This window comes from Phacochoerus africanus, chromosome 4, assembly GCF_016906955.1.
Source record: "Phacochoerus africanus isolate WHEZ1 chromosome 4, ROS_Pafr_v1, whole genome shotgun sequence".
Classification (NCBI taxonomy): domain Eukaryota; kingdom Metazoa; phylum Chordata; class Mammalia; order Artiodactyla; family Suidae; genus Phacochoerus; species Phacochoerus africanus.
Window position 1 is genome coordinate 49,863,658 of NC_062547.1, and position 144,179 is coordinate 50,007,836.

Genomic DNA, 144,179 nt, shown 5'->3' on the forward strand with positions numbered 1-144,179 from the left:
ACTGGCACGGGCCCCTCTGTAGACTCTGAGCTCTGAGACTGCAGTCGTGCAGCCCAGCCCACCCGGTTCCAGGGCCTGAGGCCTCTCCTGGTCGAGTGGGTAGAAAGGTTTGACATCCCTGGCTCCACTAATGGCTGAGGGGAGGAAGAAGTCTAGGTCTACAGGGTAATGACCCTGACAGGGGCTTAGATGTAGAGGCCTGGGTGGCCTGAGGGCTCTGGCACTGGAAAGGGGTCCTGCAAGGAACAGGTTACAGTGAGCTGCCTCCACCTCCTGCAACCTGGGAGCAGCAAGGGAAGGTATCAGGGGATAGGAGAGTGGGCAGGAGGTTAGCAAGACCAAGGAGAGCTTGTATAGGAAGCTGCCATCTCCCCTCCCGCCTCCGCAGCTCCTCTTCCCAGCACAGGCAGAAAGATTGAGAGTCCAAGGTCAGAGCCAACCTGCTCTGAAAGTCAAGGTTTGAATGGTGCCCCCTCTCCCTGAGCCTCACACCGGGCTGGGAGGTTTCCAGACCTGACTCTCATGCTCAGCACAACTCCTCCCAGAGGGCATTGTAGAAGAGAGTGGGGGAGGTTCAGAGAGGGTGAGTGACCAACGGTGACACCGAAAGTGATAGGGTCTGCATTGCACACCACCCTGACCCCTTTCCACAGTCTGACACAACCTCCCTCAGAAGCACATCCAAGAGGAAGGTAGGGAAAACAGGAGCAGAGTCAGCCCCCAGGCAGCAGGATCCACAGGAATGGGATGAGCAAGGACAGGAAAGGGGAGGCGTGGTACAGGCAGGCCTCTCGCAGAAAGAGCTGCCTGTGTGGGAGGCAGGGAGACCCCAGGGCTCCAAGACAACTCGGGCACAAGGGACCAGTAGGTGGCTGGCCCCTAAAGAGGGGTATCCAGTGAGGGCTGCCACCCAACGGCACTGCCAGAGGCCCAGGTGATGGAGCCCCTGAGTGCTCAGAGGAACAGCCTCTATTTCTCTCCCATGAGCTTCCTCCTCTAGAAGAGTGTTCTCCCTCCTCCTGGTGCTCTGAGTTTCCTGGAATAGAACCCAGACTCTGCAGCATCCTCCTTTTGGCAGGATTTCATCAATTAATCTTTCATCCACATTGATCCCCTGAAAAATGACTTCCTCACGATCCACCTTGCAGAGTTTCCACTTGGCAGTCTGCATGGCACTGCCTGCGTCAAACTCCCATGCTCCCTGGGCAGGGGGAGGGCCAGGGCTTTGAGGTCAAAATGACCCAAGGGAGGGACCCAGCTCTGCCACCTTCCAGCCACGTGACCTTGGTGAGTCACTTGGTCTCTCTGAACCTGTCTCCCCATTTGTAAAACAGATTAAAAGAATGCCCTTCGTGGAGTCATTGAGAAGAAAGAACATAATTCATTTGAGATTTTTACAAACAACTATACAAGCGTAAAGTCTGTTTTCATTATTATTGTTGTTTCTTCACTGGTTCCCAGGCAGACTGAGGCTGACATCCAGTTTCTAGGTCTCAGAGAGGCGAAACTAAAGGCGCAGGCTTGATGTGTATCCCTAAAGGCTCCCCACCACTCCACCAGCCTGAGAAGCCACAGCTTACCCTGCCCCTCAGATGTAATGGAGCCTTAAAATGAAAGCCAAGGAGTTCCCGTCATGGCACAGAGGAAACGAATCCAACTAGGAACCATGAGGTTGCGGGTTTGAACCCTGACCTCTCTCAGTGAGTTAAGGATCCGGTGTTATCGTGAGCTGTGGTGTAGGCAGACGTGGCTTGGATCCCATGTTGCTGTGGCTGTGGTGTAGGTTCCTAGTCTGGGAACCTCCATATGCCACAGTACAGCCCTAAAAAAAAAAAAAAAGAAAGAAAGAAAGAAAGAAAGAAAAAAGAGAAAGACATTGGATGGTGTGCTCAAAACTGATGACCCCAATTCAGACCAGCCAAAGCCTGGGAGGGGTTGCTTGGTACCATTGCAGAAATTTCAGGCTGTGGTTTCCTCCAAAGAACATTGGCTTCCTTTGCCCTCTGTCCATGTACAAAGGAAAAGGGGTTGAAACTCCATGTCATTGGGAGTCCATCCTCTCTTTTCTGCTCCCTCTCCTCCTCATGCTGTGAGACCAGGAGGACATGGGCTTTGATGTCAGATACTCAGTGTCAAGTCCTGGCTACACCCACTGCCCATCTCTCTGGCTTCAGATTCTTCTTGTAAAAAGGAGATGATGAGACCCATCTTGTCAGGTTGCCGTGAAGATCAAATGGATATAAAAGTGCTTTGTTAAGCATGAAGTGCTATCTAAACATCGTTTCTTACATTCCTTCCTTTTTGGACCTCCCCCTATCAGGTCCAGGTTCTCCTGCTCCCTAACTAGTACGCACGTGCAAACACACACACGCACACACACACACGCACACACACACACACACCACACACACACTTGAGATGGCGGAGTAGAATGATCCTCAGCTCACCTGCTCTCACAAGCACACCAAAATCACAATCTGCAGAACAACCATCCATGAAAAAAAAAAAAAAGTAACCTACCAGAAAAGATCTTCTACAACTAAAGACATAAAGAAGGAAGCACAATAAGCAAGACCCTTTGAGGGGTTCCTGGGCATAAAAGCCTTTCCACGTCCCCTGTTTCTTATTTGCAGGATAAAGGCTTCAGCCTCCTAGACCTTCTGTGACTACTGAAGAGCAGGTTCAAGCAGTTGCTAATCAGGGAAGTCAGGGAATGCAGGAACAAAGGAGGAAACATCCAGAAATAGTAGTGCAGGAGTTCCCGTTGGGCTCAGTGGTTAACAAACCTGACTAGTATCCATGAGGATGTGGGTTCAATCCCTGGTCCCCCTCAGTGGGTTAGGGATCCAGGGTTGTCATGAGCTGTGGTGTAGGTTGTAGACGCGGCCGAGTTGTTGTACTGTGGCGTAGGCCAGCAGCTGTACCTCCAATTGGACCCCTAGCCTGGGAACCTCCATATGCTATGGGTGTGGCCCTAAAAAGACAAAAGACAAAAAGAAATAGTAGTGCAGCTGCAGAGCATGGTCCTGATTCCTCCTGAAGGAATAAAAACATCTTTGAAGTTACCAGGTAACTTCAGGCTGAGCACAAGATTCCTGGAATACCTGTTTCTTCACCACCAACCAATCAGAACAAAGTCACACACACTGCCGCCTCACCACCAACCAATCAGAACAAAGTCTCACACCCCGCCCCCTTCACCCCAAATTTTGCCTATTAAAAACTTCTCCCTGAGGAGTTCCCCTTGTGGCTCAGTGGTTTGAGAACCCGACATAGCGTCTGTGAAGATGCAGGTTCAATCCCTGGCCTCGCTCAGTGGATTAAGGATCCAGTGTTGCCACAAGCTGAGGCATAGGTCACAGGTGCAGCTCATTCCGCATTGCTGTGGCTGTGGTGTAGACCTCCAATTTGACTCCTAGCCAGGGAACTTCCATGGGCCACAGGTGCAGCTTTAAAAATAAAAAAAAAGAAAAACTCCCTGAAAACTGGAGTTCCTTGGTGGCACAGTGGGTTAAAGACCTGGCTTGTTACTGCTGTGGTTTGGGCCACGACTGTAGCATTTGTTCGACCCCTGGTCTAGGAACTTCCACATGCCTCAGGCATGGCCGAACAACAACAACAACAACAGCAACAACAGCAAAAACCAAAAAACTGTAGGGGAGTTCTGGAGTTTTGAATATGAGCCACTCATTATCCTTGCTTGGCCTGCCATAAACCTTTCTCTGCTCCAAACTCTGATATTTTGGTCTGTTTGGCCTCCCTTTGTGGCAGGCACATGAACATGCATTTGGTAACAGTAGGAGGGGCGGACTCTCAATATGATTAAAACCCTTAACCCCTGGCTGGGTGACCCACAAATGAGAACAATTAAATCTCAGAGCTTTGCCCAGAGGAGGCTCCCCGGCCTGGGGGTCTGGGCACGGGGAAGATGAGACCCCAGAGCATTTGGCTTCGAAGGCCCGCAGGACTTGACAGCAGGAGCCCCACAGACCTGGGGTGGGGTGGGGGTAGACAAAGGCTCCACTCTTAAAGGGGCCCACGAAATCCGGCGCACACGGTCAAAGCGGTAATTCGATAGAGCCTGGGCCAGACCTACCTGCTGCTCTTGGACAGTCTCCTGGAGAGGTGAGGAGCGGCTGCGGCTTTCTCTGCGGACCCCGACACTGGAAGTAGCCATTTCTGGGAGCTCATTCTACTGCGAGGAAGGCAGTGCTGGCGGGCGCCTTTATGGAGGCTCCTCCCTCTCGCTCTTAGCGCCAAGACCTGGCCCCGCCCACCCAGCAGCCTCCGCCACAGGCTAAGCAGCTAACTGGACAGGGGATGCAGCCCCAGCCATCTGCAAATGGGCTGTCTAAAGGCCTCATGCGCCCACAGCCACATCTCGACACTGCCCTAGACACAGCCCTGCAGACCAGAGGGCCAGGACACAGTTCCATTGACCAGTGGGCAGGCGCCAGCACCTCCGGCCCGGAAGTCAGCAGATTTCTAGATCAGCCTCAGCCACCAGGAGGCAGACACCAGGAGCAGAAAATGGGGACCTCACAGCCTGGGGTCCGAGACCACCAACAGCAAGCCAGACCCTACCCTGGGACAAGCTGGGCCCTGGCCCTGCCCGCTAGCAGGCCAACGCAACCTTCAAGATACCCTGGACCCCATACGCAACTCTGTCAGAAACCAGCACCACCTACCAATGATCTGAAATGAGCCCTGGGATCCCTGGGCCCTGCAGCCAGACTTGAGAAAACTCCTCTGCCTGCCAAGAGTCCAGTACTGACCCCAGGATCTGGCTTCACCTGCCAGCAGCCCCAGAATTTCGGGAGGTAAGTCCACCCACCACTGAGCCAGCACCAGGTCCCCAGCCCCCTAGGATTCCATAACCAGCTGCCTCATGACCAGGCCAGCAGCATCCACACAAGCAAGGCCTGTCAATCAACCTGGACTAGGGGCCAGCAAAGCCTACCAGACCATCCACATGGTCAACATGCTGCAACAGGACCCACGAAGCCCTCTTAGGAGGAAACCCTAGAGCATATAGCATGGGTGTCAAGAGGGGAGTGCACTGCTGGAACGCACAAAGGCAGGAGTGGATGAGATCAGATGCACTGAGACCAAAAATCAACCACAGCCATGTGTTTCCCTCCCAGAGGACTATGCATTTATTGACCTGAAACAAATAGACTGCCAGTTGTTTCTCCAGAAAAGATGGGTTTATATGGATCAGCAGAGAATTGCATTCCACAGTCTGCAACCATGGCGAGCCACAGGTACATCTCCATGCGACAAGGAACAGGTAAGTCTCCGTGTGACAAGAAAAGGAGAATGCTTTTATAGAGGAGAAAGGAGGTTGGGAGGGCTAACAGCAAACAAGGAGCCCTTGGCTTTTGATTGGCTGAGTCCTTGCCAGCAAAGAAGAGGAATCTTCTTCCTCTTGGGCTCTGCTGTGATGTCACAGGGTGTGAGCGCTCCCCTTTACGCTCTCCTGACTCTATTTCATTAAAATTTCTATTTATTATTTTTTTTGCACATGAAAAGTTTTCTCTCTGTGGAGGGAAAAGACCTAGCTCTTCCATAACAAGATTTCAGGCAAAATAATAATCCTTTCAGGTAAAAGGATTATTTGGGAGGAGTGATTGGGTTCCTTCCTTCTGAGTTCTACTAAGACCAAGATTTATTCTTGGGGAAGATTGGTGCAGGGTACCTGGTTCAATCAGAAAATATTGCAGGATCTGGACGGGCTTTTCCATTCTCCTTCCACCACCCTCCTCCTGCCCCAGATGCCTAGAGCTAGAAGACCAGAGTTTATTGCCTCTTGTGAATCTCCCTGTTTGCAGTCCTACCCATTGCTTCCTGACTGATCTACCACAGCTCTACTACTGATGTGGAGATTGAAGACAGCTTATCCACAGAACCTAGAAATAGCCCAGTCGTAGATGGTTAAGTGTTTTTTGAATTTCATTTTATTGAAGTTTGTTGATTTATAATGTTGTGTTAATGTCTGCTATATAGCACAGTGATTCAGTTATACATATATACACACATATATACACCTTCTTTTTCATATTCTTTTCCATTGTGGTTTATTACAGGACATCGAATATAGTTCCCTGTGCTATACAGTAGGATCTCATTTATCCACTCTATATTTAATAGTTTGCATCTGCTAGTTCCAAACTGCCAATCCAACTCTCTCCCACCCCCTCAAAGATTTTTTTGTAATACCCATCTGTTTTGTTTTGGTTTGTTTTTGCTAAAAGGGCCACACCTGTGGCATATGGAGGTTCCCAGGCTAGAGGTTGAATGAGAGCTGCAGCTGCTGGCCTACACCTGAGCCACAGCAATGCAGGATCCAAGCCACATCTGCGACCTATACCACAGTTCATGGCAACACCCAATCCTTAACCCACTGAGTGAGGCCAGGAATTGAACCCACATCCTCATAGATACTAGTCGGTTTTGTAATCTGCTGAGCCACAACGGGAACTCCTTTCATGTCCGTCTGAATGACTCTGCTATGAATTTGCCATTTGGGCAAGAAATATTTATGGTTAAAAGCCCAGACTGCCCAAGTTCAAATCCTTTGCTCTTCTTAGTAGCTTGAACTAGTTGCTTCTCTGGTGTGCTTGGTTACCTCATCTCAAAAATGGATTCTTAGAAGGATGAAATTAATATAACTAAACCCTTAGAATAGTGCCTAGTATGAAGTGCTGTATGTGTTTGTAGCAGATGTTGCGTTAGTGTTGCTGTTTTTGTGATGTTGTGTTATTGCTGTCATGTTATGGCTGATAAGGTGGTGGACTGAAACACAAATTGAACTTAACATTCCCAGAACCCCCAGCAGCTGGGTTTTAACAAGGCTTCCAGGTGATTCTCATGCACAGTAAAGTTTTAAACCTCTGGGCTTGAGGGGTGAATGCTAGTTCTGGTTTAAAAAAAAAAAATGCAGATACTCTTAACTGGATGAAAAAAATGTACAACCCCACTTATAAGAGAAATGAATGTTAAAATTATGTTGAGATATCCTTTCTCATTATCCAGTTGGCAAAAGTCTAAAAGTTGGATGACAAACTCTCTTGGTGACTCTATGGGGAAACAGCATTCCTTTTTTTTTTTTTTTGTCTTTTTAGAGCCACACCCGAGGCATATGGAGGTTCCCAGGCTAGGGGTCAAATCGGAGTTGCAGCTGCTAGCCTATGCAACAGCCACAGCAACGTGGGATCTGAGCCATGTCTTCCACCTACATCACAGCTTATGGCAACGCCAGATCCTTAACTCACTGATCTAGGCCAGGGATCGAGCCTGCATCCTCATGGATACTAGTCAGTTTCATTAACCACTGAGCCACCATGGGAACTCAAGAAACAGCATTCTTATATATCATTGGTGGGAATGCAAAAGGTTTCACTTGGCAATGTACAGAAAAATTATATATGCGTTCACCTTTTAGTCCATAATCCCACATCTAGGAGTCTGTCCTAAAGGAACACTTATAAAATATAAAGGGGAAAAAATAAATGAATGAGACTATTCATTGCAGCAGTATCTATAAAAGCAGAAGATTAGAGACCACTCAAACATCATGAGGGGACTGGTTGAATAAACTGTGGTATGCCTGTGCAAAGGAGTACTAGGCACCTATGAAAAGGAATGAAGAATATCTCTATCTTCTACTGTGGAGTGACCTCTAAGATACCAGGGTAAGTGAAGAAAGCATGTGGGAATAAAGTATATAAAGTGTTATTTTACCATTTCTCTAAAAGAGAGAAACAATAGGCCTATTGTTTAAAAAAAAATACACAGCACAAGAGTATTTTGGGCTCCATATTCCATTTGCACAGTCTGTGGATTAGCTCCATGCAGCTATTGCTTCAGCTGTGCACAGCTTTAGCCTGTCAAAAGCTGCATTTTCCTCTGAGATATGTGGGCCACTGCTTACAGCCACCCTGGTTCTTCAGCACACTTGGAAGTTCCGGGGAGTTAACATCCCAAGGACAGTCCTTGACTGATAGGAGAGCACAGAAGCTGCAGGTCAGTATTCCCATGGTCTACATCTTGAGCGGACAATTCTGAGGCACATTCTGCACAGTTCCTCAGGTCCTCTGTGGTTTGAGCCCCAGTTGCCCACTATAGTTACCAGCTCAATAACACACTCTTAGATGGATCCCCTTCCCCTATCTCTCATTACTGTCCCCTAAGGTTACCTATAAAAATTAACTACCTGCACACAAGCATTGTCTCATAGTCTGCTGAGACCCCAACTAAGGCAAAGAATAAACTTAAAAAAAATTTAATGATTACTTATAGGAACAGGAGAGAATAATATGGAGAGAATAGGAATAGAAACTAGCTTTTATAAATATCCTTTACATTTTGGATTTGACTTTTGGTACATTTAAGTATTTTATGTAGTTATAAAACAAGCTAAACTTCAAAAAATCATCCCCCAAACTGAAAGTAAAATGAAACTCAAACCTAAATGTGGTATAATGTTGGAGAGATTATCACCCAGAGAACTACTCCAAGTGACTTTGAAATACACGATTTAACTAAATCCCTAGTGTAATCAACCTTAACCCCCCCCCCCAAAAAAAACAGGAAAATAATTTTAAATTGTTTTCAGTAGTCACATTGTTAGCAGTAGTCTTATTATTGCTATTCTGATACTGCTGTATGTGTAATACAAGATAAAATCAATGAGAATTGCATTGATGTCATTGAGAGCCTGTATTTGTGACGCAAATGACAGGAGATACAGATGTAATATTGATGAGATTGTTTTTAAACCATAATTCTTCATTTGAGTTAGAAATATCAGTAAAAAAAACAAAATAATAAACAGCCTCATAATATATGTAATGTTTAAAAATACATTTTTTTCCAGCTCCATCCTTTTATAAGACCTAGAAATAGTGATTTAAATGATTAGAAACAGTATGAGTGAAAACCATAGCACCCAAATTGTGGCCAAGTAAAACCATTCCCCACATTAAAAAAAAAAAAAAAAAAAAAGGCAGGGGGGCTTTTTGGAGGAATGGCTGATTCCAAGTTAGGGCAAGAAACGTACAAGATGGACATGGAACATTGGGCCATACTAGAAAGGAAAGAAGCTATCAAAGACCATTAGGCTGTGAGTTCCCATTGTGACTCCGTGGGTTAAGAACCCAACATAGTCTCCAGGAGGATGCAGTTTCAATCCCTGGGCTTGCTCAGTGGGTTAGGGATCTGGTGTTGCCACAGGTTGTGGAGAAAAGGCCACTGGACTATGTCAACGGGTCTGAGAGGCCATTTGAATAAGTGCCTCCTAGTCAGCCAATAAAGGGCTGATATGAACAGTGATAAGGAAGTGCTTCACACAGCAATTGATTGAAACGCAACACACATTCTTAAAAATCACAAATTGGTAAATAAAGGGAAAGAATCTAGTATTTTCCTGCCTTTTCTATACGACTGTGCATCATAATAATTAGACAATTCATGAGAGGAAATTTCTCTCTGTAGAAATATCCTAATTTAATAAATAAGAAATGATCAAATTAGACTATCTCCATTTTGCAACTTCTGACATTAATGAATCCAATCAATTCTATCAATAGTTGTTATCATCACAAAGGAAGAGACAGTTAGTATGTACCTCCTGATGAGCCACCTATGAATAGCCTTGGCAAAAATCAAACCTGAATCTAACCAAACTTCTAGATTTATCTACCAAGTTATGGACACCACAGGGAGACAAGCAGCAAAATTCAGACTATGGGAAACTCTACAAGACAAAAGGCTCAGCTTCTTTAACAAGCAAACTTTAAAGAAAAAAAAGAGATCCTATAGATGAAAAGATAGTTGAGACATGCAAGCAATTACAATGTATGGACCTTACTTGGATCCCAATTAGGCTTGGCATGCACATCAAAGACATGTCTCTGTTTTGACCATGGTCCCTGCTCCAGCTGAGATCAAACTTCCCCATCCTAGGGGAATCAATGGATCCTATTGGAGGATCTATTTCCATTGAAATGAGGGCCATGGTCAGCATTCACATGCGCTGGTCCTTCAATCCACCATCCCTCCCCCCACCACGCCCTCGAGCCCCCTCCTACTGCTCAGGGCATCAGTGTTGAACTCTGTGTCTGCTCTTTGGCCTTTATTCCATCCAATTCTTCACTCCCCTGCTTCCACACTTCATTGTCCATTGTCCTATTTTTGACCTCATCCATCCCTCCAGAGGTGACACTTAATGCCACCTACCCACTGAGTCCTGGGCTCCCCACCCCACCCCTCATCCAGGATCTCCCTCCAGCCATAAATGGCACTCCACTGGCCCCTCAGTCTCCAAACACCATATTTCACTCCTCAGCTCACCGGGCCCGTCAGCATCACCCAGTGCATGTGCTTTCCTGACACCACCCACCCCCTCCCCGCCCAGCCATCTTTCAGGGGCTCGCGGAATGTCTAAGTGAGAGCTGTCTGCTGCCAATAGGTGTTAAGGAAGCCTCCTTCCAAGAAGCCTAACAGATAAAACCTCCACACTCCACCCATCAGTGTAGACAACAAGGCCTGGCCGGTCAGAAGTCAGGAATGGGAGGAATGATGGCTGTCCACTCACATTTATAGAGGGCTGGACAGCATTCTAACAGCTCCCCCCAGTTATCTTCCAGTCTGGCTAGCTCTCTTGGTGGGGTCAGGGCAGCAATGTCGGCTTCTAACCCTTTGCTGGGCTCAGGACAGGGGTGGCAACTCCACCCAGAGGCATTAAGATCAGGTGGTTCATCGGCCTCAGAATGGCGAGTCCACTTGAAGACTTACAGGGCCTCTTCAGGGCTAACCAAAGAGACAGCCAGCCCCTGGCTGAAAAGAAGCAATTGTGAGAGCCAGACGCCTTTTAGAGTAAAAGATGAAAAGTAGCGGAATAATTTGTATTAGGAAATATGATAAGGCAGGCCAAAATGAAAGGAAGTAAAAGCGAAGGCATTCTTCTGGGAGGAAAACACGAATACAAAGAAAGCAATAGGAAAAGCAAGTCAGCTTTCCAAGCCAGCTGTGGCTGTTAGAAATTTTGTTCTTGCCCTGGGTTCACACCCTTCCTCCTGCAATTATACTTCTCTGTGCAGCTTCTGTCTTTTGAATGGTGTATCATCCTGACAATGCCGAAAAAGAAGCATTTCTGTCCCCATTTTACCAAGTCCCGAAGTTCGAGGTCATGTGGCTTGCCTCTTGCCATCCAACCAAATAGGAAGGAACCAGCCTGTGAACCTGTCTGTCTGATTCTAAAGCTCATGCCCTTTACCGAACTCCTTGCCACCTTCGGTCCAACGCCTGCTTCTCTCTTCGCATGAGAGCCCTTCACAGTTTCTAAAACAACCTTGAACTCCCCACCTCTTCCCTGCTCCCAGATCCATGCATCTCCGCCTCAGTCCCTCTGTTGGTCAGCATGACATAGTTTCAAAGCTTTGCATCTTTCGTCCCTGAATATTTTCCAATTTTCCCAAATCCCCTTAAACATGTGAGGCTCAGAGGTGGACACAGATTTTCAGATCTGGACTGATGGGTTGACCAAAGCAAAGCCTGCAGGGATTTATCTCCTGCTTTGATGAGGAATCAAAGCTGACGGGAGCACAGCTTAGGATGGATTCATTAGCTCTGCTGACAGCCCTGGCATAGAGCTGGCTCATAATGGGTGCTCACTCAGCTAAAGCTCCCCAGAGCTTTGGACCCTGGCCTCTGCTAAGCCAGCTCCCCTCTCCCTACACTTGAGCGATTTGTTGTTTTGAGCCTCAGTTCAGAACCTTCTCACTATTGATTTCAATGCCATTCAACACACACCCACTGAATTAGGCACAAGGGCCCGTTGCTGGGGAACCCAGATAACAAGGCACTATTGATTTCCACGCTGCTGTTTTTCCAGCCCCAGCGAGGCTTGGAGCAACCCCGGACACCCCTCATTCACATCACCCCTCGGGGGGGCCTGGGACACCCTGTACTCTGTCCACCGCCCAGCCTTCCTCAAGAGCAGAGCCACACCTTGCAAATCGAGGGGCCTCTAGAGCGGTTTCTGAGTTGACCATCGCTATGCCACGAGGGGTATTTTTGTTAGTGAGTGAACAGCTGCCAAGAACATTTCAAGAGATGATTTACTCCTTCTCCAAGGGCTGTTTACACCAGAGTGCTCTGTTCCCATCAGAGCCTGTGCCTCCCATGGAAAACCTGTCACAATTTGTGAACTGAGAGGAGCTGAATGCCTGAAGGAAGAAATTGCATGTATTTTTTTTCCACACGGGAAATAATACCATGTTTTCTCACTTGCCCAGGACATGTTCTTCTGGCCTGGAAGTAGGCATGGAAATACCAGGGGCATAAGCTGCCGCAGCCTAGACCCTGGCCCAGTGAGAGGTTCACCATAGTTTGAGGTACTAGTTCATGGTACCTTTACCCTTTGACAAGCTGATTGTGCCTGGGCAGAGGTATGAAATACTTAACTTGGAATTCCAATCGTGGCTCAGCAGTAATGAACCCGACTGGTATCCATGAGGAAGCAGGTTCGATCCCTGGCCTCTCTCAGTGGGTTAAGGATTTGGCGTTGCTATGAGCTGTGGTGTATGTCCCAGATGCGGCTCAGATCCCACGTTGCTGTGGCTGTGATGTACGCTGGCAGCTGCAGCTCCAGTTCGACCCCTAGCCTGGGAACTTCCATATGCTACAGGTATGGCCCCTAAAAAGACCCCCTCCAAAAAAAAGAAATGCTTTTTTTCTTTTCCATATGTTTTATTACAAGATATTTAGTATAATTCCCTGTGCTATGCAGTAGGACCTTGTTATTTACCCATTCTATATGTAATAGTTTGCATCTGCTGACTCCAGGCTCCTAATCTATCCCTCCCCCACCCCTTTCCCCATTGGTAACCATAAGTTTGTTTTCTATGTCTGTGAGTCTGTTTCTGTTTTATAAATAAGGTCATTTGTGTCAAATTTTAGATTCTACCTATAAGTGATATCATATGACATCAGTGTTTGTCTGGCTTACTTAGTGTGATAATTGCTAGGTCCACCCATGTTGCTGCAAATGGCAATATTTCATCCTTTTTATGGCCGAATAATATTCCATTGTGTATATGTACCACATCTTCTTCATCCATTCATCTGTTGGTGGACACTTAAATTGCTTCCATGTCTTGACTATTGTAAATAGTGCTGCTATGAACATTGGGGTACATGTATCTTTTTGAATTAAAGATTTCAACTTTTCCAAATATATGCTCAGGAGTGAGACTGCAGGATCATATGGTAGCTCTATTTTTAGTTTTCCTTAGCAGCTATGCCAATTTATATCCCCACCAGCAATGTAGGAGGCCTCCCTTTTCTCTACACCCTCTCCAGCATTTATTATTTGTAGACTTTTTTTTGCATTTTTAAAAAATTTTACTGGAGAATAGGTGACTTACAATGTTGTGTTTGTTTCAGGTGTACAGCTAATAAAAATGATATAAAGGAACTTATTCACAAAACAGAAACAGACTCAAAGATTTTGAAACCTAACTTATGGTAACCAGTGGGGAAACACTGTGGGGACGGATGGATTGGGAGGTGCGTCTGGCATATACACATTACTATATACAAAATCCATCAGTAACAAGGACCTACTATGTAGATTGGGGAAGTCTATTCAACACTCCATGATTGCCTATATGGGGAAAGAATCTGAAAAAAAGATGGATATATATTTGTAGGCTTTCTGATAACAGCCATTCTGATGGTGTGAGGTGTTAACGCACTGTAATATTTAACTTTTTTGTTATTGTTGCTTTTTAGGGCCACGCCCACGGCATATGGAAGTTCCCAGGCTAGGGGTCCAATGGGAGCTACAGCTGCTGGCCTACACCACAGCCACAACAATGCCAGATCTGAGCCACATCTGCGACCTACACCACAGCTCACGACAATGCTGGATCCTTAACCCACTGAGCAAGGCCTGGGATAGAACCTGCATCCTCATGAATCCTAGTCAGGTTCGTTAACCAATGAGCCAAGAAGGGACCTCCTGGAAATATTTAATTCTTCAAGGTCAGGAAAGCATAGTGTAATTCTAGTCCTTTCCAATTATCCCATTAGTCATTTTGGCTAAAATGACGTGAGATGGTTTAGTATACAGCATGGCTATGTGGTACTGTGACCAGAGCTCTAAACTGGGAGCCAGAAGACCTAGGTGTGGGTTCAAACTCTAGCACTAACTGCTGTGTGACCTTGGGCAAGTTTTTTACACTCTCTGGGCCCCAGTTTCCTCATGTGACCCAGTAAGAAGATTAACATACAGGCTCTCCAAAGGCACTGCAGACTGTGACATTATACAGTATTGTGGGTTATGAAAGTGGCTACAGAGCCAAGGTGCCTGAGTTTATACCCTAGTTCTGCCATTTACCAGCTGTATGACCAGAGGTAAGTTACTTCAGTTTTCTAAGCCTCCTTTCCTTTTCTGTAAAATGGATATAATACTAGTACTTATCCCATAGGATTCTTAGGGGGATTCAGTGAGAAACCTGGCACACAGTAAATTCCCAATAGTTGGGGTGTTGCTTTTGTTGTTGTTTTTATTGCTAATTACCAACCTGAGTCTAGCCTCAACTATCAATAATAAAATTAGCTGCTTTTGAGACAATCAAGACATGGAGGCTTTCTGCCTCCGAATGTTCCTCTGGCAGAGGTTATCTGCAGTTTGAGGCCCCACATAGCATGAATGGGGGATGTAACCATGTCCCCCAGAAGACCCAGAAGAGACAGGGACTTTGATTCAGAGGCTATTTGGTGCTGATAATTTGCATGAACATCTGGAAGTGTTTCCTAGGCAAAACCCAGAAGAGCTCTCTTTCCAGAGGCACAGCCCACACTCTCACCAGCTCTGAATAATCCACGGGGTGGGGAGAGGCCAGGAGGCTCCGAGGCATTTCACAGGGTTTCTTCCAGGCTGTGCTAGAGGGGCAGCTCCTGGCTATGCGGCCCCTCCCTGCCCCACCAGGGTCTCCGCCGGAAGGTGAGCCATCTCCCTCTTCTGTGAAAGGCCTTTCTTCCTCTGGAAAAGGCCCATCGAGATGGCGGTGGGAAAAAGTGAAGAGCTGTCATGCTTCTGGCATTGCTGACCAACTGGCCTTTGAACACAAGGGAAGAAATTAAAATTCCTAATCGTCTTTTCCGGAGGCTTAGCACTGCCCATTGAGGTGGTTCCAGGACAAGGCTTAGATGGCTTTATGGGCACTGCTTCTTTGCTCTTGCTAATTTACCATGTGCCTAAAATAGCTGGAGGGAGGCCTATAAATGGCAATGCTATTTTCCTGGACTGGGATCTCAGTTTATTGGATGGTGAGACAAAAGTTGGAACTGGATTACTGAAGAGGCTGGTACAGGAGGATATGGCTGAGATATATGGAAAAGAACTTGCTCATACTGAAGCCCAGAAGTCAATGGACTGGCTGCCCTAGTCACAGCAGCCCTGGACAGCCACAGACTCACACACTGAGACCTGCCCAGCTCACCCCTAGGAGGAAAGGGGCCAAGCTGCACATGCCCAGCCCCTCATCCCAAACACACCAGTCAAGGTCGAAGCCAGGAAGGTTGTACTAACTTGTCCTCCACGTGGAAGGGAATGTCAGAAATGGGGAATAAGTATTCTTTCCAACAGTCCTGCCTACTTTGCCAAATCCTACCCACCTTCCACACTCAGCTCCTGGGCCTTCCTTTGGGACTCTGGTCCATGTCCGTGGCTGTGTTCCACTGAAGTGAAGGATTGTCGAGGGCCAAAACAGTCTTCATCTTTGCAGTGACTCAGAGTGTAGGCTGTGTGACTCTGCCATTTACTAGCTGTGTGGCTTTGTGCGAGTTACTTAACCTCTGTGGGCCTTAAGTTCCTTTTCTGTAAATGATGCAATAGTGCCTACCTTCTGGGGTGATGTGAAGATTATTTGAGATAATTGTTAGAACAGTGCCTGAGCTACACTTGGTGATGCTGATGGCGAGGATGATGATTGTGGTGGTGGTGATGATGTTGGTGATGGTGAGGATGGTGGTGATGTTGGTGATGGTGACGATGATGATGGTGATGGTGATGGTGGTGAGGATGGTGGTGGTGGTGATGTGGTGAAGGTGAGGATGATGGTGGTGAGGGTGATGGTGAGGATGGTGGTGGTGGTGATGTTGGTGAAGGTGAGGATGATGATGGTGAGGGTGATGGTGGTGGTGATGTTGGTGATGGTGAGGATGATGGTGGTGAGGATGATGGTGATGGTGAGGATGATGGTGGTGAGGATGATGGTGGTGGTGATGTTGGTGAAGGTGAGGATGACGATGGTGAGGGTGATGGTGGTGAGGCTGGTGATGGTGGTGATGGTGAAGGTGAGGATGATGGTGGTGGTGGTGAGGATGGTGGTGGTGGTGATGTTGGTGATGGTGAAGATGGTGAGGGTGGTGGTGGTGATGTTGGTGATTGTGAGATGAGGATGATGTGATGATAATGATGATGATCCGTGTGGCCAACATTTGGCAAAGGCCCACTTATGGGAGGAGATAAAATGGGGGACAAAAAGAGAGTGCCCTTCCTTGTGTCCCTTGCTTGAACAGCCTGGCTCCCACAGGTGTTCTGGTAGCTACCCACCTTTATCTATAGCCTTCTCCATGCCAGGGCCCTGGGCCTCACGAGGACTCATGTATCCCAAGGACCAGCAGCCACAGCAGGTAAAGGTGAGGACATAGCAAAGGATATTATCCCTGACCTGCTAGTCCATCTCCCCTGGACCAGAATATGTAGCTCCAACAAAAGAAATGAGAGAAGAGCCTTGAGATCCCTATTGCCTATGAATGATGACATTGCCCAAGACAGAGACCTGGAACACCTGTCCCCCAAGTCTCAAAGTCTGCTCCCTGCTGAGAAGTTCCAGGGCCCCAGAATGGGATGGCTGAAATCCAGTCCCCTCACTGAGCTGGAGGGCCTTGGGGGCCCTCCTATAGAAACAGCTGCCATGGCAGCATCTCCTTTTCCTAACAGAGCCTCTGAAGTTGTTTTTGACAACAGGAAAGCCAATGACCTGGGGACCAAAGTTGAAACCTGGGCTAGCCTGGGCCAGCCCCAGGCCAGCCCCAGCCCTAGTCCTAGACCAAAGGCATCCCTGGACCTAGCCCAGGCCTGAGGCTTCTCAACCAGGCCCAGCACCAAACTCCCTCCCAAGTTCTGACAGACTCCTGGGCCTGCTGGGTGGGTTCACACATCTGGGCCCCACCAGCCCAGAATCACCAGGCAATTAAACTTGCCTTTTATTGTGGCCTTGAGAGTGATAAACAAGCAGACCTAACATATGGGTCATTCCTGAGACTCCTGCTTCATTGCTTTTAAGGGCCCCTTGGTGGTAAAGAATTTCAAAGCCGCTAACGCCACAGTATATTAAAGTGGAATAAATTCCTCTGAATGGTCCTCAGGTGAGAACCAGCGCTTAGCAATTGCCTCTCTTCTTCCTCTTGAAGGACCCAAGACTGACCTCTGGTGGTCTCTAAGACCAGCTGAAGTCCAGCCTTCCCTGTGTCCATCCTCTAGACTCTTCCCGGTCTGACTCTCTCCCTCCCCCCGCCTTCTCTCTTGTCTCCTCTCTTCCTCCCCCCGCCCCATCCTCTCCGCCCCCCCCCCCCCGGCCAGTTTTGGTCCTTCACTCTTTCTGTGTATATCTGTATATATGTGTCTTTCTGTGTATTTCCCTCTCTCCTCCCCCATGAGACTCCCAAACCCTCAGAAATGTAGGTGTGATGGGATTTTATTTTATTTTGTTGTCTTTTTAGGGCCACATCCACAGCATATGGAGGTTCCCAGCTACAGCTACAGCTACAGCTACACCACAGCCATAGCAACACCAGATCCGATGCGTGTCTGTGACCTACACCACAGTTCACGGCAACGCCAAATCCTTAACCCACTGAGCGAGGCCAGGGATCGAACCTGCAACCTCATGGTTCTAGTCGGATTCATTTCCGTTGTGCCGCGACAGAAACTCCGAGTGATGGGATTTTAGAATGGGACTCTTGCCGTAGTTTCAACCAAGGCACCAATCTGTGAGAAAGAAAATACAGAGACACCAGATACCAAAATGAGTGTAAAAGCTGACCCCAAATATGCACATTTACTAAGGAAATCGTGTCCAGAACTTGTTTCAGGACCTTTTATTTTTTTATTTATTTTTTCAATTACTCAGTGAATTTTATTACATTTACAGTTGTACAACAATCATCACAACCAAATTTTTTCAGAACTTTTTAGAGCCACTCAGTCCATCAGTTTCAAAAGGAGAATGTCCTCACTAACCTTTCCAGCTTCCTTTGCATTACATGCCCACTCCCCCTGTGCCACACTGATGGTGAACTTCACACCTCTTCGCCCCAGCAAGCTGCAAGCTCTCAGCCTCTAGGCCTAGGTTTATCCTGCCTTTTCTCCTTAGAATACCTTGCCTTATCTTGCTTCTCAAAATCCGGTTTATCCTTCAAATCCAACCTGTTCTTCCTAAAGCCATCCCTTACCCCCCAGTGATGAACTGTACCCTTCTCTCGGCTCCCACTTGGTCCTCTCAATTCTTTGCATCTGGTATCAAAGAGTGGGGGGGTGACAGTGGGGAGCGGGGTAGGACGGGCTGGGAATTTGGCGTTAGTAGATACAGACTATTACATTGAGAATGGATAAGCAATGAGGTCCTACTGTATAGCACAGGGAACTCTATCCAGTTTATTGGGATAGACCAGGATGGAAGATAATATAAGAAAATGAATGCATGATGTATGATGGGGTCACTTTGCTGTACAGCAGAAATTGGCACAACCTTGTAAACCAATGCTAATAAAGGTTTTTTTGTTGTTTGTTTGTTTGTCTTTTGAGGGCTGCACCTGAGGCATGTGGAGGTTCCCAGGCTAGGGGTCAAATCGGAGCTGTAGCCGCTGGCCTATGCCACAGCCACAGCAATGCCAGATCCAAGCCATGTCTGTGACCTACACCACAGCTCACGGCAACGCCAGATCCTTAACCCACTGAGCAAGGTCAGGGATCAAACCCATGTCCTCATGGATGCTAGTCGGGTTCATTAACCACTGAGCCACAGCGGGAACTCCTAATAAAGTTTCTTTAATTGTTAAAAAAGAGTGTATGTGCACACCTGTCTCCCCTACCAGCCTCCCGGATCTTTAGGGCCTGGGTTTCATCTAGGTCTTGCCTGGTAGAACATGTACACATAATGCTTGGTCAGTGAGTCAATGAGTGGGTCCTATTGGCAGGGCTCTCCGTTTCCAAAGCAGAAGGATTGGTGGCTCTTTAAGATTCTCTCAAGGTTTTGGCTAGAAATCTGTAGTCTTTGGCTTTAATTTTTTAATTGAATTGTCTAAAATAATTGTAGAATTACATGAAATTGTAGAAATTCTACAGAGATGTTTGTACACTTTGCCCAATTTCTCCCAGGGGTAACAGAACTTTTTGTTTTGTTTTGGAAAAGAATAAGGTAATAATATCACAACGAGCATATTGATATTGATACAATTTACCCGTCTTATTCTGATTTCCCGTTATTTATTTATTTATTTATTTATTGGTGCCAAAACCTGGGGGCGATGGTTTCCCCTGTTTTAACTTGTACGTGTGTGTGTGTGTGTGTGTGTCTGCGTATGTGTGTGTTTGTAAGTTCCACACAATTTTGTCACCTGGGTAGGATCATCCATCCACAATCTCAGGCAAGACATTGATCAGTTCCAACAACATAAGGAACCTTTATTTGCCCTTTTATAACCACACCTCCTTCCCGTCCATACCTCCTTCTTTCCCCCAGTCCTTACTTCTGAAAACTGCAAATCTGTCCCCTCATTTCTAAATTTTTTTCATTTCAGGAGTGTTATATAAATGGAATCATACAGTATGTAACGTTTTGGGATTGCTTTTTTTTTTTTTTTTTGCTCAGCAAAATTCCTTTCAAATTTATCCAAGTTGTTGTGTGTATAAATAGACTGTTCCTTTTACCACTGCACAGTATTCCGTGATTAGTATGAACCACAGTTTGCTTAACCATTCACCTGTGGAAGGACATCTGGGCTGATTCTAGTTTTTGACTTTTACAAATAAAGCACTTTTGTGTGAACTTAAGTCTTCATTTCTCTGGGATAAATGCCCAAAAGTGCAATTGCTGAGTGGTATGTTAGTTGCATTTTTTAAGAAGAAGCTGTCAAACTGTTTTCCAGAGTGGTTGTACCATTGTTTTGGCACTGTATATATTCTGTCCATTTTCTAATTGGATTGTTTTATTTTTTCACTTTTGAGTTTTGAAGAGTCCTTTATATACTTTAGATGCTAGTCTTTTATCAGACATGTAGTTTGCACATATTTTCCCCCAATCCATAGCTTCTTTTTTCATCCTCTTCACATGGGCTTTCACAGAGAAAAAAAATATAATTTTGATTAGGTCTAACTTATCCATTTTTAAGTGTGCTTTTGGTGTCAACTCTAAGAACTCTTTGCCTGGCCCTAGATCCCCAAGACTGTCTCCTATGTTTTTTTCTAAAAGTATTAATAGTTTTTTGTTCTACATTTAAGTTAGTTTTTTCCACTTTAAAAATATTTTTTAATTAAAGTATAGTTGATTTATAATGCTTCTTCAATTTCTGTTGTATAGTAAAGTGACCTAGTCACACCCAGTTTCCTGTGCTGTACAGTAGGAGCCCATTGCCCAATCCATCCCAAATGTTATAATTTGTATCCACCAACCCCAAACTCACCATCCATCCCACTCCCCCCCTCCGCCCCCACACTGGCAACCACAGATCTGCTCTCCATGTCCATGATCTGTTGTATTTTGAGGATAGGATCATCTTGCCATATTTTAGATTCCACATATAAGTGATATCATATGGCATTTGTCTTTCTCCTTTTGACTTACTTCACCTAGTATGAGAATCTCTAGCTCCATCCAAGTTGCTGCAAATGACATTATTTTGTTCTTTTTTATGGCTGAGTACTATTCCATTGTATATATGTACCCCATCTTCTTAATCCATTCCTCTGTTAATGGATATTTAGGTTGTTTCCATGTCTTGGCTATTGTGAATAGCACTGTAATGAACAAAGGGGTGCATGTATCTTTTCCAATGAAAGTTTTGTCAAGATATATGTCCAGGAGTGGGATTGCTGGATCATGTGGTAGTTCTCTATTTAGTTTTCTGAGGTACTCCATACTATTTTCCATAGTGGTTATACCAATTTACATTCCCACCAACAGTAAAGGTAAGTACGCTTTTCTCCACACCCTCTCCAGCATTTGTTATTGTTGACTTGTTAATGATGGCCATTCTGACCAGTGTCAGGTGGTACATCTTTGTAGTTTTGATTTGCATTTCTCTAATAGTTAGTGATGTTGAGCATTTTTTCATATTGGTCATCTATATGTCTTCTTTGGAGAAATGTCTATTTAGGTCTTCTGCCAATTTTTCAGTTGGGTTGTTTGGTTTTTTATTGTTGGAGTGTATGAGTTGTTTATATATTTTGGAGATTAGGCCTTTAAACTGCTAGAAATCATCGATGAATGTGGCAAAGTTGCAGGATACAAAATTAATACACAGAAATCAATTGCATTTCTGTATACTAACAGTGAAAGATCTGAAAGAGAAATCAGAGAAACCATCCCATTTACCATTGCATCAAAAAGAATATAATACCTAGAAATAAACCTACCTAAAGAGCCAAGATACCTGTACTCTGAAAACTATAAGATGTTGATGAAAGAAATCAAAGACAACACAAGCAAATGGAAAAGTATACCATGCTCTTGGATTGGGAGAGCCAATATTGTCAAAATGGCTATATTACACAAGGTAATATACAGATGCAGTGCAATCCCAATCAGATTACCAAGGACATTCTTCACAGAACTAGAACAGAATATTTTAAAATTTGTGTAGAAACATAAAAGACCTCTAATAGCCAAAACAATATTGAAAGAGAAAAATGGAAGTAGAGGAATCAGACTCCCTGACTTCAGGCAATATTACAAAGCTACAGTTATCAAAACAATGTGATAGTGGCACAAAAACAGAAATACGATCAATGGAACAGGATAGAAAGCCCAGATATAAAACCAAGCACCTATGGTCAACTAATCTATGACAAAGGGGGCAAGGACATGCAGTGGAAGAAAGATAGTCTCTTCAATAAGTGGTGCTGGGAAAACTGGAAAGCTACATGCAAAAAAATGAAATTAGAACACTCTCTAACACCATACACAAAAATTAACTCAAAATGGATTAAAGACCTAAATATAAGAACAGATACTAGAAAACTCCTAAAGGAAAGCATAGGCAGATCACTCTTTGACCTAAATCACAGCAACATCTTGTTTGATCCACCTCCTAGAATAATGACAAGAAAAACAAAAATAAACCTGTGGGACCTAATCAAACTCAAAATATTTGCACAGCCAAGGAAACCATTAAAAAAAAAAAAGGACAACCCACAGAATGGGAGGTTTTTTCCAACTTGAGTTTATTTTTGCATAAGGTATGAGGAGTAGGTTGAGGTTTTCTGTGGGTTTTTTGCATGCATATGGCCAATTGCTCCAATATCATCTGTTGAAAAGGCTATTTAATTTTAATTTTTACCTAGGCTAAACTGAAGGTATTTGAGGTTTAAAATCATTCCCCCCACTCCCTCCCCCAACACACAGGAGTAAACAGCATAGAGTTTGTAAACAATCAACAGAAGTATAAATAGTTACAGCTAGTTACTAGCCATCTAAAATGGTGATATTAAAGCTTTTTTCCAAAAAAAATTTTGCAACACATTATAGTTAAAGATCAACTATCAATAATACTTAAGGAACTCTTAAAAATTGAGGAAACAGGGACCAAACATCAGATCGACAAATGGGCAAAATTCATAAACCGATAATTTATCCCCCAAAACATATAAAATGGTCTTTAAACTTATGAGAAGTCATTCAACTCATAAAAAGAGAAATGCAAATTAAAGCTACACTAAAATACCATTTATCATCTATCCAATTAGCAAAAAATTTAAAACTAGGCACCACATTGTGTTGGCAAGGCTGAGGAGAAATAAACACTCTCATACGTTGCTGGTAGGAATGCAAAATGGTACCGCCTTTTAGGGGGAACTTGGCAGTATTTAACAAAACTATATGTGCATTTACCTTTTGTTCCAGAAATCCGCTTCTAGGAACATACTCTGGAAATACACCTGCGACAATACAAAGTGATATATGTACAAGTTTATTCATTGCAGCATTATTTCTAATTGCAAAATTTTCGAAACAAATGTTCATATGTAGGAGATGTGTTGAATAAACTAAATTGTATCCACACAATAGATTGCTAGGCATTGATAAAAGACAATAGGAATGGTTTCTATGAAGGGATATGGGGTAAGTTCCAGAACATATTTTGTAAGTAAAAAAGCAATCTGCAAAAGGAGGTACATACATTGTATCTATGTAGATATAGATATATTCTGAATTTTGTGTGACAAGAGGAAATAAGAAAATTACATGTAATTGCTTACTTAATTACAAAAGGAAATTGAGAAAAGAGAAACCAGAAACTACTGAGAATTGTTGCCTACAAGGGTGAGTGGGAACCAGATGGATAAGGGAGTAATTCTTCTGTGAGAGTAATTACTTATATAGTTTAGAGTCTGAAGTCATGTTACTATTTAAATACTTTTAAAAAAACAACAACAGGAGTTCCCATCGTGGCGCAGTGGTTAACGAATCCGACTAGGGACCATGAGGTTGTGGGTTCGATCCCTGCCATTGTTCAGTGGGTCAGGGATCCAGAATTGCCGTGAGCTGAGGTGTGGGTCGTGTTGCTGTGGCTCTGGCGTGGGCCGATTGGACCCCTAGCCTGGGAACCTCCATATGCCTCGGGAGCAGCTCAAGAAAAGGCAAAAAGACAAAAAATAAATACAAAATAAATACAAAACAAGTCCAATCAGTATGGATGTCAGTTTGAAAACTCTAAAGTGGAATACAAATAGAAAATGTAATGAACCTAACTATAAAGAATAATATAACCATAGTTGGGGGAAGAAACAAGATAAATCCAAGTCACTTTTTTTTTTTAAAGGGCTGCACCCACGGCATATTGAGGTTCCCAGACTAGGGGGTCCATTCGGAGCTGCAGCTGCCAGCCTACACCACAGCCACAGCAACACCAGATCAGAGACACATCTGTGACCTACACCACAGCTCACGGCAATGCCAGATCCTTAACGCACTGAGCAAGGCCAGGGATCGAACCTGCCTCCTCATGGATGCTAGTCAGATTCATTTCTGCTGAGCCACAACAGGAACTCCCAAATCCAATTCACTTTGAAGCACAGTGTTTTGACTGTTATACCGTCAATCTGAAGTCAAAAGGAAAAAAATGTAAATAAATTATTCTACTATAGGCTTTGTTCTTGCAGTGGTATGGATTAGCAATTCTGAAACCACTTTCTGTGAAAAGTCAGATTGACCAAAGAAGCAAATAGATTGAAATGGTAGAAGCCAGGTTCCTCACTGTGAGAGATAGCTGTTAAAAAACATGGAAGGTAGACGTGAAGGATGGATCCCATTCCTTAGGATTAGAATTGGACAGGGTTCAATTCCTGGAGGTATGGAATAGGTAGAGACAGCCCTCTCTCTCTGTCTCACTCTCTCTCTCTCTGTTTGTCTCTCTCTCTTCTGTGTGTGTGTGTGTGTGTGTGTTCTAGACCTGTAAGCTGAAGGGGCCTAGAAGCAATGATATGCCAGTAGCAATGGACACACCTTCAGCCCCAATCTTCTAAATATTTCTTATAATAACACAGGGAACCAGGGTTCCTTGGAGAAATAGCTGATTGCAAGGTTGAGCCAAGAAGGACTTAAAATATCTTGTCAGAGAAAGTATAAGTTTCAAAAGCTTGTAGAAACATATCCACAAAATATAGGAACCAACTTCAGGGGGCGCCACTAGCCAAATCTGGGTCAGTGTGAGCTTCAAAATAGTGATACTAATGACTTATGACCCATTAAATAAAATAAGATCTATGAGTGTATACTAATACAATTAAATATGTGACTAGGTAAATGGGAGCTAAAACAAAGAGCTCTCTCATAGAATTATGCCCTCTAATTAATGTCTAAGAAACAAAGTTAGAAAAATCACCATTTTAGGGAGTTCCTGTCATGGCTCAGCAGAAACAAACCTGACTATCATCCAAGAGGATGCAGGTTAGATCCCTGGCCTCACTCAGTACGTTAAGGAACTGGTGTTGCTGTGGCTGTGGTGTAGGCCAGCAGTTACAGCTCCTATTCAACCCCTAGCCTGGGAATCTCCATGTGCCATGGGTGCAGGTTTAAAAAGACATTTAAAAAAAAAAAAAAGGAAAGGAAAAAAAATCACCATTTATAATCACAATAATCATATTAGCATCAAGTAGAAATTATTAATGGAAGCTAAAACTGGTGGGTGATAGTTTGATAAAGAAGGGGATATTTACATGGTTTCAAAGTATCTTTCCACAAATGACTTAATAACAAACAGGAAACTGAGAACTTATAGTGGAGAAACCAGAAGACCCCACCTTAACCAAAGGATGACGGTTACCACCTCCAATAATAGGACAAAGCAACATAATGCCTTTCCAGTATAATGCTCCAAAAAGGACAGAGTCTTTTGGATTCACTTCTGTGGAATTCATGCTAAAAATGCATGATCTGAATTCTGTCATGAGGAAATATGATCCAAACCCCAACTAGGGGCTAATTTACAAAACAATTGACCTGTACTCTTCAAAAATGTCAGAGCCATAAAAGACAAAAGCTGAGTAAATATCTCAAATTAAGGAAGGCTGGAGAGACATGGTACCTAAATGCAATGTGTGAACCTGGATCAGATCCTGGACCAGGAGAAAAAAAAAAAAAAAAAAAAGATCTATAAAGACAATTGGCCAAATTTGAATTTGGACTGTGGATTGGATGACAGCATTTTGTCCATGTTAAATTTCCCAATTTTGATAATTGTACTGTAGTGCAAATGACAAATTACAAAATGTCCTCATTCTTAAAAAATACACACTGATGTATTTAGGGGTAAATAGATATAATTAATGCCTACTTACCCTCAAATGGCTCAGATATATTTGCATTGAGAAAAAGAGAACAGTGATCATGCAAACAGGGCAAAATGCTGGAGTTCCCATTGTGGCACTCAGTGGATGGGGGATCCGGCGTTGCTGTGAGCTGTGGTGTAGGTCACGGATGCAGCTCCAATCCCATGTTGCGGTGGTTGTGGTGTAGGCCGGCAGCTACAGCTCGGATTCGACCCCTAGGCTGGGAATTTCTATATGCCGTGGGTGTGACCCTAAAAAGCAAAAAAAAAAAAAAAAAAAAAAGCTAACTCTTGGTGAATCTGAATGAGGGATATACGGGAGTCCTTTTTCCCATTGTAACTTTCCACACATTTGAAATTATATCAAAATAAGAATGTCAGGAGTTCCTGTCGTGGCTCAGTGGCTAATGAATCCGACTAGGAACCATGAGGTTGCGAGTTCCATCCCTGGCCTCACTCAGTGGGTTAAGGATCTGGCATTGCTGTGAGCTATGATGTAGTTCACAGACGAGGCTCAGATCTAGCGTTGCTGTGGCTGTGGTGTAAGCCGGCAGCTGTAGCTCCAATGAGACCCCTAGCCTGGGAACCTCCATATGCCTCAGGTGCAGCCCTAGAAAATACAAAAAGACAAAAAAAATTAAGAATGTCAAAAAAAATCTTTTTCTGGAGTTCCCATCATGGCTCAGCAGTGCCAAACCTGACTAGTATCCATGAGGATGTGAGTTCTATCCCTGGCCTCGCACAGTGGGATAAGGATCAGTTGTTGCCTTGAGCTATGGTGTAGGTCGGTCACAGCCATGGCTCTGATCCTGCATTGCTGTGGCTGTGGTGTAGACTGGCAACTGTAGCTCCAATTGGACCCCTAGCCTGGGAACCATAGGCCATGGGTGTGGCCCTAAAAAAAGAAAAAAAAAATCCACCAGTGGAATATTTTATTGAATGAAATCCAGTCTGGAAAATCAGTATGTTCAACATGTAAACTCAAAGTTAGTGACTGAAGCAGGGATGTTGGATCCAGAAGCCTGCACTCAGAAGCCCTCCCACCCTCCATCAAGTTCCCACCTAAAGTGAAGACCGCAGAGGCTTGGCTATTAGCTGCTGGTCCCTCCACACTGGAGCCAAAAGTGGAATCTCTGGCCTCATCCCTGTCCATATCCTCTTCCATCTAAGCACCTCTGCTCTCTAACTTCCTCTAATCTACACCCTACACGCTTATCTGGCCTTTTCCTAATATTTATATAGGAAATGTGTCAACTGCCGAGAATTCTCAATCTCTGTATCTATTATTGCCTACTGTTCACGATGCTCAGAAATGTTCTTCCCCAACTACACAAATCTTCACTGCTGCTATTTCTTTTTCATTATTACTATAGTTGACTTACATTGTTCTGTCAATTTCTGCTATACAGCAAAGTGGTCCAGTCATACATCTATACATACTCTCTCACATTATTTTTCATCATGTTCCATCACAAGTGATTGGACATAGTTCCCTGTGCTGTATGTACAACAGGACCTCATTGCCCTGTGGCTATTTCCATTTCTGCTTCCTGCTGCAGTTGCCCATGCCTGTGCCAAGGAGGAGCTTCCTGAGGAAGAAAATGCCCTATGCTGCTTCCCTCTGGCTCTCCTTGCCCCTGGAAAATACCTCTGACGATTAGAACTCTTTGGCTTCGAGGGAGGAAAAGATACTTGCTTCCATTTCCTATGGCTGCTATAACACATTACCACAAAGGTGGTGGCTTAAAAGAATACAAATTTAGTATATTACAGTTCTTGTATTAGGGAGTCCAAAAATCAGTGGCAGTGAGCTAAGTCAAGGTGCTGGCAGTGCAGGTTCCTGCTGGGGGCTGTCAGAGGAGAATGCATTTCTTTGCCTTGTCAGTTGCAAGGTCCTGCCTGAATTCTTTGGCTTGTGGCTCCTTCCTCAATTCTCTCTCTTTTTTTTTTCTTTTTTTTAATTTTAATGATTTTTATTTTTTCCATTATAGTTGGTTTACAGTGTTCTGTCAGTTTTCTGCTATACAGCAAAGTGACCCAGTCATACATATACAACCACTGTGGAAAAACAGTATGGAGGTAACTAAAGATAAATATAGAACTCTCTCTCTCCATTTTCAAGGGGCATCGCTCGAATCTGTTTCCATCGCTGCCTTCTCTTCTTCTTCTTTTTTTTTTTTTTTGGAAGAAAAAACTCTTTTATTTTGAAAACACTCAAAGAAAAGAGGAGGCTGGGGCAGGAGGGAGGGGAAAAAAAAACTCAGAACAAGGCACGTAAGGTGTGTAATACAACAATGCTCTCAGCTCCCAGACCATCCTGAAAGCCGATCCGCTGATGAAGCGAGTTCTCCTCCACACCTCTCATATGTGCCATCCTATCTTTACAGACACTCTTGCAAAGGCACTTCCTGGACAGTTGGATGTAACGGAGCCGTCTCCGTGTAGTGGGAAACCCGAGAGACTGAACTATTAGCAGCCTTAATATCTGGATAATCCTGCATCATGATTTCAGGGTTGATTCCGGAAAGCTTTACCGGCTCCTCCACATGCTAGGTACCTGGACCCTTGGGTGGCCCCCTTTAGAAGGGTGGGAGGAGCTGAAGGACGCTGGCTTGTAAACAAACAATTGATTGCTGCCTGGGAAAAATGTAAACAAAAGCCAAGCACCTTGCCCAGGAGATGGGGCCAGTAGTATCTCTTTTGACAGAACTTGCCATCTGGATTTGCATCCTCCTCCACATTCTGGAAATTCTGCAGGAGTGAGAGTTCTGAGCCCCACGTCAAGTCCCTATGCCTGGGGATCTGGTACTGGGAGAAAGAGCCCCCAGAGCATCTGGCATTGAAGGCCAGCAGGGCCCACGCAGGAGCTCCACAGGATCGGAGGAAATGGAGACCCCATTCCGGAAAGGGGCACACAGGCCCTCACGTGCACTGGGTCCCAGGGCAAAGCAGAGGCTCCACAGGAATCTGGGTCGAACCTGACTGCAGGCCCTGGAGGACCTCCTGGGAAAACAAGGGGGTGACCATAGCTTGTTGTGGGGGAAGGGCACCGGAGGCCAAGCTCTGGGGAACACTCATCAGCTGTCCCTTCTCTTCTAACAGCACTCTGCATCCTCTCCTATAAGGACACCTGTGGTTACACCTAGGGCCCACCCGAAGAATCCAGGATAGACTCTCCATCCTAAAAACCTTAACTTCATCACGTTTGCAAGGTCTCTTTTGTTACCTAAGGTAACATTCACAGGTTCTAAGTTTTGGGGTGTGGATGGCTTCAAGGACCCTTATTCAGCCTACCAGAGATACCTAGATTGATCACTCGTGTCCAAGAGCCTTTCCTTATTATTCCAGTACCCTCAGTTTTCTTTTTTTCTTCCAGTTGTATGGAGATATAATTGATATACAGCACTGTATAAGTTTAAGCTGTACCACATAATGATTTGACTCACATCATGGGATGATTAGCACAATAAGTAGAGTGGACATCCCTCATCTCATATAGATATAACATTAAATAAATAGAAAAATATACTTTTCCTAGGGATGAGAACTCAGGATTTACCCTCTTAACAACTCACATAACATACAGCCATGTTAATTATATTTAACCATGTGTCCATTTCCCCCCTAGTCCTTTCTCTATTATTATAACTGGAAGTTTGTGCCTTTTGACAAACTTCATCCAATTCCCCCTTCTCCCACCCCCCCTCCCATCTTTAGGATTATTTACTGCCTTTCCCTGAATCGTTTCCCCAAGTAAACTGCCTCAAGTTCCAAACTGCCCATTTGCAAGAGGTGGCCTTACTTTAACTGTTCTGCTCTGTTCCACCCCCTACCTGTACATGGAGTCACCCAGCTTGTTTCTGCCCAGCTCTTCCTACCCAACCCTTTATCACCTAAATTGATGGACTCGCCTTGGTCTTGTATAGCGCTAGTCTGGGATGGAAGCCCCTGAAAGCAACAGAAATGAAGGATAATGTGAGAAAAAGAGTGTGTACAATTATGTGTGACTGGGTCGCTCTGCTGTGCAGTAGAAAATGGACAGAACACTGTAAACCAACTACAGTGGAAAAAATAAAAATCATGTAAAAAATAAATAAATAAATGGAAAACAAAAAAAATAAGAAAGAAAAAGAAATGGGGTTGAGCAAGAAGATTCTCTGCTAATTTTCCAAGGCTATGGCTGGGGAGGGAAGGGGGATGCTAAGGTCTCTCCAGGAGCCCCCATCAATGACAGCCACACACCTAAATCAAAAAGGAACTGAGCTACAATGCTCCTTGAGCATGAGAGGGAAAAGAAGACCATTGGTTCATGTTTGGGCTGATTCTAAAATATATGGGAATGAAAGCCTTTGGGGTGATGGATTTCCCTTTAATGCTGTCACATCTGTAGTCCTAGAGGTTTAACCTCTGATTTTTGGCTGTAAAACCAAAATTATTTCTGCAAACTTGACACCAGATGCTGCCAGGGAGATATAGCGGAAGTGATAAAAATCTCTTTAACAGATTTAGTGAAGCAAATACAAACTAATTAACAATTTTGGAATTGGGATTAAACACTAATTCTTTTAAACCATAAAAACCGAGAGGAATAAAAGGAAAAAATGTTCTCCCTCTGAATAACTCAAAGGAGCCATCTGTTTGTCATTGAGAAAATGGCCCAATTGATAGATTTTGAACAAATTCCGACACATTTTTATCTGGATTTGAACTCATATGGACAGCCATCCCAGAACGAAGGCATTTACTTCCTGGCTCACATGTCAATCTGGGCTTCCCTGAAGCTCCAGAAAATAAGAAATTTGTGTACTGACTCCAAAATGAGGAGACAAAGAATAAAGCGATATCTTGATAAATTCTGCCTGAGACATATGTTTCTAGCCATTAGGAAGGAAAGACGATCTGAAGTTCCTTCTAATGTCATGGTACAGCAGCCAGCGTAGGACACTGTTCTTTGGCTGGGCCTTCAATGTCAGCTCTCAACCAGCAAGGGGAAGGCCTCATCTGCTGCTGTTCTGAGGCTTTCCAAATAAAGTGACGTCCGAGCTATGAGACAGTTGAAATTGAACTTGCTGTCCTCCCGTATCCCCACCTGGACACTCTTGGCTTCAATAAGCAGTCTCATTCTTGAACCTAGGCTCTGTCTCAATTCCACCCTCATCAGGTTGGGGGATAGGGGAGAATTCTGTTTGCTCTGGCCCCAAAAATCAGTGGATTGGGCCTCATGAGTCTGACCGTGAACCCCACTCTGAGTGGATCCTGAGACTTCAGATCTGTTATAAGGTCCTTGAGGATGAAGAATTTGGGATCCCTTGTGACTAGCCCCAAAACTGGCATCTATAAATGCTCAATTAACAACAACAATAAATTACAACTTAACTGAGGTCCTCTTATGTGCTGACACCATGCTATGTCATTTAGTCAACCACATTGTGAAAGAGATACTATTATAATCCCTGTTTTACAGATAAGAAGATTAAGTCCTAGAAAGATCAAGAAATTTGTCTAAGGTCATACAGCTCCTAAATGTTAAAGCAAAATTAAAACTCAGACCACAAAAAAAAAACAAACCAAACAAACAAAAAAACCTCAGACTATCTGATTCCAGAACTAACTACCACACAAACCATACTGTATGTGTATACAAGATAATCCACTCATTCAGATCCCAGTTCATTGTTTTTTGGGTTTTTTGTTTTGTTTTTTGTCTTTTTAGGGCCTTACCCTCGGCATATGGAGGTTCCCAGGCTAGGGGTCAAATTGGAGCTACAGCTGCCTGCCTACACCATAGCCACAGCAATGCCAGATCCAAGCCTCATCTGTGACCTACACCACAGCTCTTGGCAACGCTGGATCCTGAATCCACTGAGCGGGGCCAGGGATCAAACCCATCTCCTCATGGATACTAGTCAGGTTTGTCACCACTGAGCTACAATGGGAACTCCCCAATTCATTCTAAAATATATTTGAGATTACTTTATGGAAATATAACCAGTACAGCTCAACTGGCACTACTGAGTTTTAGGGAAAATAAGGGTGGAAAAGTCGAATTGATAAGTGCATCGTGATTTCAAAGTAGGTTGGTAGCAGCACTCCGCACCTGGGGAGGAATTGGACGTACTCCTTGAGGTTTTGTGCTTGGATGCTTGGAGCAGGCAGGGCTGTGGACAACCAGTTCTGAGAAGCAAGAGAAAGTCCATCCTGGGCTATGGTTATAGTGACCACTGACGAGCTGGCCAAAGATCATGGAGGGTGAACTGCAGGTGGATGAAGCCTGTCAATCAGACCTTGGGGGAGGCCCCATGGATCAGGTGTTACACTGCCTCAGTTTCCCCCAGATGAGTCAGTGTTTGGAAGCTGAAAACAACCTGTTTCAGTAACAACTGAGAGTGCTTTCCTGGGTTTGGGCATTACAACTGCCAGTCACAGAGCAGTCCCTATTTTTTTCTGCCCTTCTTGTAGGAGGCAAACAAGCGCACGGGTTCCTGGTAGTTGTTTGAACACTTCCTTGGTCAGAGTTCCTTCCTCGCTCTGAAAGATCCTTTATAACCAGAAACTATGCCAGAAGGCAGTTATCTCGGGGCTTCCCAATGCCTGTTATCTAAAATTCTCCTGATGACAAACATACACGTTCAAACACACACATAGCCAAAATTTTATTCAGACTAGGGTTTCCTTTTTTTTTTTTTTGTCTTTTTAGGGTGGCACCCACAGCATATGGAGGTTCCCAGGCTAGGGGTCTAATCGGAGCTGTAGCCGCTGGCCTCCGCCACAACCACAGCAATGCCAGATCTGAGCTGCGTCTGCAATCAACACCGCAACTCACAGAAACGCCAGATTCCCAACCCACTGAGTAAGGCCAGGGATCAAAACTGCGTCTTCATGGCTACTAGTCAGATGTGTTTTTGATATTTTAAAAAATCTTGTGTTTTCAATTGGATGCAAATCTAATCAATATGAGTATGTCGTGAATCAACTGGATAACCAGCTCAAACCACAGAATTTCCATGTCCGCATGTAGGTTTGTGTTTATGACAGCATAGAGACCAAATAGAACCGATTTCAGCATCTCAAGCCAGTGAAAAATGAGCAGAATGGACTTCCACACCAATGATGTGATCATTGTCAAATGAAGAACAAACACTCTCATCACATGCTGTAGAAACAAAAGGATCATGATATCTATGATAGGGGCTATTTAGAACAGAGAGATGTTGTTAGCTTTGTGGATTCATTCATGCTTCATGAATGTGTAAAAGGTTAATGTCTGCACAGTGTTGTTGATATTTAAATGTATGTATCTGTGTTGGCTTTTAAGGAGATTATACCCAGGTTAATGTCTGCACATAGTTAAGCAAATTATGATAATAGAATAACTGGTCAGCTTTTTTTTTTTTTTTCTTTCCTTTAAAAGAGGCTTAGACATCGTGTAAGCTTGAAGCGCTATTATTTTCTGGACATTGCATCACCAATTTCTCTGATACAGTGGCGTTTTCCCTCTCTTGGCCAGTGGGTGTGGCAGATATTTTTGATTGGTCAGACTAACTGCTTTACTTTTTTTATGGCCTCCTTGGTCAGGATCCTTTCCCCTGAAGGATGCCGAAGGGGCCAGCAGGTTGAATAGAGAAACTGTTCATCTGACTGCTTTCACTCTTCTAAACAAGAACAGAAAGTTCTGGAAGGTCCTCGCATTTGGTCAGAAGCCTCACACCAGGCGGGGTAAGAGCTGGATCCAGATAGGCAGCAGAGCCGTCTTTATGCTCATCCCCGTGGTTTCCTTCCTCCTCTCCCCTGCAGCACTGAAGACAGGACCGTCTCCAGAGCCTGGAGGAAGGGGGATGGGAGGACAGAGCCTGAAGCTGAGAATCCATTTACCCAGCTGTGGGCCAGACTAGCGATAGATCGATGGCTGGCTGCAGAGAAAACAAATTATTTGAGACATAGCTGACTATAGACAGTGAAACACCAAGGCCATCCCAATAAAACATCGCATTGCCTTTGACTTGGATTGAACTAAAGAAGAGAAGCAAAGATCCAAAGAAGTTGTTGAAATGTTGAGATTCCATTCATGACCCTTTAAATGTAGGCAGCCTGCTCGTGGACAGTGCAGGGACCTGGGAAAGAGGTGCCACCAGTGAGGGGTGACAAGCAAGGCCAACAATGTCTGTTCAGGACACTGCTCAGGCTGCTCCTGCTTAACTTGAAGCAAATACTCACAAAGCCCAGGAAAACACTGTGAATGAAGGACATGGCCAAGCTCTAAGACACAGATATACTTGGTTTATATAAAAAACACATATTCCATTGTGGTGCAGAGAAAACGAATTCGACTGGCATCCATGAGGATGTGGGTTTAATCCCTGGCCTCGCTCAGTGGGTTGGGGATCTGGCATTGCTGTGAGCTGCAGTGTAGGTCACAGACACAGCTCGGATTCCATGCTCCTGTGGTTATGGTGTAGTTTGGCAGCTTCAGCTCCGATTATATCCCTAGCCTGGGAACTTCCATATGCCGTGGGTGCAGCCCTAAAAAGCAAAAAAATAAAAATTAAAATTAAAAAATCATAAAATAAAATAAAACACATACGAATGTTTCTAATCCCACAAAGAAATGTGCTTTCTGCCATATTGCATGAAATACACAATCCCCTTTTGGTCTGCCTTTCCTTAGTGTTACTAAAGATAGGAGTATAGGGAGATACTTCTCTGCTATAAGGAGAACAACAGTGCAAACGTGCTGCAAAAGATAACAGATGGACAGTTTAAAGTGAAGAGATGATTGGGAATGGTGGGGACTGTGCCGAGCTGGAGAGCACTTGCTCTGTCTGAAGATAGCGGGCCTTGCTCACATCTGCTGAGGCTACTGTTTGCTAAGGCAAATACTTCTGCTCAGCATCAATTCCAGGCACCTGCAAAGGAACGGAGGCTAATCGCTAAAGGGCCATCCATCCTTCAAATGTGAGACAAGCACTGGCCAATTTAAACTGGTGCTGAGCATTTTTCTGTAATACAGTTATCAATTAACAACCGGTAACAGGCAATAGAGGTAGATTCTGATGTAATGAGGCCATGCTCGCATCTTGGCCAATGGCCCACACTAACACTGCTCTGCTGATGTGACGATAACAAATTCTATTAAATGAAGAACTCCACATAATGGCAGCTATTAATACCTTCTAATATGAATAGGTGGCATTCATCTTATGTAATAGAATCTGTCCAGTTAACAAGCACTTCATTACACAGCTCTTCCCCAGTTTCTTTAAGTGTCCTCTTACCCCACTGACCACTGTCCGCTGGACGCCCTCCAATTCATCATCACTACTAAGGAGGGGACTGGAGGACACAGAACAGCACAGAAAACGTAGCCCCATTTAGGACTCAAGAGCTTTCCTCTTCTCACCTAGAACCTCATCTTTCAAGATCTCAGCTTAGCTGCCACTTCTATCAGGAAGCCTGCCCTGCTTATCTCCTGCACCTCAGTGACAATAAGAACTAGATAAAGTATCCTCCATCAAGGTTCCCCAAAACTATTTGTTTGCCTGAATCTACCATCACCCTTTGTAGGCTTCTTCCAAGCAGGGTTCTGGCAGCCACCCCTGGACCAAAGCATAGAAAGTATTTAAACAAATGCCACACAATCAGATGAATTATCAGATGGTTGAATGGATAGATTTATGGGAAAATGGATGGATGGATGGATGGATGGATGGATGGTTGGATGGATGGATGGATGGATGGATACTGTCTGCCTTTTTAGAGGTTCTGCATGGGGAAGTATTCTCTAACATGATGTTTTTAATAGCGCTCTCTCCACAAGATGGCGCTCACAATTTTCTTAATTTATGGTTTCCATAGACGATTTTCAAATTTCAGATTTTAAGCTGTCTTAGAACCATCATTCAGTCAATTTAACTCGTTTACCAATTTAATTTGTTTTCTTGTTCCATCACATTTCACACCATTACAAACATTCTTTCCCCTGGGACATCAAGACACAGCCCGGTGGCACTTGGACGTTGGGCTGCTTTGTGGCTTGTCTGATGGCTGCAGAGTGTGAGGAACAACGTCAGTCCCCAGATAGTACAGGAAATGAAGGCATAGTTCTTCCACGACTCCATCCCCAACAACCAAGAGTCAGCAGAAAAATGAAACCTTGGCTTGAAATAGCCATTAACCTTTGGATCCATGAATTCTGCCTTAATAAAATAAGAACCTCTTACATTGTAGAGTGCTTTATGCTGTACAAAGCAATTTCACATCACAATAACAATTTCTGAGCTCCTGAAAACTAGGCCAGGCACTTTAGATGTATTAACCCCTTTTAACCCTCAGTACAACCCTATGAGTTAAGTCTTAATGCCTCCCATTTTACAGATAATAAAACTGAGGTTCAGAGAAGGGATGTGATTTGCCAGAATGATATAGGTGATAAGTGGCAGAGCTGTTGGGACCCTGGTTAGGCTTTACTCCACATTAATTTGCCTCTCATTATTCCCTGGATCATAAGCCATTTCACCTTATTAGTCAGTAAGGTAGAAGGGGAATTGCTGGGTATACGAGGCACTGTTACGCTCCTGTATTCATGTGTGCGCACACATCTCAGAGCAGCCCTGTAGGAGAGTAATAATTCCTATTTTCATGCACCCACAACAGGCCAGGCACAATGCCAAATGCCTTTTTCGCATATACCATTTCATCTCTATCTACTTCTCTGAGGAAGATTTTATTACCTATTTTTACAGAGGAGGAAATTATAGCTCAGAGAGATTAAATGGTTTTATCCTAAGTCACAAAGGACATAAGCCTGCTGCTGTAGTGTGGGTTGAAACCCTGGCCCTGGGAACTTCCGCGTGCCATGGGTGTGGCCAAAAAAGAAAAAAAGAAAAATAAAATATTCAAACGCATGGAAGCAGACAGTAGAATGATGGTTGCCAGGGGCTGGGGGCAGGCAGAAACAGGGAGGTATTCGTCAGAGGACACAGTTTCAGTTATGCAAGATGGATAAATGCTAGGGAACTAGTGAATAGCATGAATCTATAGTTAACAGCACTGTACCATATTCTTAAAATGTTGTTCGGAAGGTAGATTTTATGTTATTTTTTTACCACATCATCATCATAAGAGTGGGAGGAAGTTTTGGAAGTGATATAATATTTATACATAAATTGTGGTGATGGTTTCATGGGTATATACTTATTTCCAAGCTCATCAAGTTGTATGCATTAAATATTTACAGCTTTTGGTATGTCAATGATAATAATTTTTTTAAAAAAGTAACAGTCATTTATTTTGCTTTGGAATCTGGGTGCATACAGGGTTCCGGGGGGCAGTCCTTTCTCTCACGGCTTGCTGTGGGGGCTGTGGTCACAGGGAATGATCCTCTCAGTCTGAGGTGGGGCTGGAGCTCTCAAGCAGCTGGATCTGAAACAATAGACTCTTCAGGCCTCTCTCCCTCTCTTTCTCTTTCTCTTTCCCTTGCTCTTTGTGCATGGTGGCGTCAGAGCACTTGAACCTACTGCAAAAGGCTCCAAAACTTCCCAAGAGAAACTAACAAAGCTGCATGACCTTTTCTTACATGGCCTCTGAAGCCATCAAGGGTCACTCCTGCCACATTCAACTCAGTTCCCGGTGGCAGCCACACAGGCTATGAAAATGTACATAGTTAATGTGCAGAAAGCGCTTCAAGCTGGCGCTTGGCATAGGGTGAGTCCTAGGTGGGTTTAAAAACACACAGGGATTCCTGAGTTTTCTAGCTGGGGATTTAGTGCTTACAAATAGACGCATGACCCTCTCACTGGTCCCTGGATGGGAACCTTCTCATCTCCACAGCAGTGACAACGTGGGCTCCTTAACTCACTGAACCACCAGGAAACCCCACATTTAACTCTTTTAGATTTGGGTGGTATGTAGCATTTGTCCTTCTGTGCCTTCCCTTCTTTCATTTAGCATCATGTCCTCCAGATTCATCCGTGTGGTCCCAAATGGTAATTCCACTCAGCATTATCTTTTTGAGATTTATGGAATTGATACCCATATCTTTAGGTCGCCCACTGTAATCGCAATATGGCATTTCATTTTATGAATAAACCACAGCTTATACAACACAGTTATGTAACAACCTAATGAGGGATAATTTGGTTGTTTCCACTGTTTCTCTATTCTTAGCAGTGCTGCAATAGCCTAGGTGCATACATCAACTTGTTTCTAAGTGTATGAACTTCTCTAGGGTCTGTTCCTAGGAATGGAACAGCAAAGGGCAAAAGTCAAAGGACCGAAGTGCAATTAATGATTTTCTCTTCTCCCTTCCGGATACCACCCTCCACCCTTCTCATTCCTTCTCTGAATCCCAGGAAGCTGAATTTTGTGAACTAATCAGCAGGCTCCTTGCTTCTGCCTCCCGTTGCATTTGGCCGATGAAGAGAACCAATAGGAAATTGGAGGAAAGTGAGATCAGGGCATTTACTCCCCAGAGTCCTCCCTACAGGATTGCAGCCGCTGGCTAGGTCTCTCCATTCAAGGTCACAGGCTGCCTTCTCATCACGACCATCTCTGACCCCAGATTCCAATAACAGCTCCCTTTGTTTTCCCTTTCAGGACTAGGGGTGGTCAGGTCCCACTACCACTAGTTCCTGGGATTGCACTATTCTTTGTCCTTTTCTTTGCACCTTGTCCCATCTTTCTTTCTTTCTTTCTTTCTTTCTTTCTTTCTTTCTTTCTTTCTTTTTTCTTCTTTCTTTCTGTCTTGTCTGTCTTCTTCTTCTTCTTTTCTTTCTTTCTTTCTTTCTTTCTTTCTTTCTTTCTTTCTTTCTTCTTTCCTTCTTTCCTTCCTTCTTTCCTTCTTTCTTCCTTTCTTTCCTTGCACCTGTCTCTTTCTTCCTTCTTTCTTTCTTCTTTCTTTCTTTCTTTCTTTCTTTCTTTCTTTCTTTCTTTCTTTCTTTCCTTTCTCTCTCTCTTTCTTTCTTTCCTTTCTCTCTCTCTCTTTCCTTTCTTTTCTCCTTCCTTTCTCTCTTTTCTTTTCCTTTTTTAAAAAATCTTTTTAGGGCCACACCCACAGCATATGGAGGTTCCCAGGCCAGGGGATGAATGAGAGCTGTAGCCACCAGCCTATACCACAGCCACAGCAATGCAGGATCCAAGCCGCATCTGTGACCTACACGAAGCTCATGGCAACATCGGATCTTTAACCCACTGAGCAAGACCAGGAATCAAACCTGCATCCTCATGGATGGTAGTCAGATTCATTTCTGCTGAGTCACAATGGGAACTTTCTTTCTTTCTTTCTTTCTTTCTCGACTTTTTGAGGGACACACTCACAACATATGGACGTTCCAGGCTGGGGGTTGAATATGGGAACTGTAGCTGCTGGCCTACACCCAGCCACAGCAATGCCAGATCCAAACCATGTCTGTGAGCTACATCACAGCTTGAGGCAATGCCAGATCCTTAACCCACTGGGCAAGGTCAGGGATCGAACCCACATCTTCATGGATACTAGTCATGTTCGTTATTGCTGAGCCACACACAACAGGAACTCCCGTCCCTAACTAAATAGCCCCATTATCAACCTCTCTTCAAATTATCACATTGGACTGTGCCACTTGTTTCCAGCCAGAGCACTGGCTGATCCAACATGCATCTTCAGCTTTACAGTCTGTAAGTTGCTCCCCAAAGTAGCTGCATTCATCTGCACCCTCACATGTATGGGTAAGTTCCCACTTCCCGCATTCTCTCCAAAACTTGATGCGATTTGCTTTATAACGTTTGCCAATGAGGATGGGCAGAAACGTCTTTCTACAAGTTTCTTGGTCTATAAGTTTCTTCAAGTTGCCTGCTCCTATTCTTTTCCTGATTTTCTGGCTTCTCTTACTGATTTAAATGAGTCTTTTTGATAAAGTGAGTGTTAATTCAGCTTGGACTGAAGAAACTCTTCTCCCAATCTAGGTCTTAGCATTTCCTTGGATTTATGCTATATCTTTCCATTTCAAGGTGGTCAACATTGTTGACCTTTTTCTGCTTTTGCTTGCTATAATTTACTTAGGGTATTCCTTAAAATCAGAAAGACTTAAAGATATTCTCTTACAGCTTCTTCCAAAAGTTTTATAGTTGTGCTTTTCCATTTATATCTTTAGCCTATCTGGAATATATTTTAGCATTTGGTAAAAGGTGGGAGTAGAATTTTATTTTTCCATATTAATAATTTGTTTATTGATAGTCTCTCCTGTCTTCATGAATTTATAATGCCACATCTTCCTTGTTTAAGATGCCATGTGTACATGGGGCTGTTTCTGGGCTCTCCTATTAGTCTGTTTTTCTATCCCTCTCCCAGTGACACATGTTGTTGTTAAAAGTCTGAATATCTAATGGAGAAATACCCTACAACCTCCTCCTTCAAAACTGCTTCTTCTCCAAAAATATCTTAGGCCTACTTTCCCAGGCATTTTTGGGGTTTTTGATACTCTATTTCAGATCATGAGAACTTTCTTCTATTCCTAATTTTCTGATAATTTTAATAATGAATGACAGCAATATATTCATTATATGTTATACATGATATGTACTATATTATATATAATAAAAATGTATAAACATAGAATTATTTTTATGCAGTAAGAAAATCATATGAATTTTCATTTGAATTGTTAATGAGGTGTATTACACCAGCATATTCTCACATACTGAACATTTGAATTTCAGAAATAAACCCTACCTGGGTCTATTATTTTTTCTTACTACAACTGGTTTACCTAGAATTTTTGCATCTATATTAATAAGAAGGATTACTCCATAATCTGCTTCTTGTACTATCCTTGTCCATTTTTTTGGAATAGTTCACATGTGGTAGTTTTCTCTCTTTTTGCATTATCTGAATAAGTTTACAAAGGACTGTCTGATTTTTGAAAATTTCCTAGAATTGTCCTATAAAAACATCTACACCTGCTAGCTTTTGCATATGATTATTATTATTATTATTCTAGTTCATGTCATAGTTACAGGTCTGGTTGATTGTCCTGATTCTTGCTGAGTCACTTCGAGTATGATACACTTTTCTAAGTATCTATTCCAGCAAAATTTTCAAAAGCATTTTCTCGGGAAGCAGCTCTGCCACGGCAGCACAATGACCTTGAACGTTTCTACATGGGTCACACAGGAAAGGCTTCTCCATGGTCTGACCCATATCTTTGTGGAATGTCCTGGCACCCCTACCCCAAGAACATGGCCAAGATGGACAGCCTTGTGGGGAACCACACTCCTCTCTGTTTTGCAGATCTATCCCTATTTTTCGAGAGGTTGCCATGAGACAACTGTTTTGCTAAATGAATAAAACGGACCTTTCGTATCTAAATCCAGTAGATTTCCCTCTGTCCCACACTACCTCCTGGTCATCATAGGAAGGACCGAGCCCACCTGGAATAGCCTCACATCCTAGTGCTCCTGAATCCCTGTTCTTCCTCCAAGGTCAGGGTCCAGCTGGGGCTTTTCCCCAGAGGGGCAGGGACTAAAGACATATGCATGGCTGTGTCCCTCTCTAGGCTGGGCGCTGTATCTGGCTCAGGACCAGGGACATCCCAGGTGCTCAGAAAGCCTGGGTGACTGAGATGGATTGGCTTTTTGATTCCAGGAGCCTCAGACACAGAACAGTGCTGACTCCAGGAGTGACTCATACATCAGCGCCATTAATGGGGAATTATGGTAATGTGCTTCCTGGAGCCATCTTAATTAAGAACAACCTGATCTTGATTGCAGCCTCTGAGAGGACTTCTTCTCCCCATCCTCCCCTCTCCTTTTCTCCTTGACATCTCAAGGCAGAATCCGGCTGCCTTTGACAAGGCTTTCCTTCTCCCAATAACACTGCTGACAGGCTCAGTTTGGAAACAGTTGAGCTAGTTGGGAATGGCAGCCCTTCAGCCAGCATGAGGCAACCTAAATCAGTGGTTAATAGAGATCTCGCCACACCTGTGTTGCCCTAGCTCTCAGGAAGCACTGGGGCAGAGGGCGCAAATAGACTGAAGATACTCGGGTTGGAGATTCTTCCCAGCACCCCACTCTCCCCACCCCATCCAAAGCTAATTTATCCTAGAGATTATATTCCAACCAGAGAATAAAGATGGACTTCCTCTACCCCCACTATCTCGCAGCACCAGTCCCCAACATGAAGGCAGGTGGGTCTGAGCCCGCAAAGGGAGGAAGGGTCCCACCATTTTCTCTCCGTGTGCAAGGACATCTTATTAGGATGCTCGGTGGGGGGCACAACAGAGGACTGGGCTCCAGGAAGGTCTAGCTTCCCAAGCCAAGTCCCAAACCCTAGCCCAGAACCAGACACCACCTGACAGCTTCCAGTCAGCCCAGATTCCCTCAGCCAGCCTGTCCCAGGGGTCTCCATCACCAAGATCCATCACTTGTCACATCCTCATTCTGTGAACACTTACTAAGGTGTGTGAGGTCCTGAATCTGTGGTTCTGTGTCCTTCCGTTCTCCGTCTCCAAACACACACACACACACTCACACTCACACTCACACACATATTATAATTTTGAAGTCAGTAATTTTATTGAGCTAATAAGAGTTTAAGAAGTTTTATCACCAGGTATGACTCATCTTTTAGTTGATGGCTTTAGGTTTCTCTGGTACCCAGCTTCTCCAGGGAGTAATTAATAAAGTATAAACAAATATTTCTATCATTAGGGAACTCACTATGTAAATACTCTAGGGGTAAGTTTCTCGGAATGATATGGCCACTCCTTAAATCATCTTGAGGAAAACCTTTTTAAACAGAGGGATCCTTGAAGAGAAGTCCCACTTGAATGAATAGAGCTGTTAAACTTCTGGCAGGACAAGATGGGAATACTGTATATCCACTGTCCTTGTTATATTCAGCTGTCCTAACTAGTTCTTGAGGAATATAGGAACCCCTAATCCCAGAAAACAGATCCCTCTTACCTGGTGCCCTGGCTTTGCTTTCCTACCTGGCCCTTTCCTATGGCTTTTGGTTAATAAACCCAAATCAGTAATTCTTAGGGTGTGATTCCTGGGCCAGCAGCATTAGCACCACTTAGAACATCTAAGAAATGCAAATTCACAGGCCTCACCCCAAGCCTACTAAATCAGAAACCCTAAGGATAGGGCCTTGCAATCTCTGGGGTTTTTTATTTTTATTTTATTTATTATTGTTTTTTTTTTTTAGGGCTGCACCTGCATCATATGGAGGTTCCCAGGCTAGGGGTTGAATCAGAGCTGTAGCTGCAAGCCTATGCCACAGCCAGAGCAACTCGGGATCTGAGCCACATTTGTGACCTACACCACAGCTCACAGCAATGCCGTATCCTTAACCCACTGAGTGAGGCCAGGGATTGAACCTGCATCCTCATGGGTGCTAGTCAAATTCGTTTCTGCTGAGCAATGATGGGAAGTCCTGGGGGTTTTTTAAATAAATTCTTATTGGAGTATAGTTGACTTACAAAGTTGTGTTAGTTTCAGGTGTACAACAAAGTGAATCAGTTATATATATACATACACACATATCCATTCCTTTGCAGATTCTTTTCCTATTACCCAGTATAGGTTATCACACAGTCTTAAATAGATTGCCCTGTGCTATACAGTAGGTCCTTGTTACTTATCTGTTTTATACATTGTAGTGTGTATACATCAATTCCAACCTCCTATTTTATACCCTCCTACTGTTTCCCTTTGGTAAGCATAAATTTGGTTTCAAAATCGCTGAGTCTTTCTGTTTTGTAAGTTCTTTTGTATCATTTTTAAATTAGTTTCCACCTATTAGTGATCTCATCTGCTATTTCACAATCTCTTTTTTAGCAAGCCCTCCAGGTGATTGTGATGCTCAGAGTTTGAAAACCACAGCCCCAGACAAAGTACACTCTGGCAAGATCTGCAAGGCCCTCCATAGAGACCCTGCTGGCCATAGTAGCCTTTTTGTAAATTAGAAATAGTGCTTCCTGTGGGAGGATGTAGCTATAAGCACGTGTTTATCAAATGGAGCCAGAGCTACATTTCGGCCCCCCAGCCCCCACCTTGGCAGGTGCCCTCATAAAGCAAACAGCCTGCAGTCCCACATAGAGACCCTGCCGCCAGGACCAGATCCTCCAGCTTCCTCCTCCCCATGCTCCAGCCACTCCAAATATTTTACAATTCCCTGAAAGCATCCTGGCACTTCATGCTTTCTTCTCAATTTGTTCCAAGCTGTTCTCTCTACCTGAAATGCCTTCCCTCATTTCCCCCCCTAAAAAACTACCACAACCTTTAAAACTCAACTTGGGTCATCTCCTTGTCCAGGAAATATTTGCTGACAGCAGGAAAGTCAGAGTTCCCTCCTCTACACTCCCTTATGGCATCGTGTTCACCTCTCACATTGCCCTCGCCTTGCTGTATTTTAATTGTTGGTTTCCTTGTCTCCATCATCCCATAAAGCAGGACCTATATCAGATTCATGTTTGTATCCCAGTGTGAAATTAATAAACAGAAGCTTCAACTGAAATAGAGTCTGGAGACCAGAAGGGGGAGCTCTCAGGCTCTGTGATGACAGAAGAGCCCAATAGGAAGAAGGCTCTTCTATCCTAGCAATAACTCAGCCAGTGAAAAGCCAAGGGCTCTCTGTTTACTGTAGCCCTCCCAGCTTCCTTTTCACCTCTATAAAAGTGCTGTCCTCCTCTTGCTGTGTAGGGACTTGCAGGTAGCTCACCATGGTTGCAGACCCTTAATTAGAATTTTCCGCCCATCCCAAATAACCCATTTTTGCTGGTGAAATATCTGGAAGTCTACTTATTTCAGGTCAACAACAGTATCAGTGAGTACCTGGCATGTTCATACAATGACAAAATACTGAATGTCAACTCTGTGCCAGGCTCTCGGTGCTAGAGACACAGTGGAGATCATGTCAGGCAGCTCAACCTCATGGAGCTAATTCGTAATTAAGGGACTGGTACAAAGGGAGGAATGGAGGGAAGGAAGAACCAAGGCCCTTGCAAAACGGTGGGTGGCAGTTGCTTTTCTGAATGATTTAGAATGATTCAGAAGCTGCTTCAAAAGCAGGGTGATTTTCTACATCTCTAGGAGGATGAAATCCTGTCCTTTCCAGATTCCCTTGTGAAGTCCCAAAGGCCAAGACCAGTTTCAAGCAGAAAAGCATCTCTCATGAGGAGACTTGCCCTCCCACAGGGCTTGGTTGAGCCCCAGCCTCTGAAAAGCCATCTTATAGTCCAGAGTGTTCCGTGCTTTGCCCACAGCAGTGGCAGCCAGGCGTGTGAACAAGGATAAGACCAGATTAGGAGTCTCAATGCCTCTCTCCCTTGTAATTAAGGCTCTCCTCACTGTCTCAAGACTCAAATCAGGTTGGCAGGCCCCTCCTCAATTAGCAGTTTATCTAATTATAGGACATGAATTGCAAGGTTCTGCTCACTGCATAAGGCAATAGTGGGGGTCCCTTGTGGAAGCCATTCGGCTTCTGGGCTCATTTTGACACTGAGTGAGGAATAAAGTAGGAGGTCAGTTTACATGCAGGAAACATGAATCTTCTTAAGTAAAAGAATGAGTTTAAAGGTAAAAGGGAAGTGATACTGAAGAAGCTGTTGCCATCATCAGGAGGGAAAATGCTTAAGGGCAAAGCAGTGGGGATGAGGCGGTCATTCTAGACAGAGAACCATTTGAGATAAAGATCTAGCCATGGGAGCGAGGATGAGAGGAAATAGGGAGAAGAAGGGGTCTAGTCTGGAATCTGAGGGCTCTGCAGGAATAGATAGAACAGATACTCTGACAGACTTATTAGCATGGTCCCCAGCCTAAGCCCAGGTCTGTATGTGTGCAGACACACACACACACACACACACAGGCACACACAGGCACACACACATGCATGCAGCTCCACTTCATTTATTGACATGACTGCTATGAAAGCCCCCCCCCCCCCTTTGGAAAGCTCACCAAGCTCAGTCAAAGACCCTTTTTATAGTTCCAGCTTCTTCAGTTTCTCTCTGAAATGACAAATCATGACCCTTTGCTCTCTGGTGCCAAAGAGCTGCTCCCGGGGCAAGAAAGCAAATTGTGTGGCCAACATAAAGGTGAGAAAAGAAAATTCTCCATGTGCTGAGAAAGGCCAATTCTCACATCCTGACTAAAAGTTGGATGGACTCAGACATGAGCAGAGATTCACAAATAAATGCATATACATTGTATGTACACACACACATATAGAGGCACTCCAACACACATCACACACATACACACACACACATTCACAAATGCATGCATATATACTGTATGTATATACGCATACACAGAGACACCCCAACATGCAACACACACAGAGGCTTCCTCACTCAAACGTTCAGGCAAACACAGAGAAAACATAAAATTGAACACGCAAACCCATCACACAACAAACAGGCACTTTCTGACAAATGCACATAAATACATTCACTCACTTAAAACAAGAGTTTGGAAATAACTATTCATAAAATCAAAGTGAAAAATAATTTAGTGTCAGTTATCTGGATTTATTTAAGTAAAAACTGAATTCTTTCCTTGAAAAGTCACACCTATGATTCTGAACCATCTCCAGCTACAAAATACCTTATATCTGCATGGTACATTTTACTTGTCAAAGAGAATCCACAGATGTGTTCTCCTTCACATTTCACAGGGCTCTTCGGTTTGTATAGCTTTTGTAATTTCCAAGTTCATTTTTTATTGGACGCTAACTATAGTACTTAGCCTTACTGTATCTCCAGAAGCTGGAAACCTAGAGACTACATTTCCCAGAAGTCTGTGTGGGCAGGTGTCTAGTTTTGATTCTACCAATAAGAGACATTCTCGTGAGATTTGGAAGTGGAAGAGAAGCCATGATCTAGACACAGGTAGGAGGCTGAGCTTCTGCAGGTGCAGGCAGGAGGTGCTGCAGCCGCTTCCATGTCAGGGCTCCAGCTGAGATCACTGGTGGTGGGGTTTGGGTAATTTATTTTATAGAGTTTTAAGCAAAAAATAAGGACACATTGAAGTTCCCATCATGGCTCAGTGGTTAACGAATCCGACTAGGAACCACGAGGTTGCGGGTTCAATCTCTGCCCTTGCTCAGTGGGTTAAGGATCTGGCGTTGCCGTGAGCTGTGGTGTAGGTTGCAGACGTGGCTTGGATCTGGCGTTGCTGTGGCTGTGGTGTAGGCCGGCAGCTACAACTCCGATTCGACCCCTAGCCTGGGAACCTCCATATGCCGTGGGAGCAGCCCAAGAAATGGCAAAAAGACCAAAAAAATAAGTAAAATAAAATAAGGAGACATTGCTGGAGTAGCTCACAGAATTGAAGATAAAAGGGAAGCAGTTTCAGGAGCCCCAGGGGCCAAGGTGGGCTGGTTCCCCAGGGAGCATTCTTAGATGGATATTGGCGTGGAGGGAGTTTGCTCGGGAGAACGGTAGAGGGAAGGAAGCAGGACTGGGTGGAGGCAGAACCTGAGGTGAGAACCTGCCATACATAACAGAAGCCCTGTTATGTATGGCAGGCCACCCCAGGGAAAGTTCTGAAGCTGAGATAGATGATCCTTTGTGCTGGGGAGAGGATGCCAAGCCTTTTTGCCTGAATGTTTATCAGTGGTTCTGAGCTGAGTCAAGGAAGCAGAACATTGATAACCCGCAAGGTAGCTCTCCTCAGCTGAGGCGAACTCTGTGGAAGGTGGGACAGCTCAGGGCTTCCTGGCAGCAGCTCCCAGGCAGCTGGAGGTAAGCAGTCCTTCATTTCTGTTATGGACGGGAAGCGTGTGTTTCTAAAATTCATATATTAAAGCCCTGCTGCCTCATGTGACTATAATTGGAGATAGGGCCTGCGAGGAGGTAATTCATGTTAAATGAGATCATAAGAGTGGGGTCCTAATCCAGGAGGGCTGGTACCCTAATATGAATAAGAGACACCAGAGTTCGTGCTCCTCTGAGGACACAGTGGGAAGGTAAGCCATGCAGTGAGCCCTCACCAGAGCCTGACCATGACAGCACCTTGCTCCTAGACTTTCCTGTCTCCAGAACGGTAAGAAAATTAATTTCTGTTGTTAAAGCCGCCCAGTCTATGGTATTTCATTTGGACAGATCAAGATGATTAATACGATTCCTGAAGGAGAATGTGGGCAGCACATGACCTGAACGAGTGATCCAATCACCATCAGCTTTCTCCTCTCCCCACCTTCTCTCCTGCTCTCTCCTCTCCCAGTCTCTGCTCTTTTGCCTCAAGTTGTGAGAGAGATCGGGACCTCTTCCAGCCCCTCCCCCCTCTAAAACCATGATGCAAGAAAGAAGAGAGCTGCCTCAAATGCTCTATTTTGGAAAATCCCAGGGATGGGCTAGGGTTCACCCAGCCCACACCCATAGGCACTCTCCTGGAGCAATCCTGGGCCAGTAGCGTGAGGTACTATGACTGACTTGGTCTTTGGCAAATTATGCCCGATTTGTTATCAAAAGACAAAGGACTAAGGAGAGATGCTGAGCAGGAAAATAAACTAGAAAGAACACCCTTTATTTTACCAATTCTTTGCTCAGTCAAATTTTGGTAACACACCACCCACGTCACATCCAGCAAGTGACATCACCTCTCTGAGCTTTGCTGTCCTTATCCATCCAGGGGAGATGGCAGTGGTTGTAGTAAGAAGGAAGGTGGTAATATGTGTAACAGGCCTGCCTGGCACAAGGCTGGCACACAGTAAATGTCCAATAAAAAGTAGTTTCCATCATGGTCTAGATACTGCTCTAAGAAAATATCATTTTGCATCTCAAACTTCTGAGCCAATTTTCAAAACATGGAAGAAAAGAAAAATCCCCTTGAGGGCAATTATATTTGCCCCAGGACCAAAAACTCTTAAAGTTACTTAGAAGATACATTTTTCAGATAAGAAAACTAAAGACCCTAGAAGTTCATCACTAGCCCAAGAGCTCACAAAAAGAAGAGCTAGGGTGGGATAAAGAACCTTGAATTCTAGTAATCTGCCCAGGTCCCCCTTAACCAACTGTCATGCCACTCTGCCATTATCTCCATGTACACTCTCAACCAGGCCCCCAATGCATCAGCCCAGGGATGCAGCCTCTCTTTCTTTCTCCCAGGCACCCAACCTCTATGGTCAAGCCCAGGGCTGCTCAGCAAGCAGCGCTGAGATAGAATTGAAACCCAATGGGGAATCTGGAAAGCAAAGTGGGATATCTGGAAGCAATAAACTTCCAACTGCTTGTTCATTTGGCACCCAGTGGGGGTAGCAGAGATTCCTCTCGTCGCTCTTTCTTTAGAATCAATAAAAAGTTAGTGATGCGTTTAGCAGAGATCAAATACATGAAATTAGGTTTCTTTTTTAACCCTTAATGGAACTGAGACTCTGGTCTCATTCCTAAAAGTCATTCCAGGTCCATCTCACTCATCTTTTGATAATTGCATTGCAAATTTTTTTTTTTAGGGCCGTACCTGAGGCATATAGAGGTTCCCAGGCTAGGGGTCTAATCGGAGCTGTAGCTGCCGGGCTGTGCCACAGCCACAGCAACACCAGGTCCAAGCCCTGTCTGCGACCTACACCACAGCTCACGGCAACGCCAGATCCTTAACCCACTGAGCAAGGCCAGGGATCAAACCCGCAACCTCATGGTTCCTAGTCGGATTCGTTAACCACTGTACCACGACAGGAACTCCTGCATTGCAAATTTTAAAGACTGAGTCTCGGTATGTAGAGAAGAAGAAGTATTTGGCCAGGGGAGGTGCAAGCAATAAGGAGAAAGTGTCATCTTTGGCTGAGGCTTGAAGGATGGATGACCAAGTAGGGGGTGGGCATTGTAGGTAGAAGAACCAGCGTGAGCAAAGATGTGAAAAGAAAGAAATGGGGATGTGTTTGGGACTGGCAGGACTGAATGGGAATTTGGGGATCCTTTTGGTGAGCATCAGAGGCCAGGGTCAGGATGGGGCTGGTCACAATGGCCAATGGGCTAAGACAGAGGCAGCGAGGCTGCAGATAAGGGCATTTCAGAGTCAGAAACAATAGAATAGGAGGATAAACTTGTCCTCTCTGATCCGTAAAGGGAGTTCTGCAAAAAGACAGGCCCGAGTTCAAATCCTACCACTGCCATCAACTTGATATGAGATGTTAAACACTTTTTGGGTTTTTTTTTTTTTATTAGGGCCAGACCCAAGGCATATGAAAGTTCCCAGGCTAGGGGTTGAATCAGAGCTATAGCCGCTGGCCTACACCACAGCCACAGCAATGCCAGATCCAAGCTGCATCTGCAACCTACGCCACAGCTCATGAAAACACCAGATCCTTAACCCACTGAGCGAGGCCAGGGATTGAACTCAAGTCCTTATGGATACTAGTCGATTTCATTACCACTGAGCCACAGCGGGAATTCCTAAACACATGTTTTTTTAACCCTTTGGTGAACCTCTCTTTTCTCAGGGGCCAGAGGCAATAATAGTGTTCCCTTTAGAGTTTGCAAACTCAGTGCCTACAGGTGCCAAGGCAAAGAAAATAAATGACTTCTCCTGGGTGTAAAATAGCAAGGGATTGCATTCAATTTCTGGAGCTAGAAGTAGACAAACTCAAAATAATTTTTTAAAATAGTGTGACCTAGTAGTTAAGGATCCAGAGTCGTCATTGCTGTGGCTTGGGTCATTGCTATGGTGCCAGGTTTGATCCCTGGCCCGGACACTTCTGCATGCCATGGGCACAGCTAAAAAAAAATAAAAACAAAAACAAAAAAACCATTATGCAAGCTAAACAAAACACACTTGGCCAGCATATAACCAGCATGTAAATTCCAGATTATGTCATAAGATTGTTGTGAGAATTAAGTGAGATAATGCATATAAAGTGCTTTATAGTCAAAAAGCTAAACAGAAATAGATATTCACTTATACAAAGTTCAACAACAGGCTAAACTAATCTATGCTGATGGGAATCATAAGAGTGTTTACCTGAGAGGAGGGAGGCTGTTGACTCTGAAGGGTATACAGGAGCCTTTATGTTGTGTTGGAAATTTTCTATATCTAGTTCTAGGTTTGGGTACATGTCTGTAAACATGTGTAACAATTCATTGAGTGGTACGCTTAAACTCTATGAACTAAGTTGCATAAAGTTAGACTTCAATAAGGAAGGAAAAAAAAATTTTTTTAAGGGCCACACCCATGACATATGGAGGTTCCCAGGCTAGGGGTAGAATCTGGAGCTGTAGCCACCAGCCTGCACTACAACCACGGCAACGCCAGATCTGATCTGAGCCATGTCTGCAACCTACACTGCAGCTCAAGGCAATGTTGGATCCTTAGCCCACTAAGCAAGGCCAGGAATTGAACCTGCATCCTCATGGATGCTAGTCAGATTTGTTTCCACTGAGCTACGGTGGGAACTCCAGAAAGGAAATTTTAAAAGAGGTCTTTCCCAGAGTAACAGTGCTTAATAAATGGTTCTTATATTTGTTATTATCATTACTACTTTTACTCTTATTATTAATAGTGATTGTGCCACAAGGTCAGTAAACTAACTGAATGAGCAACAAACATTCACTATAGACCCACTGTGTGCCAGATGCTTACATCAGACTATATTTTCCAAAAACGACCGTGCCAATGCATATGCAAATATGTACCCCTCCCCCATGCTTTTGCTACAACCGAGGAGGTGGGGTCTATGTCCCCTCTCACTGTACCTGATCTGGGCTTGTGACTGCGCTTCACCTGTGGAGTGCAACAGACCTGATGCTTTGTGACTTCTGAGGTTGGGTCAGAAAAAGCAAACGGCTTCCACCTGGCTCTCTCAGAACGTGTGCCATGGGAGCCCTTCTTCAAAAAGCCCTTCCTAGAAAAAGCCTGGCTACACTGGAGGCTGGAGAAGTTACATGGAGAAAATGCACAGAGAAAGACACAGGAGGGGCTCTGGCTCTTCCAGCCCCTTGCTGTTCAAGTCTTCTCAGCCCAGGCCCCAGATCAGGAGTCAGAAAGCCTTTAAAATGGCCCCAGACACTGTCTGATGGCAACCTCAGGAGAAACCCTGAGCTGCTCAGCCCAGCTGCTCCTGAATTCCTGACCCTCAGAAATTATGAGAGATAAGAAGTGACTATGGGAGTTCCCATCATAGCACAGCGGAAACGAATCTGACTAGGAACCATGAGGTTGTGGATTCGATCCTTGGCCTCACTCAGTGGGTTAAGGATCCAGCATTGCCGTGAGCTGTGGTGTAGGTCACAGACGCAGCTCTGATCTAGTGTTGCTGTGACTGCGGTGTAGGCTGGCAGCTACAGCTCCAATTGGACCCCTAGCCTGGGACCCTCCATATGTTGCAAGTGTGGCCCTAAAAAGCAAAAAAAAAAAAAAAAAAAGAAGAAGAAGCAGTGACTATGATTGCTTTCAGCCAATAAGTTTTGGGGTGATTGATCTATGTGAGCAGCAATAGATAACTAATGTAGATTTTGGTACCTGGAAGGGGTTTGATGCTATAACAAAAAAACAAAAACAAACAAAAACCTAAAACTGGAGCAGTGGCTTTGAGAGCAGAAGTTGGAAGTGTTTTGAAGAAAATGTGGAATCTGATAGCCTCCAAGTAGGCCGTCTAGGAGGACTTAAAGGAAAGTAAGAAGATCTCTTTGCAAAGTTGGGGGAAGGGATCTTTATAGATAGTGTGTTAGTCTGCTCCAGTTGCCATAACAAAATACTACAAACTGAGTAGCTTAACCAACCAAAATTTATTTCTCCCAATTCTGGAGGCTGGGATGTTCAAGATCAAGGGTCAGTTTAGCTCGTGGCTTGCAGACGTCCACCTTCTCACTATGTCCTCACATGGCAGAGACCTCTGGTGTCTCTTTCTCCTCATAGAAGGAAACCAGCCCTACAGATTAGGGCCCCACCCTTATGATCTCATTTTACCTTTATTTCCTCCAGACAAGCCTCATCTCCAAACACAGTCTCATTGAGGGTTAGGGCTCTAATAACGTAAATTTGGAGGGACAAAAGCATTCAGCCCATAACATATATTCAGGAAACTTTAGCAACACTGTCTCATAAAAAGGAAAAAATGAAATACACCAAATGAATTGGATGATCTAGCAAAGGCAATTTCCAGGCAGAATTTCAAGGGTGTCACCCGGCTTCCTCTGGCTGCTTCTAATCAAATGTGAAAAGAGAGAAAACATGTTAAAGAAAGAACTAATGAGCACAAAGGAGTCAGGACTTGCTGGGTTTGAAAATTAAAATGTCTTATTCTTAGACTCTCCAAGCAGGAAATGAGGCTAAAAATTTTAAATGGCCTCTAGACAAAGATCAAATCTAGGCTACTCTCAGGATGATATGGTCTGAAGATGCCCCTGAGAGGGTGAACATGAAACCCTTTTTTTTTTTTGTCTTTTGTCTTTTTAGCAAAGGGTTCCCAGGCTAGGGGTCTAATCGGAGCTGTAGACGCTGGCCTACGCCACAGCCACAGCAACGCCGGATCCTCAACCCATTGAGCGAGGCCAGGGATCGAACCCACAACTTCATGGTTCCTAGTTGGGCTCGCCTCTGCTGTGCCATGACGGGAACTCCTGAAACCCTTTATTAAGATCTTAGAAATATGTAAGGAGATGATTCAAACAGAAAAAAGAAAAAAAAAAAGTCCCTTATAGATCCCCACCAATAAACAGTGGGCTTCTGATAATCTTTTTCTTTTTAAATTTATCTTTGTAATGGCTACATCTGTGGCATATGAAAGTTCCTGGGCCAGGGATTGAATCTGAGCCACAGCTACCACCTACATCGCAGCTGCAGCAATGCTGGATCCTTTATAACCCAATGTGCAGGGCCAGGGATTGAACCCACACCTCCACAGCAACCCAAGCTGCTGCAGTCAGATTCTTAACCCACAGCACCACAGTGAGAACTCCTCTTTTTAAAAATTTTTATTGAAGTATAGTTGATTTACAATGTTGTGTTAATTTTGGCTGTACAGAAATATGATTCTGCTATACCTATAATTTTTTTTTTCAGGGCCACACCTGCAGCATATGGAGGTTCCCAGGGTAGGGGTCCAATCAGAGCTGTAGCCGCCAGCCTACACCAAAGCCACAGCAACGCGGGATCCAAGCCATGTCTGTAACCTATGCCACACCAATGCTGGATCCTTAACCCACTGAGCAATGCCAGGGATGGAACCTGCGTCCTCATAGATGCTAGTGGGGTTCATTAACCACTGAGCCACAACGGGAACTTGTCTTTTTCATGTTCTTTTCCATTATGCTTTATCACAGGATATTGAATATAATTCCCTATGCTATACACTAGAACCTTGTCGTTTATCCATCCTATATATAATAGTTTGCATCTGTTAATCTCAGACTCCCATTCCTTCCCTCCCCCACCCCCAAAGGGCTTCTGATAGTCTTTTTTTGTTTGTTTTTGTCTTTTCTAGGGCCGCACCTGCGGCATAGGGAGGTTCCCAGGCTAGGGGTCTAATTGGACCTGTAGCCACTGGCCTACCCCAGAGCCACAGCAACGTGGGATCTGAGCCACATCTGCAACCTACACCACAGCTCATGGCAACACCGGATCCTCAACCCACTGAGCGAGGCCAGGGATCGAACCCACAACCTCAAGATTCCTAGTTGGATTCGTTAACCACTGAGCCATGACAGGAACTCCACTTCTGATAGTCTTAAATGTGTTATACCCTAGCAGCCTTACAGGGAACTCAGGGTAGAAGAGGGCTTATGTCATTGACATTTGTGGTTGTGAGTTTTATCTAATGGAGTGAACAATAAGATTCAAGAGCGCTCACAATGCTTTTAAGATGATTGCACTGTCTGAAACACTGCCTGTTTGGAGAAAGAAGTGCAGAGGCAATACAATATGAAATTAGGTCTTTGGCCCTCCAAACTGTGATATGAAAGCAGACTGAGAAAATACTTAGCTATAAACAATGGCCATTTCTTATGGAAAAGAAAACTCTGAGAACTTCTACCTCTGAGCCCAGAAATTGGACCAAGAGCTATGGAGAACCATTCCCAAGAAGAAGGTCTGAGTTCTAATCCAAAAACAACCCATGTGCCCAGCAAAATTTCAGAATTGCTGAGGATCCCTCTGTACCTCTATTTTCCTTTTTCAGTTCCACTTTTGTGTTTTACAAGAGAATTTTTAATGGTTATCCCACACCTGTCTGGCCATTGTATTTTTTTATAATGATTTTAATTTTTTTCCACATGGCTGGTTTATAGTATTCTGTCAATTTTCTAAGTGACCCATTCACACGTACATGTATACATTCTTTTTTCTCACATTATCATTCTCCATCAGAAGTGACTAGATATAGTTCCCAGTGCTATACAGCAGGATCTCATTGCTTATCCATTCCAAAGGCAATAGTTTGCATCTATTAACCCCAAATTCCCAATCCATCCCACTCCTTCCCCCTCCCCCTTGGCAACCACAAGTCTGTTCTCCAAGTCCATGAATTTCTTTTTTGTGAAAAGGTTCATTTGTGCCATATATTAGATTCCAGATATAAGCAATATCATATGGTATTTGGCTTTCTCTTTCTGACTTACTTCACTTAGTATAAGAACCTCTAGTTCCATCCATGTTGCTGCAAATGGCATTATTTTGTTCTTTTTTATGGCTGAGTAGTATTCAATTGTGTATATATACCACATCTTCCTAATCCAATCATCTGTCAATGGACCTTTAGGTTGTTTCCATGTCTTGACTATTGTGAATAGTGCTGCAATGAACATGCAGGTGCATGTCTCTTTCAAGGGAAGTTTTGTCTGGATATATGCCCAAGAGTGGGATTGCTGGGTCACATGGTAATTCTATGTATAGTTTTCTAAAGTATCTCCATACTTTTTCCATAGGTGTTGTACCAAGTTACATTCCCACCAACAGGGCAGGACCACCATTGTATCTTAGGTGACGTGAAGGTAACGTGTTCCTTTAGTTCACAGGCCTACAGATCAAGAGGAAAAGCAGAAGGAGCTATATTTGAGAATGTCACCCAACCGCTTCATCTGAACCTGGACCTGATTAGATGTCAAGGCCCAGGACTTTACTGATGCCGTAATGGAATGAGACTCTAGGAGACCTTGGAAAGGGGTGAGTCTGTTTTCATGTAAGAAATGTATGCATCACCAGAAGCTAGAAGGTAGACTGAGGTAGCCAAACTCTAAGAATGCCTGCCTCCTCGTATTCTTGTCCTCATGTAATCCACTCTCACACTGCATCAGAGCTGACCCTTGTGTGACGAGCACAATACTGAGAAGATGAGGCTAGGTCTTCAAGAGTCTGCAGCTTCTTCCTTGAGCTCTGATCCTCCATTGGAGGGAAGCCTACGGACCATAATATGAGAACCCTCCCATTGCCCTGGGAAGAGGAATGGAGGCCCTGCCAATAACCAGCACCAACTTGCAGGCCATGCCAATGAACCAGCTTGAGAGTAGATCCTCCAGGGCCAGTCAAGCCTCCAGAAAAGGGCAGCCCCCACTGACATAGGTCTGCAGCCTCCTGAGTGGCCCTGAGCCAGAACCTTCCAGCCATGCTGCTCCAGGATTTCTGTCTCAAAGAAAGCATGAGAGTGAAAATGTGATGATTGTTGTTTTTGTTTGTTTGTTTGTTTTTATTTTGTTTTGTTTTTGCTTTTTAGGGCCGCACCCAGGCTAGGGGTCCAATCAGAGCTACAGCTGCCAGCCTAGGCCATAGCCACAGCAATGCAGGATCTGAGCCGAGTCTCTGAGCTACACCACAGCTCACAGCAATGCCGGATCCTTAACCCACTGAGCGAGGCCAGGGAGCAAACCTTCAACCTCATGGTTCCTAGTTGAATTTGTTTCCACTGCGCCACGATGGGAACTCCTGATGGTTGTTATAAGCCGCTAAGTTGTGGGCTGATTTGTTAAACACTTGTAGATGATGAAAGTAACTCTAGAGGATACAAAAACAGAATCCAGTGTAATTACTGGTGAGAGTCAAAAAGGAAAATGCATAGACAGAGAAGAACGTGCAGTGGCAGGCAGCATGATACGTGGCAACGTCTCTCTTAGTGGGTGTTGGCATCAGGGAGGAGAAGGTGTGGTGCCTAGGGACGGTGAGACTTGGGGAGAGAGTTTCAAGAGGGGATGGGGCCATCTTAGGAGCTTTCGTTTTCTCACTACACCTTCTCAGGTCCTGGCTCTGTGGTTCCCAAGGAAGCCTTTCCATTTCCAGAGCTCCTTTGCATCCATTTGTCACCATCAGACAGAAGCAGGCCAGGGATTACGAGCCCCATGTCACAGAGGACAAAACTGAGGGTCCCACTGGGTAACTGGCTTGTGCAGGCCCTGGGTGCTTTCTGCTCCCAAAACAGTTCTCAACAGCTCAAAGCTGCCTTCAGCTGCCAAAGGAATCAAAGAACCAAAGAGCCTCAAGACTGAACTGGAGACACACACTCAGGCACAATGAGGAGGGAGAGCACCAGCCATCTGCTCTGATAAAGACTCTCTGTAGGTAGTGACCAACTGTGGCTGCCTTAAAACAATCCTTCATGCCTGCTAGAATCTGGGCCTCAGGATGCTGAAGGTGAACAAGTATCACCACCCAGATGATGTCCTCATCCCCATGTGGCTTCAGGCCTTTCTGGGGCCCTGAGGCTCTTCCACATCATGTAGCGTTTGACTGGCTGGTCTCAAGGCTCCAAATGGCTCTGACATCGTAGGATCTGTGAGCAATGGGTGGGACCTCCGACAGTGATGTTGGCAGGCTATTACCAAGCCATTCCCATGTAGAGTCGCCAGTCTACAACATCCATGCCAACCAGGAAATTGCAGGCAGTAATTTATTCTGAATTTTCACACCATGGGACTTGCTTTATATACAGGGCTATGGGGATGCTAATAAAATATTAAACAGGCAAAGAAGCTTTCTGCCAGCTTCCCCAGCCCCCTGACATATGCTCCCCTTTTCTGCCAGACACCTCTAGGGAGGGGACCTCCCTAGGACTGCAGCTGTGATCAACAATAACTGCAGAGAGCCAGGCAGGAGGTTGGTTGCGAAAACCACCAAGCTCATCAAATAAAATGGAATGGCATAAAATATAATGACCCAAGATGAAATGAAATAATAAGATAACTAAACAAGATTAATGTCAGAGGACCCTCTGCCCAACACCCACCCTTGGGTCCTCGGGTCTTGGTGGTCTGTGTGTGTAAGAGGAGGGAGGCAGAGTGGCATATTTTCCTGTCTAGCCCTACTGGGTTGACTTGTCCTACCCAGGCCCTGGGGCAATGGAGTCCTGCATTGGCAAAACAGGAAGATGAAATGGGGACTGCACAGCCAATGCTGGTGCCTGGCTTGCTGAGCTTGGCTCTGGGGGCCCAAGCATCACGGGACTGACAGTCTGCAGCAGCCAGTATCTGTTCACATGCGAGAAGAGCAAATGTCCACTCTATAACAGCAATCTCTGCAATAGCGCACAGGACCAGGAATAGCTAGAAACCCAGAAACGCAGTCATGAAAACTCAGTTATTTGCAGGCTAAATATTAGCTCCCCTGAAGCGGGGATGCCTGAGTGTGTTGGGTGAGCAAGGCGTCTGCTCCGTAATAAGGAAATGACCACTGTGCAGCTCTGCAGGTCGTGAACTGGCGTAGGAAGCATAAAATGGGCTAGCGGAACATGCAGAATCAGAACAAGGCTGGCGACAGGGGAACTGGATGGTGCTTATGTTGCTCGTGTCTAAAGAGGCCAATGTCCCCCTGGAGAGCCGGGTTGGAGTTAGCACACAGCCCTCTCTGAAGCGGAGTCTCACATTGTGTGTGGCTGATGTAAGTACAGTGGTGATTAGGTTAACTGAGTAAATGTAACGCAGGGGGCACACTTCTTAGCTAAGCTGTTTGTGATCCTTATAAATTCCTCAATAATTCCTTATAAATTCCTAAATAAATTCCTAAATAAAGGGTGCCTTTGAGGCCACAGGCGTGGTGTACAGTAGCCCCCCTGATTCTCAGCAGGGACAGACTTAGGAAGTAGGGCTCCATCCCTCCCCCTCCCCCAGAGAGGAAAAAGAGCAAGCCTTTTCCTGCTCAAGCTCTGGAGCCTCTCCTTACGCGTTAAATCCCCTTCTCATGCATTGAAAGGCAGACCCAAGATGAAATCTTTTGTCTGGACTTCTAGTCCAGGGCTCTTTCCACTGGCTCATGAAGAAGCAGAACTCAGAGCCTGGGCTCAGAAACAAAGACCAAATCTCTACCACATGGAGGTGGACCTGCAAACAGCAATAACCTCCTATTTCCGGTCTCAGATCCACGTGCCTCCCCATTCCTCCCGCTCCAGGGCATCCCACACACTTGTGCATACATGCAAGCCCTCCCGCTGTTAGGCATCAGCACCCGGTGTGGATTGTGAAGTGAAGATGTGAGCACAGAGCTATGGATTGGTCTAGTTGCCAGGAAACAGAGGCGGAGTGCAGAGGGTGTGCAGTCTGGGACTCAGCCTGGCTGCAGCATCACAGAGTAAGTAGGCATTGCTTTCTCCCAGTGATGCACATGACCTACCCATGCACACACCATTCCCCATCTGTCCATAATCGCTGTGTGGACGTAACTGCCTTTATGTACCCCTAAACTGCTTCCTCTCTGACTTCAACTCCATCACCACCCCCACCCCAATTCCAGCCCTGGAGATGTTGCTTTTGTACAAGGACCATGACGTCAGAGCCTCACCTCTCCCTCGTGAACCATGACATATCTCTTCCTGAAGATCTCAAGGCACTTCGTAGTCCTGTCCAACTCCAGCTCTGCAGATACCAACTCCAAGTCCAGCCCCTTGGCTAGTGTCTGTCCTGGCCTAGCTGCCCCAGGCAAGGTGAAGACAGACAACAGGACCTGCCTTCGCTTCCCAACCCTGCACCCAGGGGACTAGGAGGCTGCAGTCTAAGTAGACCTTTCTCCAATAAAGACATTCCTATGGCCAATGAGCACAATAAGATGCTCAACATTGTTAGTCACTAGGGAGACACAAATCAGAATCACAAAGAGATACCAGTTTATGCCTGTTAGGATGGCTACCACCAATAAAACAGAAAACAAGTGCTGGGAAGGATGTGGAAAAGTTAGAACCCTCATGTGCTATTGGTGGGAATATAAAATAGGGTAGCCGCTGTCGAAAACAGTGGCTATTCCTCAAAATGTTAAACATAGAGTTACCATATGATCTAGCAATTCCACTCCTAGGTATGTACCAACACCCCCAAAACAATTAGCGTAGACTCCCTTGAGGAGGTGAATTTGAGTGCTGAAGACTTGAGAGAGGTATGATTTCAAGCCATAGAAATATCTGGATGATGAGCAGTCAGAGCAAAGGCTCTGAACAGAAGGAATGTTCCCTCCATGTTAAGGAAACAGCAAGAATGCTGGTGTGTGTCTGAGTGAGAAAGGGAGTCACAAGAGAGAGAGGGAAAGGGGTGGCCACGCTGGTCACAAAGGAGGGGGTGGCAGGCCGCTATATACTTGCTTCAGGGCCCCAAGCCTCCCTCCCAGTCAACTTACTCGAGGTACCACCCAGCCTGTTCTGCCAAATGGGGGCCATGATGCCGTCTCAGGAATGGCTGCCATGTGTCTTGGCAGTGACCTTAGGGGGCCTAGACCCAGGTTGGCAGGGCGGCCCTCACACAGACAAGCCCATGTGCCCAGGGCCTCTCTTGCTCAGTCCCATCTCTCAAGGGGCCTCAGTCTCCCTCTAGCTCAGCTTATCCTCCCATTACTGGTTACAGAGGCATTGGGAAGGCGGGCCCTGGCTGCATTCTCAGTTATTAATGCTTTTTTGCCTGTGGATGCCATTACTGCTAATTGACCTTTATTGGCCCTCTAACACTTGGAAACCCATTTTCAGCCCCTCATCGTTCTCTATGCCTCTGCAAAGTAAAAAAATCACAGGCGTCTAACTGAATAATAATTTTCAGGGCATTGTAAGGCCCACCAGGCCCCTTGCTCCAGCCCATTACCTCTCTCCTCTTTCCAACTTTAAAAAAAAAATATATGAATCAATATAAGAAAGTCATTTGTTTTCCACTTTCCAGGCTGCACACCAAATCGTTTGTCAAGGGCTTTTAAAAGCCACTCGCCTCACTCACAGTCTGCTCAGAAGGTTGCTTTGTCTTTTCCTTAGCCATTGATTTTTGCCTCTTGTTAGGATTGTTCTATGCTCCTAAGGAATTAATAACAAATTAGCCAAAGTCCATGATCTGTAGCTCAGCCAGCTGAGCTCACCTGGACAGCGAGTCTGGGCTCTCTGCATTTCTACTTGGCGCCAGGAGAAGGGGGAGGGTGTCTTCAGAGATGGTATCTAAGCTGGAATATAGCCTTCAGGGGTGGGGTGGGGGGCCTGAATCTTCCTCTGCATTGGCCAGAAGGAGTGGGGGACTACTCTGGACTTGATCTTGGAGCTCTGAGGATATAGCGTAGACAGCTGGAGATAATAGGGGAATCCACAGATAAGAGGGAAAGGATGTGGTTTTGGAACCAAACAGGCTTGAGTTTGAATTCAAATTTATTATTTTCTTATTTTTTATTTTTTGTCTTTTCCAGGGCCACACCCATGCATATGGAAGTTCCCAGGCTAGGGGTCTAATCAGAGCTATAGCCACCGGCCTACACCAGAGCCACAGCAACGCAGGATCTGAGCCACATCTGTGACCTATACCACAGCTCATGGCCATGGCAAATCCTTAACCCACTGAGCAAGGCCAGGGATCGAACCTGCATCCTCATGGATGCTAGTCGGGTTTGTTAACCGCTGAGCCACGACGGGAATGCCTTGAATTCAAATTTAAGTACTGGCCATGTGTCCTGGGCATGTGTCCTGGTGTTTGGGGGTACAGGAGTCCCAAGGGTGTCATGACTGATGGGCATCTAGCTACTGCTGATGCTGGATCTCATCAAAGGGAAGGGCTAAGGAGAGTCATAAAGGATGCTAAGGAAGAGCATGTCTGCAGCCGGGGGCCAAGCCTGAGTACAGAAAAGAGCCCTGGATGGGAGACCCAGGAGTCCACATCTCAGTATCCAGACTGGGGTCACTATATAGTCAGGTCCAGTCCACGCTGGCTTCAGCATCCAAGAAGTTCTATATGGGCCCTTGGGTTCACAGAAGCACCTTCACTGGGACCTGTACTACATACAAAAAACAGCACAGTGACTAAGAGCATGGACTGGAACCAGACATCCTGGGTCCAAATCCCGACTTGACTGCTTTCCAGCTGTGTAAGCATAGGCAAGTCTCTTAACCTTTTGTGCCTCAGTTTCCTCATCTGTTAAATGGGTTTAACCATTGTAGACACCCCCATGGACTTACTATTAGGATTAATGAGTTAACACATGCGAAGGGCTGAGAAAAGTGTCTGGCACCCAGAGAGTTAACTTAAAAAGAAAATTTGGGAGTTCCTCTCATGGCGCAGGGAAAACGAATCCGACTAGGAACCATGAACCAGGGTTCGATCCCTGGCCTCACTCAGTGAGATAGGGATCTGGCGTTGCCATGAGCTGTGGTGTAGGTCACAGATGTGGCTCAGATCCTGTGTTGGTGGCTCTGGCATAGGCCGGCAGCTGTAGCTGCAAGTCGACCCTTAGCTTGGGAACCTCCATACGCCAAAGATGCAGCACCCCACCACCACCAAAAAAAAAAAAGCAAAAAAGAAAGGAAAAGAAAATTTCATCCCAACTTCCCCTTCCTATCCATTTGTAATATGAGCAAAAATTATGGATGGCTCTACAAACCCAGGCTTCGTGTCAGGTGCTTCCTTCTCCCCCACTGCCAGCCCAACCACTCAGCAAATCTTTCTACTCCTTCCACACCAGCCCAGCCACGTGACCACCATCCTCATCTGGACCAGCCCCCTATCTAGCTGCTCTCTGGTCTCCCTATCTCTGCTCTCACATTCCCCAATCCACTCATCACACTTCTAGCAAAGTGATCTTTATAAATCACAAATCTGGTTCTATGGCGCACCTTAAGCTGTAGATAATTCTACAGGAGTCATTGAAACTCTTATGCCATCCTCAACAAATTCCTGAAGCTTCATTTACTGCCCTCTACCCCGCTGTTTATAGTCCAGCAAGACCAAATGGCCTGTGAGTTCCCGTTGTGGTGAAGAGGAAACAAATCTGACTAGGACCCATAGGGTTGTGGTTCGATCCCTGGCCTTGGTCAGTGGGAGTGGGTTAAGGATCCGGCATTGCCGTGAGCTGTGGTGTAGGTTGAAGATGCAGCTTAGATCTGATATTGCTGTGGCTGTACCTGTAGCTCCAATTGGACCCCTAACCTGGGAACCTCCATATGCCACAGGTGAGGCCCTAAAAAGCCAAAAAAAAAAGAAAAAAAAAAGGCCAAATGGACTGTTACACACACACACTCCATGCTTCATCTGTTCTCTTCTCTCTGCCCAAAGAATCCTCCCAGCCTCCCCCACCTCCTTCCACACACCCCTCACTTCAACACTGCCACTGTCCCCACAACTAAACCCAGCTGGCGCCGAGGACCCAGGTGCCACTTCTCCTGGAATCCTGCCCTGAAGCCACCAGTTGGGTTAGACATCTGTATCCATTAGGATAACCCTGGATAACAAACAAATTCCTAAATGTAGGTGACCTTCCCCAATCAAAGTTTATTTTTCATTCCAAGTATAGTCTAATGTAGGTGTCCCTGGTCAGCAAGCAGCTTTCCCTCATATGGGAATTTAGGGCGAATCTTCTGGCTTCATAACCCCTAAGGTCTCAGAGACTTCTGCCTCCAGCTGATGGCAGGGGTGAGAGGAACCAGAAGAGACCCACCTGCTTCTTCAACTCCCCAGCCACAAGAGGTACACTTCTCTCCACTTATCCCATCGTGAGAACCAGTCACAAGGTCACTACTGGGTGGAATATAGTCCTGTGCAACCCAGTGGACAGCTGGCAGTCACCTCCTCAGAGTCACTGCTGGGCTCTCCCCTGGCAATTCATCCTTATATCCACCTCACAGTTACCAAAATGTGGCTGAGGTCTGCATCCAGGCCCATCTCCCCCAGCAGACGGTGAGCACCTGGGGGTAAGGGCCCCATTCCTTTCCCCTCTGTGTCACCAGCACCAGGCACTGGTGTTTCACACTGTCTTGGATGAATGGATGACCCAAGTTAGAACCAGCACTGAGACCGGGTAGGTTTGACCTGTCAGCAGGAAGTCCTCCCTGCAAGCAGCTGAGCTAGACTGGGGGAGGCAGGGGATGCCAGAAGGGAGACTGAAGGGAGAGCTTCCCAGGAAAAAATACAAGACAGAGAGAATGATTTGGCCCTTTGGGAAGGTTTGCCTCTCCATCCCCACAGTAGTTCTTAGACCAGAAAAGGCTCAGACTCAGAAAGTTCTGAAATACGTACTCTTTGTTGCTAACACTTACAGGTAGCCCACAGCATATGCCAAGCACTATGCTAAGTGCTATGGTGTATTAATTCATAAATCCTCACAATTACTCCATTCTGCAGATAAGGAAATGAACACTCAGCTTAGAAAGATTTAATGATGCATGATGAGAGTTCCCGTCATGGCTCAGTGGAAACAAAACTGACTAGCATCCATGAGGATGCAGGTTCAATCCCTGGCCTCACTCACTGGGTTAAGGATCTGGCATTGCTGTGAACTCTGGTGTAAGTCACAGATGCAGCTCGGATCCCGCATTGCTGTGGCTGTGGTGTAGGCCAGTGGCTACAGCTCTGATTCAACCCGTAGCCTGGGAACCTCCATATGCCACAGGTGCAGCCCTAAAAAGACAAATAATAATAATAATAATGCATGATTCTCTCGCTATCCACGACTGCCTTCTCCTCTTCCTCCTCCTCCCTCTCCTTCCCCTCCTCCTCCTTCTCTTCTCCAGGGCTCCTGGAAGCCTTAGGACAAGGATGGTTTCAGCCTATTTCTCAGCATTTCTTTCAGTAGGAATTAGGTTTGGGGGTCAGCAGAGACTTGACCTCCTGGGGGCCAAACTAGATCTTTTGGAGCTTTCTTTCCCCAATCTGAACCTCAGGGTTCGAGTAACAGGCCAGTGGCCTGGGAAGAAGTTTCCATGATTATTCTTCAATATGCATACTAAGCATTCGGTAAACTAAGAAAGACCGAACTTTCCATCGATAATTATGCTTACAATGTCCTTTGGTCAAATTAAAAAATAGTAGAGGAGTTTCCATCATGGCTCAGCAGTTAACAAAGCCGACTATGAGGCTTACAGGTTCGATGCCTGGCCTTGCTCAGTGGGTTAAGGTCTGCCATTGCCATGAGCTGTGGTGTAGGTCACAGACACAGCTCGGATCCTGCATTGCTGTGGCTCTGGCATAAGCCGGCAGCTACAGCTCTGATTGGACCCCTAGCCTGGGAACCTCCATATTCCACGGGTGCGGCCCTAAATATACAAAAAGACTAAATAAATAAATAATAGTAGCGGTTGGAGCCAAATCACAAATTGCAAGTCTCCAAGGCCATCTCAGCAGGACACGTCTGCAGAATTAGCAGTGATAATATTATGGCAGGAGACTAATGCCTCTGCATACACCAGGGCTAAATACCCACAGGCCAGCAGTACTGAAACACAGCCCTACTCAGCCATGCTTCCCACCCCCAATCAGTTTCCATAGTCTTAGCTGGGTAATAACCACGGCCCCTCCTGGGAAATCACTGCTTCAGCAATGTTTTACACTGATGACAAGAGAAATGGCAGTAATTTTTCATTATAGAAATGTCCAACGATCAAGCCACTGAGTGATGGCTACAGCCTCCTGTCTTCACTGCCATCAGTCTGGGCTCTGAGCTACACACCTGTCATGGCTGGGGACTGCCAGGTGTCAGCCACCGAAGAGCCATCTTCCCTCCCTACCACCTTGGGAAGGGCCAGCAGCCCCACTTCTGTCAGGAGCAACTGCCTCCTGATGTGAGTGCAAGGAGAATAGATTATGAGCAACCATAGCCATTGACCCACCACCCCCTCCAAGGCAGCCACAGAAGTCACTCTTCCTCCTCACTTTTCCCACAATTGGATGGAGTGGCCTGTAACAAGTTACAGCTCACACTTCGAAGCTAGGCAGGCCCAGGTTCGATCCATATCTCCAGGACATCCTAACTATATGACCTGCTAGGCACATTAGGGACAGAACCTCCCATGGGTGGAATGTCCCCGGGAAAAAGCAAATGAATGGAAAACAGCTGAATTCATACAATAGTAATTAAGCCCACACTTATAGGTACTGTTTTACAGGCTTTAACTCATTTTTACAACAACCCTATACATTGAGTGCTATTATTATGTCTACTTTGCAGGGGAGGAAACTGTAGCAAAGAAAGGTTAAGGGGCTTAATCAAGGGCACCTGCTGTGACTAGCAAAAATAAGATTTGCCTCCAGCAGTCCGGTTTAGGGGTTGTGCTCTTAATGCTTTATACTTCTCTGGTATATGGTTATCAGTGTCCCAGGCACTGCATCATGTTCTTTATACATATGACATCCTTTAAGCCCAAACAAGGCATTATCCCAGGGCACAGATGAGGCACCAAGAAGTTAAATAACTTACCCACATAAATACAGGTTCTAGTGGCAGAGCCAGGACTCAAAGCCAGGGCTTCTGGGTACCAAGCCACCATCTATACTTACCATGCCATGATGCCTTGATAACTTTATATGCACACTTGCATTTAATTAATCCTCCCAACAGATCCTGAGGAAGGTACTATTAACTCCATTTTATAATTTGGGAAAGTGAAGATTATAGAATCCAAGCAAATTATAGTCAGTACTTGAGGATACAGTATTCAAATCCAGATGTTGTCTGGAACCCTCTGTTTAAACCCCTACCCTAACCCAGCACCTGCTCATGTATATAAAATGTGAATTTGAATTCACTTGACCTGAAATATGAATGATCTGCTCAACATCCAGTTGAAATGCCACCTCCTCCAAGAGGGCCTCCCTCCATCCCCTGGTAGAAGTCATCTCTTCTTCCTCTGTTTAATCTCTGGGCTTTTTCTGGCTTTTGCATCGGGAGTAGCTCTTAATCACTTCTATGAACAATCCTGCTGTAATTGGGAGCAATTCTCTCTGCAGAGTTCAGTGTGCTCTGGCCTGGTCCAGACCTCACTGTTGTGACCCTGCAGAGTAGGGTCAGTAAAAGGGTGAACACAGTGCAGGTGATCAAGTCTGCAGTCCAGGGCCAGAGGCCTTGTGAGAAATAAGAACCATGAGGACAGGAAAACTAGACAAGAGACCACAACAGCAAGATGTGGAGAATGATAGGCAAAACATCTTCTGACATCAACTGTACAAATGTTTTCTTAGTCAGTCTCCCAAGGCAACAGAAATAAAAGCAAAAATAAACCAATGGGACCTAATCAAACCGACAAGCTTTTGCACAGCAAAGGAAACCATAAAAAAAAAAAAAAAAGACAACCTATGGAATGGGAGAAAATAGTTTCAAAGGATACAACTGACGAAGGCTTAATCTCTAAAATATACAAACAACTTATACAACTCAATAGCAAAAAAGCCAACAACCCAATTGAAAAATGGGCAGGAGACCTGAATAGACATTTCTCCAAAGAAGATACACAGACGGCCAACAGGCACATGAAAAAATGCTCAACATCACTAACTATTAGAGAAATGCAGGTCAAAATTAAACTGAGGTACCACCCTCACACTGGTCAGAATGGCCATGATTAGCAAGTCAACAAATAACAAATGCTGGAGAGGGTGTGGAGAAAACGAACCCTCCTACATTGTTGGTGGGAATGTTAATTAGTACAACCACTATGGAAAATAGCATGAAGGTACTTCAGAAAACAAAATATAGAACATTTGACCCAGCAATCCCACTCTTGAGCATATATCTGGACAAAACTTCCATTGGAAAAGATACATGCATCCCTATGTTCACTGCAGCACTATTCACAGCAGCCAAGACATGGAAACAACCTCAATGTCCATTGACAGATGAATGGATTAAGAAGATGTGGTATATATATACACAATGGAATACTACTCAACCATTAAAAAGAGCGAAATAATGCCATTTGCAGCAACATGGATGGAATTAGAGACTCTCATAGTAGGTGAAGTAAGTCCAAAAGAGAAAGATAAATACCATATGATATCACTTATATGGAATCTAATATAGGGCACAAATGAAACTTTCCACGGAAAAGAAATTCATGGGCTTGGAGAACAGACTTGTGATTGCCGAGGGAGGGGGAGGGATTGGGATGGACTAGGAGTTTGGGGTTAATAGATGCAAACTACTGCATTTGGAGTGGGCAGGCAATGAGGTCCTGATGTATAGCACAGGGAACTATATCTAGTCACTTGTGATGGAACATGATGGAGGATAATGTGAGAAAAAGAATATATATTTGTGCGTATGACTGGGTCACTTTGCTGCACAGTAGAAATTGACAGAACACTATAAATCAACTATAATGGAAAAAAATAAAATCTTTTAAAAAAGATGTGGAGAAATGGTAAGCAATTAGATGAGTGGTCACTGACTTGGCAGCACTGAGGTAACTAAATCCTAAATTGACAGTGGAGAAAGCTGAGAATTAGCACAATAATAAAAGGCACAGAAATTGACACCTCTGGGATGTGGGAGGAGGGAGCAAAACAAGTTAGAGTGGCTGAGAATTATTTAAGAAGCAGGTGGAACCCTAGATCCCTTCCTCAAATCTATGCCCCCAAGGTGGCTGCCCTGCTGAGAAGACTAGAGGCTTATTCTCTGAAGAGGACAAAACAGAGGATGTCTGGATGAAGGACCGCAGAACAATTTGAAAGCCAAGGCACCACAGTGAATGAAGTGAACACAACATAGAGTCTCCCATCGTGCTGGCTGCACTGGACTTCTGAGCATCAGCAACCAGGTCTTTGCCTTCCAGGCAGGAAAGTGGATGAGTCTATAAGAGGAATCTGGCTGGTTCTGGAGGAAGGACCTTTAAAAACTGACATTGAGGAGTTCCTGTCGTGGCTCAGTGGTTAACGAACCCGACTAGTACCCATGAGGACCTGGGTTCAGTCCCTGGCCTCGTTCAGTGGGTTAAGGATCTGGCATTGCAACATGTTTCCAGTTCTGTAGGCTGGGTTTCCAGATCAAAAGGGCCACTGAGTGCCCAGAGAAATGAATTCAAATGCCCAAACCAAGGCTCATCAATGTGAGATTTCAAAATGCAGGGAACAAAGAGGTTGCGGGGGATGAGGGGGGGAAGAACTAGGTTGTATACACAGAATTAGGAGTTAGAAATTTCAAACTTCTTGAAAATGACCCTAGCACCTAGAAGGCAGTTGAATAATACCTACAAAATTCTGAGAGGAATATAATACAGTTGGGCAAGGTCACCAAAAAACATATATTCCATGCCCTGTTTCTCAGGAAGTTACTGACAATATGCTCCGCTCAAATTAGAATATGAGGACTTCCCGTTATGGCGCAGCGGAAATGAATCCAACTGGGAACCATGAGGTTGCCTGTTCGATCCCTAGCCTAGCTCAGTGGGTTGAGAATCCGGCATTGCTGTGAGCTGTGGTGTAGGTCGAAGACTTGACTCAGATCTGGCATAGACCGGCAGCCACAGCTCCGATTAGACCCCTAGCCTGGGAACTTCCATGTGCCACGGGTGTGGCCCTAAAAGAACAAAAGACAAAAAACCTTAGAGTATAAGCCCCTCAAAAAGGAAGAAAGGAATACCACGAACAGGTGGCACAATGCCAGAGAGAAGTGAAAGGGATTTCTATATGGATGCTGAAGAGAGGTCTCAGGATGACAGCTATGCACCAACCAGGGAGGGCAACCTGCACAGCTGATCAGAGGCCATGAAAAAAACCTTCAAGAAGATGAATTGATGGACTCACTGATGTGAATAAAAGGAAATGTGTACAACCATTAGAGAGCTTGGGAAAATGGGAAAACAGAAGCATGCATGTGTTAGGCTAGACAAGAGAAAGGGAGCTAAATCTGCATTTTCCATAGTGGGAAGTCAACAGATGATGCTTAAAACAATCCCCCTCCCCAAATCAAGAAACAGCAATACAAGTATTTTTGGCAAAAAGGTGATAAGGACCAAATGATATCTAGAAGAGATGAATGTGGTTGTCTCTGTGGAGAGGAAAATGGAGGAGATGACAGGAGACTGATTTTTGCCTTAAACCCTGTAGCACTAGTTGAGAACTGTGTGCATGTATAATCCCAACAAAAATGAAAACCAAAATAAAAATAAAGTTTTCCCTCCCTTTGGAGTGGAAACTGAAGAGAACATTGAAAGAACCCTCTCATGCCCTTCATAGTGAAATAAATAGCTGTAATCACACTGCTGCACTTTTGTACCACCTTAGAGTGTATTCATTCATTTATTCAGCAGGTATTGATCAAGGTCCCACTGGGTGAAAGCAATTTCACAACCATTACCTCTGATAATCGGGCTATAGAAATGAGAAGAAAGTAGTGTGGGCTCATGACTCCCTCTTCTGCCAAGTTTATAGAGGGGCCCCCGACTCCCCTGAGAGGGAGAGGGTAGGTTCTGGTCCTGTGGTGTTTGGGGGTAGAAGAAACAGAGGTAGGTCAGCCCCTTTGAGCTGCAGTGGATGTTCCTCTCGTATGTCTAAAATGAGACCTCTCACACCTAAGGGTTGGTTTCCTTCCAAACTAGTTCTCACCCACAAGATAAACCCCTATTTGCCCTATTCATGGGGTGCATGATAGAACAGGGTGGACTGCCCGTTCTCCCATTTGTGGAATAATTGTGACCTAGAAAAAGGACCTTGTTGAAGTTCCACGCCTTCCCTAAAGAATAGAGAGGAATCTATATAGCAGTTTGGTCCTATGAAATATGCCTTCCTTGAGCATGTTCTGCTCACTGTAAGTCACCAGAAATTCTGGACTGCTCTCCTGTCCCCTCCACAGAGAGCCCACATCCCCTCCTCTACTTGGGAAGCAGTCCTGACTTTCTAAATGATGTCGTCTTCAGGGGAGAGGTGTCTGAGCTATTTGCCAAGGCGTGACTGAGACTGCCTTGGGATCAAGGTGCAGGAAGGCAACACCAAGGACCCCTCGTGGAAAGAAGAAAGGGTCACCAGACACCTACCTACTCCTCAGGGTCAACTACTCCACCCTGGAGGAAGAGAGGAAAGGAAGAGGGAGGGGGAGGTTCACTGTGACAACAATCAGGCACTCTCCCTCTGCAGTCTGTTTAATACCACACTTGATTGTCAATCACTCCCCTTCATTATAGACACCCTGAATCACAGCCAAGATGGGAGGGGGGGCACTAGTCAACACTAAGATTGTTTGTTGCACTTGCCTGTTGTAAAAGCTATATTTCAGAGCCAAAAGATGAGCTAACACTCTGCTTCAGTGTCAGTAGTAGAAAGCAAGTAATGTCGGGCACGAGAATCAAGAGCGAAGGGAGCTTTAGTGCTTCCATAGAGAAGCAAATATTTGCACTTATTAATATCCTGAAACCCATGTTGCCATGAATAGTTCCTTCTCCTTTTATCCCACGCCTTTTGTCTAACACAGTGATATATTGCCACCCTTTCAAAATCCTGACACAGATGACATTGCAGCAAATTATGTACCTCGGCCAGATTTCTCAGTTGAAATGGAGATAGCTGATGTGTACATTTTTCCATCTAATTAACATTCCAGAGTTTGAATAGCTGTTATCATGCCCTGGGTCCCCTATGAATGGGTGGATAGATAGAAAGATTCATAAACAGCTTGGCTTGCATAGAATGAGATTTCTCTTCAGACAAAGAGAAAATGGAATGAATTATTGTCATCTGGATGGTAGCAGTCCTCAGAGACTAGCACACAAGCCCTCTCTCCCCTGTGTGCAGAACGGAAGTGTGTTGCCTAGCACCAGCAGCCATCTCTGGAGGCTCTTTGCCCACTCCCCATCTCTGCGTTTGGCTATGTAATTTTTTTTTTTAAATCCAGGTCTCTGTTTTCATTGTGTGGTGGTTTCCAAAATATGTCCCAGTTTGTCTGATACTCCTCCACTCAAGAGGTATAGCTTAATTCTCCTCCCTTTAGACTTAGTGATTCGCTTCCAATGTATAGAATAGGATGGAAGCAAAGGTATGAAACTTTTGAGACTAGGTCAGAAAATGCATCTCTCTCTCTCTCTTTCTCTCTCTCTCTCTCTCCAGTCACTCTGGGGAAAACCAGTTGCCATTACATGTAGCCGTCCGATATAGGATTCATGCCATCTTACAGAAAGACACTGAGGCCTCTCGTCAATACCCATGTGAGTAAACCATCCTGGAAGTGCATCCCCAGCCACAGACAAAGCCTTCGGATGGGACCACAGCCCTAGCTGACAATGTGATTGCAACCTCGTAAGAGACTTTGAGCCAGAACCACCCAGCTAAGCCACTCTTGAGTTTCTGACTCACAGAAACTCTGGGCTATAATAAACACTTCTTGCTTTAAGCTGCTAAATTTTGGTGTGATCTGCCATGCAGCAATATCAAACTAAGACACAATGTGACTTGTCTTGACTCTCATCACCATATTTATGGGAAAAAAATTTTCCTCCCAAATATTCAAGACACCAGAGCCACTGCAAAGCGAATGTGAAGGGCTCAGAAGCTCTCTCAGGCCTTCAACAACCTGGGCAAATCTCTGAGACTACGCAGCTTGCTAGAGAAGGAAAAAGAGAAATGGGGAAAATGACAAGGGCCTCGGGCCACCCATTACTCACTTCCCACTTCCTCCGTGCATCCTTCAAGCACTGTCTCACCTGTCACAAGACTCATCATGTCCTATAGTCCCTCTTACCAGCTGTATGCATGCTCTTGGTCCCCTGCCTAACTTGTACATTGACCTTCCCCCAGAAACCTGCACCTGGCCACACTGGGGCTCACACCTGCCCACTCCAGCCCATGCCAGGTCCTGAGCCAACCCCGGCCAGGACAGGCAGTATCCTAAGTCCCTCAGTGCTTTCGAAGCCAGCTGGACATGGAAATCCACATCAGTAGAGGAATGACAGTTATCTCTCTGTTTTGGAGCTGGGCAGGAATGGGTTTGTTTCCAGAATCCACTGTTGACTACCTGATTGATCTTGGACCAATCAAGTAATCCTTGGGCTCCTCCTCGGTAAAATGGGAGCATAACCCTACCTATCTTCAATGGGATTACGTGGAATCTACATACACTCTTGCTATTAAGACCAGGAGTGAAAATGTTGATATCACAGCTTAGAATCTCTTCCTAGCCCTGGGCAGCTACTTCAATCCATCTCATTGCAAATTCTGGTGATTCCTCATACCTGATGTGGGTGGCCAGTTTGGGGGGGGGGAGGTGTCCCCCTGCTATTTTGCCCATTTTTTCCTGGTTTCCCTCAGCTCTGGATCCTGACTCCCAGCCCATTTCTAGGTCCCCATCATGCTCCTCCCTTGCTGGTATCTACCCACAATCACCCTGAACACCTCCGTCTCTGCCTGGCCAGCCCCAGCTAGTCTGGGGAAGATGAAGAGGTGCTCACTGCCCTGAGCCCTACGTGTTCCTCTGCGTCATCAAAAGGTGTCCTATCTGATGGTCTTTAAGGGGAAATTGGGAACCGAGGCACTCCCTTCGTGTGGAGAACTGCCTATTCTCAGGAAAAGCAGCGGAGGTAACAAATACTCTGCTTAATCACTCCACCACCAGACTCCAAGCTAAACTGCCCTAGCAACACCTAGCAACCGGCCACTGTCACCAGCTGCTTCTGTAAGAGAATTCTTCTCACTGGTTTGTTTATTTATTTGTCTTTTTAGGGCCTCACCCACAGCATATGGAGGTTCCCAGGCTAGGGGTCTAATCGGAGCTATAGCCACCGGCCTACACCACAGCCACAGCAATGCCAGATCCCAGCCGCGTCTGCCACCTACCCCACAGCTCATGGCAACGTCGGATCCTTAACCCACCAAGCGAGGTCAGAGATCAAACCCGCAACCTCATGGTTCCTAGTCGAATTTGCTTCCGCTGCATCACGACGGGAACTCCCTAACTGTTTATAAACAGTCTTTTTTGGTAGCCTTGGTACAGAAACAAATGAGTTAAATAGGACTTGGAATGATATGAAAGCCAGTTCCATGCCATCTACCTCATCTGGTTTTGCCTGCATTTTCCTGAGTAAGCCCAGTGGTGGTTACCCAGGGTCAAGCGCTCCCATTCAGAGATGGGCAGAAGCAGTAAGGTAGTGTTTCAGAGTACATCTCTAGAGGCAGATGGACATTGTAGCTGTGTGACATTGGGAGTATTATTTAACTTTGCCATGCCTCCGTTTCTTCATCTGTAAAATGGGAGCTGTAGTGCACAGTGCCTGGCAGATGGTACATAGTCAAACTGGCTGCTATGATTATGAATAATCTCAGATGATAAAACAACACTCATCTTTTCAATTGACACTGCAGCAGAGTTAGCCAGACTGGTGATCACATGACTGAGATGCGGAGAATCTGTCTCGGGGGTTATACAAACTGTGCCGTTCACCCTCCTGCCTGGTCCCTTTGCTGCCCCCCACCTGTTGCGTCCTATCCCTGCTCCCACCATGACATAAGCTCCACGAGAGCAAGAATTTTTGTCTATTTTGTTTACTACCGTACGCCAACACACGGCTTGACACGTAACAGGTGTTCAATCAATATTTGATGAATGAATGTTTGCAGAGTATTGTCCCTTAGGAATTTCAAGTGCTAGGATATAGGAATTCCTAGATCCCTAGCTTTATCCATCTTAATAACATACAACCCCTGGAGTTCCCATTATGGCTCAATGGTAACAAACCCGACTAGTATCCATGAGGATTCGAGTTCAAGCCCCGGCCTCGCTCAGTGGATTAAGGATCCAGTGTTGCCACAAGCTGTGGTATAGGTCGCAGATGCGGCTAGGATCCCACATTACTGCGGCTGTTGTATAAGCCAGCAGCTGTAGCTCCAACTTGAGCCCTGGCCTGGGAACTTCCGTATGCCCCATATGCGGCCCTAGAAAGAAAAAAAAAAAAAAAAAAAACCCAAGCAGCTTCCACGCCTCCTCTTTGTTTATGGCCAGGTCTAACCGAAACCCCAAATGTAATATCTAAGACCATCTTGGCATTTCATTGCCAAGACTTGTTCCTAAACTTCCATTAAACTTACAACCACAAAGGGAAAACTAAAATGAAATCCAGATTCTCCAGACCCGGTGTGAACTAGAAGGCAGAGAGGGAAGCAGATGTTCTCAGGATGCTGTTCTCAGTTTTTTTCTCTCTTTAACCTGGTGGATATGTCCTAGGCAGAGTCTAGCAGGAGAGGGAGAAGGGCTGGCCAAACCAAGAGAAGAGAGCCTGTCCAGGGTGTGAAGAGGATGCAGGGCTGGAGCCAGAGCCTGCCAGTACCTGGGGTCAGGAAACTAGAATTTTTTTTTTTTTTTTTTGGCTTTTCTAGGGCCACTCCCGCGGCATATGGAGGTTCCCAGGCTAGGGGTCTAATCGGAGCTGTAGCTACCGGCCTAATGCCAGAGCCACAGCAACTCGGGATCCAAGCCGAGTCTGCAACCTACACCACAGCTCACGGCAACGCTGGATTGTTAACCCACTGAGCAAGGCCAGGGATCGAACCCGCAACCTCATGGTTCCTAGTCAAATTCATTAACCACTGCGCCACGACGGGAACTCCGGGAAACTAGAGTTTTAAGGGAGGCTAGAGAATCTAAGCTATGCGTTTAGAGGAAACAGAATAAAAATTGGAACTAATTTTCCGGAAAATTATTTGGCAACAGGCATCAAGCGGCTTACAAACAGTTTACATCTCTTGACCCAGTAAATCTACTTCTCAGAATCTGTGTAAAGAAAATTATTGGCTATGCAGTTAAAATAATTAATAAGGCAGTCTGTTGCAGAATTTTTCTTAAATACCCCAGAAAACTAGAAACAACCAAAATGTTACCAAGGAGAAATGATTAAATAACTTATGGTGCTCCTTACAATAAAATATCATGAAGCCCCTAAAAATCAACTTTTCAAAGGATATTTAATGAACCAAGCAAGAATTCATAATGTATTATAAAGTAAGTCAAATAGACTATTACACTGCCTATGAAATAAAAATTCCATTTTTTAAGCACAGAGAGACACAGAGAAAGAAAAACTCACAAAAACATTAACATCGTTCCCTCTGGATGATGGGATATAAATACTCTTTATAATTTTTTCTGTATTTCAAAATTAATTACAATGATCTTGCTTTCTTTTACCACCTGAAAGTGCTGTTACAAATAGGTAAATAATTATTATTTAAAGTTGTAGTTTTTTGCATTCCATTTTGTCACCATGGTAGCAATTATTTACATGTATCTATATCAAGCCCTCTTCTCATTTGTGGTTAGAAGTTTTTATTAACTCTGTGTTTCTTTAACTGGTCTTCGTGCTGGCTGCTGCTTCTTTCCAATCTCAAATTCTCCATCTTGCTTTTTCATTTGAATTCATTTTCATGTAATTGGAGAAACGTTTGGAGTCATTTTTATAGAAAAGGTACTAGGGCGGTACCTTTTCTCAGCCTTTGGAGACCAGACAGCTTTGCTGTGGATTGATAACAATATGGCTAGGGTCTTGGCTAGGGTCTTGGCTCATTCAGGCTGCTTTAAGAAAATACCATAGGCTTATAAGCAACAGAAATTTATTTCCCATAGTTCTGAAGGTGGGAAGTCCAAGATCAAGGTGCTGGCAGATTCCATGTCTGGTGAGGGTCACTTCCTATTTCCCATCACCTTACATGGTGGGAGGTGGGAGGGAACTCTTGGGGGGGGGGTCTCCTTATAAGGGCACTAATCTCATTCCTGAGAGCTCCACTCTCATGACCTTATTACCTTCTAAAGGCCTCATTTCCAAATACCATCACGTTGGGCATTAGATTTCAATATACGAATGGAGGGTAGGGGACATACAAGTGTTTAATTTATTTCACGAGGTAAGAATTCTCTATTCCTATAGACCTTCTACCACTAATGTCTGGGATTTATTGTTTTAGAAAATGAATCTAAGTTTATTCTAAAACTATTCTCAGTATTAGGTTATTCTAAAACTATCTTCAGTTTTTCAGCTTATTTGCTTCCGGGACTCCTATATCCTTGAAATTAAATTGTACTACGACTGTGATTGACCCTGCAACCCAAAGTGTCAGGAATGGAAGCAACAGTTAAAGCCTAGCTCAAATGAGTAAGCTCTCACAAAAGGTTTCTCCATTGTGCAGTCATCCACATTCTATTCAGAGCTCAGACTCACCTCTTCTCACCAAAGCAACCTCCATCCCATCCTTGTATATAACTCCACCTCTCAGAAAAATCAAGGTTCAAAATCTAATGTGTATCTTCACACTTTACTATCACACATTCATGTAATTACACACACACACACAGAGAGAGAGAGAGAGAGAGAGAGAGAGAGAGAGAGAGAAATTTGGGGATTTAGGCATTATTTTGCACATGCAAAGAAAATGTGATTTTACTATACACACGTCTCTACAGACTGCTTTTCTCACCTGATTCTCTCCAGGTCAACTTCTATAGACAGAACTCATTTTTTCCTAGGCTAAATAATGATTCAATTAGGAAAGTATTACAACTGGGCCAATCATCCCTAATTTGATGGATACTGAAGTCACCTTTTATTGTTCGTTTTGTTGGTTTTGTTTTGGGGGGTGTTGGGGCTTTTTAGTTTTATTGAAGTATAGTTAACTTACAATGTTATGTTACTTTCAGGTGTACAAAAGAGTAAATCAGTTATACATATATATATGTATACACACACACACACACCACATATATCAATTCCTTTTCGGATTATTTTCCCATATAGATTATTATATAGTATTGAGTAGATTTCCCTGTATGATACTGTAGGTCCTTGTTACTTATCTATTTTATATATAGTAGTGTGCATATGTTAATCCCGACCTCCTAATTACTCTCCCTCCAACATTTCCCCTTTGGTAACCATAAGTTTGGTTTCAAAATCTTTGAGTCTGTTTCTGTTTGGTGAACAAGTTCTTTTGTATCATTTTTGTTAGATTCTGCATGTGGTATTTGTCTTTCTCTATCTGACCTACTTCATTTTGTATGATACTTTCTAGGTCCATCCATGCAGCAGCAAATGGCATTATTCTGTTCTTTTTATGGTCATGTAATATTCTACTGTATATATGTACCACTTCTTCTTCATCCAGTTCTCTGTCTATGGATATTTAGGTTGCTTCCATGTCTCAGCTATTGTAAATAGTGTTGCAGTGAACAGTGGGATGCATGTAACTTTTCAAAATTATGATTTTCTCTGGATAGATACCCAGGAGTAGAATTGCTAAATCAAGTGGTAGTTTTGTATTTAGTTTTCTGAGGAATCTCTATAATGTTTTCCATAGGAGTTGCATCAATTTGCATTCCCACCAATAGTGTAGGAGGGTTCCCTTTTTTTCCACACCCTCTCTAGCATTTATTGTTTGTAGATATTTTTTTTCTGGTCTTTTTAGGGCCACACCAATGTATATGGAAGTTCCTGGGCTAGGGATTGAATCAGAGCTGTAGCTGCAGGCCTAGCCACAGCCACAGCAAAGCCAGATCTGAGCCACATCTGTGACCCACACCTCAGCTTACCGCAACACCACATCCTTTATACCACTGAGTGAGGCCAGGGATTGAACCTGCATCCTCATGGATACTAGTCAGATTCGTTACTGCTGAGCCACAATGGGAACTTCTGTTTGTAAACTTTTTAATGATGGCCATTCTGACTGGTATGTGATACCTCACTGTAGTTTCGATTTGCATTTCTCGAATAATTAGTGATGTTGAGCATCATTTCATGTGCTTTTTTTTGCCACCTGTCTGTCTTCTTTGGAATATCTATTTAGATCTTCTGGCCATTTTTTGATTGGGTTGCTTTTTTTTTTTAACATAAAGCTGCATGAGATAATTTGTATATTTTGGAAATTAATCATTTGTCAGTCACTTTGCTTGCAAAGATTTTTCTCCCATTCTGTGCATTGTCTTTTCCTTTTATTTATTCTTTCCTTGGTCATGCCAAGGCTTTTAAATTTAATTAGGTCCCATTTATTTATTTTTGTTTTCATTACTCCAGGAGATGGATCCAAAAAGATATTGCTGTGATTTATGTCAAAGTATGTTCGCATTATGTTTTTCTCTAAGAGTTTTATGGTATCAGGCCTTACATTTAGATCTTTAATCCATCTTGAGTTTATTTTTGTGTATAATGTTAGAGAATGTTCTGATTTCATTCTTTTACATGTAGCTGCCCAGTTTTCCAGCATCACTTATTGAAGAGGCTGCCTTTTCTCCATTGTATATTCTTGCCTCCTTTGTCATAGATTAATTGACCACAGGTACATTAGTTTATTTCTGGGGTTTCTAACCTCCTCCACTGATCTATATTTCTGTTTTTGCACCAGTGCCATACTGTTTTGATTACTGTAGCTTTGTAGTATAGGCTAAAATTAAGGACTCTCATTCCTCTAGCTCTGTTTTTCTTTTTTCAAGATTGCTTTTGCTAGTCAGGTCTTTTGTGTTTCCATACAAACTTAAAAATTTTTGTTCTATTTCTATGAAAAATGCCATTGGCAATTTAATAGGGATTGCACTGAATCTGTAGATTGCCTTGGTAGTATGGTCATTTTGACAACATGATTCTTCCAACCCAAGAGCATGGTATTTCTTTCCATTTGTTTGTGTGATCTTTGATTTCCTTCATCAGTATCTTATAGTTTTCAGAGTACAGATATTTTGCCTATTTGGGTAGTTTTATTCCTAGATATTTTATTCTTTGATGCTATGGTAGCAAATGGAATCTTTTCCTAGGTCATCTTTTGTTATTCTTATTTGTAGCCTTGTTTTTTTTATTGTTGTTTCTTGTCAAAACAAAAGTTTTGGAATGAACATGTTTGTATTTGTTTCTTGGTCTTTTAATTTCTACAGGATAAACTCCCAGAAATGAGGTCATTGCATTATGAGCATGTTTTTTCCCCTTCTGTAAGTGCTTTTAACAATTCATATTTCTACTAATAATATGAGAATGTCCTGGCTCCAGCAGAAACCTCTACTCAGCATTACCTCTGTTAATTTTTCCCAGCATGAGTGTTAAGAGGTATTTTCTTATTGTCCCTTTGATTTCCATTTCCCTAACATCTTTCACATTGTATTTGCATTTCATCTTTTTTTGTAATGTAATTTTATTTTATTTTATTTTTTAATTACTCAATGAATTTTATTACATTCATAGGTGTACAACAATCATCACAGCCAAATTTCATAGCATTTCCATCCCAAACCCCCATCCCATCCCCCTACTCCTCAACCTGTCTCATTTGGAAACCATTAAGGTTTTCAAAGTCTGTTGCGTCAGTATCTGTTCTGCAAAGAAGTTCATTGTGTCGTTTTTTTAGATTCCACATGTAAATGATAGCATTTGATGTTGGTGTCTCATTGTCTGACTGACTTCACTTAGCATGATAATTTCTAGGTCCATCCATGTTGCTGCAAATGCTCTTATTTCTTTCCTTTTAATGGCTGAGTGATATTCTATTGTGTGTATGTACCACATCTTATACACTCCTCTGTTGATGGACATTTAAGTTGTTTCCTTATCTTGCCTATCGTATATACTGCTGCAGTGAACATTGGAGTACATGTATCTTTTCGAGTCACGGTTTTCTCTGGATAGATGCCCAGGAGCAGGATTGCTGGATCAAATGGTAATTCTATTTTTAGTTTTCTGAGGAATCTCCATACTGCTTTCCACAGTGGTTGCACTAATTTACATTCCCACCAAGAGTGTAATAGGGTTCCTTTTTCTCCACCACCTCTCCAGCACTTATTGTTTGTAGACTTTTTGATGACGGCCATTCTGGTTGGTGTAAAGTAGTACCTCATGGTGGTTTTGATTTGCAATTCTCTAATAATTAGTGATGTTGAATATCTTTTCATGTGTTTTATGTCTTCTTTGGAGAATTGTGTGTTTAGATCTTCTGCCCATTTTTTGATGGGGTTGTTTGGTTTTTTGGTCTGGAGCTGCAGAAGGTGTTTATAAATTTTGGAGCTTAATCCCCTGTCAGTCACTTCATTTGCAAATATTTTCTCCCATTCTGTGGGTTGTATTTTCGTTTTCTTTAGGGTTTCCTTTGCCGTGCAGAAACTTTTAAGTTTAATTTGTTTATTTTCGTTTTTATTGCCATTACTCTAAGAGGTGGATCTGAGAAGATGTTGCTGTCATTTATGTCAGAGCATGTTTGGCCTATGTTTTCTTCTAAGAGTTTTATAGTATCTGGTCTTATATCTAGGTCTTTAATCCATTTTGGGTTTATTTTTGTATTAGGAAGTGTTCTAATTTCATTCTTTTCCATGTGGCTGTCCAGTTTTCCCAGCACCACTTATTGAAGGGGCTGTCTTTTCTCCATTGTATATTCTTCCCTCTTTTGTCATAGATTAGTTGACTGTAGGTGCGTGGGATTAATTCTGAGCTTTCTATCCTTTTCCACTGATCTGTATTTCTGTCTTTGTGCTAGTGACATACTGTTTTGTTGACTGTAGCTTTGTAGTATAGTCTGAAGTCAGGGAGCCTGTATTTGCATTTCATCTTGGATGAACTGGCTATTCATATCCTTTGCTTGTTTTCCAGCTAAGATGTCTTTCTTTATCAGTTTGTAGAGATATAGAAGTATTGAAATATTTTAAAGATTAGTCCTTTATCTGTTTTATATGCTGAAACTTTTTCCAGGTATATCATTTTTCTTTTGGCTTCATATATGAAATTTTTTCCATATAATTTACTCAAGTTTATGCAAGAAAATATGACTCTTTTCCATTATAGCATCTGCATTTATTGTCTTGGTTTAAAGATCTCCCAAGCCACCATGTTATAAATACATTCTCCTAAATTTTGCTGTTATATTATTTTGTCCATCTTTTATATTTAAATACTTAATGTGTCTAGAATTTATTTTAGTATGTAAATGTAGTTAAAGTTCTCTTCATTTTCTTCTGGATTGATAGTGTCAGTTGGAGAACATGATATGATACAAGTCATTCTTTTTCATTGGTGTGTTATATTTGTAGTCACACAGGGCCTCATACTCGTAGCCCTGTGTGGCTGGTTTAATGCTCTGCCCTTGCCACCTGGAAATTCTTAATAATTTGATCTTTCAGCTTGTTATTTATAAGTGATATCCAACAGGGCACTGAGCAGGGTTCTTGGTTCCTCAGCACATTTTCTTCTCTCACTGCCTCTCCACCTCCTTGAGATGGTTCTGGGGCCTCCAGCTTACCAGCTCCAGCAGGTGCACTGGCCCTGCTCAGCTTCCCTCTTGCCACCTTTGCTCCTTTGTAGACCTTTCCAGACACACAATTTCTCAAGGAATTTAGCTACATGTACCCTTCTGAAAAAGAAACTGGAGGATATACTCTAGTAAAACAAGACAGTTAAACAAGACAGAGGAAAATATTGAGTTCTAGAAACAAAGATCCAACATGATAATGAGAAAAGTGGGCTCAATAAAGGTTCCCTGATACTGAGGCTAGAGAACAACCAGTCCAAACCTCAGTGGGACAGAGGGCTGTGGGAGGGATGTACCCAGGGAAAGAGGTGGAACTGCTAGATTCCCTTATGTGCTTGCTTGACCTTATTTAGAACTTTACATCTCTGTAGAAGAGTTTTGGGGAGGTGGGAATATATTCAACACACACACACACACACACACACACACACATCCCTGGAAACTGAGAAGGTAAAATAATCTTTAACTCCAAGGAAAATAAAATGTAATGAAGGAAAGGAACTATTCAAATAAGATAGCAAACTTATTGCCTATTTGATGTAAGTAAATGATCATAAGCAGGTAAATACGGAATCTTGATCTAACTAAAAATTACGGTGTAACTCTACTGGGAGGATGACAGGGAGAAGTTTGAGAAGGAAGGGAGAAAAGAAATAAAACCAGGAGATGTCTTCATCTCCCATCATGGAAAGCTAATAAGTAGGGAGTGTCTCAAATTGAAAGTGTAAGAAATAACAGTATAAGACTGTTATTTAGAAATATGGAGATAAATACCAGTAGAAATTAGCCAGAGTTAAAAGGGTCTCTAGGAAGCAGAAATCAGGCATGGGTTTCTGAGGGCAGGCATAAAACTGCTGCTTTTTATTAAAAGTCTATATAGTATCCTTTGCCTTTTTAAACTATATGCTTATGATACTATTTATTTATTTATTTTGCTTTTTAGGGCCACACTCATGGCATATGGAGGTTCCCAGGCTAGGGATTTAATTGGAGCTACAGCTGCTGGCCTATACCATAGCCACAGCAACATAGGATCTGAGCCATGCCTGCGACCTACACCACAGTTTATAGCAATGCCAGATCCTTAACCCACTGAGTGAGGCCAGGGATCAAACCTGCAACCTCATGGTTCTTAGTCGGATTCATATCCACTGCACCACAATGGGAGCTCCATGGTACTTTCTGAAAATAAAAATTTTAAAATGTAAAAGTAATACACAAGAAAATTCAGGATGTCCTTCCCTTCACATAGGTGAGACAGGTCTAATCATTCAAGGTGGGTCTCTCTCTCTCTCTTTTTGGTCGTTTTAGGGCCTCACCTGCAGCACATGGAAGTTCCCAGGCTAGGGGTTGAATCAGAGCTGCAGCTGCCAGTATACACCACAGCCACAGCCACAGCCACAGCCACAGCAATTCTGACCTGACTGTGTCTGAAACCTATGGAGCAGCTTGTAGCAACACTGGATTCTTTCTTTTTTTTTTAATGATTTTTTTCCAATATAGCAAATTTACAGTGTTCTGTCAGTTTCTACTTACAGCAATGTGACCCAGTCTCACACACACACACACACACACACATTATTTTCTCACATCATCCACCATCATGTTCCATCACAAGTGACTAGATATAGTTCCCTGTGCTTTACAGCAGGGTCTCATTGATTATCAACTCCAAATGCAATAGTTTGCATCTACTAACCCCAGACTCCCAGTCTATTCCACTCCCTCCCCCTCTCCTTTGGCAACCACAAGTCTGTTTTCCAAATCCATGAGTTTCTTTTCTGTGGAACGGTTCATTTGTGCCCTATATTAGATTCCAGATAGAAGTGATATTGTATGGTATTTGTCTTTCTCTTTCTGACTTACTTCACTTAGTATGAGAGTCTCTAGTTCTATCCATGTTGCTGCAAATGGCATTATTTTGTTCTTTTTATGGCTGAGTAGTATTCCATTGTGTATATATACCATATCTTCTTAATCCATTCATCTGTCAATGGACATTTAGGTTGTTTCTATGACTTGGCTATTTTGAATAGCACACTGGATTCTTAACCTACTGAGTGAGGACAAGGATCAAACCCACATCTTCATGGATACTAGTCAGGTTCTTAACCCATGTAGCCATGATGGAAACTCCCGACATCTGTATTGATTGGACTTTTTTTTTAAGTTTTTAAAACAGTAACATGACTCCAAACTCCAAGAACTCAAGGCAGGTCTTTAATGCTCAGACCAGTCTCCTTCTAGTTTGAATGCTAACACTTGGGTGTTGGTTCAAGCTGATCAGTTTACTTACTTCAACTCTATGAAACCATCTAAGAATTGAATGGTCCCCAAGTGGTTAATCTAATTTCAGCATTTTTTTAAATTAGTAGTTGTTTTTCATATAATTGTCATAATAGTTTCTTAGTCTTTGAGTTTTCATCTATGTTATCAGCTTTTCCATCTCTTTCAACTCAAAATATATTCTTTAAATTCTGGGAGTATTTCTCAAGTTTGACTTCTGCTCCAAAGGTAGAATTTGCCTCTCAGCTTTCAGCTCTTGGCCTGTTTCTCAGAAACAGCCTGAGACTTTTCAGAACTGAGAGTAAAGTGAGAGAAAAAGTTCAGAGTTTTTCCTTAAAGGGGAATAAAGAAAACCAAGATTATAGAGAGCAATAATTGATAGCAATTGAAACCTAGCATGAGAATCTCTATGTCGTAGTTATGTGTTATATTTATTTAAATGTTAATTCTGACATCATTTTTGCATATTTAGTAACAATTCAATTATTTTAACATAGGATTTTGAGGAGGAAAAGTGTGAGTGACTAGACCATGGGCTTTCAACCACCCAGGAAGCTTTTAAAACTATTAAATGCCAGAGAGGGTTTCACCCTGAGAGATGCTGATTTAACTGGTCTGCGTGCAGCATGGTCATAGGAATTTTTTTTTAACTCTCCTTGTTATTCTAACATACAAAATAATTGGGCTATCACTGCACTGGATCACAGCCCAAGTGTTCTCACAGTTAAAACATCCTAGAAAAATCTAACTCAGTAATCATATTTCAGGCACTAAATTCACCTGGTAGCAAGTGCCCAAATACCATACGAATTCCTGGAGGAAATAACCAGTGGATCTTGAAAAATTAAACTTTGAAGTGGCAGGAACTGCCAAACAGCCATCCCTATACCTCCTCCTCTTTCACCATAGGTTCCCAAGATGGCGGGCCAAGGGGGACATGGATGGCTGGTAACGCCCCCTCATCACAGCTTCCCTCTGTAGAGACAATGCTCATGTCCTGTCAAGCAGTTCATTTGAACTATAGCATTACCCATTTTAAAGCCACCCTGATCACCCAGACAACCAGCCCGTCTGCACTTTTTAATCAAAGAGTTGGATGTCCAGTCATATTCATTCCAAGTCCTTTTGTTCTGGTCCCTGGCACAGTGGATGAACAAAGCTTTTATGATGCTCCACTTCCCATGTGGAATGGAGGACATTTTGTGAACATATGTGAAATGGCTCTTCAATAACTACAATGGCATCTGCCCCCTTTGGATAAGCATGTGTTCCAAGGGGATGAATCGAGGCCCACAGCTGAGACCTGAGATGGGGGATTACAGTCAGCAGTTGGTGCCTATTAGTGAAGCAGACCAGGGGGCTGTTGAGAAAGGAGCTGGCTGAACCAAAAGCCACAGTTCAGACTAGGTCAGGGAAAGCATTTCTGAACTGCAGCAGGCAAGTTCAGAAGCTGGTATTGGACTGACCTGGAGCCCAGGTGAAAGGAGCCAGGCTGACATAGGGCCACAATGGCCTGACTCCAAGAAAGGGATCACTGCTGGACCTCCTAAGAATGCAAGGCTGGGCTCAGGGGACAGAAGAAGGGGCCAGAGAGGAAAGAATGCCATGATCATGATCATGATCATCTTCCTACAGATGATGAGCCCTCCTGTCTAATTGCTGGAGGAGCAAGAGAGGGAAGGAGGACCCAGGCAGCATCTCTGGGGCCATCACATCTCAGAGCCAGGGGCCTCCAAGAGCAGGAAGGGAGCCCTTGTGAACCCAGCCCTCAGCCAATGTCATCTACCCCAGCTGCAGCCTGCAGCCCTTGCTGCTGTACATACCAGGTTAGGTATGTCCACAGCTGCTCCATTTGAACGTAGACAGACCATTGTGCAGGAGCTCAGCTCAGACCTGAGTGAGGTGGAACACACTCAGAATAGCCCCCTGAGTCTGGGCTTGGCAGAGGCAGGAAACCACCACTGAGAAATGACTGCAACAGAACTTAAGTGGAAACAGAAGGGCATGCCCATTCAGCCTTTGGAAGGCTGGACCAGCTTCTAATTTTCCTTTTTACACTAAAGTACCAACATCTTTGAGCTAATGTATGAGATGGAACATGGATGCAAACTCCATCCCAGTTATTAGGGAAAAATGCAAATTGTTATCCTCCTCCATTCCTGTTAAAAATAATCCTGATCTCTATATACTAGAAAGTCAGAATAGCCCTCCTAAACCAGTCCCTTTAGTTCTGTAAATGCCTTTTTTTTTTTTTTTTTTTTTGCTTTTCAGGAACACACTGGCAACATAGGGAGGTTCCCAGGCTAGGGGTTGAATCAGAGCTACAGCTGCTGGCCTACACCACAGCCACAGCAATGCCAGATCCTTAACCCACTGAGTGAGGCCAGGGATCAAAACCGAATCCTCATGGTTCCCAGTTAGGCTCCTTAACCACTGAGCCACAAAGGGAACTCCGTAAACCCTTTGAAGGCCAAAATCTCCAGAAAAATACTGACCTTTCTTCCTAGGTTCCAAGTATTGAGAAATCTCTACAAATCTGCAACAGGCATTAAACAGAATCACAGAGCTCTGATCTGCTACATCTCGGTTCATCAAACATTTACCGAGCACCTATTTTATACAAGGAACTGAGGATGCAGAAATAAATCAGGGCTAGTGCCTGCCTCCAGAGGCTCTCAGAGAGGGGAAGATGCAGAAAGAGATCATTTTAGTACAATATAATGCATGCAAACCACAGACATATGAATAAGCGATGGAGAATTTGGTCCTGCATGAAGAAAAGTTCATGGAAGAAGTAGCCATTGAGCCTAACAATGATGAAAGAGTAAAATACAAGTTGGAATGTTAGCTGTGTTATTTTATAAAAAGAAGAATAAGGTCCTTCTTGTTAAGGCATATTAGAAAAATAATAAATAATAGTTGGGGAAGGAAACTTCTTCCATCCTAGCTCAAAACTTATTTGAGCAGAGAAACAAGATGGCAGGAGGTTAAGAGGAAAAGCAGCAACATTAGAAACCAGGCAGAAATAATTATCTCACGACCAGTGATGGCAGGAAGGGTTAAGTCAGCAAAGAGGAGAGATCTTTATGGGCCAAACAGGCCAGCTCATGTGTGAAGAACTATGGGAAAACAGCAGCTGTCAGGCTTGGGGATGGGGATAAATTGGAAGTAGGAAGATATGGGCTGCAGAGGAGCTCACATGAGTCTCCAGGACCCACAGGCAGCCACTTGGGGAAGATGACCTAAGATCTAGTCACTACACTGTGCATATGTTGTGGGGCAGGGGAAGAAGAAATGTTCTAGCAATAAGCAAATTTTCTTACAAGTGTGGTGGCTATACACTGGGAACTATATCTAGTCACTTATGATGGAGGCTGATAATGTGAGAAAAAGGAATGTATATATGTATGTGTGACTGGGTCACCTTGTTGTATAGTAGAAAATTGACAGAATGCTGTAAACCAGTGATAAGGGGAAAAAATAAAAATCACTACATAAAAAATATATTAATTTTCTAAAAAGTGTGGTGGCTATGAATCTAAGGTCATAAACCAAATACTCCAGAAATATAACTTCAGGGAGTTCCCTGATATCTCAGTGGGTTAAGGATCCAGGGTTGTCACTGCTGTGGCTTGGGTTCCATCCCTGGGCCAGGAACTTCCGCATGCTGCCGGTGTGGCAAAAAAAAAAAAAAAAAAAGAAAGAAAAAAAGAAAAGAAATATAACTTCACTTTTCCATAACTCATTTTCTTTTTCTTTTTTTCCTTTTTTGCTTTTTAGGGCTGCACCTGTGGCATATGGAACTTCCCGGGCTAGAGGTCAAATCGGAGCTGCAGCTGCTGGCCTACACCACAGCCACAGCAATGCTAGATCTGAGCTGCATCTGGAACCTACACCACAGCTCATGGCAACACAAGATCCTTAACCCACTGAGTGGAGCCAGGGATCAAACCCATATCTCCATGGATACTAGTTGGGTTCATTACTGGCTGAGCCACAATAGGAATTCCCATTCATTTTCTTTTTAAGCCTCATTCCACTGAGATTCCTTTCTTTTTTTCCCAGAGTTATAGAGGCCAGGCCATTGGACTAGAAGGGTTGATCAGGTTTTCTGCTCTTATCTACTCACGCTGATATAAGCGCAGATGTTCTTTTGTCTCCTATTATTTATTCCCAACTATATATCCCACTCAGGTTTGAACTTGTCCGACCACTTCTGTATCCCCCCTCCAGTGCCTAGGAATTAATTCTGCTCTCTCCCATCCTGTTGGCCACATGCTCCTTCCACACCAAGCTGGACCTCATGGCTGCAGAGGTGGCAAAGACCCTGTGATATCCATGACAAGCTGGCCAAGGGAAATTTATGACCAAGACAAATGACCCAGTCATATATTCTCTGTGATTTATATCCTCTGAGACCCCAGAATGAAATGGATACAGAGGCCTCAGTGAAATAAACTGTTTTAGACTACTGGGTTTCAGTCATCAAAACAAGTACAGTGCATAAGTTAGCGTGCCTTCAGAAATAAGTGTAATAGTTATCTATTGCTGTGTAGCAAATGATCCCAAACCTTATTGCCTTAAAACAATAAACATTTACTTTCCCACAGCTTCTGTGGGCCAGGAATTTAGGAGTAGCTTAGCTTGGTGGTTGAGGCTCAGATTCTTTCATCAGGTTGCAGTCAAGATGTCAGCTGGGTCCACAGTCATCTGGACTGTGAGCTGGAGAACTCACTTCCAAGATGGCTCCATCACATATCTTATGACTTAATGCTGGTTGATGGTAGAAGCCCTCAGTTTCTTAGCACATGCACCTGCTCAACACATAGAGCTGCTCTAGCATCCTCACAACATGGCCGCTAACTACCCCCAGGGTAACACAACAGAAAAATCAAGGAGAAAGTCACAGTGCCTTTTATTTCCTAATCTCAGAAGTCACTCAGTCACTTCTACCACATTCTCTATTCATTAGAAACAAGTTATGAAGTCAAGCCCACACTTGAGTAGGAGAATCAGGCTCCATCTTATGAAAGGAGGAATATGAAAAAAAATTGTGGTCATATTTTTAAAATCTCCACAATGAGTAACATAAAAAAATTCAAATTTGCTTGAAAAATAAATGAGATGTATTGCTTTACTTAGCCAGAATCCAGAAATGGGGCAGATTAAGGATGGTGATTTATCCAGTGACTCATTGAAGTCATCAAGGACCCAGAATCTTTCTGCCTCTTCTGTTATCCACAGTATAATTCTCAAGCTGGCTCTCCTCATGGTCACAGAATGGCTGCCAATACCACAAAGGAGTATGTGCCTCCTTCTTCATATCTAGCCAGAGAAAGAAGACCGAACTCCTTCAGTTATAAAACAAAAGTTCCCTCTTGTCAGGAGAGACTCACGTGCTGATTGGCTTAGATCTGGCCTACATGAGCCAATCATTGTAGCTAAAGGGCGAGACTATCTGGCTGGTTAAATTCAGCTCTTAGGATTGGTCATTCCCTCCCAAGTCACAAAGTTCAGCCAAGGAGTCAGGGTGGTTGTAGATGCTGCAGAAGAACATAGTGTTCCCCACAGAAGGACTATCAAATGGTAAGTTGACAGGCAAAGTGCTGGTTCCAGGAAGGCTAATATTAATAGCCATGGCTCAACTTCCTGAAGTTACAGAGAGACTGGAAGTCTCACTCAGCCTCCCCACCCACCCCACTCAAGAGTCAAACAGCCCACCACATGGAGATGCAACTGGGTCAACAGGCTTTCCCTCTGGGAGGCAAGTAGTCCATGAGTGTGGACATATCAGACACCTTGAGTTCTGTTCCTTCCATCCCAAGATTCGAAGAGCTCAGGCTCTGAGAGTTAGAGCTTAGATTGGGACAGAGATGGGACAAAGGAAGGGAAAGAGAAGAGGAGAAGAGGGGGACATCCACATGGGCCATTCTCAGCACCTCCTCCCCACCCCCCATATATAGCCTCCCTCTCTAATTGCACTGAAGCCATCATGGGCTGTCCCAGCTTACAAGGACCATAAATCTCAGTGTCAGATACATGCAAGGTAGGGCCTCATTATTCTGGGCCCCATGTCAGTTCCCTAGGGCTGCTGTAATAAAGGATCATAAACTGAGTGGCCTAAAACAACAGAAATTTATTCTCTTACAGTTCTGGAGGCTAGAAGTCCAAAATCAAGGTGTTGGTCGGGCCACACTTCCTCTGAGACCTTTTCCTGCCTCTTCCAGCTTCTGGTGGTAGCCAGCAATCCCTGGCATGACTCAGCTTGCAAGGGTATCCCTGCAGTTGCTGCCTGGCATCACATGGTATTCTCCCTGTGTCTCAGCTTCACACAGGGTTTTCTTTTTCTTATAAGAACACCAGTCACATTGGATGAGAGCCCACCCTAAGGATCTCACCTTCACTTGATTACATCTGCAAAGACTCTATTTCCAAATAAGGTCACATCCCTAAGTACCAGGGACTGTGGACTTCCATCTATCTTCTGGGGGAACACAATTCAACCCCTAGCAGGCCCCTTTATCAACCCCTCCTCCAGTGTTTGTGGCAAGAACTAAGGAGCAACTGCACTTCTTTCCCATAAAAGATGAGCATGCAGCTCCCTGTCTCATCACTCTTGGTGGACTTGGAAGGCAAAGCGAGGGGATATCCTATCAGCTGGTCCTTCAAAAATGTAACACGCTGGCTGCTCTGTGGCTATGGGGTTGGCAGCTTCTCTGTTAAATCATCCTATGTGTTGACTGCTCCTCCTGCTTAACAGCTTCCTGACCCGGGGAGTCTTATGGATGCAGCAATCAGGCCCTGGTTATATAAACCTAACCTCCCTCTCCCTTCAGGGCCTTGGTTTCCTCATCTGTAAAGTCTAAAGAGACCTCTAGTATCTGACCGTGATTATAAAGAGTGAACATCTGGCCCACATCAGTTCCACATCTGAATTCCCAATTAATATATGGCCATTCAGTGGGTGTCCCTTGAGACCCACAGGAAGGCTCATTAGAGTGACAAAAGTACCTCCCTGGAGACAGTGGGTATCTTAATATGCAGATTCCGAATTGAGATAATAAGCTGCTGCTCTTCTCTTCCCAGGAGCCAGCGCTTTGTATTCACACAGCATATCTGGACACCTACATAGAGAGCCAAATGCAGCGCAGAATATCTGGATTACAGAAAAGGTGGGTTAGTTCCTCTGCAGAACCACTCAGGAGCCAAGGTCCTCCTGGGTTTAGTTTGGCAACTGCATGAAAGCTAAACAGCTTCCATGGCCCGGCAGGACAGAGACTGGAATGACACACAGCTAGACGCCCACAAAGGTTGGCAGGACCATCCCAGAACCACAGCCAAGGGCCACAGGTCCCTCTGGGCAGCATAGCAAATCCAGCAGTCAGCAGTGAGCTCATTCAGCAGGGCCCTGCTAAGGGCTGGGGATTGAGAAGATGGGTCCGAACTCTCCAAGGAGCCTCCCTTCCACCCCTGCCCAGGGCTAGGCAGAGGATCGGGACCCAACCACGAAGCTCGTTTGTGCCAGAGAAGGGCTTCTGATGGGGTGGATGTTGATTGAATGGGAGTGGGGGGAGGGGAGAGGAGAGAAGCAGGAATTCAGTGATGGGAGGAGAGCCTTGGACTTGGTGGGCTCTGGAGACTCAGGGCTCCCCCAGGCATGTAAACTACCAGACTCACCCTCATCCATTCCTCACCCTGGAGCAGGTGGGCTGGGCCAGACAGGGCCAGGCAGGGCCAGGTAAGGCTGGAGGGTGGAGACAGACTTGACTGCGCGCACGTGACCTATTCCTCCGGGTCCCCAAGAGAGGGCGCTCCTGCTCCATCTCCACCACGGATCTTCCTCACACCCCATCTGTAGGTAAAGGGCGTTGCCCTCAGAGAACAACACCTGGGCTCTGCATTCACCAATAACGCTGGGCGAATGATATAACCAGACTAAGTCGCTACATCTTTATCTGTAAAACGGGAAAACAATAGTACCTGCTTCCCAGGGTGGTTGTGAGGACCAAGTGAGATAATGCATGAGTAGCATAAGGGGTGAGCATAGTGCCTGACATACAATAAGCCCTAAATATATATGTACCCCTCGCTCTTATGCAAAAATGAGCTTATCAGCAAAGTGAACATTGCCTGCAGGACGGAGCTCATAGTCTTAAAATCCCTCAATGTGCACCTAGGGCACTTGGAGCCCCTAAAGGCACTGTTTCAGGTCTAAGAAACAAGACAATCAGCAAGCAGGAGGCCCCTTTTTCCGGGTCAAAGGAACCCGTACTAGCAATCTGGAGAAGGTGCCCTGCTGCCTCACTCACTTGTCTCCCGTGAAATAACTGTCTGGCTGCTAGGGGTGGGGTTGGGGTGGGACTGATTGCTGCCCCTCCTCCTTCCTGAGAGGTTGGGGGTGGGGCGTATCTCAGGGAGGACTCTGCTTACACCCCCCTCCACCACTCACTCCTCTCACTGAAAACAGGAGAGGAGGAAGGGTGGGCATCCCCTTCCCTTTGCAGATAGACAGCTCAGGGGCATGGCCCCACCTCCCTGTAGAGGGAAGGAAGAGCATCTGTTGGTGCAGAGCAAACCCTCACGACTGCCCTGATGCACTCAGAGCCCCTCAATGGTTCCCCTTGGCTAATTTCTCTGGGTTAATACTGGGACCAGAGACAGAGCAGCAGGGAAAGTCTTGTCCTCTTTTTAAAAAAAATTATTTAAAAGTATAGTTGATTTAGCCGAGTGCTCATCATGGCTCCGCAGAAACAAATCTGACTAGCATCCATGAAGACCCAGGTTCGATCCCTGGCCTCACCTAGTGGGTTGTGGATACGGTGCTGCCATGAGCTGTGGTGTAGGTGGCAGACGCGGCTAGTCTGGGAAGCTCCATATGCCTCAAGTGCAGCCCTAAAAAGACCAAAAAAAAAAAAAAGTATGGTTGATTTACAATTTGTGTTAATTTCTGCTGTGCAGCAAAGTGATTCGATTATACATATATGCATTTTCACATCCTTTTCCATTATGGTTTATCATAGGATATTGAATATGGTTCATCTGGTTCCCTGCTATACAGTAGGACCTTGTTGTTTATCCATCCTACATATAATAGTTTCCATCTGCTGATCCCAAACTCCCAGTCCATTCATCCCACACTTCCCCTCCCCCCTGTCAATCACAAGTCTTTTCTTTGTCTGTGAGCCTGTTTTTGTTTCATAGGTAAGTTCACTTGGGTCATATTTTGGATTCCACATGTGATATCATTAGGGTATCTGTCCTTCCCTTTTGACTTCAATTTGTGTGATAATCACCAGGTCCATCCATGTCACGGAAAATGGCATTATTTCATTCTTTTTTATGGCTGAGTAGTATTCCATTGTGTATGTGTACCACATCTTCTTTTATCCATCTAAATGTGGTTGGACATTTAGGTTGCTCCCATGTCTTGAGAGCCTTGTCTCCTTAAATGAAGACATCACCTTTTCCATCAGCCCATCCAGCTTTCCACACCACCTGGGATCTTTTCCCAGGGAACCTGGTCTAGATGAGTGGTTTCCACTGTATCAGAATCACTTGGGGAGCTTTGGCAAAACAAGATGCTTGGGTTCCAACCAGACCAATGGAACCACCACCTCTGGGGGATGGCACTCAGGAAATTCATGCTGTTTCGAGGCTCATGAGGTGATTCTGATGCACATCAAGGGTTACAAAAGACCATTCTACACATTTGTCCATAGGTTTGCTGGGTCTTTCTCGAGGAGAGGAGCTGCTGAATAGAAAACTGTGCCTACTCTAGGCCCTATGTTCATGCAGGCACATATTTGCACACATGCAGTACAAGGCGCCTAGGGTTGTATGGCTGAGCATGAGGTCAAGCCCTCTTTCCAACCCACCCACCCAGGTGAGTTGGGTCACAGAAGCGATAACTACCAGCTGTCCCACTCCTTACTGTTTACCAGACTCTCTTCAGAGAGACGAGTGTTTTGATCTCAGCTGTCTGCGAAGTCTTGATTATTATTCCCATTTTGCAGAAAAGAAACGTGAAGCCTGTGGTTGGCACAATAATGACACCTCCACAGATGTCCTGATCTTAATCCCCAGAGTCTGGTGGTTTTGCAAATTCATATAAAGCTCCTGAGAAATGTTTGCTATAAAAAGACTTTGATAAAGTAATTCCATATCTGGAGTCTACTCCAGGGGGGAAAAATTATAAACACAAATATTAAAATCCTAATGAGCAAAAATGGTTTTGTCCCAGACTTATTTATATTAAACAATTAAATTCCCCAAAATAAGGAAAGGCTTAAGTAAACTATGGGTATATATCCACTCAATGGATTATGTAGTCAATAAAAATATTTGCTCTGACGAAGTTCTAATGTGGAAAAGAGGTTATAATAGCTGATGAAAAACCAGGATTTCAAATTGTAACTACAGTATGATCATAACTGTATAAAAACTTCAAGGATGGAAGCATGTTCCTTATTATGTTCATCTGTTGGTCGTTGAACCATGAGTTGTATTTTTCTTCTTTCTGTTTATCTGAACTATATTTTAGTAATGCTTTATTAATGAATATTATGGTTGGCTGAACGGCATAAATGAATATTAAGTTAGGCCCCCCCAAAGATATCCAGGCCCTAATCCTCAGAAGCTAGGCATATGTTCTTCCATGATAAAAGGGACTTGGCAGGTGTGACTAAGATCTAGGTGGGGGAGTTCCCATCATGGTGTGGTGGAAAGGAATCTGACTAGGAACCATGAGGTTGTAGGTTTAATCGCTGGCCTCACTCAGTGGGTTAAGGATCTGGGATTGCTGTGAGCTACGGTGTAGGTCACAGATGTGGCTTGGATCCTGTGTTGCTGTGGCTGTGGCATAGGCTGGCAGCTGTAGCTCCTATTGGACCCCTAGCCTGGGAACCTCCATATGCCACAAGTGCAGCCCTAAAAAGCAAAAAAAAAAAAAGATCTAGGTGGGGAGTGTAGCGTGGGTTATCCAGGTGGGCCCAATGTAATCAGAAGGGTCATAGAGAGAGGTCAGAGAGTCAGAGTCAGAAAAGGAGACATGATGATGGAGGCAGAGACTGAAGTGATGTCTCTGGGAGTGAAAGCATGTGAGTCGCCAAAAGCTGAAAAAGGTAAGAAGTGGATTCTCCCCTGGAGCCTCCAAAAGGTACTTAGCCTTTGATTTTACCTTGTATGACCCGTTTCAGACTTCTGACCTCCCAAACTGTAAGATAATAAGCTTGTGCTGTTTTAAGTCATGGGGTTTGGGGAAATTAGTTACAGGAAACGAATACAAAATGCAAAGGAGTGAAAGCCTGAAGTCACACAGCAAGCACCTGGAGGAGCTGAGACCAGACCTAGTTCTCTTCCTGCTCTAACCCTCCGAGGGTACCCAGAAGCTGAGAGCACAGTACAAGGGGGAAAGGAACAGGTCTGCTATGTGCGTGCCTGCACCCCTCCAAGGCTGTGAACTGGTTGGCTGTCCCCCTGTCAGTCCTTGCTGTCAAGCTGCTCCTCTACAGCCCCTTCCTGGGGATTGCGGGTTCTATACACAGGAAAGGTAGAGGGACCAACTTGAATATAAGAGCATTTTCCTTTGCAAGTCTTGCTCCCCTGCCACCAATATCTTAATGACTATCCATAGCAACAAGGTCTGAACTCCTAAAATAGATGAAAAGCTGACAATAAACATCTAAGAGTGTGAGTTCTACCATTTTTAATACTGCCTGCAGTTGCTAAAAGGGCTGAATCTTGCTTTTTTTTTTTTTAAGAGAAATATTAGTCATGGAATTGTAGCATTTTAGGACTGCAAACTTTGGTGCTTACTGCTTGGTTTTATTTATATATTTGGAGGTCCTATTTTTCAGAAAGTTTTGATACATGCAGATTGCAAACACCTTTCTAATCAGGGCTGTGTTGTGGATCAGAGGTGGTAGCTGTAGACATGGAGGGAAGAGCCCTCGCCTTGGAGAGAAAAACTCAGGACTCGATTTTTTTAGCTCTGCTGCTAACTCGAGTGGGATCTGAGTTTGCTCAGCTCCCTTCATGCTACTGTAGTGGGAGGCAGTACCAAGGAGAGGTTGAGTCAGAGATTTTGGCTGCAAGCAACAGCAAGGACTCTGGCTAAGTTAAGCAGAGGGATTTTACTACTCCTAGTGAAAAATCAGAATCAGTGGAGCTTGGAACACCTGAGTGGGACAAGACTTGCTAGAACCTAAAGTAGCCAAGCTGCCAAAACCTGGGAAACACAGGATACTAATAGCCCAATGGGCAGGAGGCTGCTGTTGCCCCTAACAACCTCCCACCAATCCAAGTGAGCCTTGCGATATTTGTTCCAGACTCTGAAAAAATCAGCCCTACTGGCTGAGCAAAGGTCACAGCCCACCCACCCCTACCACCCCACTAAGGTTGGTCACCCAGTGGAAGAATTTAAGCTCCTCGGTTTTTTGCTTGTAAAATGATAGAGTTCAGGAGTTCCCATAGTGGCCCAGCAGTTAAGGAACCCCACTAGAATCCATGAGGTCGTGGGTTGGATCCCTGGCCTCGCTCAGTGGGTTAAGGATCCGGCCTTCTGTGAGCTGTGGTGTAGGTTGCAGAGGCAGCTCAGATCCCGAGTTGCTCTGACAGTGGTGTAGGCCAGCAGCTGAAGCTCCGATTGGACCCCTAGCCTGGGAACCTCCATATGCTGCGGGTATGGCCCTAAAAAGACAAAAAATGAAATAAAAATAAGATGATAGATTTCAATGGCAGAGCATGCGAGGAAAGTAAATCCTTTGGTAACTGTGGTCTCGGGACCATCAGCATCTGAGAACTTTTTAGAAACACACATCCTTAGACCCCCATCTCAGATCTACTGAATCAAACTCTAGGGGAGGGCCCCAGCAATTTGTTTTAACAAGCCCTCCAGGTGAGAGTCATATACACCAGTTTGAGAACCGCTGCCTTACAAGAAATCTGAGCTGTGCTTAAAATGTGGAAAGTCTGCCATTCATACCAAAAAAAAAATAATAAAAATTGCTCAGAATAGTGATTAAAAGTCTGTTTGGGAGTTTCCATTGTGGCTCAGTGGAAACGAATCTGACTAGCATCCATGAGGATGCAGGTTCATTTGATCCCTGGCCTCACTCAGTGGGTTAAGGATCCCTCTATGCCATGAGTTGCCGTGAGCTGTGGTCGCAGGCATGGCTCGGATCCTGAGTTGCTGTGGCTGTGGTCTAGGCCAGCGGCTATAGCTCCGATTCCACCCCTAGTCTGGGAACATCCATATGCCATGGTGCTGCCCTTAAAAAAGTCAATGTTTCAAACCAGACTGGCAACAAAACTAAAAATATTGGGGGAAAGGGTCACTTTAGGCAACTTTCTTTTTTTGTCTTTTTAGGGCCACACCTGCAGCATATGGAAGTTCCCAGGGTAGGGGTCGAACTGGAGCTGCAGCTGTCAGTCTACATCACAGCCACAGCCACATGGGATCCGAGCCACATCTGCAATCTACGCTGCAGCTTGCAGCAACACGGGATCCTTAACCCACTAAGCAGGGCCAAGGCTTGAAGACGCATCCTCCTGGATACTAGCCATGTTCTTAACCTGCTGACCCACAATGGGAACTCCAAGACAACTTTTGTTCTTACGATGATAACTGGGCTTGCTGCGCAAACACGGCTTCAAAACAAATCCCCAACCCTTCCTTCCAACCCCATTGCTGCCTCTTCGCCTTTCTACAAAAACCGTGGACCCTCCTGTTTCTCTGCCCCACTCCAGCCTCCTTCCTGCCCTCCCTCCAATTATTATACCCAGGCAGTAGCGCTCCTATTCTGCAGATCTAAAACCATCCTGTTCCCTTCCTTCAGACGATCCTAATGAACTTTCCATGTCAGAACTGTACATTGGGACCCTCGGAAGCAAACAAACCGCCCTCTCCTGGCCTTCTGTCCCCTCTGCCCTTCATGCCATAGTTAGTGCCCCTCCTTCTCCAGTGCTAGAAGCTGGCTGGACGGGCTAGCTTAAAAGCTCCCACTAGCCCTTAGCTTTTAGCCAAGGGGTGAGAAGTCAGTAGTCTGCGGAGTTTAGGGTTTAGGTTGAACTGGAGGGACACCATGTGGCCATACCTGGTATGACACATCAAGCCAGGAGGCTTCTGTTCTCTTTGTGTTGTTTTCCTACGGATTATGAAACAATGCCAAAGGTTTTTTTTGTTTTTGTTTTTTTTTTAAGAAAGGGAAAACGTTCGCCTGCAATCCTTTTAACAGGATTATTTGTATTTGCTCCTGCTCTTAAATATTTTCAGACATTTAACAACTACAACACCCACTCCATGAAGCATTCCTTTCTTTCCCTTTCTTTTTTCATCAGCATCTTTCCATGCTTGTTCGAGGTTTTTGCACTTGTTTTCATCAACCACAGTCAATTTCATGTTAGTGCAATGAAATGGAATGAAAAGGCATTAAATTTTTTGGCAAGTATGTGTTTAAATGCCCGATACCTGCACAGGCAAAGGTTCAAAACTCAGCTCTGCTACTTACCAGCTGTGTGATCTGGGGCATGTTTCTTAACTCCTCTGTATCTCAATTTCCTCATCTGTGAAATGGGGAAGAGGGAAGAATATTAACTACTGCACAGGGATGTTATGAGAACAAAATAATGTGTGAGGAGACACAAGCCACAGCCTGGCCAGAACCCTGATGTCAGCATCATTATTACAATTTTTAAATGCATCCCCGTGGGAACCATCACAACTGATACAGCTGAAGACCTCGCGTGGATAGGAGCCCTGAAACTGAAAACCTGTGAGCTGACTCATAGCTAGAAAAAAATAAAATAAGGCAGCCTAGACTTTAGATACTAGCACCTTGGATCAGGCCAACAGGATCCTGAGCCACATCCCCCTGTCCCCACTCCTCAGCATCACTACCAAGTGGTTGGTCCCTGGTTCCAGATCCTCCCCATTGCCACAGGCCCCAGGTTCATCACCTACAAACAAAAAAAGAGGAGTTCCCATTGTGGCTCAGCAGTAACAAGCCCAACTAGTATCCATGAGGATGCAAGTTCGATCCCTGGCCTCACTCAGTGGGTTAAGGATCCAGTGTTGCCATGAGCTGTGGTGTAGGTCACAGATGCAGCTTGGATCCTGCTTTGCTGTGGCTGTGGTGTAGGCTGGCAGCTGTAGCTCTGATTCAACCTCTAGCCTGGGAAGCTCCATATGCTACGTGTGCAGCCCTAAAAAGCAAAAAACAAATAAAAACAAAACAAAACCTGCCTAAAAATCTGCCAAGCATTCTGCCCAGAAACTTCTCTTCAGGAAATCATCTTGCTGCCAAGTGAGCCCCAATGAACAAAAGAAAACAAGAAAAACCCAGAAGCCCTTTAGAAGAGGATGTAAGGGGCTCACTGGCATCCTCCAGCGAGTCAGAAGCACATTTGGTGAGCAAGTCTTCCTGAGATCCCTACTGTGCGTAAGACTGGGGGACAGAAGATAAAGGAGGCCCTGCTTCTGTCCTCAAGACCTCCTCTTTTGGTAAGAGACAGGCATAGACATAGGCACACATAGCAACCATTCATAATTTCGTAAGTTATAATTCAGGGCTTTTCAAGATGCAGTGGAATTTCTTTTCTGTGGAAAGGTTCATTTGTGCCCTATGTTAGATTCCAGGTAGAAGTGATATCATATGGTTTTTGTCTTTCTCTTTCTGACTTACTTCACTTAGTATGAGAGTCTCCATTTCCATCCATGTTGCTGCAAATGGCATTATTTTGTTCTTTTTTATGGCTGAGTAGTATTCCATTGTGTATATGTACCACTTCATCTTCATCCATTCATCTGTCAGTGGACATTGAGGTTGTTTCCATGTCTTGACTATTGTGAATAGTGCTGCAATGAACATACAGGTGCATGTGTCTTTTTTGAGGAAAGTTTTGTTGGGATATATGCCCAAGGGTGAGATTGCTGGGTCATATGGTAGTTCTATATTTAGTTTTCTGAGGTACCTCCATACTATTTTCCATGCGGTTGTACCCATTTACAAGAAACTCATGGACTTAGAGAACAGACTTGTGGTTGCCAAGGGGGAGGAGAGGGAGTGGGATGGACTGGGAGTCTAGGGTTAATAGATGCAAACTATTGCATTTGGAGTGGATAAGCAATGAGATCCTGCTGTATAGCACAGGGAACTATATCCAGTCACCTGTGATGGAACATGATGGAGGATAATGCAAGAAAAAGTATATATATATATATATATATATATATATATATATATATATATACACATATATGACTGAGTCACTTTGCTGTACAGTAGAAATTGACAGAACACTGTAATCAACTATAATGGGAAAAAAAATCATATAAACTTAAAAAAAAAAGAGGGGTTCTCATCGTGGTACAGTGGAAATGAATCCGACTAGGAAGCAGGAGGTTGCGAGTTTGATTTCTGGCCTCGCTCAGTGGGTTAAGGATCTGGCATTGCCATGAGCTGTGGTGTAGGTCTCAGATGCGTCTCAGATCTGGCATTGCTGTGGCTCTGGCATAGGCCGGTAGCAACAGGTCCAATTAGACCCCTAGCCTGGGAACCTCCATGTGCTGCGGGTGCGGCCCTAAAAAGGCAAAAAAAAAAAAATGCAGTGGAAACAGAAGTGAGGCACTAATTCTGCCCTGAGCAGTCAGGGAAGGCTTCACAGATCTTTTAAAGGAGGATCAGGTTACAGATGAGACTAAAGCAGGGCTGGATCCATTCGAAAACTGGTTATTATATTGCACAAGAAGGCCTGAACTAGGACAGGGCCTTGGACTAGCTGGGAAGGCATTAAGACGGCCTGGGGGCAGCAAGTTAAAATACAGATTTCCAAGTCCTGCCCAAAGACCCAGATCCTGCAGCTTTGAGGAGCAGCCCAAGAATCTGAATATTCAGCCCTCCTCTCCTCCAGGGTGATGCTCCTATGATCCACATTCCGGCCACTCGCAGCCCCACAGTCATCCTAGTCACCCCTTCTTCTTTTGGCCTCTGTGGCCTCCACCTGGGAGGTCCCTCCAATTCAGCTCCCACTTGGCAAATGCCTTCTTCAAGACCCAGCAGCTCAAATACATGGAGAGGTAAACCTTTCAGGGGATTACTTTGTGCCGGGCACCCATGTAGCACTTTATATGGATTATTGCATTTAATCCACACACAACCCTACAGAGGAGGTCTCCTAATAAGGCCCATTTTCCAGATGAGGAAACTGAGGCACAGCCATCAAGTAACTGACCCAGGCTGGTCCATCACACCGCCAGGGCGGCTGAGGCGATGCCCTGGGGCAGTGCCCAGCACATTGTGGTTGCTTAGTAACTGTCTGTGGAATACAAAAAGAAATCAACACCACCTCCCTCCATCTGTGACCCTCAGCCAGCACCCAGGCATCGAACCCCGCCTCCCCGCTGCCACCTCCAGGAAGTACTCAGCAGGCCCTGCACAGCCTGCTCTGCTGTTGACCCAGGGACCAGCCTGCCAAGGAAGGTGCTTTGCCTGTTTGTTCAGCCTTGTTCTTTGGAGATACCAGAGAGGGAGCTCACTCTCTCAGCTGCCAGACTGGCCTCCTCAAAGTTTCCTCCTCCCAGGACTGCAGCCAGGCCTCTCCCTTGCAGCTGCCTCCCCTCGAACTCCCCCCACAGCTGGCCCAGGCTCTTCAACACCCCCCCTCTTCCCCACCCCACCCAACCCCTGTCTGCCTTTTTGCTCCCCTCCCTCCATCCTTCCACCTTCCCTTCCCCCCCTTTGCTTCCCTCCCACTTCTCTGTAGGTTTTCCACCCCCCCCACCCCCCCGTTATCTCCCCAACCCTCGTTTCCTTCCTTCTCTCCCCACCCCATTCCCTCTCTGCCTGAGGCTCTCTTTCTCGTTCTGTTGATCCGTGTGTTGTCTGTGTGTCTCTGTACGTGCCTCTGTCTTTCTGCTGATGTGGGTGTGCATTTTACTACTGGTCTCTCTGCTTCTCTCTCTCTCTCTCTCTTTTTTTTTTTTTTTGTCTTTTTGCCTCTTCTAGGGCCGCTCCTGAGGCATATGGAGGTTCCCAGGCTAGGGGTCTAATCAGAGCTGTTGCTGCCAGCCTACGCCAGAGCCACAGCAGTGTGGGATTCTGCTTCTCTTAATGTCTCTTCCTGTTTCTCTCTCCTCTGTCTTTCTCTCCTTTTCTCCCCTCCCTTCAGCCCCTGACTCCCCCCCCCCGCCCCTCCCCAAATGCAGCACCATTTCCTCCTTGGCCTCTCCCACACGCCCCAAGGAGGTCCTTTGGCTTCACTGGCTCCCTCTCTCTGCGTCAGAGCCTCCAGGCCTGGGGTCCTCTGGGCCCTTCCCTCCAGCTTCCCCAGTTGCCTCCCCCAGGCCCCTTTCTCCTCTGAGTCCTCATTAGGGCCTCTTTCCTCAAACCCTGCCCCATCTCTCTCCCGAGTTCCACCTCCTTGGCCTGCTGGGGACCGTTCTCCCCAAGCCGCCCCACAACTGGGCCTCCTCAGCTCCCTGCAGTGGTGGGAGGGGTGTAGCATTCCCCAGGCTGGGCCTCTGGTCCTGCCAACCTAGGTTCCAGGCCCAGGGGGCCCCCCTAGCCCCCTCTGTTCCTCCAGACAAACTGCACAAATCCTGGAGTGGGAGCTGAAAGGGCTGGTCCTACTTGGAAGCCACCCAAGTGAGATGCAGAGGGGCCTCCACACAGCCCTGCACAACAGACTCAATACCAAGAGATAGCCTTAGGTCCTCCTGGGGCCTCTGGGGCCTAAATGGCTCTCAGAGGCCAGGGAATGTCCAGCCCCTTTGAGTAGGAGAGGTGGGGAGGAGCCCAGCATGCTCTGCTCTGCTTGTCCCAACTTGGGGAAGCAGAAGGCCAGCATCTGCAAGGAGTTCAGGGCTGCTCCTGCAGAGTGAGATGCCTGCAGAAGCCTTTGTTCCTGGGGCAGGAGCTGTCAGGGAGACTAAAGGGGCTCAGGGGTGATGGAGGAGCCCTAAGCAGTGAGCATAAAAAAAATGCCTGTGAGGGAAGAGGAGAGCTTATAGAGTCAGAACCCCAAAACTTCAAGCAGCTCACTGTGTTGCCTTCTTCAACAAACACTTAACTGCGAGCCGCATGTGTGCCAGGTACTGGGTACCAGAGATAAGCAGAACTTTGTGTCTGCCCTCCAGAGGCTGGTAGGAGAGAAAAACCATCAGTAGATACAATGCAATGAATGCAATCATAGAGGATTATGAAATTAGTCATCAACTGAGCACATATTAAATGCTGCGAACTGGCCTAAGCATTTTCCATGTGATTTTATTTCAATCTTCCTGTTTCAATGGTGTTATCTCCATTTTACAGATGAGGAACCTGAGGCTCACTTATATAACTTAATTGCACAGCTAACAGACAGTGGAACTAGAATTATCCCTAAACTACCTAACTGACCAAATTACTGCATCTACTGATATAAGTTACTATGAGTAAACAGAGTTACCACCAAGGGTGGTTGGGGGTTGGAGTATAAGTAGGCAGAGTGGGTAGGTAGGCTTCAAAGAGAAGGAGAAACCTGCAGGGTTTCTGAAGGATGAATAGGAGCTCCCATGGCAGCCAAAGAGCACAAAGGCAGTCCAGGCCAGCAAATGGTATGCACAATCTCCTTTGATTTCTTGCAAATTTTGTCCCTAATGAATTTTTTTCAAGCTGTTCAAACTCCAACAGACCTTTACGAAGCACCTACTATGTGGCAAGCACTTTTTTTAAGTACAGTTGATTTACAATATTATATTAGTTTTGGGTGTACAACATAGTGATTCAATAGTTTGGTAAATTATACTCCATTTAAAGTTATAAGAGGAGTTCCCGTCATGGCTCAGTGATTAACGAATCCGACTAGGAACCACGAGATTGTGGGTTCGATCCCTGGCCTTGATGGGTTAAGGATCTGGCTTTGCCATAGCTATGGTGTAGGGTGAAGACACAGCTCAGATCCCGCATTGTTGTGGCTCTGGTGTAGGCTGGGAGCTACAGCTCCAATTAGACCCCTAGCCTGGGAACCTCCATATGCCACGGGAGCAGCCCTAGAAAAGGCAAAAAGACAACAAAAAAAAAAGTTATAAGATATTGATTATATTCCATGTTGTGCACTATTTTATTTTATCTCTGACGTATTTCACTAAACATAATGCCCTCTAGGCAGAACTTTTGTTTTCATGGCTGAGTAATATTCCATTGTGTATATACACCACATCTATTTTTTTTATCTTTTCATTATTAAAGTATAGTTGATTTACAATGTTATGCCAATTTCTGCTGTATATCAAAGTCAGTCATACATATATACATACATTTTTTATATCATTTTCCATCATGGTCTATCCCAGGTTGGTTATAGTTCCCTGTGCTATGCAGTAGGACCTTATTATCCATTCATTCCAAATGTAATAGTTTGCATCTACTAACCACAAACTCCCCATCCATCCTACCTCCTACCTCCTCCCCTTGGCCACCACAAGTCTGTTCTCCATGTCTGTGAGTCTATTTCTGTTTTGTAGATAGGTTCATTTGTGCCATATTTTGGAGTCCACATATAAGTGATATCACATGGTATTTGTCCTTCTCTCTCTGACTTACTTCATTCAGTATGATAGAATCTCTTTGAGAGTTATACACCACTTCATCTTTATTCTTTCTTCTGTTGGTGGACACTGAGGTTGCTTTCATATCTTCAATACTATGAACATTGGTGTATGTGTATCTTTCCAAATTAGTGTTTTTGTTTTCTTCCAAAATTGTTAATGCCTGTAACAATTTTCCACTCCTGCCAACAGTGTACAGGGTTCTCTTTCTGCCACATCCTCGTCAACACTTGCTACTTGTAGACTTTTTGATGGCAACCCATTCTGACCAGTGTGAAGTGATAGCTCATTATGGTTTTGATTTGCATTTCTCTGATGATTAGTGATGTTGGGCATTTTTTCACATGCCTATTGGCCATCTGCATATCTTCTTGGAAGAATATCTATTCAGGTCTTCTCATTTTTTAATCAGATTGTTTGGATTTTTTATATTAAGTGATATGAGCTGTTTATATATTTTGGAAATTAGCTCCATATCAGTCATATTATTTGCAAATATTTTCTCCCTTTCAGTGGTTTGCCTTTTCATTTTGTCAATAATTTCCTCTGCCATGCAAAAGTTTTTAAGTTTAATCAAGTCCCATTTGTTTATTTTTTATTTTGTTTCCTTTGCCTTAGGAGACAGATCCAAAAAAATACATATTGCTACAATTTATGTCAGAGAGTGTTCTGCCTATGTTTTCTTATAGGAGTTTCATGTTTCCAATCTTACATTTGGGTCTTTAATTTATTTCATTCTTTTCCATATGGCTGTCTAGTTTTCCTGGTACCACTTCCAGAAGAGATTGTCTTTTCTACACTGTATATTCTTTTCTCCTTTGTCAAAGATTAATTGACCATAAGTGTGTGGTTTATTTCTGGGCTCTCTGTTCTGTTCCATTGATCTCTGTGTCTGTTTGTGTGCTGGTTACCATACTGTTTTGACGATTATAGCTTTGTAGCATAGTCTGAAGTCCAGCTTCGTTCTTTTTTCTCAAGATTGTTGTGGCCATTCAGGGTCTTCTCTGGTTCCATATAAATTTTAAGATTATTCATTCTGGTTCTGTGAAAATTGTCATGGGTATTTTGATAGGGATTTCATTAAATCCATAAATTGCTTTGGGTAGTATGGACATTTTAACAATATTAGTTCTTCCAATCCACCTAGTGTACTTTTAAAATCTGAATTTCTGGTCACTAAAAATTGCAAATAACTTAGTTCATATTCAGTTCAGAAATGTCCTTAGGATCTCCAACATGGTTGGATTCATTTTTAAAAAAAAAAGTCAATTAGTATTTAACAGTAACATTAAAGTCAAGATTAAAGAGGAAAAAAAAACCTACCCATAATGCTTTTTAGTCACTCTTCTCTCAATTCATGTCAATAAATGCATAAGCATTTAACATGAGCAGTATGGAAGACAGCTCCATTAATTTATGCTATTAGTGTGACCAAGCAAATATTAAGAGTCTTTGATGGATTTACAAATGCCCTGTAAGTCACTGTTCATCAGCAAAATTTCTCTATCTGAGTCACTATTTTTAGGCAGGAGAAATAATCGAAGATCTCTATAGAAGTCATTCATTTCTTGCTTTACAAAGAAGGCATGCCAGTGTATGTGCACCTGCTTTGGGCAAGTGTCTTCACAGAGAAGACTGAGTCCTTAACCTGGTGGCCAAGGCCCAAGCCTCCTTCTTTCTTCTCAAAGTTTATGCTAGTGTCAAATAGCCTTCCCAATGTTCTTAGAATATACAAAGTATACTTCCATCTCTAGGTCTTTGCTCTTATCTTCCCTCTGCTCCCAGTGTCTTTCCTCTCCTCTCTGCTTTCCTCAGATTTTTTTAGCCTCCATTCTTTAGGATCCAAATGAAGTCCCAATGTGTAATAAAGCTTCTGTAGAATCCTCAGGGATTTTTCCTGCCTCCGAGCCCTTGTCATTCAGTCAATACCACTCAATGCTTTATGCTGTTGTGTTGTTTACAGACATGCTCCATCTCCTAGATTTGAAGATCTCAGAAGCAAGAATGAAATCTGATTCCTTCCTTCCCTGCCTTCTGCCCACAGCTGACAGTTTGAAAATATGTGTTGATTATAATGATGGGGTTCATATGTGATACAAAACTCTAGCTCTTTAGCCGTGAAGAAAGAGTGTAGACTTGAAGTCAAAATGGGCAAGATTCAAATCCTAGTGCATCCATTTACTAATGATGGGACCTTGGAAAAGCTATGAATGTTTCTGAGCCTTAGTTTTCTTATCTATAAAATGGGGCAATAATAGAGTTATTGGGAAGGTCTAATGAGGTAATGATTAAAGTGTTTCTACTTATTAGGGCTTACTGAATCATAAGTACTGAATACATAGTTGATCCTATTTTTTTCACTACTAATAATAATGAAACATAAGAGGAGATTAGAGTTTGCAAATAAATTTCAAAGAACATTAGTTAATCAAAGTCATTATATTCCACCAACATCATGAAATTGTCCTTCAAAGAATATCACGTTAAAAACTGGTGACAGAGTTACCGTTGTGGCTCAGCGGTAACAAACCCGATTAGTACCCATGCAGATGCGGGTTCGATCCCTGGCCTTGCTCAGTGGGTTAAAGGTCCAGCATTGCCTTGAGCTATGGTGTAGGTCGCAGACATAGCTTGGATCTGGCGTGGCTTTGGCTGTGGCTGTGGCCAGAAGTTGCAGCTCCAATTCGACCCCTGACCTGGGAGCTACCATATGCCTCAAGTGCAGCCTGAAAAAGACAAAATAATAATAATAATAAATAAAAACTGGTGACAATTAAGTAGTTCTAGAGACTTTGTGCTTGAGTTGAATTCCATAGCTCTGAGATTTCACTATCCAATGCCAAATATCCATGATCCCTGCTCAGAGTTACCAAGGATACCTAATTTGAACAGTCACTATGTTGTTGCCATATTTCTGAAAGACCCTCCAAGCTAATTCCATCCCTTAGAATGTTGGAGTAACTCTAGGGATTGCTTCTTGTTTTGCAGACAAGAAAGCAACAGCCCTCATACAGTCACCTAGCAGGTAAGTAACAGAGCCAGAAGTTTGAACCCCAATATCCCAACCTCCAGCTCAGAGCTCAGCATCTACCATATCACACTGACTCCTTGGAGAAAGAGTGGCTCTAGGAGACTTGTGTCTGGGGGCCCTGGGGTTTGATATCCAAGTGTAATTATTTCCATGAGCTCCACTGAGTGGCCATAGCTACAGTGGCTGCTATTTAATTATTCCGTTTTTCTAATAGTGAGAACAGTTCCTGCAAAAAGGTGCTAAACCATAGGAACAAAATGCATCTTTTTGCAAGTGTTCATGCTCAGCATTTGAATCCAGCCTTTATGCTAGAACTCAAGTAACCTCACTGCTCTAAAAGGTAGGTCTGGGGAACATTAAAGAGTCACCATACCTCCTGGGATTCATTTGTAGAATCACTTTTGTGTATGGAAGCAAGCAGGAGGAAAAAGCCTGCATAGCAGCATGCCATGCTCCTGGCACACTATGGACCCAAGTAAGTGGGGTTTTTTGTTTCTGTTTTTTGTTTTGTTTTGTTTTTGTCTTTTTATGGCCGCACCTGCAGCATATGGAGAGTTCCAGGCCAGCAGTCCAATTGGAGCTGTAGCCGCTGGATTATGCCACAGCCACAGCAACATCAGATCTGAGCTCATCTGCGACCTACACCACAGCTCACGGCAACGCTGGATCCTTAACCTGCAGAGGGAGGCCAGGGATCAAACCTACGTCCTCATGGATGCTAGTCAGATTCGTTTCTGCTGAGCCATGATGGGAACACCAAGTGATATTTCACTGTTACAGTTTCACCTAGGAGGAAAGCAAAGAAGAGATACAGTGTTTGCTGCATGAATGACTGATTACCAAGGTGTAATTCAGTAATGCTCACAGCATCATCTGTCACGCCTGAGCAATTAAAATTTCACAAACAGACTCATCACCCACTTACCTGACAGGGCAGAGCTTGGCTCCTGTCTCAGTGTTCTGGGCCTTTCTCAGATGACAGATTGTAGGAATTCCTGGCATGGAGATCTCACAATAAAATTTACCCAGTGGTGCATCTTGCCCGAATCAAATTTAATAAGTTATGATGGCCCCATAAGGATGCTGGGTAGGGAGGGTCCATTCCTGCTGAGCAGAAACATGCTTTGATTGATGAGGAAACACATCAGATTTGAGGCCCAGGCTAAAGCCAACCCTTCCATCCTTCATCTTCAGTGAAATCAGCCATAACTCTTCTCTGGAGAATCCAGCAGATCTGCTTCTGGCTCACGTGACTTGATCAAGCCTGGCCCTGCCTCATCTCCACACATGTGACCTCAGAGGCTTTCACTCATAATTCATGACTCACACACATATAACAATCCTGAGGGCCAGGGCACTACACCGGCCTACACTGCAGGGTCCAGAACCTGCCTCCTCATCCAGAAACGGTGATGTGTGCCATTCCCCCAGGCCAACTCTCTAGGTCTGTAGCATTGCAGCGGCCAATGCAGAGAATCCCACATGGGCCCACTGAGAACTTCCTGTGTGCTAGGGACAGAACAAGTGTTGATAGGCATTATCTTAGCTTATTCTCCTGACGGCCAAATGAGGAAGGGTTTTTTTGTGTGTGTCTTTTTAGGACTGTACCCACAGCATATGGAGGTTCCCAGGCTAGGGTCCAATTGGAACTATAGCTGCCGGCCTACGCCACAGCCACAACACCACCACAGCTCATTGCAGCACTGGATCCTTAACCCACTGAGCGAGGCCCAGGGTCGAACCCACAACCTCATGGATACTAGTCGGGTTTGTTACCACAGAGCCACAATGGGAACTCCCAAAGATTTTGTTATATCCACTTTCTATGTGAGGAAATGGAAATCAAAGACCAGGTAGCTGGGAGTTCCTGATGTGGCTCAGCAGAAATGAATCTGACTAGGAACCATGAGGATGCAGGGTCAATCCCTGGCCTCACTCAGTGGGTTAAGGATCCAGCATTGCCATGAACTGTGGTGTAGGTCAGATGTGGCCCAGACCTGGCGTTGCAGTGGGTAGCATAAGCTGGTGGCTATAGACTTGATTCAATCTCTAGCCTGGGAACCTCTATATGCCGAGGGTGTGGCCCTAAAAGGACAAAAAAAAAGACCAAGTAACTGGTCTGAGGTCACACAGGTGGCAGAGCCAGGATTAGGGCCCAAATGTGTCTGACCCCAGATTCCAAGCTCACAGCCTCTGTGCTCTATAGCAGCCTCTGTCACATGGTCCCTCCTTGCTGAGTTACAGCACTGCACGGCCACTGGTGAAGACCAGGCAGCAGGACTAGAGGCAACTGGAACTGCCAGCCTCCTTGTCTAGCCTCACTCACCCATATGTTCAGCCAGCCAGCAGATGTCGGTGACCGCTGCGGGCCAGGTGCTGCAGCCAGAATAAACAGTACAGAGGTCCCCTCCTGGCACGAGGACTTTGAAGACAGACCAGGACATATTTTGGAGGCTGCAGCGCCTGTGTGTTCACTCTTCCCTCCAGGGATCATCTTTACCAGGAACTTTAGGGCTGGACATGGTGTTCGAGACCCCGGATCCCGCCAAGTCCAGAGCGTAAGACTGAGCTCCCAGGCTCAGTATTTATGCCAAGGGATATTCCAACCGTGGCGTAATCCAACACCTTTCCTTCTCTCCTGTCTAGAATTGTTTTTTGACTACACCCTGGCATGACTCACTAGTAGCAATATTTCTGGAGCACTTACAATTCAAGGAGAAGTATTTGGTGTTTCTTCTTACTGGCATAACCTGATGCAAAAGGGCTGGACAGCCCCAAACAAGTTCTGCTTCATGGACCCAAACACCCCGCCTCCCCAACACACACACACACACACACACCTCCAACAGTTAATGGTTTCTTCCTTCTCATGGGAAACCACTGGGATTTGACAGCTGTGAGTGACCCTGCATGAACCCTTCCGGAAGACTCTGCTTCTTGTAACCAGGGGACACGAAGTGGATGCAAGATTTCTATAATAATGGCTCTGTCTAAAAGTTATCCTCACTTGTCCTTTAAATCTTCTTGTAGAGGAAGCCTCTCCACTGGGACTGCCTACGTCAAAAAGAGGAACACTCCACTTTTGATCCCCAGGGGTGGTAGCCAAAGGAACTTGATAGTGTTCGGAGGACTTGGCCAAGAGCTGCAGGGAAATGACTTCTGTCCTCACTCCCTAAGACCACATAGTCCATTCCAGTCAGGGGTCCTAGAGCAACCCCATTTGGGGTAAAGAGCTGCAAAACAACGCAGATCATATCTGAATGCTGCTCAGCAGTGCTTTCCACAGAGAAGAAAAGTCAACAAAGAATATCCCTTTCACTAGTCTCTAGCTCTTGATGTCCTAAAATAATCAACACATTCCTTAATTAAAAGAACGTAGGTCTGGCGTTCCCGACGTGGCTCAATGGTTAACAAATCTGACTAGGAACCATGAGGGTGCCAGTTCGATCCCTGGCCTCACTCAGTGGGCTAAGGATCCCGCGTTGCTCTGGCTGTGGTGTAGGCTGGCAGCTATAGCTCCGATCGGACCCTTAGCCTGGAAACCTCCATATGCCAAGGGAGTGGCCCTAGAAAATACAAAAAAATTAAAAAAGAATGTAGGTCCGGGAGTTCCCATTGTAGCTCAGCAAAAACAAATCTGACTAGTATTCTGGGGATGCAGGTTTGATCCCTGGCCTTGCTCAGTGGGTTGAGGATCTGGTGTTGCTGTGAGCTGTGGTGTAGATCAAAGATGCGGCTTGGATCTGGTGTTGCTGTGGCTGTGGTATTGCCTAGGGTCCAATTCGACCCTAGCCTGAAAACCTCCATATGCCATCGGTGTGGTCCTAAAAAGACAAAATAAATAAAATAAAATAAAATAAAGGAGGAGAACATGGACCCAGTGTTCCCCTTGTGGCTCAGTAGGTTAAGAACCTGACTGCTATTCATGAGGATGCATGTTTGATCCCTGGCCTTGCTGAGTGGGTTAAAGCCACCCAGTGTGGCTGTGGCTGTGGCTGGCAGTTGCAGCTCCAATTTGACCCCTAGCCTGGGAATTTCCATATTCTGAGGGTGCAGCCCTAAAAAAAAAAAAAAAAAAAGAATGTAGGTCAGCCTAGCCCATAGAAGGAACATTGCTGATGCTGGCAACACTCTTAACAGAGGCCTCTCAGGAAGGTAAACTCTTGGTCAAAAAGGCATTATGTTCTCTGTTGGGAAAATGGCAATTATGAATGCTGGAGGATGATAAGTGTTCAGTTTTATTCCTTTTGGTTTTCTATTACACTTGTTTATGGCAGGGCACTCCAAATGGTCTTTGTCCCTTCGGAATAGATATAATCCGCTCATCTTCTGCCTACTTGATGCTACCCACATACAATTGCAAACTCAAGACTTGATTCCTCTAGGAAGTCTGCTCTAACTTCTATCTCGAGAATTTTCCCAGCCTTTGTAGGGTGCTCCCTGTAAATGTTGGTCATAAAGCATTAATAGCCTGATATAACCCAAAACAGAATAGTAATAGTCATCCGGAGGAAAATGCCCTTTGCCCACTAAGTGAGAAAGCAGATAGAAAATCAGAACTGTCAAATGACTTATCAAGGACAGCTCAACTGTCAACCAGGTGACCTTTCCCAGGAAACTACTGAATGTACACAACTGTAGCTTAGCGTTCTAGTGCAAAGTAGCAATAAACTACTGGTATTTCTTCACTTCTCTACCAGCTATAAAAAAAAAAAAAAAAAGTTTTTTTTTTTTTTTTTCAGGGCCACACCCATGGCATATGGAGGTTTCCAGGCTAGGGGTCAAATTGGAGCTGCAGTTGCCAGCCTAGGCCACAGCCACAACAATGTCAGATCCAAGCCATGTCTGCGACCTACACCACAGCTCACGGCAACGCTGGATCCCTAGCCCACTGAGTGAGACCAGAGATCAAACCTGTGTCCTCATGGATGCTAGTCAGATTCGTTTCTGCTAAGCCCCAATGGGAACTCCAAGATTTTCTATGAAAACTGTATGTTGTGCTACAGCCTTTCTGGGGAACAAATCCAGTTCTGAAATTTCTCCTAAAGGATTAACTGCAGCTGTGTACAACCACAGATATTCATTGCTATATTATTTTTAGTTGTTTATTAATTTTTGTCTTTTTAGGGCTGCATCTGCAGCATATGGAAGTTCCCAGGCTAGAGGTCGAATTGGAGCTGCAGCTGCTATCCTACACCACAGTCACAAAACACCAGATCTGAGCCACGTCTGTGACCTGCACTGCAGCTTGTGGCAACACCGGATCTTTAACCCACTGAGTGAGGCCAGGGATCCATCCTCATGGATACTAGTCAGGTTCATTACTGCTGAGCCACAAGGGGAATTCCCCATTGCTATATTATTTTTATATAAAAGGGAAAAAAATGTTGGGACACATTTTCAAGTAAATTGAGGTACCTCTATTGGGGGAATACTAAGTGATCATTAAAAATTGTAGGTAATGTTATCTAAAAATATGACAAAATATTCACGATATACTTCTGAACGAAACAACATTAAGCAGTATGCATGGTATTATTCCAATTTTGCACATGAAAGAAATCAATGGCATAAACACAAGGAAAAAAAGATAGAAAAATGATTATCCCTGTTTTTTTTTTTCTGTATCTCCAATTTCTCTGCAAGAATATATTTTTTTTGTCTTTTTAAGTAAAAACAAAAAAGTTACTTTTTAAAAAGATTAATGTAGTCAGAATTTGGGAGGAGAAAGTCACTAATTGAACACTAATATAGCTTTAAGGTTTCTGACAGCTGAGGAAAAATAGAAAGTTTTCATGTTTCATAGTAATTCCTGGATAAATATTTACCTTCTAAAGAGCGCTTTTCTTACCCTCAAAGTAAACTTGGTGAGTTAAGTTTCTGCAACATGAAAACCTTTTTATACTGAGGGTTAGAAAAGGGGTTGGATGGTTTAAAAGCACTGTTTGTACTGGGTATCACTTTTCACTATGCAGCGTGATATAACTTTCTTCTGGCAACTGCTCCCTGATTTTCCTCTTTGGAACCACCCCACCCTCACTTCATGAAGTCCCTGTGCAAAGAGCAAGGTGACTAATCCCTAATTCCAGGAATGGGCATTAACTCAGGCCAGATCAATCACAGCAGCACAGTCCCCAGCCCAGAGTAATTGCTTAAGGGATAGACTTCGGCCTAATCATAACCAATGAAATGCAATAAAACTTTCGTGGGTCTCCTAAAAGAGAAACACATGATCTTTTCTATTGGACTTAAATCTGGGAGGACCAAAGGCTGCCAAAAACCTTTCCACCACTGAGAGTCTGAAGATGAAGCCAGTATAGGGAGAACCAGTACCAAGAAATAGAGTGAGATTGGGACCTAGTATTGAGTTTCTGGATCAAACCATACCTGAAGCTCTGTCTATCCCTGTACTTTACAGTTACATAAGCCAATAAATACTGCCCCCCCCCTTTTAGCTTCAGCCAGGATGGGTTGAGTTCTCTGTTGTTTACAACCGCAAGAGTCCTAAATGATACATTTTCAGTAAAGTTCAATACCCATTTCCAATCTTACAGGGATGGACAAACACACCTTTTAGAAATTATAAATATTCTGCAGAGGGTGAAACAAGCAATACCCTTGAGAGTAATTAAGGGAAGCCACGATAAAGAAAGTGTTATTTTTCTCTATTCGGAAATCTGAGATCAAGTATCTTTTTTTAACTTTAATCATCCTCTTTGATTGGATAATTATACTCCTGAGTTAACCCCTCCCTCAGAGTGTTGTTATGAAGAATAAATGAAGATAAAAATACATTAAAATGCTTAGAACAATACCTGACACCCAATGTCTTCCCTCCAAAATTTAATTTCCCTCCTCTAGGACATTAATGTCAAAAAACAAAATGCAGGAGTTCCCTTGTGGCTCAGTGGGTTAAGGATCCAGGGTTGTTACTGCAGTGTCATGGGTCGCTGCTATGGTTCAGGTTCAATCCCTGGCCCCAGAACTTCTACATGCCATGGGCACAGCCCAAAATACAAAAACAAAAAAAACCAAAAAAAAAAACCCACAATGCACCCAGTCAAGACACTCATAAATAAGATCTCCACAGTTGTCCAAAACAACATTCTTTGGGCCTCTTTTGATCTGAGACATGATCAGAGCATAGGATATTTGCAAGAAAACATCCCCAAAGCAATGATACTGCTGTATGTACAAATGATGGTCCAAAGGGTGTGCCTTAAGAGGAGGACATCACAGTGGACACTTTTGCAGAATTATGTCCACAACAGGAGAACTGACTCTGAGCAGAGATTTTCAGATGGGAAGCAGGAAGGACTAGGCACAGTGACACATTTGATGTGCTGAGAGAGCAACGGGCAGGAAAACAGCTGCAAGGAACCCAAGGGACACCCATGACTCCAAGGAGATGTGTATCCCAAAGCCTGGGCTTCTTTTTGGAAATGTTACAGATGCTCCCAAGAGGATAATGTGGTACAAAGAGCATGTGTTTTAAGTTCCAGGGACCTAACCTACAATGTCAGCAGTGCCATTTACTTGCTAAGTGAACTTGAGCTATTTCTCAAACCAAGTCTCAGGTTTCTAACCTGTGACATTTGGATAACAATATGTGCTGGTAGTAGCTCCTTTCCTGGAGATGTGCCAGGCCTTAGGGAAGCGCAGGGACCGTCCTGTTCTCCTGCTGGGTGTGTGATGGGTTTGTACTTCCCCTTGGAACTTGGGTGTGTCCTTGACGTTTGCTTTGGGAAATGAGATGTAAGCAGAAGTGCTTCTATCTATTGAGGTGGAAGCTTCAAGAGCCAGAGTGTTTGGTAGGTCCCCTTCTACCTGACAAGATGCTTCTAGAAGCAAGCTTGGATATCTGTCAGCCTACATCACTAGTGTCTATAATGAACAAAACTCTGCTGAACCACATTGGATATGGATCATGAACAAGAAGTAGGTTTTTTTGAGTTGTTCCTTGCTTTAGCTCAATCCAAACCCATCCTGTTTGATGCACCAGGTTGGACCCTCTCACATGCAGTCATTTTGAGATGGACAGCATGGGATTTAATTCATTCAAAATTTTGAATATCTCTACATATTATAGTCGATGTCAAGGTACTTCTAGAACTTTACAAAATTAGGAAGATCCAAAATAAGATGTATACGATTAGAAAGGATTGATAATACCCAGTGCCAGTGAAGACATAGGATGACAAATATTCTCATACTCTGTTACAAAAAAAATGTAGATTACAGCGTTCCTGTCATGGCTCAGCGGTCAGTGAACCCAGCTGGCATCCATGAGGACGTGGGTTCGATCCCTGGTCCTGCTCAGTGTGTTAAGGATCTCACATTGCTGTGAGCTGTGGTATAGTGCAGACAAGGCTCAGATCTGATGTTGCTGTGGCTGTGGCATAGGCCAGTGGCTACAGTTCCAATTGGACCCCTAGCCTGGGAACTTCCATATGCTGCTGGTGCAGCCCTAAAAAGACAAAAAGACCAAAAACAAACAAACAAACAAAATGTAACTTGCGTAAGTTTTCTGAAGGACAGTCTAACCCTTTCCCTGGATGGGGAAGTGCAAACCTATCGCATAACTAGCAGGAGAGCAGGACTGTCCTTTGGCCCATCTGGCAGGCAAGGAGCTACTACCGAGTGCATATTATTATTCAGATTATCAAAACTGAACCTAATTTCAAATGTCTTCTTAGAAAATTATGAGATATTTATGCAAAAAATATATGTAAGGGTATTCATTGACGTATTGGTTGCAAGAGTGAAAAACTGGAAATGACCTAAATGTCTAACCCTAGGAGGCCAGTTATATAAAGCATGGTAAATATGTTTATGGAATGCTGCTGTGTAGCCACAGAAAACAATAAGGTCAATCCATGTTTTTTAATGCAAATATGTCCATGATATATTATTTGTAAAAAGCAAAGTAAAATAGAATATATTGTATGATTCTCTTTTCATAAAAGTATATACTATACTTTATAAAGTATATACTTTATAAATTTTTTTTTGTCTTTTTAGGGCCACACCCACAGCATATAGAGGTTCACAGGCTAGGGGTCCAATCAGAGCTGCAGCTGCCGGCCTGCACCACAGCTCGTAGCAATGCCAGATCCTTAACCCACTGATCAAAGCCAGGGATCGAACCCACATCCTCATGAATACTAGTCAGGTTGGTTACCACTGAGCCACAATGGGAACTCCCCATAAATGTATATTTGCAATACTGAAAAAAGAGCTACCCTCAATGCAACTAGTGGGTTATTGTTCCTTGATAAGCTAACATTTATTTCCACTTTCTTCTTTTATCCTTCTGGGTGCCTGATTCTTTTCTCCTTTTTTTACAATAAACATTATTACTTTTTTAATCATAAAAAAAGTAATAAAGCTACTTTAATTTTGAAAATGGAAGGGGAAACGTGGGAGGTAAGAGGTAGAGGCAGAGTCAGAGAGAAAGGGAGAGTGACCAAGAGGTTGTCTGTAAGCCAGGGCTGCAGAGATTGGGAAATATCCAAGTTCTGTCCAGAAGAGTTGGGGTTTTTTTGTTTTTTGTTTTTTTCATTATTGTTTATTACAGGCTTTGCGTATATAGTTCCCTGTGCTATACAGTAGGATCTTGTTGTTTATTATTCTATATATAATAGCTTGCATCTACTAATCCCAAACTCTGTGTCCATCCCTCCTGGCCACCCCCCACCCCTACCCTTGGCAACCATAGGTCTGTTCTCCATGTCTCTGAGTTTGTTTCTGTTTTATAGATAGGTTCATTTATGTGGAGATTCAACATATAAGTAATACCATATGGTATTTGTTTTTCTCTTGACTTACTTTACTTACTACGATAATCTCTAGGTCCAGCTGTATTGCTGCAAGTGGCACTATTTCATTCTTTTTAATGGCTGAATAATACTCCATTGCATGTTATATATATACACACACACTACATCTGCTTTATCCATTCATCTGTCGATGGACATTTAGGGTGTTTCAACGTCTTGGCTATTGTAAATAGCGCTATTATGAAAATAGGAATGCATATGTCTTTTCAAATTATAGTTTTTTTCTGGATATATGCACAGAAGCAGAATTGCTGGGTCATAGGCAGCTCTATTTTTAGTTTTTTGAGGAACCTCCATACTGTTTTCCATTGTGGCTGCACCACTTTACATCCCCACAAACAGTGTGGTAGTGTTCCCTTTCCTCCACACTGTCTCTAGCATTTATTGTTTGTAGACTTTTAATGATGGCCATTCTGACCTCATTGTAGTTTTGATTTGCATCTCTCTAATAATGAGCGATGATAGCATGTTTTCGTGTGCCTACTGGCCATCTGTATGTGAGAAAAGTCATGTTTTAAAAGATTATGGCGCAGTGGAGGCAAATCCGACTAGGAACCATGAGGTTGTGGGTTCAATCCCTGGCCTTGCTCAGTGTTGCCATGAGTATCCGGTGTTGCTATGAGCTATGGTGTAGGTCACAGATGCGGCTTGGATCTGGCATTGCTGTGGCTGTGGTACAGGCCAGCAGCTGTAGCTCGGATTAGACCCTTAGCCTGGGAACCTCCATATCCCGCAAGTACGGCCCTAAAAAGACAAAAGGCAAAAAAAAAAAGAAAAGAAAAAAGAGATTATAACCAAAAGATAATCAGGAGTTCCCTTTGTGGCTCAGTGGTTGACAAACAAGGCTACTATCCATGAGGGTGCCGGTTTGATCCCTGGCCTCAGTAAGTGGGTTAAGGATCTGACATTGCCATGAGCTGTGGTGTGGGTCACAGACACAGCTTGGATCTGGCGTTGCTGTGGCTCTGGCATAGGCCAGCAGCTATAGCTCCGATTCACCCCCTAGCCTGGGAACCACCATGTGCCACAGATGCGGTTCTAAAAAGACCAAAAAAAAAAAGAGGATTATCAATTATATTCAGCCCTGTGAAGACATTTTTGTAAAGGCTGTTCAGCATGGGGTGTAAGGAAAAAGTTAAGCGGCCAAAAATGTGTCATTGTGTCCAGAGCTGCTCTATCCAATAGAAGAGCAACTAGCCCCGCAGCTACTGAGCATCTGCAATGAGGTTAATTCAAATTGAGATGTGCTGTAAATGGAACATAAACACTGGACTTCAAAGACTTAGTAATAAAAAAAAAATGTAAACTAGCTCAAGAATTTTAACACAGATTATGTGTTGAAATAACATGTCAAATACATCGGGTTGGATAAGATACATTATTTGGGTTACCTTCACCTGCTACTTTTTATGTTTCTAATGTGACTACTGGAAAACTTGAAATTCCATGTGTGGCCCACATTTTATGTACCCTGGACAGTGCTGGTATATTGTTGTCCAGAGGAAAGATGGTCACCTCTTGCTTAACATACTGAAACCATTATCTAGAATTCATATTTATCAAATATACAATATTTTATGTCTGATGGGGTGGTTTCCAATGCTTTTTAAAAGTTTGTCTTTTTTTTCTACTTGCTCACTTTCGAGTATATTCAATATATTGAAGCTAGTCTATCTATCTAAAGCTACTTCTGTCTCAATTTTAAGCTAAAATGTTCATCAGAAGGTGAGAATGTTTGGAGAAAGTTACACATGTTCAGAAAAGGGGGAAATTATTCCCTATGCCTAGGAAAACAACACAGCATTTCACACCTTTCTGTCACCACTTTTCTTACTTTTCAGTGAAGAAGGAAAAGACAGATGGTTCAGTGCAAAGAATTTAGAAGTGCAAATCAAGCCCTCCTCTGGGTAAAATTTTAGCAGGTAGTCAGATCCTCTCCATAGATTCCATACCAACATAAATTCCAGATGGTTTAAAGGGGCACTTTTAAACTATAAGAAAAACTAGAAGAATGTTAAATGTATTATGTACTTAAATGTTGGGACAGGAAAATTTTTAAAGAAGCAAAGAAGGGGGAAAAGGCATGGATAGATCAGACTATGTACAAATTTAAAATTCTAGACATGAAAAATATAGAAACAAGAGGAAATAATTATAGCAAATATCACAAACATTAAATTAACTTTTAAAATGTATAGACATTAGACAGATTCATTTAAAAACAACTTTGATCTCCAAATGTAAAAGGTTTGAATCAATAATTCATCAAAGAAGAATTATGACTGGCAAATAACCCCAGGAAAAAATGTTCACTCTCCCTTGTAAACCAATGAATGCAAATTAAAACAAAAGTAAGTTATCTAGTCTGCTTACCTAATTGGCAAAGTTATTATTGTGATTGTTGTTTTGTTTGGTGCTGGTGAGAATGTAGCAAAATGGGTATTAATATATAGCTGGATGGTTCTGAAAATTTGTATGAACTTATTGAAAAACATTTGCTATAAAAAGATTTTGATAAAGTAATTCCATGTCTGGAATCTATCCTCAAGGAAAAACAAACACAAAAATCCTTATGAGCAAAAAGACTTGTCACAGAGTTATTCATAATATTAAAATTTTAAAACAACTTAATTTCCAACCAATAAGGAAAGACTTAAGTAAAATATGGTATATTCACTCAATGGAATATTATGCAGTCAATAAGGATGTTTGTTCAGGCTATATACTAACATGGAAAATGGACTGTAATATAATTTTTAATGAAAAACATCCAGGTTTCAAACTGTATACGTAGTATGATTACAACTATGTAAAACTCTTCTGTTAAAAGAAAAAAAAGATGGACTATATGCAATTTTGTAGCCTATTCCTGATGAATACAGCAGAGTATAACTGTATCATGATTAAACTAGCACCTGCTGAGCCCAGCTAAGTAAAATGACTAACCCTTTGTCAGTAAAAAAAAAAAAAAAAAAAAAAAGATGGAGGAGTTCCCATCATGGCTCAGTGGAAACAAATCTGACTAGCAGCCATGAGGCCGCAGGTTTGATCCCTGGCCTCACTCAGTGGGTTAAGGATCTGGTGTTGCTGTGAGCTGTGGTATAAGTCACAGATGCGGCTTGGATCAGATGTTGCTGTAGCTGTGGCATAAGCCAGTGGCTACAGCTCCAATTTGACCCCTAGCCTGTAACCTCCATATGCCACCAGTGCGGCCCTAAAAAAGCAAACAAACAAAAAAGGTGGAAAGGATGTTCTCTTGTGGCTCAGTGGGTTAAGGATCTGGCACTGTCACTGCTATGGCTCTGGTTTTTGCTATGGTACAGGTTCAATCCATGGCCTGGGAACTTCTGCATGCCACAGGTGTGGCCAAAAAAGTAAAATAAAATTTTAAAAGATGGAAGGAAATGTTCATTATGTGTACCTTTCAGTAGTCAAACCACGAATTATATTTTTCTATTTTTCTGAACTGTATTAATACTTATGAGTGAGTATTATGGGGGGCCAACTAGTATAAATGTATTATCGTGAACTCCCCCAGCCTGTCCATATCCTTATTCTCAGAACCAGTGAATATGTTACCTTACCCAGTAGAAGAGGCATTGTCAATATGATTGCATTAATGATCTCAAGACAGAGAGATTATCCTGGATTATCTGGCCCAACATAATCACCTGGTCTTATAGGAGGAAGGCACCAGTGTTGGAGAAAGAAGGCAATATAATAACAGAAGCAGAGGTTAGAATCCGAAAGCAATTTGAAGATGCTTCACTCTGGCTTGGAAGAGAGAGGAAGGGATTAAGAGCCAAAGAATGCAAGCTGCCTCTAAACATTGGACAAGACTAGGAAACAGACAAGATGTTTACCTAGGGCCTCCAGAAGAGACACAGCCCCACAAACACCTTGATTTTTAAGACGTCTTGTAGTGGGAGGGCCGTGCCCACTACATGTAAGAGTGTAATACCACCAACATCTGTACCCGCATGCATAATTCTGTAGTAATGTGGCATAACCTATACCCATGAGCGCAGGCGCATCTATAGTTGCCTGCCCAAAATTTACAGTATACCTGATGAGGGGGACAAAGAAATTTAGATGTAACGAGACAAACAAGCCAGGTATATAAAGCGGCACCCGACAGCATTCAGGGCTCAGCCTCTGGACACTAACCCACTGAGCCAGTGGCGGCACAAATAAACACTGCTTCCTGGTAAAAAGCGTTGGTGTCTCGTTTCTCTGTCCTCGGGCCCTGATTACAATCTGATCTCTAGAACTGTAAGATAATAAATTTGTGTTATCTTAAGCCACTAAATGTTGGTAATTAGTTACAGCAGCAACAGGAAACAGATACTCAGAGATACCATTTTTATGGTGGAAACAAATGTTTTTGGTTAAAACTGGCTCTCTTAGATTCAAAGATGCTTGAAAAAATAATGTGTGAGTTAATATCTGTAGTCTAGTGGTAGATTTCATCATTGAGATGTCACCAAATATGAAGTGCCATAGAGCTTAATCTGTTTCTGATGTGCTTGTCTCATCTTTCCACTCTCCTGTCGACACAGAAATGCCTCACTACAGAGCAGTAAACACTGGTTTGGGGGTAATTTGCTTACGAATGAAATCTAGTACACAAGCGTCTGAGAAGCAGACAACAAGCAGCAGGAAGAAGTTTTTTTTTTAAAAAAAAAAAAGGCTAAAGTCGATGAATCATAAATAAAACACCCCCTGAGTTGAGCAACTCCAGATTTATGCAAATTCCACACTGCACAACATTTTCCAAAAGACACATAATATGATTTTAAAGAAACAGAAAAGTCTAAGATAGTTCATGGGCAATGGAAATACAGAACAACTGGTATTATTTCCTCACTTGCTTTCAGCCTGTTCTCCCTTCAATCCAGGGGCTTGTCCCATTCCGGAGGCCTGGTTTGATTTCACGTTGATGGGTCCTGCTCCTGCCATTTATCTTTTTTTTTTTTTTTTTTTTTGGTCTTTTTGTCTTGTAGGGCCACAGCCAAGCCATATGGAGGTTCCCAGGCTAGGGGTCCTTTGGAGCTACAGCTGCCGGCCTGCACCACAGCCACAGCAACTCAGGATCTGAGCCGTGTCTTCAACCTATGCCATAGCTCACAGCAGCACCAGATCCTTAACCCACTGAGTGAGGCCAGGGATCGAACCTACATCCTCACTGATGCTAGTCGGATTCACTAACTGCTGAGCCACGATGGTCTTGCACTTGACCTTTCAAGTCACCTGGAGTGTCTGGTTCCTGGTCTTCAGTTCCCCCTCCAGCATCCCCAGCCCACTCTCTAGTTTAGATGCGCTCCATCCATTTCCTCTATTGGGCACTATTTCTGGTCTTAACTAGCTCACCTCCAAAGACCCAACCGCCAGTCTTAGGCTTTAGGAGGTGATGGGAGGTAGATGAAGGTGAGAAGGTAGACAACTTTAGACCAGTGGGCAAAATTATCTTTGAACCAGGGGTAGAGGAGAAAGGAAGGAGGGAAGGTTCGGGGGGAAGGAGGAGGGAAGGAAAGCAGGAAGGAAGGCAGGAGAAAGGGAAGAAAGGAGAGTGGAGAGGAGGGAGGGGAAAGAGAGAAAAAGAACAGAACTGTAGGGGAGTTCCTGCGATGGCACGGCAGAAGCAAATCTGACTAGGAACCATGAAGTTGCTGGTTCAATCCCTGGCCTCACCCAATGGGTTGGGGATCTGGCATTGCCATGGGCTGTGGTGTAGGTTGCAGACAAGGCTTGGATCTCACGTGGCTGTAGCTGTGGGGTAGGCCAGCAGCTGCAGCTCTTATTCAACCCCTAGCTCAGGAACCTTCATAGGCTGCGGGTGCAGCCCTAAAAAGCAAACAAACCAACAAACCCCACAGAACTGTCTAACAAGGAACAGTTCCCAGTCCCCTTAGGGGGGAAAGTCCTCGGAAAGCTGTGGAAACCATTCCATCATACATGAAATGTTTTCACAAATATTCCTTTCAGGTAAATGGCTCATTAGCTGACCTGGTTTGTGGATGAACTGGTTTTCAGGAGTTGGCCTATTTTCCAGGCAAGCCCTAGCCCACGCACACATGTACACCATGTGACAGGTTCAGCACATCCTGGTTGTGGGGGAAGTGCCTTGGGCCATCCTGGTGAGAAGACACAGCTCAGATCTCCTAATGATCTGGTTCTGTCTGCACTCCTCACGCTGCCTTCTCATTAAAACGTGGCTTCCTGTGTAGATTTTCCCACTGGGAAAGAACAGGCTGACCTGTCAGTGGGAGGATCCTGGTCCCACTGGCAGTTAACTCTGCATGGAAATTAATAAATCAGCCTTCTCTTGGGAATTTGTTTTGCATGTCCACTCTCCAGAGTCTAAAAAAAGTTTTTACTGCACTGTGTTAGTGTCTTAGTTAAGACACTTCAGTGAAACCCACTATAGGTAGTAATAAAACAAAGTGGGAATTTATCATAAGATGGTAGTGCTGGGAGTTCCCGTTGTGGCACAGTAGAAACGAATCCAACTAGGAGCCATGAGGTGGTGGGTTCGATCCCTGGCATCGCTCAGTGGGTTAAGGATCTGGTGTTGCTGTGAGCTATGGTGTAGGTCGCAGACGCCCCTCGGATCTGGCATTGGCTACGGCTGTGGTGTGGGCTGGCGGCTACAGCTCTGATTCGACCCCTAGCCTGGGAACCTTCTTATGTCATGAACGTGGCCCTAAAAAAGATGAAAGACAAAAAAATAAATAAATAAGATGGTAGTGCTGTGTCACAGAACCCAAGGGCAGAGAGGACTAAAACCAGAATCTGGAAGCTGTCAGGATTGAAGCCATTGTTCTTGCTCGAGGACTGCCCCTCACATTCCTACAGCGGCCCCTCTTCTTTCTCACACGCTAAGGCAGCAAGGACCTCATTTCTGCTACCCTCTTCACACCTGCTTCATTTTTTTCTCTCTACAGATCAGCTTTCTCTGCTTCCCAGACATGCAGCTGAAGGAGGCTAATTCTCACCTGCCTCAGCGCCAGAAATCGAAGGAGATGAGCATATGTGAGTCCAAACTGGCCCAGTTTGGGACAGGTATCCAGCCTGATCAAATTCTCTATGACTGATGGGGGCGCTAAGAGCAGGACAGGGTCAGGCTCAGCTCCATGAAACTGAGAACAATTCCCAGAAGGAGAAAGAAGCTTATGGAATGGATGAGGCAAGCATCCCTCAGACTGAGTCAGAGAGAAGTTTTATCCATTCAGCCAGTCTATGCCTTTTGGGTGGGACATTTAGTCCATTTACATTTAAGGTAATTTTTTTTTTGTTCTTTTTAGGGCTGCACCCACGGCATATGGACGTTCCCAGGCTAGGGGTCAAATCAGAGCCACAGCTGCCGGCCTACATCACAGCCACAGCAATGCCAGATCCAAGCGGCATCTGCGCCACAATGGGAACTCCACACTTAAGGTAATTATTGATGTGTGTGTTCTTATGGCTATTTTATTAACTGTTTTGGATTTGTTTTTACTGGTCATTTTTTCTTCCCTTCTCTTTTTCTCTTCTCTTGTGGTTTGATAACTATGTTTAGTGTTGTGTTTGGATTGCCTTTTTTTTTTTTTTTGTCTTTTTGCCATTTCTTGGGCCGCTCCGGCGGCATATGTAGGTTCCCAGACTAGGGGTCGATTCGGAGCTGTAGCCGCCAGCCTACGCCAGAGCCATAGCAATGCGGGATCCGAGCCTCATCTGCAACCTACACCACAGCTCGCGGCAACACCGGATCGTTAACCCACTGAGCAAGGGCAGGGACCGAACCCGCAACCTCATGGTTCCTAGTCGGATTCGTTAACCACTGTGCCACGACGGGAACTCCTGGATTGCCTTTTCTTATATGTGTATCTATTGCAGAATTTTGGTTTGCAGTTACCCTGAAATTTTGATATAGGAGTCTCTCCTCTCTCTCTCTCTCTCTCTCTCTCTCTCTCTCTATATATATATATATATATACACACAAGATTGTCTTAAATTGTTGCTCTCTTAGTTGCAAGTGCATCTCCAGTATCCTGCATTTGTGCCCTCCTCCTCTCATGATTTCTGGTCTTAATAGCATATTTGTGTGTGATTTCCTACCCTTACTATATGTATGCCTTTACCGGTGAGCCTTGTCATTTGTGATATTTTTGTAGTTGTGGTCTTTTTTTTTTTTTTTCCACTTAGAGAAGTTCCTTTAGTACTTGTTGTAAAGCTAATTTAGTGGTGCTGAATTCTCTTAGCTTTTGCTTGTCTGTAAAGCTTTTGATTTCTCCTTCAAATTTGAATGAGAGCCTTGCTGAGTAGAATTTTGGTTGGAGGTTTTTTTTTTTCTTTCATCACCTTAAGTATATCATGCCACTCGCTTCTGGCCTGAAAAGTTTCTGCTGAAAAAATTAGCTGATAATCTTATCAGGATTCCCTCGTGTGTGTTGTTTGCTTCTTTTCCCTAGCAGCTTTCAGTATTTTCTCTTTGTCTTTAATTTTGGTCAGTTGGACTAATATGTGTCTCAGGGTATTGCTCATTGGGTTTACTTTATATGGTACTCATTGTGCTTCTTGCATTTGAGTACACGATTCCTTTCCCATGTTATGGAAGTTTTCAGATATTATCTCATCAAATATTTTCTCTGGCCCTTTCACTCTCTCTTCTCTTTCTGGCACCCCTGTAATACATATGTTGGTGCCTTTAACATTGTCCCAGAGTTCTCTTAGACTGTCTTCATTTCAATATTTTTTCTTTTTTCTGTTCCACATCAGTGATTTCCACCAGTCTGTTATCCACCTCGATTATTCATTCTTTTGCCTCCTGTATTCTGCTGTTGGTTCCTTCTAGAGAATTTTTTATTTCTGTTATTGTATTTTGCATCTCTGCTTGCTTAATCTTTATAATCTTCTACTTCTTTGCTCAATATTTCTTGTAATTTATCAACATTTGCTTCCAGTTTATTTCCAAGATCTTGAAGCATCTTCATTATCATCATTCTAAAGTCTTTCGAGGAGGTTGTTAATCTCCAGATCACCTAGCTGTTTTTCTGGGTTTTTTTCTTGTTCTCTTATCTGAGTCATAATTCTATATCTTTTCATTTTGCTTAGATTTTTGGTATGATCTCCTTTTTGCAGGCAATAGACTTGTAGCCTCTCTTGCTTCTGATGTCCATCCCCCTTGAGGCTGAAGTTGGTATAGGGGTTTGCTGCAGGCTTCCTGATGGAACTGGTGTCTGCCCACTGGTAGGTGGAGCTGATTCTTATCCTGATGGGTGGAGCTTTGTCTCTGGGTGTGATTAGAGGTAGCTGTGTGCCTAGGGGGCCTTTAGGCAACCTGTTTGCTGATGGGTGGGGCTATGTTCCCACCCAGTTTGTTGTTTGGCCTGGGGCTTATCAGCCCTGATGGGTGGGGCCAGATTTTTCCAAAATGGCCACCTCTAGAGGAGTTCACACTGATGATTATTTCCAAGACCTTTTCTCTTAATGTCCTTCACCCACAATGAGCCACAGTCACTGCCTGTTTACCCAGGAGATTCTCCAAGAGCCTCAGGCAGGTCTGACCCAGATTCCTATGGAGTCTCTGCCCTGGGACCCAGTGCACATGAAAGCTTGTGTGCGCCTTTCAAGAGTGGAGTCTCTGCTTCCCCCAGTCCTGTGGAGCTCCTGCACACAAGCCCTGCTGGCCTTCTATGCAAATGCTCCGGAGGCTCCTCCTCCCATTGCAAGATCCCTGGGCATGGGAACCTGACATGGGGCTCAGAACTCTCACTCCCATGGGTGAGCCTCTGCAATATAGTTACTTTCCAGTCTGTAGGCAGCCCAGCCAGTGGGTATGGGGTTGCTCATTATAACATAATTGCCCCTCCTACTGATAGGGATGGAGTAGACACAGGTAGTTTTAGAAGTCCCAATAAAGGAACACAGATAACAAGGGAAATTTAGGGGACATTGGGAGATCACTGTAAGTAAATAAATTGCTCAAAAAGCCATCAGAACAAGGCAGGCTTGCTTGACTAGTGGAAGTGCAAGAATTGCCTCAAGTCCTTGAATGGAAGATGGGATTAGGTCTGCATTCAGATTCAGACCAAGGGTAGGAGTTTGAGGACCACCCTTCTGCTGATTTGAATACACACCTTACGGAATACCAAGCAGGAGCTACCACTCCTAGAAAGGAAGAGGCGGTCTTTTCCAACCCCCATTCCCCTTGGGTGATAAAACTGTAGTCCACCAGATCCTCGGGCAGAGCCTCCTTGCCTGCCCGCTTGCATCTCTCACAAGGACCTATCCCAATAAATCTATTTCTTGCCCATTACTTTGTCTCTTGCTGAATTTCTTCTGCACGGAGACATGAAGGACCTGAACCTCAGTGAGTCCAGACACAGGGCAAGTGATTCTAATTTAAAACCTTGGGTTCAAGTCCCAATCTGGGTTTAGGCTGGGTTCGAGTCCCAGCACGTGGGTTCAAGTACCAATCTGTGTTCTGGCTAGGTTCAGGCCGTTAATACTGTCAGTTTCACTACTATCTCCATGCGACCTCCTCTTTGTCTTCTGGAGTAGGATATCTTTTTTGATAGTTTGCAGTCTATTTTGTTGAAAGTTGTTCAGCAGTTGGTTACAATTTTGTTGCTTTTATAAGAGAAGGTGAGCTCCAGTCCTTCTACTCCACTATCTTAATCCTGTTGGCCCAGAGATGTTTTAGAATTTTGAATTTTTGTTTCTTTTTGGAACTTCCTGGAATTTTTAAAATTCAAATATAGTTGATTTACAGTGTTAGTTTCAGATGTACAATAAAGTGATTTCATATACACACACACACACACACACACACACATATATTCCTTTTTATATTCTTTTCCATTATGGTTTATTACAGTATATTGCATATAATTCCCCGTGTTATACAGTAGGACCTTGTTATTTATCTCTTTTACATACAGAAGTTTGTATCTGTTAATCCCAAACTCCTAATTTATCCCTCCCCTACCCCTTTCCCCCTTTGGTAACCCTAAGTTTGTTTTCAAAGTCTGTGAGTCTGTTTCTGTTTTGTAAATAAGGTCATTTGTGTCATATTTTAGATTCCACACATAAATGATATTTGTCTTTATCTGACTGACTTTACTTAGTATGACAATCTCTAGATTCATCCATATTACTGCCAATGGCACTGTTTCATTCTTTTTTACAGCTGAGTAATATTCCACTGTACACATGTATGCCACATCTTCTTTATCCATTCATTTGTTCATGGACACTTAGGCTGCTGTCATGTCTTGGCTATTATAAATAGTGCTGCTATGAACATTAGGGTGTATGTATCTTTTCAAATTAGAATTTTCTGCAGCTATATGCCCAGGAGTGGGATTGCTGGATCATCTGGCAATTCTATTTTTAGTTTTTTAAGGAATCTGCCTACTCTTTTCCATAGTGTCTGCATCAATTTACATTTCCAAGAATTTGGAATTCTTTTATATTCTAGAATATGGTCATGTACCTCACATAACATCATACCTTCATCAGGGTCTGAAGCAGCATCCCATAATCAAATATATCAATATTTTTCTAATGAAAACCTGAGTATTCATGCAAAATAAGTAATAAGGATTGTAAATAGCCTCACATGAGTGAGTTCAGGTTCTGGCTCTAAAGAAATTATGAAAGTGCTTTTGGTTTTCAGAGTGTCTGGATTTCAGAATTGCAGATGAGAGATATAGACCACACTACTCTGGGCTTACAAAGCTGAGGACAGACCATAATGATATCATGGCTCTTCCTCCTAGGGGCTCCCTAGGACCTTGCTCCTCCAAGTGTGGTCTCTGGACCAGCAGCATCACCTGGGAGCTTGTTAGATGTGATGAATCTCAGGCTCCATCCAGATCTATTGAATGAGAATTTGCATTTTTATAAAATGCCTAGTGGAGTTCCCATCATGGTGCGGTGGAAACGAATCTAAGAACCATGAGGTCACAGGTTCAATCCCTGGCCTCACTCAGTGGGTTAAGGATTCAGCATCGCCATGAGCTGTGGTGTAGGTTACAGACACAGCTCAGATCTGGCACTGCTGTGGCTGTGGTGTAGGCCAGCAACTGTAGCTCCTTTTAGACCGCTAGCCTGGGAACCTCCATATGCTGTGGGTGCGGCCCTAAATAGCAAAATAAATAAATAGATAGATGCCTAGTGTCCCAGTCCATTCAGGCTGCTGTTAACAAAGTACCATAGACTGGATGGCTTAGAAACAACAGAAATTCATCACTTATAGGAGACTGGGAAGTCCAAGATCAAGGCATAAGCAAGTTCACTGTCTGATGAGATCCCACTTCCTGGTTCATAGACAGCTGTCTTTTTACTGTGTCCTGACATGCTGGAAGGGGTTAGGGAGCTCTTTGGGGTCTCTTTTCTAGAGGGCATTGATCCCATTCATGAGGGCCTATTACAGTTTAGGAAGCACGCCTCCAAGTAGCCATCCGCCTCCCTAAGTCACCAATCTTTACATTTGTGCACATGAACCATGACTCAACATCTGTACAATCATGCCTTTTTATATGTTTTTTGAAAACAGCTCCATTAAAAACTATGTATCCATTTTCACAGCTAATAAACTACCATTTGTGCCATAACAAAGAAGAAACAACCTTAACTCCAAATCTGTGCCATACCACTCACACCTCTGCTCAAAAGATGCATGGTCTTTCTGGCTGCCAACCAACATCACTTGAATGCATACTTCTTCCTGTACTGGTATTGAAACACCTGGGGAGGGGCTTCTTTTTATGAAACCATATCTATCAGTGAATACTTGTATAATCCTTTATGAAAATGGATTCAATGATATAAAGCAGCTGGAGCCATAAGTAAGAAATTATTCAGTAAAGATTACAAGCAGGTGAGACACAGAGCAATGGCCAGGCGTTAGTTAGTCCTTTTTGCTATGGTCCCGGAGAACAGAATTTTCTAGAAGGGGCATTTCCTCCAAGGCCCACACCCAGAATGTTTTTGCAATATAGCAACAGCTTTTTGACCTAACCCCCTTTACCTTGCACCCTGTTGTTTTTGAAATCCCAAGGACAAAAAGAAAGGAGTACGTAAGTAGGGTTTTCTCAAAAATAACAAATCTATTCCATGAATTTCCTTTGGGAGTAGAGGGAACCTCCAAGAGTCCAAAGAAAATTTCAACGATTTAAAAGTTGTGAGCACGGAAGTGCCTCTCAGACTGTAACTGCTTCCTGCCTGCCAGAAGCAGCAAGAAGAAAATAATTATAGGAACAAAATAGTGATAGCAGCAGCTTTTAGGAAAACTCAACCATGGTGGAGAAAACCCTGAAAATCTGCTAAAGGCAAGTGACTCTTCAGCAAACAACTCTCAGTGAGTGGTAAGCGACCTGACAACGACAATCCGAAGTGTTTATTCCACTGGATCTTCTCCACCCAGAGTCCCCTGCTGTAGAGGGAGCCAGTGGCCCGTCACAAGGCCCAACCCACTGTGGCTGCCCTCACACCAGAGCTTCACTGGGTTCCTCATGCTAAACCCGATGCCTCATATTTCCATCAGCCTTCTGGTCACCCAGGATGTCAGTTAGCTTTTCCTCTCACCTTCACTCTGACCACAACCCCCTCACTCCTCCCAACTACTTCACTTGGGCCCTTGAAGGCCTGGAGCAAACACAATTCCCACTCCTCAAGTGCCAAAGAATGTTCCTCTGTTTACTTCTTGCATTAAGTGGAGCATGAACTTTCAAAAAGATGTGTTAAAGGAGTTCCCACTGTGGCTCAGTGGTAACAAGCCCCAACTAATAACCATGAGGATGCGGGTTTAATCCATGGCCTCACCCAGTAGTATCTGGCATTGCCGTGAGCTGTGGTGTAGGCCATAGATATGGCTCGGATCCTGCGTTACTGTGGCTGTGGCGTAGGCCGGCAGCTGCAGCTCCAATTTGACCCCTGGCCTGGGAACTTCCATATGCTACACCTGCGGCTCTTAAAAAAAAAAAAAGATGTGAAGTCTTATCCCCAGTACTTTAGAGGGTGACCTTGTGGAAACAGGGTTGCCGATACAATTAGTTAAGAAGAGGTCTCACTAGAGTACATCAGGCCCCTAATGCAATGTGTCCTTCTAAGAAGACAAGCATGTGAAGACAGAGTCCCTGGGGGAAACTTATGGGATGATGGAGAATTGGAGGGACGCAGCTGCAAGCCAAGGAACAGCAAATATGCTGGCAAACCGGCAGAGGCCAGGAAGAGGCAGGGAAGTGTCCCCTCCAGGATTCAAATGGAGCGATGGCCCTGTTGGCATCTTAATTTCAAACTTCTCACCTCCAAAACTGCGAAAAACTGAACTGTTATTTGCAGCCACCGGACACACATACACCCCAAGAAGACACTGCTGTTCAGGCCACCCTCATTTGAGGGGCTGCCTTGTCACCCACTCCCCAGTTCCTCAGACTTGTGAGGAGGCATCAGCCCTCCTCACTGTCAAGTTCAACTTCTAATACACATAGGTACCTCTGTTGCGATGCTTTGCTTCCTGAAGGTTGGCGACATCTCCCGTCACCCCTCCGTTCCACTCTTATCTGTCACCTGGTCACCTCAGGTGACCTCAGCATGACCAAACCTAAAGTCTTCATTCCTCCTACCCCAGACTCTCCAATCACTCTATTCCTATCCCAGAGTTGTTTCCCTACATCTCCTCTCTCAGTTGATAGTACCACAGTCTCCCTTGTCATCCAAAAAACTTCAGAGTCATCTTTAACTTCATAGTTCTTACTCTCAAACCCAATCAGACACCAACAATCTGCCAGTTTTACCTTTTATTGTTTTTCTTTTTAGGGCCACACATGTGACATATGGAGGATCACAGGCTAGGGGTTGAATCAGAACTGTAGCTGCCGGCCTACACCAAAACCACAGCAACATGAGATCCAAGCCACATCTGTGACCTACCCCATAGCTCATGGCAACGCCGGATTCTCAGCCCACTGAGCGAGGCCAGGGATCGAACCCATATCCTCATGGATACTAGTTGGGTTTGTTAAGCGCTGAGCCACTACGGGAACTCCCAGTTTTACCTCTTAAAGCATTATTGACCCCACTGTTCTCCGTCCCTGTGACGTCGCCTGTAGTTCAGGATAAATCTTCTGTTACCCAGGTTATTTCAGCAACCTCATGTGTGAATGCCCTGCCTCCAGTACTATCTCCCTTAAACTCACCCTTTTTGATGCATCCAAGTAATCTTCAGCTAGGTCATTCCTTACTTTACAATAAAATAAAACAAATCCATGCTTTTTGTTTTTTGGGTTTTTTTGTCTTTTTGCCATTTCTAGGGCCGCTCCCGAGGCACAGGGAGGTTCCCAGGCTAGGGGTCGAATCGGAGCTGTAGCCGCCAGCCTACGCCAGAGCCACAGCAACACGGGATCCAAGCTGCATCTACAACCTACACCACAGCTCACGGCAACACCAGATCCTTAACCCACTGAGCAAGGCCAGGGATTGAACCCGAAACCTCATGGTTTCTAGTCGGATTCGATAACCACTGAGCCACGACGGGAACTTCAACAAATTCATGTTTTTAAAAACTTTAATGCTCCCAATTCCCTGCACCATATTCTTTTTTGTCTGTTTCTTTTCTTTTGCTATAATAGATTCTTTGTGGGGTGTGGGGGGGAGCACCTGTGGCATGCAGAAGTTCCCTGGCCAGGGGTCAAACCCACACTGCAGCAGTAACCAGAGCCGCAGCAATGACAATGCCAGATCTTTACCCCACTGAGCCACCAGGGAACTCCTACAACAGAAATTCTTAATAGGGATGAGGTTAGGAAATATCTGTATCCTCTAAAATTATCTGTGAAATTTTTAGTGTATATTTATTTTACCAAGGAGTAGGTCCATGGCTTCCATGAGTTTTTCAGTCTGTGACCCCATGGAAGTTAAGGATTAATCTTCTGGTGATTCTGATCTATTTATAGTTTCCCATGCTTTTCTGTGTGTGTGTGTGCTTATAACATTTTCTCTGCTGAGATTTCTTTTATGAAGGTCCACCATGTTCTAGATGCTGGTAATACCACAGGGAACATGCCAGGAGGGCTCTTCTCACCATTTGGCATCTGGCTTTTGTTCATCCTTCAAGGTTTAGCTCAGCCTCATCTCCTTCAGGAGGCCTGAGATATGCCCTTCATTTCTGACCCCTTGACACCATGCATTTAGCTGTGACATTTTATAGGGAAAGGATCTGTTTATGTGTCTTCTTCTCCGCTATTAGCAGCACGTGGGTTCAAACTAAGTTTGTTCAGCTCCTGTGTACAATAAGGGCTCAATAAGCATTTGCTGTACTGAAAGAAAGAAAAAAAGAAAAGAAGGAAGAAAGAAAGAATGAACAAAAGAAAGAAAGATGAAAGGAAAGGAAGAAAGAAAGGAAAGGAAGGAAAGAGAAAAAAGAAAAAAGAAAGAAAAAGTTTAAGATTGATCATTTTTCCTCTGGAATGAAAACAGACGGTCATTCTCTACCGCTTTCTCAAGACTATTAGAAAAGTCACAACAGGACAGCGACTGTTATAAGACGCTATGCAGAATCAAGATGAATTTCACAGTTAATTTATCCTTCTATTAATCTCTGAGATCCCACAGGAAAAAAAAAATGCTAAGGAGGATGATGATCTGTGAAGAAAGTGTGAGTGGCTACAGAATGAGCCTTTTCCTTGGGACCTGGGGTTGCAAAGAGACTGAAATCCCATATTTCCACATGATACAGATCCAAGAATGGAGTCTGGGGTTCTGCAGAGTGTGCCCCTCCAGTTCGGTGGATTGAGATCTTTCTCTTACTTCTCACCTGCTCCAGAAACTTCATCCTCCACAGTAGGTGGAGGCCTGGCACAGTAATCCTTAAACCTAAGTCAGGGTGCTTTTCTCATTTGCATTTCCTTGTGCTCCATTTCTCCCCAAGAGACTTGTAAATTGCCGCAGGCAAGATTAGGATTGTCATACAGGAATACAAAAAGACTTCAACAGGCGTTGATGATATCATTCAATAGTAATAGCTGTGGGGACAAAAAAAAGAAGCACTTTGCCAAAGCTAAGTAAGCTATTTGAGAGGAAAATGGCGAAAGCAGAGTTCCTGTCATGGCTCAGCAGTCAACAAACACGACTAGTATCCATGAGGATGTGGGTTCAAGCCCTGGCCTCACTCAGTGGCTTAAGGATCCCGCATTGCTGTGGCGTTGCTGTGGCTGTGACTGTGGCCAGTGGCTACAACTCCGATTTGAGCCCTAGCCTGGGAACCTCCATGTGCCACCAGTGCAGCTCTAAGAAGACAAAAAGAAAAAAAGAAAGAAAAGAAAATGATGCAAGAGAAATTTTAAGGACAAACTCTTAAGGGGATAAGGCATGATGTTTGTCCATTGCCAAAAAAAAAAAAAAAAGCTGAGCGTTCTACCAAAATCGCTAACTAAACATAATCAAACATTTAAAATTAATTTCCAGCTTACAGGGAAAAAACAATGTTTAAAAAAAAAAAAAAAAAGGAGTTCCCATTGTGGCTCAGTGGTTAACGAATCTGACTAGGAACCATAAGGTTGAGGGTTCGATCCCTGGCCTTCCTCAGTGGGTTAAGGATCTGGCAGTTGCTGTGAGCTATGGTGTAGGTCGCAGACAAGGCTCAGATCCCACGTTGCTGTGGCTCTGGTGTAGGCCGGCAGCTACAGCTCCAACTCGACCCCTAGCCTGGGAACCTCCATACGCCGAGGGTGTGGCCCTAGAAAAGGCAAAAAAAAAAAAAAGTTAGGAGCTCCCCTTGTGGTACAATGGAGATGAATCCAACTAGTACCTATGACAATGTAGGTTTGATCCCTGGCCTCGCTCAGTGGGTTAAGGATCCAGCATTGCCATGAACTGTGGTGTAGATTGCAGATGCGGCTCAGATCCCACATTGCTGTGGCTGTGGCATATGCCAGCAGCTGTAGCTCCGATTCAGCCCTTAGCCTGGGAAATTCCATATGCTGCAGGCATGGCCCTAAGAAGCAAAAAGGAAAAAAAAAAAAATTAAATGACAGCACAAAGAAATGATCAGACAAATCAGAAGATGAGGCCCTCTACAAGACAACTAGCCTGGCTCCTCAGATGCCAATGTAATTAAAAAGGAAAAGTGAGGGGACTGCTTTAGAATAAGAGGGAATAAAAGCCATAACAACAAAATGGAATGCCTTAATTCTGATTGGATCCTGGTTCTAAAATATCGATTAAAAAATTCAGGAGTTTCTGTTGTGGTGCAGTGGAAACAATCCAGCTAGCATCCATGGGGGTGTGGGTTGGATCCCTGGCCTTGATCAGTGGGTAGGGGATCCCATGTTGCGGTGAGCTGCTGTGTAGGTCACAGATGCAGCTCGAATCCCACATTGCTGTGGCTGTGGTGTAGGCTGGCAGCTGTAGCTCCTATTCGACCCCTAGCCTGGGAACTTCCAGATGCCACAGGTACAACCTTACAAAAAAAAAAAAAATTTGTTGGATGGAGATCCCCCTGAGGAACAACGGAATTAATGGCATCTCTGCCGTGCCAGGACGCAGGTTCCATCCCCACTCAACACAGCTAAAGGATCTAACATTGCCTCAGCAGATCCCTGGCCCTGGCAACTCCATATGCCCAAGGGGTGACCAAAAAAAAAGGAAAAAAAAATTCATGTTGGAGACAATTGGGGAAATTCCAATAGTAATTTGAATTAGATGCTATTAGTAAATTATTATTCATTTTCTTAGGTGTGATAGAGTTACTATTATGTAGAAGAATAACCTTATTCTTGGAAGATGCATACTGAACACTGAAGTATTTAGGTACGAAAAGTCTACAATTTGAAGTGGTTCATATATGAAACTTTCTATTAAAGTAAATACGGCAAAATATGAAAAGTCTACAATTTGAAGTGGTTCATATATGAAACTTTCTATTAAAGTAAATACGGGAGTTCCCGTCGTGGCTCAGTGGTTAACGAATCCGACTAGGAACCATGAGGTTGCGGGTTTGGTCCCTGCCCTTGCTCAGTGGGTTAACGATCCGGCGTTGCCGTGAGCTGTGGTGTAGGTTGCAGACGAGGCTCGGATCCCGCGTTGCGGTGGCTCTGGCGTAGGCCGGTGGCTGCAGCTCCGATTCAACCCCTAGCCTGGGAACCTCCATATGCTGCGGGAGCGGCCCAAGAAATAGCAACAACAACAAGAAAGACAAAAGACAAAAAAAAATAAAGTAAATACGGCAAAATAAGAGAGTTTAATCAAGATAATGTACTGCAGGAGTTCCTGCTGTGGTGCAAAGGGATCAGCAGTATCGTGGGAGTGCTGGGACACAGATTTGAGCCCTGGCCCAGCATAGGGGGTTAAGGATCTGGCATTGCAAGAGCTGCGGCTTCAGTCTCGACTGCAGTTCAGATCTGATCCCTGGCCCAGGAACTCCATATGCCATGGGTGGCCAAAAAAGAAAAGAAAGAAAGAGAGAACATACATGCAAACGTCATGGTTCTGTTCTCTCTCTCCAGTGTGCTTGAAGATTTTTGTAACAGTTTTTTTTGGGGGGGTGGGGGTGGGGGGGATCTTTTTAGGACTGCACCCATGGCATATGGAGCTTCCCAGGCCTAGGAGTCTAATCCGAACTATTGCTGCCTCTGGCCTATACCACAACCACAGCAACGCCAGATCCGAGCCTCATCTGTGACCTACACCACAGCTCACAGCAACACCAGATCCTTAACCCACTGAGCAAGGTCAGGGATTGAACCCGCATCCTCATGGATACTAGTCATATTCGATTCCGCTGAGCCATGACGGGAACTCCTTCTGTAACAAACAGCTTTTAAAAATTGCTTGAAAAAAGAATGGATGAAAACCTAGAGGAGTTCCTGTTGTGGCACAATGGAAATGAATCTGACTAGGAACCATGAGGTTTTGGGTTTGATCCCTGGCCTCGCTCAGTGGGTTAAGGATCCAGCATTGCTGTGAGCTGTGGTGTAGGTCACAGATTCGGCTTGGATCTTCCATTGCTGTGGCTCTAGTGTAGGCTGGCGGCTACAGCTCTGATTCGACCCCCAGCCTGGGAACCCCCGCATGCTGAGGGTGCGGCCCTAAAAAGACAAAAGACGAAAAAAGAAAAAAGAAAACCTAGACTATCCAACCCTAAGGGCTGGAGTTGGAGTTGCCATGGGTGAGAGGACAGAGGCATGAGAAAGGAAGTCAGTGTAGCCTCCAGGACAGGAGGAACCATCCAAAGATGGGAGTCAGCCTCACCTGGGCCCAAGGGAGCACTGGCAGTGGGCAGTGCAAGGTGCCACGTGGGGGTGCAGATAATACAACACCTGCCTGGGCTGATGAGCCCCTTTTGCGGCACTCGTCCCCAAGGGAGGGCATCCCACTGTTGCCTCCTTGCAACTATCCACATCCAATAGGAACAATGCCCACCCATGGCTTCATATTTTCTTAGCCCAAGGGACCTATTTATGAGAAAAATCCTATTTGCAATGGCTCAGGACACTTACAGTCCTACCAAAGGGAGGATGGGGATTTGAATAGGTCCTACCCTCTAGCTCCTGTACTTGGATAGGATTGAATGGAACCATTTCAAGATGTCTTCTGGGATCAAGAATCATTGAAACCCACCCATGTGACATGTGCAATTCCCCAAACATGTTCCTGAAGGAAACTAACACAGAATGGCTTAAAACAAAAAACAAAAACAAAAAAAAACTTGTCACTTCTGAGCAAACTCCTTTCAGATCCCAGGGCTCTAGGACAATGATGAATGGAGCATCAGAAGAAGCAGAAACCACTAATGGTGCGGTCACACAGAGGTGGGGATTGACTCAACAAACTTCCACACAGAAAAATTATATTCCATAAGGTTCAAGGCTCACTCAACTCCTATTTTCTCAGTGTCTTTTTGTTTTCTAAAAATGTGACTAAATCCAAAAAGCAGACTATAAGAATGATGATTTCATCTGTTCTCAAATCCCTGACTTTCATAAGCAAGCCAAAAGTTGAGGCGTAGTCTGTCCATATCAGCAATTTGTAGCTCTGCTGGAAACAAGCATTTTAAATTGTTAGATTAATAAATCAGCCACACTGGAAGAAAACACATCATCACTGTGTTATAAACAAATCAAAACATATGCAACCTGGAGTTCCAATTGTGGCTCAGCAGAAATGAATCTGACTCATAACCATGAGGTTGCAGGTTTGATACCTGGCCTCGCTCAGTGGGTTAAGGATCCAGGATTGCCATGAGCTAGGATGTAGGTTGCAGATGCGGCTCAGATGTGGCCTTGCCATGGCTGTGGCATAGGCCGGCATCTACAGCTCTAATTTGACCCCTAGCCTGGGAACCTCCATAAGCCACAGATGCAGCCCTAAAAAAAGCAAAACAAAACAAAACAAAACAAAATCATGTGCAACCTGAAGGTTCCGGAGCCTCATCAGCCACCAGGTACCACCAGTGTTGTGTTAGCATTAATATCTAAATCCCATTGGCCTGGGCTCCCATCCAGTCAGTCAAGAATTGCAGTTTCTTACAAAGTTCTCCCTAGGACTTTCCAGAGTCTCCAAGGGAGTTTGCATATGAACACCAACCAGCTCAGGCCTCCCTAGCCTGATGGCTTCTGTCCATGTAAAACACAGCTGCAGGAGTTCCCGTGGTGGTGCAGTAGAAACAAATCTGACTAGTATCCATGAGGATGTGGGTTTGATCCGTGGCCTTGTTCAGTGGGTCGGGGATCTGGCATTGCCGTGAACTGTGGTGTAGGTTGCAGGTGTGGCTTGGATCCTGTGTTGCTGTGGCCATGGCATAGGCTGGCGGGCTATAGCTACAATTCAACTCCTAGCCTGGGAATTTCCATATGCTGCAGAAAATAAATATGCAAAATAAGTAAATAATAGTAATAAATAAAATTTAAAAATAAAAAATAAAGCACAGCTGCTAACATGCCCTCCACCATGTTACATCTGGGTATCCCTGCCTGCATCACAGACTTAGCCCACCACTGTCACTGAGCTGACACTCTGAGCTGGATGGAGACCATCTCTGACCCCAGATGGTTAAGCCACTGATGTTCTCAATATGCTACTCTGTTCCATATGGGGAAGAGGAGAATGGTCCCCTTCATCCTGCTATTAACTTCCCACAGCAGGTTTGCTTTGGGCCCCATAGCATTACAGAGTTTAGTCTAACAGGTCTTCTAATTTTCACATCTGTCTCTTCACCAGGATGCTCAGGGGTCTTAAAGCTGCTGCCCTCAGGTGCCCCCACTGTTGGGTCTGGATCTCCAGGCCAGTCTATGTTTTTTTCTTTCAGTTCATCTTCCCTCAAAGTGTCGCTCACATAGCCTTCCTAAAACATGGCTCTAGTCAGAACCCCACAAACTATCAGCTGTGACACCATATGCCTGAGGCCCATTAGTGGACATGTTTTAAGCATTCTTTCTGTTCTTCCCTCCCCAGGTAAATCATCAGATGCAAATTAACCCTCAGGAGGAAGTGTTGCCTAGCAACCCATGCCAAATGTTGGCATCTCCCTCAGCTCCTCCTGCTGAGAGGCAGATACAGAAACAAAATGTATCATTTCTTTTGCAAGAAAGTAACTTTATAGCTACAAACAGCACAAATAAGCAGCTATGTCTATTCAGCTTTTCCCCACCCCCAATTTACAATCGCTTATGGGGAAAATATTGTTGTTGTTGTTTTTTATCTATTACTTAAAAGTTTCTCGACATTTCCTCTCTCTGAAAACAAGCAGACGCGGATGAACCAGAAGGTCATTATGCTAAACGAAAGAAGTCAAACACAAAAGGATAAACATTGTATGAGTCCCGTTGTATGAAGTGTAGTCAGACTCCCAGGGAGGGAAAGTAGAGGGGTGGTTGCCAGGGCCGGGGGAGGGGGAATGAGAGGATATTGTTTAATGACTACAGAGTTTCAGTTTAGGAAGACAAAAAAAGTTCTGGAGGGCTGGTGGGGCAAGGGTGATGACCATGGGGTGATGACCATATTAACAATATACTGTCAATGCCACTGAACTATACACCTAAAAATGGTTAGAATGGTAAATTTGATGTTATGTGTATTTCACAATAAAAATAAAGAACTTGTCCACCACTCTTTAAACAAAAATTATCCGAAAGTGCTATAAATAGAGTTGATGAGTTGGTCCAGCCTGGGGAGTTCAGAGTAAAATAATTTGCCTGAGATTCTGAAGCCTGAAAAGAAGAGAAGCTTTTTTTGGTTGTTTTTTAGGGGCACACCCACGACATATGGAGGTTCCCAGGCTAGGGGTCAAATCGGAGCAGCAGCTGCTGGCCTATGCCACAGACACAGCAACGCGGGATCCGAGCCGCATCTGCAACCTACACCACAGTTCACGGCAACACCGGATCCTTAACCCACTGAGCAAGGCCAGGGATCGAACCCGCAACCTCATGGTTCCTAGTCAGACTCATTACCACTGTGCCACAAGTTTTTTTTAAACATGGTTCATAATTTTCACTCTCAAGAATGTAGCATTTTAGTTTTCCAAACACTTCCAGGAGTGATCTAACTTGCTGTCATAACAACCTGGGAGGTGAAGGCAACAAGGGTTCAAACTCCAGAGATGGGGAAGCTGCCTCACCCCAAGGGACACTCACAGCTTCCTGAGGGAACTGATGCCCGGCGTTGCCCGCAAGGGAACTGAAGCTGAGGGAGGCGGGCTGACTTGCCCCCAACTCCCAGTGACTAACACACAAAGCAGAGACTTGACCAAAGTCTCTTGACTCAATTCCTGGTGCTTTCTCTGCAACCAAGTACAAATGAAAACAGATCGCGAGTGTGAAAGTTAAAAATTATTCCGGACTGTGTCAAAGAATGAAAGAAATCCGATTCTACATTAAAACCCCAAAGACAAAAGGAGATAATTAGAGGATATATTTTCAGCTTTATCCAAGCCTCCCACCCTGCCTCTGGGTAGGAAAGTGGGTAAAAACAGTATCTGGGGTGAGAAGTTATCTGACTCACCCATGATGTGGTGGGAAAGAATCTGTAAGCAAACACCCTGCATTTATTTCCAGCTCTGCATCGCCTTCTGCCAGCCTTGGCAGTCAGCCGACAAGTTTGCTTGGGGCCCTCCTTGGGAGACATGGTCAGAGCCCTATTTTAAGATGACAGAAATAGCCTAAAACCTGTGGCCCTTCAGCGAAATGTAAAAGGACATGAAATATTGCCATTTGCAGCAACAGGGCTGGACCTAGATATTATCAGAGTGAAGTAAGTCAGATAGAAAAAGACGTATAAAATTACTTATATGTGGAATCTAAAAAAGGATACAAATGAATTTCTTTACAAAACAGAAATAGACTCAGAGACAAAGAAAACAAAATTTATGGTGACCAAAGGGGAAAGAGGAGAGGGATAAATTAGGAGTTTGGGGTTCGCATATTTGGGGTTTGCTACTATACGCAAAATAGATCAACAAGGACCTACTGCAGAAACAGGAAATTATATTTAATATCTTGTAATAATCTGTAATGGAAAAGAATCTGAAAAATACGTGTGTGTGTGTGTGTGTGTGTGTGTGTGTGTGTGTTTGTGTGTGTGTATGTAACGGAATCGTTTTGCTCTACACTTGAAACTAGCACCAAATTGTAGACCAACGAGACTTCAATTTTAAAAAGAAAGAACTAAAATAATAATAATAAACTAGCAAAAGGACAGACACAGGCAGAGGACAGACTAAGCCATCTGGCCACCCTGGGATGCTAGGGGTTAAGCATCCAGATGTGGATGGGCCTCGCCTGACACAGCACAGCTTATCCACAGAATCATTCCCTGTGTCCTGGCCTGTTCCAGGAAGCAAGCCTGCAAAGTTGCCTGCAAGAGAAGGCACGTGGTCTGAGAGGTGAACCGGGGACATCCTGTGAGGAGCCAAGGATTTATCTGAGCAGCCAAATGTACACTGACAGACAAGCCTGTGTGTGCTGGAGTGGCTCGTTCCCCAGCTCAGATGAACGACCGCTTGCGGAATTCACCCACAAGGGGAAGTGAGTTAACGACTGGGGCGTTTCGCCTTCTGCCTATGTGTCATAAAATCAACTTGTAAAAACCTGGCTCTGAGAAGACTCAGGCTCGCCCAAATGTGGTTCTGTGGGGCTCCGAAACATTTCAAAGAGGGAACACGCACAGAGGAGAAAGTTCTTCGGCTCTCTGTGAACTAGGAACGGGGCCAGTGGCCTGAGCCTGACAGCTGGTCCAGGCGTGGTCAAATCTGCTGACAGCAGCCCAGAGCTCCCCGCAGCATCTGCTCCACATCTGGGGCTTGTGACTCATCAGCCCCTCTCTCCTACAGCCCTGCCTTCTCATGCAGGCCTCAGCATGCAGCCCCAGAGCACCGAGGGCCCAGCCCATCAGGATCAATCCTCATCTCCAGCCCTGCTTTCCTCTGCCCCATAGCCTCAGCCCGGTCCACCAGCTCCAGCTCCAGCTCCAGGGCAAACTGTGCCTAGACTGTCTCAGATCCAGCCTGAGCTACCTTATAGTAGCTCCCAGACTGAGCCATTCGGTCTCTTGGACACTGGTATCTGCCCTGGCCCTTTAAATTTAGCAGCCCACACTCCCACCGAGCCCAGCTGGCCCACCAGAATGAGCCACCAGCAGCACCTGTTCTAGGCCAATCCTGTTTACCCTGGACAACTATTTTTGCTCTCACCTCCCTGGGTCTCAGATTCCTGGCTCCATAGCTCAGCTCCCATAGCTGCTTCTGGCCCCTTCACCATAGTGACCCTTCGGGTTTCCCTTTTTAGACCACAGCCTCTCACATGTTTCTGACCCAACTTGCTTTTACAGTGCTGGCTTCTCTCTTTGGGCTCAGGTGAGGACCCACGATTCAGCCCCAGCCTCTGTGTACTTCCTCAGCTGGGAGGGCTCCCAGGAAAAGCAGAGGGTGAGGACTCGTTCCTAAGGTCCCTGCCTGCTTCTGATGCTTCAGCCTTGCTTTGCCCTCCTCCGATTCCAGAACCTGGGATGGGGGGGGGTGGGGGGGGGCAGGGTGCTCCCTAATCATGCCTCTG

General features: G+C 44.3%; 1 long non-coding RNA gene across 1 annotated transcript; it reads right to left on the reverse strand.

Moving 5' to 3' along the window:
• Positions 1–17,953: 17,953 nt before the first annotated feature.
• Positions 17,954–90,989, reverse strand: LOC125124135 (uncharacterized). The gene is made up of 4 exons (XR_007134256.1): positions 90,841–90,989; positions 89,831–90,017; positions 23,187–23,233; positions 17,954–18,067 (listed from the first exon to the last, which is right to left on the reverse strand). It is a non-coding gene; the product is annotated as an uncharacterized LOC125124135 (long non-coding RNA).
• Positions 90,990–144,179: the final 53,190 nt, after the last annotated feature.